The sequence below is a fragment of the Pinus tabuliformis genome, chromosome 6 (genome assembly GCF_031772625.1).
Source record: "Pinus tabuliformis cultivar Carrire ecotype Pingquan chromosome 6, CPIR1, whole genome shotgun sequence".
NCBI classification, from domain to species: domain Eukaryota; kingdom Viridiplantae; phylum Streptophyta; class Pinopsida; order Pinales; family Pinaceae; genus Pinus; species Pinus tabuliformis.
This window is the reverse complement of record NC_142292.1, coordinates 1,586,698,794-1,586,842,972: the sequence shown is the minus strand read 5'-3', so window position 1 is coordinate 1,586,842,972 and position 144,179 is coordinate 1,586,698,794. Positions and strand designations below refer to the sequence as shown.

The 144,179-nt window shown below is 38.2% G+C and overlaps 2 pseudogenes; both read right to left on the bottom strand.

The window, feature by feature from the left end:
- Positions 1–51,377: 51,377 nt before the first annotated feature.
- Positions 51,378–60,441, bottom strand: LOC149264876 (phospholipase D delta pseudogene; annotated as a pseudogene).
- A 3-nt stretch (positions 60,442–60,444) lies between these two features.
- Positions 60,445–92,365, bottom strand: LOC149264875 (phospholipase D delta pseudogene; annotated as a pseudogene).
- Positions 92,366–144,179: the final 51,814 nt, after the last annotated feature.

Below are 144,179 nucleotides of genomic sequence, written 5' to 3'. Positions count from 1 at the left end.
ATAATGGCATGAATGATGATTATGATGTTCATGATGAAGATGACAAAAATTATGATAAAACTTATATTAGTTATGATGATGGGGATGATGACAATTATAATGACGATGATAATGGTAGTGATGTTGATGATCATCAATCATTTCTAAAAAATAAAGTGGTTATTTTTCTTTCATATATCATGTGTCCTAAGGTTGGTGATATTTCTTATGATACCTATAATTATGAACAATTGACGACAATATACAAAATCATGATGATGATGATGATCATGAAGAAGACATGAATGGTGATTATGATGATAATGAAATGATGACAATAATGATCACATTGATGGTGGTGATGATGGCAATAATGAAGATGATGACCCTCCCTCTAAACTAGCGAGGTACTCATAATGAGACAAAAAAGTACTCTCAAGTTGAAATATTCATATAAGAAGGGATCTAGATTGATAAGCATCAATGATGATTTACATCATCATAGCCAAAATTTTCAAAATAGTAAGGCCTTGACTAACAAGTTTATCTCTCCATTAGATCAGAGCACAATGTTGGGAGGCATAAATTTGGACACCACTGCCTTTCAAGGCACTTACCCCACCAAGATGTTTACCAGGTATGTCCTCACATGATCATTTCCTAATCCACTATCATAATATTTGACACCAGAAAATGTCAATCCTCATGACTATTCTTATCTTGGATTAATGTACTTGACTTATGGCGATTAGTCCTAGTCAATGTCCAAATTCTCAAAGAATATTGGTCCCAGATGTTTATCCAATCCACCATTATCCCTACTAGTGCCTTTACTAGGCTTACGATTGTTAATCCTAGCCATAGTACATGACACATGGATAACATGGTGTCTACCCTCACTCCCTCTCAACCAGGGAGGAAACATCCACAAGCATAAGATTTTCTCAAGAATACCCATCATTTTCGTAGAGAATAACATCATTAATTTGTTTTCATCACATGACGACTTTATGATTAAGCATTCATAGATTTGTGGCAAAATATTTCCCCTTTTGTATTTGTGATGAAATACAATAAAAAAGTGAAAGCCAAAATCATTAAACATACACTATATTGATTTATCTAAGTCTAAACTCTAAGGTTGAAGTGAAAATTCATGTAAATCTTATATCTATGAGTTGTGCCAAACTTATGAAAACCTTATTCCCTACGTCCTATATATAAGAAAATGAAAAAGAAAGAAAAATAAGGGCCAATAAATGGTAACTCATGTATTCACTCCCTCTTTGGAAAATATATGAATATATACACTCCTAGTCACACTTGATCACATGTATGTGATGGTTAAATCATGAATTCTTCTTTTCTCCTTGCATTTTCACTTCATCATTTAAGCACCTAATTGAGGATCTAAGGAATGTTTGTTTCCTAAGGCTTTCATGTCTACTCTTGGTTTACTTATGTCACACTACTGTCAATTTATGTGACAGAGTGAAATACATAAGTTTGTGGAGTTATTATAGAGGTGTATTGAGTTCGTAACCACACACACATGTATTACATCTCATTGATCCACATGTGTGGGTTGGAGACTCATTTCTTGACAACTTTAATGGAGACTACTTTGTGGCTTTAATGGTATAGCTTACAAAATATCTTGTTAAACATTTCGATTCATTCTTTCTTTTCCTCGAGACACTTATAATATTGAAGTCACTCCCAACAATCCATGGAGATGGGGAGTATAAATTACTTGTGCTAGAAATAGAATTGAGAAATAGAGGTTTTCCATTTGCGATATTGGAGTCATAGACATTGGATACATGGTAGTAGTCCTCAATGTCAATTAACTAAAATTGTATTGTCATAATGCGAAAAGAGGTAAACATATTGGTAACCTTGATGTCTTAATCATTTCAAATAATAACCATTCCACCCAAGTATCTCTAAGCATCAATCACTACTACTTGGAAATTCCTCCCCCATTTTCTAATTATATGAGGTTGAACCTCACTTAATATTTTTGCTTCTTATATCAACATTATTTATGGGTGCTTTGCATACCATTTTTCTTTTAGGAGTTTGTTTTCGCTTACTATTGACGCCCCTCATGTTCCAAGACTATTTTCATCAAAAATTTACATAGAAAGAAAGTATAAAGTGACTAAAAAGAAACATGTCTCAAGATTTAAGTGCTTGGACAATTCCACTTCATGACTCCTATATTTCCTTAACCTGGGACCAAATGGTGAACTTGATGGCCTTAAGGGAAATTGATCAATGAAAATCTAAAAAAGAGGTGATTTTTGACTTTATCACATACAATTTAATATACTAAAAAAAATATTCATAACAATTTCATCAATCAATGAATCATTAAAAAAAATATCCAAAACAATTTCATCAAGCAAAGAATCATTGCATTATAAAATACAATCTATAAACATTTTGGGAAAGTTTTGCTAAAACATGCTTAAAAATCAGCATATTTAATATTAATATTTAACAATAATATGGACAATAACACATTTTGATAAATTAAATAACATATTATCAAGCCTAAAAAATGTCACTAACTGAAAACTACAAAGCATGCAACTAATGGAAGTGACCACTCAAGGCCACCACAAGACAATTAATCTATTAAGACCAAGATTAATGGGGACAAAGATCTATAAAGGACAAAGGAAAACCTATTTTAACTTTATTGTTTTATTAGCCTGGTTCAAGATGAACATTTCAAGATATCATGAAGAACATAATTAGTTTTATTGCATTAAGAAAACCCAAGCACATTCTATAACTTAGCAAGAAAGAGATGTATAACACCCATCTCAGCAACACGACACATGACATTAAGTTACTTTACTATATATAATTTAAACTCCTATCATAAAATCACAAATTTAGCATGAATGGAATGTTTAAAATCCATTTTTATAAAAACAAAATATATTTTTTCTTATAGAAAAATATACCAAAAACTAAATATATTTTTCTAGAAAAAACAAATACTAAAACTAAATATATATTTAAAAAAAAAACTAAAACATAAGCAAACTAGAATTTGAATTTGACATTCTTGGTCACTTTCAAAAACATATGGTGGAATGTAATCTCTTTATCCTCATCTTTAGCTTTTTCCTAAAAAGTAAAAGCATACAAAAGTGGGAAAGAGCCATAAAGCATGGGGAAGCTTTTTCCTAAGCACAAAAGCATCTAAAAAGTGGAAAATTCCTTTTTTATATGAGGAAACATTATTCACCCAAAAGATTTTTCCCAAATTGAACTAATGAGGAATTTTGGAAATCTTCATAGCCTCCACTTTCCTATATATTAGAGGCTTGGCCATTGAAAAAATGATGGGAATTTTGTATTGTCACGCTCTTGAGATCTGTCTTGAGAGGGAGAGTTTTGGAGCTATGAGTTGGGGGAGGTGATGTTGCAACTATATCTTATTGTTGTAACTTTCCTCCAACTCCTTTATTCATATAGATCAGTTGTTCTTCCTTCCATATGTTTCTATTCATTCTTTACTTCTTCTATTTAACTAATGTATGCATGGGTTTTTGGTTTATATTTATTTATTCAATAATATTTATATGTTTTTTATAGTTTTGACTATTAAGATATTATGTTGTGAAGGTTGCTTTATTCTCTCTCTTATGTGTAGGACCAAGCTTTGGAGCTAGCTAGGAGTGCTTCTTGGCTATACGAAAAACTCCAAGAAGACCTGCATGCGAGGACTCACAAGAATTCATTCTCTTTTTCTTAATCTATACTCTACATCTTGATCTACTAAGAATCCTAAGCCTTAGAACAACCTTTCTCTTAATTGGTTTGTCCTAGGTTTCTGAGATAAACTGAGAGGGTTTTGTTTTCATCCAACCATGCATTAAATCCTACAACAAAATGATATTTAGAAAATTTAATATATTTCACTATGTAAATGAACTTAGTAAAATGAACCCATAGAGGTGGTCATAAATGGAAATAAAAGTAAAACTCTAAACAAGAAGCCAAAAGTGGATTTAACCATGGATGAAAAATTGGGAGTAGAATTGGATGTTAAACTAGCCATCAAAACAATATGCAAACAATGACACAAAAATGTTTTTAAAGTAAAATTAAAAAAGGGTGCAACACTAGACACAAAGAAGGGAACAAAATAGGGCATATGAAAGGATACTGAATTGGGTGCAAACAAGGATGCAAAAATGGACACCAAAATGAGGATGCAAAGAATGGTGTAAAATTAGGATGCAAAAAGGATGTAAGAAAAGACACAAAACAAGATGCAAAATGGGACTAAAAAATGGTGAAACCAAGGATGTCAAAGATGATGCATAACTAGATGAAAATTCCAACTAAAATCTAGGTGCAAAATGAGATGCAAATGTGGACACAAAATGTGGCAGAAAAAAGGATGCAAATTTGGAAGCCAAAAAGGATGAAAAACTAGATACCAAAAAGGATGCAAATTTGGACATAAAAAATGGTGCAAAATTGGACACAAAAGAAGAAAAAATGGTGCAAAAAATGGGCATAAAAATGGCTCAATTTTGGATGCAAATTGAGATGCAACACTGGATGTAAAATGATGCAACAAATCATTCAAAACTTGGTGCAAAAACAAATGCAAAAGTAGACGAAAAAATGGCTCAAAAGTGAACGTAACAATAGACACAAAATGGGATGCAAAGGTGGATGCAATATATGGTTCAACATAGGATGCAAATTTAGATGCTCAAAAGGATGAAAAATTGGATGCAAGAAATGGTGTTAAAAATGATGCTAAATTGGATGCAACAAATGGTGCAAAATTAAATGCAAAATATGGTGCAAAATAGGATTCAAAAAAGGGAGATAAATAAAATGCAAAAGTGGATGCAAAAAATGGTGCAAAAATGCATGCAAAATTTGGCACTAAATCAGATTCAACATATGGTGCAAAATTGGATGGAAAAGATGGTGTAAAAAAAGGCACAAAAATTGGCACAAAAATAGATGTAAAAATAAGTACAAAATTAGAAGCAAAAGATGGCATAAGACCAGATACAAAAATTGGCACAAATTGGATGTAAAAAAAGGCGTTAAATAAGATGTCAAAGATGGTGTAAAAATCGATGCAAATTATGACACAAAAATAGAAGCAAAGAATTCCACAAAAGAGGAAGCAAAAAATGATGCAAAAATAGATGCAAAAAAAGGCACAAAACTAGAAGCAAAACCTGTTGTAAAACCAAATGAAAATCTTGGTGCAAAATATGATGCAGAAAATGATGGAAAATTTGGCGTAAAAAAGATGCAAAATTTGGTGCAAAAAAGGACGCTTTAAAAATTGTACAATAGAGCCAGATTTAGCGCCAGCTTGCTCATCCCAATTGAGAAAAAAATTCACTAGAATCTGGTGCTAAATCTGGCGCAAATTGCCTGTTTTGTTGTAGTGTGTCACCGCGGGTTTCTACACTCGGGGTTTCCTTGTCACTAAGGGTTTTAATGCCCCCCACAATCTTTGTGCCAAGGGTTTCAGTACTTTGTGCACTCAACTCCTCAGGGTTTTTAATGCCCTATTCTTCCAGTTCATCAGGGAACTTAGTACCATATCCATCCAAACTAGCAGGGGTCTCAATACCATATTCTTCTAAAATAGCAGGGGCTTCAGTATCTTGTCCTTCTAAAATTGTAGGGGCTTCAGTACCCCATTTCTCGAAAGCACCGAGGGTTTCAATGTCTAGTTCACTGAAATTATTGAGGGTCTCTATATGCTGCTCTTCTTCGTCCTCATGACCCTCTATTTGGACTTCACTAGTGCTTAGTGTCGTCTTCTTCTTCCTTAATTTGCTGACAAAAGTTGACAACAATATGTCGTCTTCCACATTCTCTTCATTTTCCACAGTGTGTGCTGCTACATCTGCAAGCACAGAGAGATTATGGACTTTAGGGGAAACTTGGGGTGATTCGTCGATTATAATCAGAGAGCTTGACTGGTTCGTCCCTTGGGAGACAGTCTTCCTCCTCATCGAGGTTCTAGTCTTTCTCTTCTTAGTCAAGGGTGAAGTATTTTCAACAGTATTCTTCCCTACTTGCACTGGTGTGCCTTCATCTTTCTGCTCGGTAGGAGACGATGTCTCTACTTCCCTTTTCTTACTTTTACTTGTGCTAACAAACTTCTCTACACTTCTTGCTCGAAACTCCTTCAAGAATGATTCCCAAGATAGTCCTTTTTCCTCCAGCCTCTTCTTCACCAGAATTATGATAAGCCCATGAAGGTAGATCTTGTTTGCAACTTGGCTTGCTTTTCCACTCTGCACGCCCTTCGCCATTTTCTCAAGACTCCTGAGCAGGTAGTAAGGGAGATTATTCAATTTTCCCAACTCAAAGTGCAGTAACAACTAAAGGTGATACACGAACACCAATGTATAGTGTCCCTCTCCAATCACAAATTTTTGTAGTATGAATAGGAGGTCTCGCCACTTCTCAATCATGGTGCTCTGTGGAAGTCCCTTCCTCCAGTCAACCTTAAGCTTTTTGTCGACCACGAACCAGTGCCATCGTTTCTTCCTGAGCCACTCCTTTTTAAACCAATGCTCTCCTATAAGTGGCAAGCATGTAGCTTGTGAGATAGACTCCTTTGTAACTTTGAACTTCAACGATCCGACCCTAGCTTGGCCTTCCTTGAATGTTTGTGCGAACTCCAGTACCATAGCCATGTCGAACCCATCAAACTTCTGTAAAAATGGCAAGAACCCGGATTCTTGCAATAGTTGAAGATTGTTCTGGTACTCTGCGGTTTGCTCCATCTCCTGCAAAGACAATGGCTCACTTCTTATGGGTGTCATTTCGAACTGCACTTCACTCTTTCAGATCACACTCTCGAAGGAATTCCAGCGAGTGACACCAACACTTTGCCGAGAGATTTATGCCGAAGGTTCGTCACCCTCCATCTTTTCAGTCCCACTCACTTGGTCATATTGAAAACAAATCTCTGTACTAGGCGCAAACTCATATCAACCCATTGTAGGTAAGTCATAATGATTGGGTGGAGTGGAGGTTTATGCGGCGGTGGCGCAACGGTTACAATGATCGAGTTACAGGGTAAGGTAATAATGGACAGGCAATGTGAAATTATTTCAAGGAAGTTGAATACAAGCTATTAGAAAACAGTATTATCCCAGAGTCTACCTCGTAATTTAATCAAGACATACTTCAGTACTTAGTAAAAAATTATATTTCAGAACCCTATACACCTTGCACTTTAGAGATTTTTCCTAAGTCAGTAAATGATGAAACATAGTATTAATTGAAACATGTAATGCTATGATATATCAGTACTCATGTGTAGGAAAGTAAAGATCCATAAATATCCTTGATAAAACACTCTTTGACTATTTGAATTTTAATTGCTTTCACAATCAGTTGCGTTCCAGCACTAAACTTGCTTGCACAGTGCTGTGCTTGCACTGCGCATCTTGCACCAGGGACTTTTACCAAAGCAGAAAATCTGATAGAACATAATTTTGTAGCTGGACTTAAAATTTTTTGCCTCATTATACAAGAAAAATTTATTCTCCATCCTTTGGTGCTTCACGAGCATGCCTTCTGGATTGACTGCATCAAATTCTGCAATCAATTTATGAGGGAATAAAGAAGTGGGAAAGGGGGTAAATTTTTTTTAGAATGGGAAGGAACATTACAGCAGGGATTCCTGAAACAATATCACCAAGAGGGATAAAAAAAATGGGATGTGGCCAAGGTAGTTTCTTAGAAGAAAGAGGAAGGTAATTCATTGGGGATTTTAGAAAAGAAACTAGTGGAAATTTTCGAAATGGGAAATAGAAGAAAGGAAAAGTTTTTACCTTGAAATCTACCTGCATTGGTGCAGGAAAAAATAACTATAGTGGGAAGTAAGCGTTTACTTGCATAAAAATGTCCATGCTAGTTACCCCAAACTTGGGTAAGTGCTCGGTTTCGTGAACCTGCTTCTTCTTGGTGGCAACCAGCATATCTAAAAATCAAGTAAAATTCCCTTTTTATTTAAAACTTTGATCTTCCTACTAACATGCTAGTTTTCAGGTTGATCCTTTTGCAATCATGTCAGTCAACTAATTTTCATAATTATAGGAAATGTTTTCTCTTTATACTTTTTATTTTTGTCATTTTTTCTTTTATTATTTTTTCAATAAGGACAAGAAGGAATCAAAATCTTCAACAGGATTGTGTTACCACCTGCCAACTCTTTTTCAAATGGTTGTTGGACTTGCTGCATAGAATCTCCTTTAGTAAGGGGCTGAAAATATACCTTCAATCTATGTCCATTTACCAGGAACACATAATTCTATCCATCAATAATTTTGAATTCTACCGCTCCATTTTCAAACATTTTGACCACCTCATACGGTCCCATCCAGCGTGTATGGAATTTTCCTTTAAAATATTTGAATTTAGAATCGTAAAGGAGTACCCAATCACCTGGTTGGAACTGCTTCTTCTGAATGGAGTTGTTGTACCACTTCTTGCATTGCTGTTGAACCAAGATGTTTTACTGAACAACATCCCTTCAAAATTCATCTAACTCGTTTAACTGTAGAAGACACTGTTGCTGTGCTTTAGAGAGATCTAGCCCCAATTGGACTACAGTTCTAAAAGTCTTGATCTAGAATTCTATTGGCAAAAGGACTTGTTTTCTGTACACTAGCTCATATGGTGTGTGTCCTGTGTTGTTTCTCCAAGTGGTTCGATAGGCCCACAATGCTTCTAGTAATTTGTCAGCCCAATCCTTTCTGTGCATATTTATTGTCTTTGTGAGGATGGACTCAATCACCTTATTCGTGGACTCCACCTGACCATTTTCTTGCGGGTGATACCATGCAGATTTCCTGTGTCGTATCTTATATTGCTCCATCACACCCTGTAGCATATTAGAAATAAACTGTAGTCCATTGTCAAAAACAATTTCTCTAGGCACACCAAATCTAGTAAAGACTTCAGTAAAAATAAAATCAACAACAACTCTTTTAGTAGCAAAAGAAACAGTTTTAGCTTTTACCCATTTAGTAACAAAAATTGTACAAACCAAAATATGCTTTTCATTTGATGATGCTGGATTTATTGGTCCTACGAAATCAATGGCCCACTTTTCAAAAGGCTCAATCATAAAATGAGGACATAAAGGAATTTCATTGGTTTGATTAGACTGGCCAATTCACTGATAGCTATCACATCGTTTGACGTATTGCTTGGCATCCTTAAACAAGGAAGGCCAAAAATAGAAAGCTCGTAACACTTTGTATATAGTCCACTTATCAGGGAAGTGACCCCCACAAGTTTCATCATGGGAAGATTTTAAAATATCAAACACTTTTTCCTCTCTTACACATCTACGGATAATGAGATCTACTTCAGTGTAAAAGAGGTCTCCTTGGATCTAGGAATATGCAACACTTTTCTAAATGATATTCCACTTTTCACGAGTGGATAAGTGAGGTGGTAATTTTCCAGTGACTAAATAGTTAGCTATGTTAGCAAACCATGGGGATTTTGTTGACATAGCAAAAATATGTTCGTCAGGAAAATCATCATCAACAGGAATTGCTTCATCAAGATTATTTAACCTTGAAAGATAATTTGCTACTACATTTGATTTTCCTAGTCTATCAACAATAGTAATATTAAATTCCTGTAATAATAGTAACCACCTAGTCACTCTTCCGCTAGTTAATGGTTTATTCATCAGGTATCTTATTTCGAAATGGTCAGTATGTACAAAGAATTCATATCCTGTAATATAATGTCTGAATTTATTAATAGAAAAAATTACAGCTAAAAACTCTTTCTCAGTAACCGTATAATTGAGTTCGGTGGGTGACAAGTTTTTACTAATGAAATAAATAGCATAATATTGTTTGTCTTCTTCTTGTCCTAAAGTTGCGCCAATAGTAGTATCTGAGGCATCAGAGGAAATATGAAATGGCAGGGACCAGTTTGGTCCTCTCAAAACTGGTGCCTGGACTAATTTTTCCTTCAATGTCTCAAAGGACTATTGGCAAGCTATGGACCAAGAAAACTCACTATCTTTAGCCAAAAGTTAGAAAAGGGGGGTATCTATCCTTGAGAAATTCTCAATGAATCTCTTATAGTAGCCCGCATGTCCTAGAAAACCTGTCACTTCACTTTGAGTTTTGGGTATAGGGAGACTCAAAATGACTTCTATTTTGCAGGGTCAAGCTGGATACCTTTGTCAGAAATAAGATGGCCAAGAACCACTCCCGCCTTGCACATTAATTTTCATTTCTTGTCACTCAAGGTGAGATGAGCTTCTTGGCAGTGAAGAATCACTTTTTCTATATTATTGAGGGCTTCCTGAAATGAATCACCAAACACATAGAAGTGATCCATACAGATTTCTACACACTCAAGGTCAACAAAAATAGCCAAGACTTCCCTCTGAAAGGTAGACATGGCATTACATAGCCCAAAGGGAAACACTCAATAAGCGAATTTACCCCATGGACATGTCAAAGTGGTTTTGTCTTGATCCTCGGGTGCTATCTGAATCTGGTTATATCCGCTAAAGCCGTGTAGAAAAGAAAAGTACTTCTTACCAATAAGTGTATCAAGTACCTAATGAATGAAATGAAGGGGGAAGTAATCTTTGAGAGTGGCTTTATGCAATTCTCCGTAGTCAATACAAATGCACCATCTCCCATATTTCTTCAGGACTAATACTATTGGAGAGACCCATTGGCTATTAGAAATGGGATAGATAAAATCAACATTTAAGAATTTTTGCAATTCTTCCTTTACAACATCTCTTAGAGTTGGGTTCATTCGCCTTTGGGGTTGTCAGACAGGTCGGGCTCCATCCTGAATATAGATATGGTGTGTACAAGTTTCAGGAGGGATGCCTTTAATATCTTCATAACCCCATGAAAAGGCATCAAGATGGTTTCGCAACAAATTCACAAGTTGCTCTTGTTGAGAAAGATCCAAGTCTGAACTGATATACAAGTATTTTCCTAGAATAATATCAACAAGAGTAGTATCAGGCTCAAGAATAGACAAAGGTGTCACTAGAGATGGGGGTGATGGAGGTAGAGAGTCATATCTTTCCTAAAAATCTAGACTAAAAATATGACTCAATGACTCAAAATTTGGCATGGTGTCTAGATTGTTCAAGAAGTCTTGAATCTCACCCTCTTGCAAGGACTTAACATTCTGATGTATCAAGGAAACAAGATGAGTCTCCTCATCACTACTATAGTCTAACCATAAAGTGTCTCAGAGCTCCTGAATGGATCTAGCAGGTGGATATAAGGTGACCTTTTTCTTGGAATCTCCATGGGAAATATACATATCACCAGAATGACATCCGATATAAGCATCGACCGTAGCAAGACATGGTCATCCCAAGTTCAAGGGATGCCCTCCCACAGGATTCTTTGGCTAAAGCACAGTGAAATCTACAAGATATTCCCAAGAATATAGGGAAATGACCACATCATCCAACACCCCTTCCGGTTTGATTTTAGATCTATCTGCTAGTTCAAGCACCATGGGAGTAGGACGAATATGGACCAATCCAAGTTGATCCATGGTTTGCTTGGTCATAACATTAATGGTTGCCCCTAGGTCTATAAGTACGTTGGAGACAAGGACATCACCTATCTGAATAGAGACAACAGGGTTTCCGGGGTTGGTATATTTTTCCATGTGCATACACCTCGTCATTAACTTCGTTGCTCTACCAACAAATTGAATAGTTTGAGGTTCCATTCCTCTCCTTCTTGGCTTCTTGAGATAGAGTTCCCTAATGATTTTTGTACAAATGGGGATCTCTTTAATAGCTTGGAGCAAAGGTACCTTTATAAAAAGGTTCCTAAGCTCAGAAGCTAGGCTAGATTCAAGAATGGGGTCTTTCTTATCCACAACTAACCTCCTTGAATAGGAAGGTCGGTTGGAAGAAGATGACAAGGGCTTAGAATGTACAAGGATATGCTGAATGGTGTCATATTTTTTAGAATGGTTAGGAGTTTCCTCCTCTCCTTTCTCATCGATAATTACCATATGCTTCTTTTGATTTTCTGAGGTTACTACCTTCCCTGATCTCAATTGGAGATCATTGACTCCAACTGGCATATTCTGATATCTGAATGAAGAAAGCGGGTTCATAGAATGGATCATTTGTATCGCTTTATTATTGGGGTTGGGTAAAGGTTGAGTAGGCAGCTGAGAAGGTCGAAACAGTGGAGGTAAAGGTAATGGTGGCATAGGTTGACTCAGCTGAGGTAATGATGGTTGTGGCATTGGGTAAGGTGCATATGTAGGAGGGTATGATTGCATAGGTGCAGGATAGGAATGATGTGAATGGTTTGGCCCTCTCCATCCTTGTTGCGAAGATTGGGAGGGTTGTCCATACTAATATTGGTTCCCATGCTGCCAATGTTGAGAGTGACTAGAATTAGGATAGGAATATGAGTGTGCATTATAACCAAAAAAATGTGGTGGAGGTTCAGGAACCATACCTGCACTTACCTGGGACCAATTTCTTCATGTTCCCATAGCATGCAATGATTTGGCTTTAGGCTTTCCTCCTTCAAGTACAACTTTCAGCCCAGGTATGGAGGGACATTTTTCTATAGCATGTTTCTCTGCACAAATTGTACACTTATTAGTTTCTTTAATATCTAGAGGACATTCTCTTAAAGGATGATTTATTCTACATCTTGGACAGAAAATAGCTAATGACTCTTGCTCTTCTACAATTTTTTACTGAAACTTCATAGAGTCTATTTTTTTACTAACAATATTCATTATTTCAATTTTTATATTGTCCATTTTGTTTTCTAATCCAATAATCATAGCATCAGTAGACTCGATTTTCTTGTTTCTATTCCGAATTCCTTTACCGGATCTATATTGGTTCCCTGAGAATTTCCTGCACAAGTCACAGATTTGATCAAAAGATATTTGAGCAATATCCCCTTGTCTTAACATATTTAAATTATTCCTAGCATCATCAGTAAGCTCATGTAAGAAAAAGGTTTTGATGGTACTTGGATCAAATTTGTGCTTTGACCTTTGAAGGATATACAGGAATCTCTCCAATTAGTCCTTTAGAGTCTCCTCATCATTTTGCACAATAGTAAAGATTCATCTTGAATATCTCTAGTTTTACAATATTCCTGATATTTTGACAAGAAAACTCTCTTCATTTTCTCCCAAGAAGATATAGTGTTTCCTCCTAGTCCCATGAACTAGCGGAGTGCTGCATCCTTGAGAGTTGCAGGAAACAACTTTAACTTCTGGGCATCAGATGAATAATCATAACTTCTACACAAAATATCAAACTCAAATAAGAAAGAGTCTGGGTCTTCATGTACCTTACCATAAAAATGAGGAAGAGTTAATGGTGGAATATTTTTCATTTGTACTTGTGTATCAGGATCCACAATTGGGAATCCAAAAGTGGATTGTTCCTCATTTACCTGATTTTCACCAGTTCCTTCTGCATGGTCTTCCTGATCTGCCATTGTTGTTTTTCCACACGAACCGCTCTCAACAGGCTGAGAAGGTTGACTATGGGTTCTAATAGCCTCCTTCTTCCCCTTTGTGGGTTGTGTCACACCTGGACTACTGCTACCAAAGCCCAAATGGACTATTCCTGCGTGATGAGTCTGAGTTTGTTTGGACTTTCTGCCTGCAAAAGAAGGCCCAATATGAGATTTGGTTTCAGATTTGTCAGTATTTCATTGGCCCCTAGTGGGCTTCAGACCCCTACCTCTTTTAGGCATTCATTTCAAAAAATGACAAAACAAAATTCAAAATAAAAAACTGCAATCTTCAAAAAATAACTCAACACCTATAAATTCCTTCAAACAATAGAAGCACACTGCAGGAAAAAATAATAGCAGACTTACCCCTATTGCAAAAATGGAAAATTCTTACCAATTCAAATCACCTCCCCGGCAACGATGCCAAAATGTTGGGTGCAGGAATTGCACTTAAGCAAACTCCTCAACACTTAATTGTCAACCTGGGGGTTTCATAAACTTAGAGATGAAGCACAGGCAATGCCAGAAGTGGTATGAAATTTTCCTATTCTTAATCCTACTTCTTAAAGGAAATGTTTGCAGAATCAGACAAAAAACAATCTTTAAAGGCAATTGACACCAAAGCAACTCTAGTGCTGGAATATAAAAGAACAATTTGCAAGTAAATCAAGTAAAGGAGCTTTCACACAACTGAAACAATCTTAAATGCTGGAAGGAAATGCTATGTTTATCTTCAGATAGATGGCTAACAGTCTGACAAATGGGCCCTTGTAGACATCAATTTTCCTCTTGATCTTCCTTCTACACAAACAACCTATTCTTATACTATTGAAATGTGCTTGCACTAGTGCAGGTACAATGCCTCTATGTAAAAGTATATTTTACCTCCCGTACTGAAGATTTATGTCTTTTTGGAGGTGCTCTAAGCTTTAGGGCTTAGAGTACTCTGTTTCTGCGATAAGACACCATCTCTTGCACCGAGGCAGAGTTTCCTTCACCAAGTTTCTAATTTACTTTCGAAAATATTGAAAGACGTGCTGAAAAAGAATTTCAATTGCAAATGAAACTCTGAGATAAATTATCTATGGAAAGGAAATTCTTTAATTAATTAAATCTTGAAAAGGAAGTAAACTTCATGAAATGAAAACAACTTGAAGTAATCAAAGCAGTAGTCTAAGTGATCTTGCATGTATCATCTAACTTCGGCAATCCACTTAAAGTATTTCTATTCCTTGGTCATAAAGCATGAAATGCAAGTATAACGTGTCTATGATAAATTCATGCAATTGTTCTCAGATCCTTTAGAAATATACTTTTAATGTTGAAGACAATTACTGTAATTAAAAACCCATTTTCTTGCGAGAATAACTGAAATGATAATCCAGGAAAGAAATGTAATGTTTGCTATAAAATAAATGACTAAACCGGAGTGCAGGAAATCACATGCACTGGTACAGGAAAAGGGCTTCTTGCACGATCCAAGTGGAAGCAAATCAAGATAAGAAATGCGATTAAAGAAATGAGAGAAAGGAATTACACAAAATAAATAACTCAATTAACTCCCAAGCCATGGATCCATTTCACACTTAACTCCAAAATAGATTTAAATCAGAACTTCAGAAATAAACATAAAGCTGTTCACACCACGCAACTGCAAAGGGAAATATCCACATAGTCTTTCCAAATAACGAAAGCACAAGGGTAAACGAGCTGGGTTGGTTGGGCCCTAGCCAACCAGCTCGTTTCCCTTTTAAGAAATGAATAGATTTAGAACTCAAGTACACATCAAAGATAAATTAAACACAATGCATGAATAACATGGCAAATTCCTTATATTACTTGATCAGAAAATGTACATAGTAATGCGAGTCCAGCCCCAAAGCTGAGGGCAATACCAGATTACATAGAAAAATGAAATTACAGTCTAAGGATTGCTAACTAGTTCTACCTACAATCTATATTTTATACATTCTTTCAGCCTTAGCCGTCTTCCACTAATTACAATCATTTTCTTATTTAGGCCTTTCGGCCGAATAGACTAACAACTGAACATTACAAAATTGGCTAATAGTTATAATGGAACATGTACTTCGCTGGTCGTAGACCATCCTTGGAAAACATCCTTGATTGTGCACCACTGATATCCATCCTCAGTTGATCAACAACCGAACTTGGAGTTATGGATCAAAACAACCATGTGGAAAGATTAAGCTCACGGAAATCTTGGACCAATCATTGTGGCGGTGCAGGAATGTGCTTGCACTGATCATACTAACTCATAATTAACACTAAGTTCCTCAATTACTTCTAGGAAATTATCATAAGTTACAAGAGGTACTTAATAGGCATGAAATCTATGTAAAAATGATTAATAAATCACTTTAATAAATCTTAATGTAAAATACAAAGCATGTGGACACCAAGTATCATCATATCAGATCTCTCATTGCCAAAGATATCCTCAAGCCAGTTTATTGTCCTTCCGAAGATCAGATCTCCGACATTTTCACGAAACCGCTTGGCAGAATAAAATTTACTAAGTTCAGGGATGAACTTGGTATCTGTTGTAATGTATATTTGGATCATAGGGGGGAATGTTAGATGATCCAAAAATACAATTTTATCATAGGTTATAAAATTAAAATAAAATAATTATTAATTTAAGATATTAAATTAATAATCATTATTATAGAATGTTTAATTATTTAGAGTTAGTATATTGTTTTAATTAGATATGACTCTCCAAATGTGTCGTATCTTAGGCTCTATTTTAGGAGATTTGTTAGCTAGTTGGTTTGAATAGCATTTATTGTAAATGGACACTTGTTATTTAATAAGTGATCCATAATTAGAGGTAGTTAGGACATGGAGCTTATAAATAGCTCATTGCAAGAGTTTACACCTGAACATCCAAACACTCTTGCAATGAGCTATTTATAAGCTCCATGTCCTAACTACCTCTAATTATGGATCACTTATTAAATAACAAGTGTCCATTTACAATAAATGATATTCAAACCAACCAGCTAACAAATCTCCTAAAATAGAGCCTAAGATACGACACATTTGGAGAGTCATATCTAGTTACAACAATATACTAATTCTAAATAATTAAACATTCTAGAATAATAATTATTAATTTAATATCTTAAATTAATAATTATTTTATTTTAATTTTATAACCTATTATAAAATTGTATTTTTGGATCATCTAACATACCCCCCTATGATCCAAAGATACATTACAACAGATACCAAGTTCATCCTTGAACTTAGTAAATTTTATTCTGCCAAGCGGTTTCGTGAAAATGGTCTTTTTCTATGATTCATATTCCGGATTAGGGTCATCCCTATAGTAGGGGAAATGCACTTACTGTGGGAAATAGTATACATGCGAAAGTGAAAAATCGATAAGGCCTTACCCTTCTTTGAAGGGTAAGACCTTATCGAAATCTCTTTTTGATATTCTTTCTATATTAATCTGAATTAGAAGAGAAGATTCGTCGGAGATCTAATCTTCGGAAGGACAATAAACTGGCTTGAGGATATCTTTGGCAATGAGAGATCTGATATGATGATACTTGGTGTCCACATGCTTTGTCTTTGAATGAAAAACTGGGTTCTTGGAAAGTTTGATGGTTGACTGGCTGTCAATGAATAATGATGTAGCTTCTATCTGAGAAATGCTCAAGTCCTGCAAAATTCGGCGCAACCAAACAATTTCACATGCTGCTTCCCATGCTGAAATGTACTCTGCTTTTGCTGAAGAAGTGGCCACTGTAGCTTGTTTCTTACAACTCCAAGATACTGCTGCTAACCCAATGTTCATTAAATAACCTGATGTTGATGCTCGATCATCAATACTCCCAGCAAAGTCGGCATCAGAATATCCACCAAGTACAAAATTTTTTGTCTTTTTGTAAAGAAGACCAAAATCTTTTGTTCCTTGGATATATCGAAGAACTCTTTTAGCTGCATTCTAGTGGTTGTCTCGTGATTCCTGCATAAAACGTGAAAGAATACTACTGCATAAGATAGATTAGGACGAGTATTGTCAAATAAATCAAGCTGCCAATCAACTGTCTGTAAGTTGTACTGTCCACCTTTTCCCCCCCTTCAAATTTTGGCGCAACCAAACAATTTCACATGCTGCTTCCCATGCTGAAATGTACTCTGCTTTTGCTGAAGAAGTGGCCACTGTAGCTTGTTTCTTACAACTCCAAGATACTGTTGCTAACCCAATGTTCATTAAATAACCTGATGTTGATGCTCGATCATCAATACTCCCAGCAAAGTCGGCATCAGAATATCCACCAAGTACAAAAATTTTAGTCTTTGTGTAAAGAAGACCAAAATCTTTTGTTCCTTGGATATATCGAAGAACTCTTTTAGCTGCATTCTAGTGGTTGTCTCGTGATTCCTGCATAAAACGTGAAAGAATACTACTGCATAAGATAGATTAGGACGAGTATTTGTCAAATAAATCAAGCTGCCAATCAACTGTCTGTAAGTTGTATTGTCCACCTTTTCCCCCCCTTCAAATTTTGAAAATACTTACTCTGAGAAACGAAAATATGATGTGGAAATTGCTGAAATGGGGTGAGAACGAGCTTGCAATCCTGCATGCCAAATTGCTGAAGAACCTCTACTGCATGCCAAATTGGTGTCCACATGCTTTGTCTTTGAATGAAAAACTGGGTTCTTGGAAAGTTTGATGGTTGACTGGCTGTCAATGAATAATGATGTAGCTTCTATCTGAGAAATGCTCAAGTCCTGCAAAATTCGGCGCAACCAAACAATTTCACATGCTGCTTCCCATGCTGAAATGTACTCTGCTTTTGCTGAAGAAGTGGCCACTGTAGCTTGTTTCTTACAACTCCAAGGTACTGCTGCTAACCCAATGTTCATTAAATAACCTGATGTTGATGCTCGATCATCAATACTCCCAGCAAAGTCGGCATCAGAATATCCACCAAGTACAAAAAATTTAGTCTTTGTGTAAAGAAGACCAAAATCTTTTGTTCCTTGGATATATCGAAGAACTCTTTTAGCTGCATTCTAGTGGTTGTCTCGTGATTCCTGCATAAAACGTGAAAGAATACTACTGCATAAGATAGATTAGGATGAGTATTTGTCAAATAAATCAAGCTGCCAATCAACTGTCTGTAAGTTGTACTGTCCACCTTTTCCCCCCTTCAAATTTTGGCGCAACCAAACAATTTCACATGCTGCTTCCCATGCTGAAATGTACTCTGCTTTTGCTGAAGAAGTGGCCACTGTAGCTTGTTTCTTACAACTCCAAGATACTGCTGCTAACCCAATGTTCATTAAATAACCTGATGTTGATTCTCGATCATCAATACTCCCAGCAAAGTCGGCATCAGAATATCCACCAAGTACAAAAATTTTAGTCTTTGTGTAAAGAAGACCAAAATCTTTTGTTCCTTGGATATATCGAAGAACTCTTTTAGCTGCATTCTAGTGGTTGTCTCGTGATTCCTGCATAAAACGTGAAAGAATACTACTGCATAAGATAGATTAGGACGAGTATTTGTCAAATAAATCAAGCTGCCAATCAACTGTCTGTAAGTTGTACTGTCCACCTTTTCCTCCCCTTCAAATTTTGAAAATACTTACTCTGAGAAACGAAAATATGATGTGGAAATTGCTGAAATGGGGTGAGAACGAGCTTGCAATCCTGCATGCCAAATTGCTGAAGAACCTCTACTGCATGCCAAATTGGTGTCCACATGCTTTGTCTTTGAATGAAAAACTGGGTTCTTGGAAAGTTTGATGGTTGACTGGCTGTCAATGAATAATGATGTAGCTTCTATCTGAGAAATACTCAAGTCCTGCAAAATTCGGCGCAACCAAACAATTTCACATGCTGCTTCCCATGTTGAAATGTACTATGCTTTTGCTGAAGAAGTGGCCACTGTAGCTTGTTTCTTACAACTCCAAGATACTGCTGCTAACCCAATGTTCATTAAATAACCTGATGTTGATGCTCGATCATCAATACTCCCAGCAAAGTCGGCATCAGAATATCCACCAAGTACAAAAATTTTAGTCTTTGTGTAAAGAAGACCAAAATCTTTTGTTCCTTGGATATATCAAAGAACTCTTTTAGCTGCATTCTAGTGGTTGTCTCGTGATTCCTGCATAAAACGTGAAAGAATACTACTGCATAAGATAGATTAGGATGAGTATTTGTCAAATAAATCAAGCTGCCAATCAACTGTCTGTAAGTTGTACTGTCCACCTTTCCCCCCCTTCAAATTTTGAAAATACTTACTCTGAGAAACGAAAATATGATGTGGAAATTGTGGAAATGGGGTGAGAACGAGCTTGCAATCCTGCATGCCAAATTGCTGAAGAACCTCTACTGAATACTTACTCTGAGAAACGAAAATATGATGTGGACGTTGGAAGACTTCAACTCCAAGATAGTAGTGAAGTAATCCCAAATCTGTCATCTTAAAACCTGCATGTAACTCCTTTTTCACCTATGCAATATGATCATCATGGTTGCCAGTAATGATCAAATCATCTACATACATAATAAGAATTACCAGATATTTTCCCTGTTGTCGCAATTACAAAGTATCATCAGATTCACTTCGTTGAAAACCAACTTTCTTAAGGTATTCATCCATCTTTGCGTACCAAGCGCGGGGAGCTTGTTTTAATCCATATAAAGCCTTGATCAATTTGCAAACTTTATTTTCTTTTCCTCCAACTTCAAAACCTAGCAGTTGGGTCATATACACTTCCTCCTATAAATCCCCATTGAGAAAATCACTTTTCACATCCATTTGATGAACTTTCCATCCTTTCTGAGCGGCCAATGCAAGTGTTAATCGGATGGTGTTCCATTTAGCTATAGGAGCAAAAGTTTCCTCATAATCAATGCCTTCCTGCTGCGCAAAGCCTTTTGCGACAAGTCGTGCTTTATACTTTTCAACTTCTCCCTTTTGATTATACTTAATTCTATAAACCCATTTGCATCCTATGGGTTTAACATTTGTTGGACAATCAACAAGTCCCCAAGTGTTGTTATCAGTTACTGCTTGATATTCTTCAACCATAGCCTGTTGCCATTCTTTATGTTTTACTGCTTCTTTGTATGTGGAAGGTTCAGTAAAATCATTTGCTATCAAGGAAAATTTTCCTTCACTTCTATGTGCCCTTCTGGTGCCTGTTTTATTTTGCTCATCAGGCTTTACATCTTTCAAAATTTGAACTGCCCATTTCGGTAGTTGGTGCTCACTTGTTTGCGCTTCTATAAAATCTCCGTCATTGTAAAGAGGATTAATATAAACTAATGCTCTTCGTTCAGGTGAAGAATCTGGAGAACCACTATCAGAAGAACTGCTGCTGCTTGGAGATGCAGATGAACTGCTGGAAGACCCAGATGATGTTGTTGATGTAGATGGACTGGATGATTCATCTTCAGAGGAAGGAAAATCAAGTTCATACCAATTTGGTGAAGTTGGTTGACTTTGCATTGTTCCATTTCTTTTACTTCCCTTAGTTTCTAACTTGTTAAGAAGATTTTCGATTTCTTCAGCAATCTTACTCTTAGTTTCATAAAAAATGACATTCCTGCTCACAATAAATTTTCCATTGGTCAAAAGACGATAACCTTTCTTCTCATCAGAATAGCCAATCATTGTGCATTTTAAACTTCTTGAGTCAAGCTTAGTTCTTTTTTCTTTCGGAACTAAGGCATAACATACTGATCCAAAAACTCTAAGATGTTTAACTCGAGGTTTGAAACCAAACCAAGCTTCATAAGGTGTGATTCCATCTAAAGAAGAAGTTGGAGATCTATTTCTTAAGTAGACAGCTGTATGAATTGCTTCTACCCAATATGTTGGACTTAAACCCTTGAAAGTTAACATGGATCTCGCCATTCCTAACAAGGTGCGATTCATTCTTTCGACTACTCCATTTTGCTGTGTAGTGTAGACATTAGTAAGATTTCGTCTTATGCCATTTTCACTACAAAAAGTTTTGAATTCATTTGAAGTGAATTCTCCCCCATTATCTGTCCTGAGAGTACCTATGTTTTCTTTGACTTCATTTTCAATAAGTTGGCGAAAATTTTTAAACTTCTCAAATGCTTCTGACTTGTTCTTCAAAAAGTAAACCCAAGTCATTCTACTGAAATCATCAATGAATAGTAAGAAATATTTGCAACCACCAAATGAATTTTGTAGTGGACCACAAACATCACTATGAACTAGTTGTAGCCGCCTGTTTGCACGCCATGAACTTGTTGGAAAACTTTCTCGACTTTGTTTTCCATAAATGCAAGCTTCACATTTTGCATTTTCCCTTTTGAAAGTGGGAAGTCCTTTAACCATTCCTTGTTTCTGCAATTGAGAAAGACTCTCAAACTTTAAATTTCCATATCTTACATGCCATAGTCTTATAGGTGAAATCCCTGTACTCACTGCCCCTGCAAAATCAGATTGCCTTGGAATAACTGTCCCTTTCATCCGTAACAATTTTCCATCTTCATAACCTATCATGACTCTTTTCAAGTTCTGTTTGACTGAATTAATCTTGACTAAACCATCTTCCATAATCACCTAATGTCCTGCTTGTCGAATCGTGACTAAAGAGAGCAAATTTTTCTTAAAACTTGGTACATACCATACATTGGAAATCATTTTTTCTCCAATGTCAGGGAGAAAAACTTTAACTGCTCCTTTTCCATAAGCAGTATGTTTTGTATCATCAGCAAGAAAAATGGAATTAAGTTGGAAATCTTGAAAATATAAAAAAAAAAATCACGTCGAAAAGTCATGTGCTGAGTTGCCCCTGAATCCAAGATCCAAGCATCTTCATAGTCACTTCTAAGATGGGATGAAAGTTGTGATGCTGGCGAGGAAGTAAAAACATATTCTAAGTTATCATCATCCTGATCATTTTCAAATTGCACTGAATGCTACTGAAACTTGGGAATTTTATTAAGAGATGTTTGACAATCTTTAGCATAATGGCCAACTTTGTTACATCTTCGACACACAATTTGACTTAAGTCTCTTCCTCTTCCTGAAGATTGTCCTCTGCCTCTGCTTTGACTTCTATGTTGAGATTGTCCTCTGCCTTGATTATTGTTTCCTTGTCCTTGAAAATTGCCTCTTCCTTGGTTGTTTCCTCTACCTTGAAAATTATTTCTTCCTAAACTATTATCTCCGTTAAAGTTGTTTCCTCAGCTTTGGCTTCGACCTCAACTTTGTGCTGCTTGATTCTGATTGCCTCTGCCTCTGCCTCGAGAACTATCTGCTGATGATTTACTAGTGCTGGCCTCTATGAGAAAAACATCTTCACCAACTTTCTTCTTCTTCCCAAAGGTTTTATCATGTTGAGTCAACATTTCACAAAGCTCATCAAACTTTAATTTCTCTAATTTCCCAGTTAATTGTAGAGTCTTCATAAAATGTGTGTAGGAAGAAGGAAGTCCAACAATTACAATTGTGACCATAAAGCTATCATCAATTGCTGGAAAACCAGCATTAATGATTTCTTGCCTAATATTCTTAAGTCTTGAGATATATTCAAGTACATCACCTCCTTCAGTCAATTTTTGTTGTAACAATTTTAATTGTAGATCAACTTTCTTTGATTCAGGCTGAGTATCAAAGAGGTCTTTAAAAGTTTTCAAAGCAGACCATGCATCTGTAGCATTTTCTATATGGACATACATTTCATCATTCACAGAAGATTTAATAAGAGCTAAGGCTTTGGCATTCTTAACTTCCCATTTTGCTAGTGCAGCTGCATCTGTGGGTTTATTCGGCTTAATATCTCCATCACATATACCCTGCCATAATTCATTGTAAATGAGAGTGCTTTCGATGAGACAATGCCATGTTTTATAAGATTTTGTGCCTTCAAGTTTGTCAGAATCAGAAAACAAATTAATCAACTTAGACATTGTAGCGTGGAAGCTTCGCACCAAGAATTAGAACAAAAATGTCAAGATGGACAACACAACACACCATGAAAAAAAACACGATCTATCGGGGCTTGGCCTTGACCCTCATATAGTTGTTTGAAGCAGGAGAAAAATGACTGAGCTTTGCACTTGGCTCTAGTCAATTTCTCAAAAATTACAGGGCAACTTTCAAAATTTGACTTTTACAATGATGCTCTTGCAAAACTTGGTAAAAAAAAAGTTACCCCCCCTCAAAGAAAAATTACTTTGAGTTACAATGTGATGATCCCAATTGAAAAATAAAAAAAATCTTCTTGAAAACAAATTACCCAACACACCTTATCTCTCCAATTTACAAATTACAAATAAAACTCCTTATTACTCCAAATTACAAATTACAATCTATATATAGCAAAAAAACTTATCTCTCCACATTACAAACTATAAAAAAACTTATGATTCACCTTATCCCTCCATCAAAAATTAAAAAATATTTCTTATTGCTGGCACGCTGGCTTGTTGCTGGCTTGCTGGCTTGTTGCTAGCATGCTGGCTTGTTGCTGGCAGGCTAGCTCACACTTGCTTGTTGCTGGCAGGCTTCATTGCAAAAAAAAAAACTGCAAAAAAAAAAAAAAATCACCGCAGATATCTAAATCGCACTACAAATAGCAATGCATTCAAAGATTTTGCAATGGAAAGCGTTCAGAGTCTGGAACACTTGAGCTGGATGGGGGTTTTGACACATCAAACAGCGATGCGTTCATAGATTTTGAAGAATTTGCAGCAATAAATTGCAGTTTGCAAATAATTTGAAATGATAACGTAGGTGCCCTTTAACTTAGTAATGACTCAAAAGCATGAAGTTACAGGCATATTCTTAATTTTTTACAACAAATTGAAGATACAAACTCTGCTTTCCTCTACAATAGCTCATTTCCTCTTAGCCTCTGTGAATAAAAACATGACGATTCACCCTGGGATCATACTTGCATAATTCCAGATTTTTAGGAAGCTTCCTCTGATTCTTACGTTTGACATAAAAGAATCTAGTCCCTTCAACTTTTTATACCCAATTTTCTTACGACCTCAAATGTTTTCCTGAAACTGAATATACAAACTCTCCATTAATGAACAGCGTCGTATATTTCACTTGCGGCAAAATTGTGTTTGATTCAGACCAAAGGGGCACCATATCCTTGCAGACAAATATTTTACAGTGCCTGAGAACGTTGGAGGATACGATCACTGTGCAGAGAAAATATTTTGAACTACTTCAAAACGTTGGACAATACAATAGCCACCGTGCTTTCCAGATATTTATACGGCTCAGCCAAAACTGTGGTCAAGGTCTCCTCAAAATCTAGAGGCTGTGCTCACATTTTTCAAAGGGTGTGTAATAGAAAATAGTGTAGAAAAACTCGTGTGACTCGAATAATGTTGTATACGCATTAAATATCCAACACAAAGTCGTGGCACAAGCAACGAAGCTTTACACTGATTATTGTGGTAAGTGCAGTACTGATATAAATTTTCATGAAAAGTAGGGGGATAATAAAGAGAGTGATTTTTAGATTTAAAAATCTAAAATCAATTATATGATGAAAGTTCTTTTCCAGAAAAAACATAGATACCAAATCAATAGATTGCATAGCAAATATTAACTGACCAAATTAATGGAGTTTTCCATGTGCCTGTAGAGCTGGAATCTCCTCTTCACATCTACTGCAGCATTACTGGAGCTCTGATACCACAATAATGGCAGAAGTGTCCTCAGACACATAATTTTATTAATCAGAAAAAAATAATTACATAATTTGATTTTGCAATAATTTACACCCGAACATCCAAACCCTCTTGCAATGAGCTATTTATAAGCTCCATGTCCTAACTACCTCTAATTATGGATCACTTATTAAATAACAAGTGTCCATTTACAATAAATGTTATTCAAACCAACTAGCTAACAAATCTCCTAAAATAGAGCCTAAGATACGACACATTTGGATAGTCATATCTAGTTACAACAATATACTAATTCTAAATAATTAAACATTCTAGAATAATAATTATTAATTTAATATCTTAAATTAATAATTATTTTATTTTAATTTTATAGCCTATGATAAAATTGTATTTTTGGATCATCTAACAAATATGCAGTTATCTTGGACTAGTGCAGGAAAGAGAGGTTTAAGTTGAGATAAAATAGAGGTTAATGTTTATAGAAATGGGTTAAAAATAGGGTAATTTGGGACACCAATAGTACTTAACAATGAGAAAATAGTTCTCATCATGTACTTAGCATAGATGCCATTTCATGTCAATCATGGGAACATGAAATCAAGTTATCAAAGCATACGATAGAATCTCATAAACAACATAGAAATGCAAGGCTTATTTATGCCCGAGCCTTGACAAGGTGAAAATGTAGACCCAATAACGTGGGCATATATTTCTGCAAGCCTTGGGCAGGCATCCATATGAATTAAACATGTCAATAGGACCAAAGAGTGATGGATCTCCATTATTGATACTTAGAAATGTACACAAAATCTAGCAAGAACTTGTTGTTAAAATAAAAGTTATACCACTGTAAATATGAAGGGATTTTCACGTTGGTTACTATTATAAGAAAAACAACACAAGCATACATCATTTGAGATATAGTCTAGGTTGAGCATCATAAATATAGTCAGTTCCTCAACATGAATTCATTACCTTGTTCCAATACCTTTAAGAATAGTGTCAATGTAACACCCTCCTCCCACATTTACCTAAGTTAACTTATCCGTTGGGGTAAACATGTGACAAGAGGCTAATATGATATGATTCAACTCCTAATGTATAGTTAAGGAAGTGGAACTGACACAACACAACTAATTTGACCTTCTACACATGTCACAAAAGCTACAAGAGTTAACCAACCCTTCTAGGTGATCAACCCCTGAGGAAAATTGACACTTCACTACCTTAGAGCCTTAGTCGCTCCCATGAAATGGGCATGCATGAAACTGGGGCCTTGCAGTCACTCTCATATCAAGGGCATACAAGTGACTAGGGTCTTTTTCAGCTAGTTCAGAGCTAGTGACCCCATATTCTGTGCCACTTTTTAAGGGCCAGGTCTCAGACCACTGCCGAGAACTTCATGGAACTTCCATAAGTTAAAAGTAACATCAAAACAATGATACAAATTCAAATACTTGAACAAGGACTTGAATATACCTCTACTAGCCATGAAAGGCATTTTGTCAAACATGTCACAAATATGCATTCTATGGGTCATAAAAATAGATATGAGCATAGGGGTCACATACTTATATGAGAATCACTAAGAAACATTGACACCTTATCACATTAGCTGCATTATTGTCTATTAAGTCATATATTAATTGTCCATTCATTTACAAATCAAAACATGATGAGAGCCATATATCATCACTATCATAAAACATGCTCATAACCAGCATATAACCAACATCAATAACAAGGATATAATGGCCATAAAAAACACATATAAGTAAGTATATTTACCCATAAAATACAAGATGAAAGAATCTCTTATTAACATATGCAAAATTCAACTAGGTCTGGGACTTCCACGAACCACTCAACCATAGACTAGGTTGAACCAAATATCTCCTTTAGCGAGCCACCCCCATGCCATATTCCAAGCATAAATGTGGGATCTCATGGAACACATCCAAAAAAACCAAACCAGGTCCAGAGGCCAAACCACCTCAACCCTCAACCATTGATTCCACCTCATGGTGATACATAGCTAACCATAACCAGATTTCTCTCTCCCCAAGTTGTCCATGGCTCTAGAGTGTTTGTTCCAACTAGAGCTTCCATCACTAATAACTCAACCCACAGCTGCCACCGGTCTTCCAGAGTGTTTGTCCAACCAGGGCTTCCAATACTAGTAACTCAGCCCACTAAGGGCTTCTAGATCATTTGTACAACCAAGTCTTTCAGGAAGAGTAACTCAACCCAAGATGTTACAGGGCTTCTAGAGTGTTTTTCCAACCAAGGCTTATAGGAACTAGTACCTCAACCCACAACCAAAGGAACATGATAACCAACCGGAAAACAAAATGAAAGAAACCCACAACACCATTGCTATCTAGGAAATGGAAAAGCTAAGAAATCCACCATCAATCCAATCATTCCTCCATGCCAATGACAGATAATGACCAAGAAACCACATGTATATTCCATGCATGCCAAAACTAGCAAGGAAATCATACATGCAACTCAGTACCTACAAGAAAAACTCATTGTAGTTGTTGATCCCGATGTCTTGTTGAGATTTATTGCTCTTTCTTTTCCTTATTGCTCCAAAACTCCATGTATGCCACACTCCTCCAAGAGTTCTCCAAGAAAACTCTAATTGTCCAAGAGTATTTGAGAGAGAGAGAACAGAGAGAGAGCTCCAAAACTGAACCGACAAAATTTTATCAATTGTTCCTCATAAGAATTTTTATTAATGAGGCCTCCATTTTCTTCAATTTTCCATTATTTTCCTTCAATTTCCTTCACACATGAAACCTGTGACCTTTCACCTTCCTTTTCTCCTAATTTCCATTATTTTCATAAATAAAATTCTTATTAATTCCTCATGCCTTTCCAAATTCTTTTCCATTGCCTTTGCCAATTTCCATAGCCATTAATTAATCACAAGTGATCCCCATCACTATTTTTTTCGCCAACATTTAGCTTGGAATACGTGTCCCATGACCATGGTGATTATTTTTCCTTTATTAACTTTATTACATGGAACTTTCACTAGGGCTTTTACAGTCAAAAGAATACCAGTGAATTATGTACACAATAGGATTACAAATCATATCTCATACAACTGTTGGTACCAACAAAAAACAATAAATGTAAACTTATAGTCATTGCTGCTGAAGTACATAAGAAACAATTATCTCAAAATCTATTGGGAAACTGAGTCTAGGACATTAACTCTTCACACAACCATAGACAAATACAACCAACTCTCAATTTCACTTGTCACCCACAAGCCAGATTCCAAATATTGGGGGTTCTTTTTCTCAGGGATTAAACTCAACTACCAACTAGACCAAGGATTTTAGAGGTTCTCCCACCTCCACCCACCAACTGATTTGCAGTCAAGAAATTGCACAGGGATTATAAAGACCTGTTGTCTCCACCCTCTAGATTTCAATCATGTGGTTCCAACCAAATTGGGAACTCTATAACCCAAAATAAAAACAAATTTACAAAAAGGAAGCCTCCAGAAATATTCTAGGAATTTCCAGGAACAATTCCTCCACCCTAGCCCTCAGGAACTCAGAGAAAACCCATATCCTTTCATTGGCTATCAGGGAACCAAGAGGAAATTAGTACCTCACCTGGAAGTGATTTCCTTCTAACTTCTTCCCAACTGAGAATTCATTTTCTCTGCAACTTTGTATTCTTCCCTACTTTTCAACTTTCTTTCTCTATCTTGCTCTACGTTCTCTTTCTCCATATCCAACTTATTTCCTTATAAATTCTCTTCTCTATTTTTCCTTGTTTTCTCTGTTGTTCAAATGATCTCTTCTCCCTTCTGCTCTCTCTTACAATGTTCCCAGCTACCCATAACATATTTTCCCTACTGTCCCTTTGCAACTTTATAACAATGAAATTTATCTACTAGAATTTTGTGATCAAATAAAAAATGTGCCAACTACTAGTATGATCCCAAGGTTGTTATTTGTTGGTTAGTTTGTTGCAGTGGTTGGCTAAAACACCTTACCATCTAGAAGCCTACCTGTTATTGTTATGCAACCAACTCACAAAATAGAAGAAAATATAAATCAATGACTTGAGAAATATCCTCTTCCAAGGGGAAACCTACTTTACATCACATAAATGAACAATTATTGGATGATACAAATGAAAATACCTCCTTGGTATATATAAGAGTCTAAGGGGTCACAATATAATCAAAGCCTACATAACTATAATAATGTACGGACACAAAAATAAGAATAGTGGGATTCTATGGGGTACAACAATAACAATATGGGGGTTGCATGGGCACAAAAATAACAACAGGGGGCTACACTACATTAAAAATAAAGGGGCTAAACTAGTATTATAGGGGCATAACATGCCCATCTCCTTCAAAAAAAGTGTTGTCCTCAACGCTTGAGTAGTTATGGATGTTTTTTTATAAAATTCTCATCCTCCCATGTGGAATATTTAGTGGGTACGTTCTTCCACTAATGAGATACTATAAAATTGATCGATTCCATAGCTGTCGAGTTCTTATTTCTGTGACTGCATCAGATTCCAATATAATTTTTCCTTCTTCATCAAGTTTTGGCAATACTGTTTGAACTGGGAGCTTGTCACCGATAACCTTATTTAAGCATGAAACATGGAAAAATGGGTGTAATCAGGAAGATGTAGGCAACTCCAATTTGTATGCCATACCAATCTTTTGCAACACCTTGTAAGGACCATAGTACTTGGGTGATAATTTATTATCCTTCTTAGCTTGCTTGAGGGGCATTTTTTGTATGGTTGTAGCCATAAAAATATCCAATCACCTACATCAAAACTTATTTCACTGTGATGCTGATCATCCTATTGTTTCATTTGATTTTTCACCAGAGTGAGTGTTGGAGAACTTGTTGTTGATGCTCGATGTGATATTCAGTGCTTGAACCTTAGAATTTTCTTTTAAAGATTATGTGATGGATGGTGGATGATATCCATAAAGTGCCACAAATGGGGTAATTTTTGCTGCACAATGGAAGGAAGTAGTATATTGCCATTCAGCCAGAAGTAACCACTTAAACCATTGGGTTTGTTTATCAGATAAAAAGAAACAAAGATATCCTTCCAAACATTTTTTTGACTATCGTAGTTTTCCCATAAGATTGAGGATGATAAGATGAACCATGAACTAATTTAGTACCAAGACAAGAAAATAATTCCATCCAAATATTTCTAATGAAAATGGATCTCTGTCACTTACAATAATCTTTGGGTTTCCATGTAGTTTTTGATTTGTTTCCATAAATGAAGTAACAACTATACTAGCTTTAAAAGGACGAAATAATGCACAAAAGTGTGCATACTTGGTTAATCTATCAACTACCACCATGATGACACTCTTTCATTCAGACTTGGGTAAACTTATGATATAATTCATTGAGACATCCTCCTAATGCTGACTTCGAATGGTTAAATATTTTAACTGATCCAATGTCTTAATTGTCTCAACTTTATTTTGTTGGTAAACTAAACATTCCTCCACAAAATTCTAAATATTATATTTAAGGCCATCCCAAAAAAAATCCTTCTTGAACCTGTGGTAAGTTTTTAAAAATACTGAGTGCCCTCCTAAGGGGGAGGTGTACAATTCCATAAGAATATTTTGTTTGAGTTGGGAATTCTTATAGAGATATAATCGATATTTTTACCATAATGAACCATTTTTCCAGATAAATGTATCAGATGTACTGGGATCTTGTTGCAACTTTTGAATGAGTGTCCACACCTCTCCATCATTCTTCCATTCATCCCTTGCTTCATTTATCCAATCAAGTTGATGTTGTAGCGACTGCAACACCCTCCAAAATTTTGGCATACAATTGAATTTAGAAGCTTACTATTGATCCCATGATCATTCGTTCCTTAGTCACTTATTGGTAAGATGATGATCTCAAGCTCCCCTCTTCGATCTTAAGAGTCATTCATGATTTTATCTTTATATAATATGTGTCATCTTTGGGCATGGGGATTATCACTTGTCATGCAAAGGGAAGTTTGTTTTTCTTCAAGGGGAAATATTTGTGAGAATGGGTTGTTCTCATCACATAGACATGTTTCACACTCATTTCATGCACTCTTACACAAGTGTCACCTTTATCCTCTCAAAGTCTATCATCGGAGCCGCACTTGTCGTAAGTTGCCACAAAGGTTGTTGCATTAAGCGAAGTATGTTTTTATATGTTTTGGATGGTCTATGTTGTATCACTAAGTGTTTAAGTGTGTGATCATAGTCAAGTTCTATCAACGCTCACATTGATTCCATTGATCCAACACTTAGCCAAATTCTAGAGTTTCCCTAACAACCTAGCCTCATCCAACTTTCATGAACTGCACACTTCACATATGCAACCCTCAAGATTTTCCCCTTGTCTATTGGAATTGCAAAATGCATAGAAATCCCAGCCTCCCTTGGCATCTAAAACTGCATAGTGGTTTCCTCTAGTGTCCTTCCCTCAGTCGGAACCCACCGTCTCCAGAGACTGCGTGATTTTGTTACTCAGGCATTTTAGTTGTCCATTCCACCTTGCCTCCCGAAACTACGCAGATGTGTCCTCCCAGGGTCTCATCCCATAGCAATCACTACCCGCTGAAATTGCACAGATGTGTCCTCCTAAGGCCTTGTCCTGCAACAGTCACTGCCCTCTTAAACTACACACTTATGTCTCTCAATGGCCATGAATAATGATGACATGCTAAATGACTCTCGAGGAGCTGAGTAGAAATATAAGGAGACCAAGGAACCCAGGGTATGATAGAAGATCGAGACCGAATGAAGACTCCATATGATGCATAACCCTTTGGAGGGTAGGTACGGAAAGCACAATACATATTTTGAAATACACCTCTTAGTGTAGCATGAAGGACCGCTTATCATTGTCATATCATTATGTCTTCAATGACATGCATGGTTGCAAGCACCTACAATCATTCCATGTGTTTCCTCTAAGTGTCTTGCTCCCTTTCGCTTGTTGGAATAACTAACATATTTTGACATGTTTGGTTGTTATGTCATGTTTGTGAGCCTTTCTGGTGACCTCGAAGGTTGGTCTTTGTGTATACAAGTTGTCCTAGTCATGTATACAAGTTGTCAAATAAGTGTCGTCAAGGTCGTCCTAAAGTCTATTCAAGTGTCACACTTGTCACTTTTTGTTCTAGACAATCCCATAGAGGATAATTTTTTGTCTTGTTTTTCTTGTGGTATGTGTTTTCGTGTCATCAAATTATGCTAAGTGTGTAATCACAATTTCAAGTTCCCCACAAGTTCACCTGCCTCCCACACTTAGCCATTTTTCCAAAAATCTTCCCGACCAAACAACTCTCTTTCATCAGACCCTATTGAGTTGCACATTGTGTAGTCTCAACCCTCATTGTTGTTTCTCTGCTACTTAGAACTGCACAATGCGAAGTCACTATCCCCAAGGGTAGTTTCACTGCACAATTCCAGAGCTAAGTATACTTCCTTCATCCCCAGAATTGCGCAGAAGCTGCCTCAAGCCTGAACTGAACTACGCATTTCGTAAGATTAGTCATCAATCCTCCTCTCTACTTATAGGAAACCCACAATTCACAGAGACCCAAGCCTACTTTTCCTCCCAGAACTGCGAAGAGGTGTCCCCTAGTGTCTGCCCTCAGCTAAGACTCATTGATCCCAAAAACTGCACAGATGTCCTCTCTAGTCCCTCTACTGCCTAGTCCTACCTTCCCTCATAAAAATGTGCAGACCTACCTCCTAGGGTCCCACCTTGTAGCTGCCACTAATGATATCAACTGCACTATCTGCCTCCTAGTGGTCTCTGCACAATTTTTCCCGGCAACGAACATTGTGCTCAGAAGTTCCTAAGCCAAGACTGAGTTGTGCTATGTGTAATCTCAATGACCATTCTCCCTCCCCGTCACCTGGAATTATGTAATGCACAGTTACTGGCCCTCTTTCCTATCTTGTCACCTGTCCCAGGCTCAATCCATGGATAACAGTGCATCATCTTAGACTAGGGAGTTTTTGGATTTGATGTTGTCCCGTCATGAGTGAATTGTAGGAACATGTACATTGGTAGATCATGGCGAGATGATGAAGAAGGAGAAGGATGAGAAAACATGCTAGAAGAATCAACTATAGTTGGATGGACAAAGAAGATTATCAAGAACAAGCAAAGGGAAAACATGCATGCAACCACCTCTCAAGGCCAAAGATCATTGAAGACCCTGCATCATCAAGATATGCGGAGGAGAAGAGAAAGCATGTCCATGAAAACATCCATCATTCAACAACGACAATGGCTTGACATTGCCACCTCAACAAGCTATTCCATGTCAGCAGTGGCATGTCAAGTCATGTCATGAGTTATTAAATGCCACATCACTATTATGAGCCATGTCTATTGTAAATCGAATGTAATGTAAAGTGGAAGTCCAATGGACACGCATGAATATGAAGAGCCATGTTATTTGAAAAGTCATAAGAAGTTGAACAATATGAGGGTAGTCGAAGAGTGACAAGGGTCAAGCATCGCCCTTTGTTTATATATACCCACTCATTGTATGAGCAAAGGATTTTTCACCTTGGCTCCTCCCATGAAGCATAGAGACTTTCAATCAGTTCTTTGAGGAGTGAGGAGTGGCTCCAATGTACCACTACTAGGACTAGTCATGTATGATGTAAATATGTGTCTTGGAAATTTTTCTTAATATATAAGCCTATTTAAGTCAACACATTTTCGTGCATGTATTATGGATGTTTGTAAGACTATTCTTTCAGCATTTGTAATTCATGTTCATTTCACATGTACTAATATAGTTGAACTATTTCGGTTGTTTTTGTACTTACCTTGTTGGGAATGTGTTGTATTGGTTATCACTTTTATTTCATCCTTGTGGACTACTCCATAGGATACTAGATAGACCTTCCTCTCTTACTAGTTATAATGACCATCACATCCATTGTGGACTACTTTGCTAGATGGTGGACAAGTCTTCCCTTGTACTTTGGTTTTAGTGACTACTGCATCCACTGTGGACTATTCAACTAGATGTCAAATAGACCTTTCTGGTTCGCGTGTGTCTCTTCCTGGGTGGTACTATTACCTCTCACTTAGAGGCTCACTTTTCTCCCCCATTTTGCAGTAAGAGAACCTTGACACAGTTGTGTTACACACTCACTAGGCACACTTACCTTGTTGTTCAAAGATACTATTACATCTCTCTCTCGTGCTGATAACTAGAGCCAAGCCAGATCTTTGAGTATTTGGCAACCAAGCCTTTATACCATATGGGACTCCTATACCAAATGGTGTGAAGTCTAATTGGGACTTCATATCGGGGAGATCCCCTCGGTTGACGAATTTCCAACACTGTCAACAATTGGATAATATAAATGGCACAAAGCAATGCTTCCACTTCCTCATCCTTTCTTGAGAGTGCATCTGCAACAACATTTTGCTTCCTTTTTTGTATATGATTTCAAGGTCATAACCTAACATCATGGTGATCCATTTTTGTTGCTTTTATGAAGATAATCTTTGTTCCAAAATGTATTTTAAACTATCGTGATCTGTTTTTACCTTGTAGTGTCTTCCCATTAGGTAAGGTCACCATTGCTTTAGTGCATGTAGTATTTCCAACATTTCCTTCTCATAAATAGGCTTGTGTAAATACTTTCCCTTCATTGTAAAATTTTCAAAATAATGGGTCTTCCTTCTTAAATTAAAACAACACCAATTCCATTTCCTGAGGCATCACATTCCATAATAAATGTTTTTGTGAAGTCTAGTATAGATAAGGCTAGAGCTTGGCACATTGTTGCTTTTAGAGTCCAAGACAATGCATATTTCTTCAGTAATGTTGTTAGAGTCATTGTTATTCTCTCATAATTCTTAACAAACTTGTGATAATACCCTATCAACCTGAGAAATCCTCGAAGATGCTTTAGGGATGTGGGGATTTTACATTACTTAATGAATTTTTTTTTTTTAGGATCTACCTTAACATCCTCATGAGATACAATATGACCCAAATATTCCACCTCATGCACTCCAAAGAAACATTCGGAGGTTTTTTCATATAGTTATTTCTCCTCCAATAGTTTGAGCACCTTGTCAACATGTCGAACATCCTTCCAAGACTTGTTATAGATTAGTATATCATAAAATTTTAACAAAAATTTTCTAAGGGTTTCAAAATGGAATTCATCAAACCTTTAAATGTGGGAGGTGCATTAGTAAGGCCAAAAGGTGTGACCAAAAATTCATAATGACCTTCATGAGTTCTGAATGTTGTTTTCAGAATGTCTTAATTATTCATTCTAATTTGATGATATCTTGAACAAAGATCCAAGTTTTTGAAGTAAATTGCTCCGTGTAATTCATCCAAAAATTCATCAATGACAGGAATGGGAAATTTATCTTTAATAGTGATCTTGTTGAGCTCCCTATAATATGGACACATATGGCATGATCCATTCTTCTTGTGCACCAATACTACTGGAGAAGAGAAATAACTTTGACTAGGTTGAATTATAACAACCTCTAGCATTTCTGCAACCATAAGTTCAATTTCACTCTTTTGGGCATAGGAATATCTGTAAGGAATGAAAGTTTGGAGGAAAACTACCTGGAATCAAGTGAATAGCATGATCATAATCACGAATAGGTGGTAGGCCTTTGGGATTCTTAAATACCTTGGAATGATTGTCCAAGGCTTTTTGGAGATCTGGAGAGATAAATGATTTCAATGTTTGAATCTCTAGTGAGCATAATTGTGCAATTATACCCTGTTTTTATTTATTTAAAATATTTGTCATGCCATTAGAGTTGATTATCTTCCCTGGTTTCCTTGCAATACCCCTTAGTTCAATTTCCTTTCCTTCCCAAAAAAATTTCAAGAAAAGTTTTTGAAAATTAAAAGTTATCATCCCCAAAGATTGTAACCATTGGACTCCTAGTACAACATCAACACCACCCATTGGAATAGAAAGCATTGTACTATTAGATACATATTCCCCCATGGTTAGCATGACATTATGGCACTTCATAGAGTAATTTATAATTCCTCCATTTGCAACCATCACTTGACATTCTGGTGCTAGATATAGAAAGAAATTTAATTCCTTGGTTATCTTACAATGAATAAAATTATCCTTAATCAATCAATACTATTACCTTTTTCTTCTTGATATATCCTTCTATCCTGGGAGTTTGAGGAGTGGTAATTCCTGCCAATGAATTACAAGATATAGTCAGATTCATTTATTCATTCTCTGGGGTTGGTTCTTGGTGTATATCCTTTTATTTTGATGTATCTTGTTCATTTTCTTCATCCTCTTCACAATCTATGTAAAATAATTTCTTCTGAGCACACTTATGACCTTTAGTGTATTTTCTATCACAACTATAAAAAACTCTTTTTCTCCTTTTTCCTCCTATTTTTGTGGTATCAACCTTATAGGTTGTGGAAGGCTAGGGGAACAACATTTCCATCTTTATAGTTGTGAGAGGTATACTTCCTTGTTGCCATAATTTTGCTCTCAATGTTTCTTGCCATCCTAAATGCCTTTTCCATTGAATCAGGCTCCCAAAGGTGAACCTCATGTTGGATTTTATCCTTTAAATTCCCTATGAAGACATCAATCCTATTCTCCTCTAGAATATCAATTACCCTGATATTCAATTTTTAGAAGTCCTCAATGTGCTTTGTCATTGAACCATTTTGTTTGAGACTTATCAATTGGCTAAAGAAGGTTTTGCTCTTTGTATCCTCATAATGTGCTATCATTTCCTCCATAAAAATTGACCAAGTGATAAGTGGTTTATGAGAAAAAATCCATCGATACCATACAAATTGATTGGGTTCTAAATATAAAGATGTAATGCGTACCTTTTGTGTGTGTTGCACATCATGTAGATCAAAATATTGCTCCATATGTAGTATCCATGTTACCAGATCCTTGCCATCAAACTTCCTCATATCTATCTTTGGAATGTGGTGGTTCTTAAACCCCACATTAAAGTCTTTAAAATCATAATTCATATTCCTTTTTTCCTCATCATGATTTTCATGGATTATCTTGTCACCACTGGGAATCCTTTCTTGCAACAACTTTGTCAACCCTTCCATTTCTGATATTCATCGTGTCCATGTCTACTTTAAAAACATCTATGTCCCCTTTTATTTTTTCTTCTAAACCATCCATATTAGATTCCAATTCATTTTTGGGTACTCTTTGTGAAAGAGAAATTTGTTTCACTTGGCCTTGTAATTTTGATATATCATGTTTCATTTCTTCCTCTTTTTCATGCGTCATAGTATAGCTTTTTGATTGCTTAGTAGGTGTATCCATTTTTTTGTTTGGATGCATTTTGGAATCAAACAATGATATCTATGCTTCAATATGCCCTTTGAATCACCTCAAATGGATATTTTTAACAAAAGTTATGCAATTAAAAAAAACAACTACACAACTTTTTTTTGCTTTTACAAGCATGATATTGAAACTCTTTTATCTCTGCAATTTCAACCTCCCAAGGTCTGAAATTCCCTCCTGTGGTATCCCTCTGAGTCTTCTTTCCAATTCCACAAGTCAAACCAATATTGGATTCATCAAGATAAAGTTATGCCAAATCTCCCACAATGGCCTGCTTATGGACTGGTTCAATAGAGCGAACTTGTACGAAGTGCCACATGTCACTGTTTTGAACTTAGACCCTCAAAATGACACAAGAAACAAAAAAGTACATGAAATTTCAGTCAATTTTTATGAAATTCAAATCTGATGCTCAGAGAGAAAGTTATTATGATTTTCGCTCAGTCCCCTGTTTGAGATTGAATTATGGATCTTGCAAAACCCTAACTTCTTTGGATCATATCTCAGAAAATATAGTGAACCAAGCTCTGAATTATTTACAAGAAGTTCACCAAGAGGTTTTCTCCACGTTTTCAAATTTCAGCATTTGAATTCTCCTAGAAAAAAATTGTAGTGAAAATACCAAGATGACCTGTTTGAAGCAACAAAAACCTAGAATCTAAAGCTTTGATACCAAATGTTATGCAACCAACTCACAACATAAAAGAAAATATAGATAGATGACTTGAGAAATAGCCTCTTCAAGGGGGAAACCTCCTTTACATCACATAAATGAACAATTATTTGATGATACAAATGACAAAATATCCTTGCTATACATAGGAGTCTAAGGGTTCGCAACATAATTAGAGCCAACATAACAATAATAATGTAAGGACACAACAATAAGAATGGTGGGCTTCTATGGGGCACAAAAATAATAATATGGGGGCTACATGGCCACAAAAATAAAAATAGGGGGCTACACTAACAATAACAATAAACGGGTTACATTGGTATTATAGGGACCTAACAATTATCCTTTTTAAATTTCCTATTCCTATTTTCTTATCCACTGCTATAAAAGCACAACTGATAAGGACATACAAATTTTCCCTTTTACACAACTATCAACTTCCATTTACTAGCTTAAATTCTTGTGATAAGGAAACCTTAAAAAGTATCCCCAACAAGCAACCTCCTCATCATTTGGAATCTGTGTCCCATTACTCAACCCTTTTTTTTGGCAAAATATTTACATTACATACATGAGTGTAAAAAAAATGGGGTTGTCACACTACTGTGTATACTATGATTTGAACTATTTTCTAGTTGTTCTTATATGTTTGCATGTTTCAGCCTGCACCCCTAATTATGGTGTAATTATCCATTAAATGATTTAGTTGTGTTTACATAGGCTTGCATTGTCAATTTTTCATGCAATAATAAAATAATGGTATGATAATCAAGAAATGGGTTTCAAAACTATAGTGCTGTTTTTATCCTAATTACGTGGCTAGGTACGTGATTGATTGATTTTAGAGAATGAAAATAATAGAAATTGATGTTTATGGTGCACCTCATATTGCCAATAAAGTACAAAGGGTACTAGATATATCACAAAGTGGTATGAGACCACTGGTTATAACATTGAGGGTGTAAAGCCTAGAAACCAATTTGTATATGGAGAGAATGCAATTTACAAATATCGTGTTTGATAGAATTCCTTGAGGAGAATAATTGGGAAAATATTTTGAATCCAATGATTATTAAAATGATGGATTAAATTCCTAATTTGAACTCTTGTTAGAGCATATAGTGGCATGATTTTTGGAATTCATGGTTATAGAGTTATATGACAATATGAAAGTGTACAAAAGATTTTTTGGCGAAGATCACATGAGACATCATTTGTCGACGCGTTTCAAACTAACCAGTGTGGTTCATCGTCAGGAAAGTGTTGCAAGGAAAATAGATAAAATGTTAAGTTCATCCTCTATAAAATTTTGGAGAAAATTATGAAATAAACACATTCTTCCAATTTTGTATGAATATACATAGTGGACAAGGTGAAAAACCAAGTTAGAAAAATTCATGGCGATCACAAAATGGTGGCAAGGTGTGTGTGCACATATATATACATAGTGGTACATAGTGGTGTCCCATGGAGTCCATGTGTATAGGTGATGGCCATAAGAAAGGGTCCAGGGTGGTGGGAGTAGATAGGCTAGTAAAGATTTTAAAGTAGTTTGTAAAGGCATAAAAGGTAGTTTTTTAAATGTGAATTTTGACTCCACTATAGCTATTAGATTGATGCATATCCCCTAGGAAGCAAGCAAATTATAGAAGGAAAGGGTTGATTAAATGGTCAATAGGTTTATGTTATGTAACTGATCTCAATTATTTATCTTTGATCTAATGTGTGAGGAGTATGTGCATTGGATATGGATGGTTGAAGATGGGACGTACCCCCCCATTATAAATATCAAGGAGATCATGTCAAGTGGTGGATAATGATAAAGAGGTACATGTGGTCCATAATAAATAATAATAACAAGTAATTATTATATGGTAACATGGGAGAAAGTAAAGGGGCCTACAAAGTTCTCTAATAGAAATTTCATAGGCAAGGGTGATGAGATGGTATACATATAGGATCCTTTGCCAAATTAGCATCTATGTGTCATGCCATGTCAACATGGATGCCACATCAACAAAAAAATTAAAAGAAGAGCAAGTTTGGAGCAAAAACATTACTTTTTTCGTACAAAAGTGGACAAGCTTAGAATTAAGTGAAATTTAGGTGCAAGCTCATGGTGATGATGATTATAAAAGTGATTTTGAGGATCATTACCTAATTCAAATCTAAATTCTATGAAGTTCCAATAAATGGCTTTCAAAGAATGGAGTGGTATACATTTCCAAAAACCCTATTGATGGTAAATGTTGGATAGTAAATGTCTTGACTCTAGGGCCTCATATAGTCACAAGGTGCCTTTTGGGCACACCATAATCCATCGAACATGAAACATTCACATGTTTCACAACTGCATAGTGTAGCACAATGTTACTTCCCCAAGATTATATACCTTACAATGTATTACTCAAGTTAATCTCTCTATTATATTAAAGTGTGGAATTTCATCAAACATAGAGAAATAATAACATTGTCACATCATCATTGTTAACCTATTTCATTAACATAATCATGAGCATCATATGCAAGACATTAAGGAACATCAACATCATCATGCACATGCAAAATTTCAATGAAATGACCCTCCCACCTTCTAATTTTATTAAAAATGTCAATTACAATGCTTCTTGGAGACAAAGGATAAGATACCAAATATAAAAATCTAAGAAACCCTCAATCGATACAACAAAATCTCTTTCCTAACCTCATGGCACCTACCAGGTCACCTATTTCCCTATAGTGGGTTGTCCCCACTCTAATAGGCTGGTTTAGCTCAACTACAAGTCTGCCTTGGTCTTACATGATCGCAGGCCCAAGTCACCCATCTCAGCTCTTCGTCTTCTCCTTCACACACATTCCAAGTGAATTTAGAGAAAGTGATGTGTTTTGATGTTTCTCCTCTCAACTGCTTGGCTCACCTTCTTATACAAGTCATTCTAGACTTCGTGCTCCCCCTTCACCTCATGCTTCAGTAGGCTTCCTATTATCTTACTCCTTTCATGATTCAACTCCCTTGTCATGCCACTTCTTGAACAGGTTGGATTGCCCATGTGTTGGGCACCTTGGGCCAGTTCAACTCATCATTTTATCCAACACCCTCAAAATTTCCCATGACATGCTCGTTCCAATTCATTCCATCCTACTCTACTGGCATGCCCTTGGTGGTTGCTTATCTCATATCACCTATCTTTTGGCCCACCATGCCACCAAGATGACATGGATTTCGGTTTTTTGACACCTTCCTCCACATCAAAACATTTCTTTTGACATGTTTGCTGCATTTCTTTCAACAACAGTGTCACCCTAAACCAAATCGCCTCACTAAGAATTTTAGGGGAATGCCTTGGCACATGAATGAGGTGAGGGCGTGCCTTGGTTCCCTAGGCTTGACATCATCCCCCACCTTAATTCATATCCATCCTTGGTAACCTTGGTACTACTAACTAATTCTTCTTCTCATAAGCTCGCATCTCCTTTTACCGTGTCCATAATGACTCATATGTATCCCATCTATTCTTCTTTGTAGGATTCTTCCATTTGACGAAGTACTCTCTCTTTCTATTTTTTCCAATGCCCAAAGTCTGATAGCCCATGATTTCCTTAAGATCCAACTCTAGATGATCAATAATCAATGTGTGGGTACATGGTGGCTCAACTTTGATTAGATCCTTTGTATGCACCATGCCTTTCTTCAACTGATTGATACAAAATACTGCATGATGGGCTTTTAAATGGAAAGGAAGCTCTAGCTTATAAGTGACATCACCAATCCACTCCAAAACTTAGAATGCCCCTTCTAACCTCCTCACTAGTGATTTAGAAATCCCACTAAGTGGCAAGAACTACTCCTTCGTCATTTTTATGGAGATTATATTTCCGACACTAAATTATACATCTCTCCTATTCTTGTGTGCCCACTTCTTCATCCTCTTTTCTACATCTGTTAAGTGCACTCAGGCCATTTCTAACATCTCTTACTAATGGTTCATTAACTTTAGAGATAAACGAATCCTCCCATAGTATCCACGCATGACCATGTGTGGAGTAATGGGAATTTTCCATTAACCAACTCTAAAAGATTGTATCCCATAGAATCACTCTTCTGCAAGTTGTAAATTAAATGAAATACATCCAATAGTTTTGGCTAATTCTCATGATCAACCATCACATAATGCTTGAGGTAATCCTCTACTAGGAGTTTATATGCACCGTATGTTCATGTATCGGTGGATGAAAGATGGAACTATGCAGCAACTCTATCCCCACAACTTTGAATAATGAGGTCCAAAACTTCCCTGTGAATCTTGTATCTCTATCCGACACAATTCCTAATGGTAATCCCCAATATTTCACCACATTTTGGAATAAATTATCTTATATCTCTTCTACACTGCATGGTACCTTAATAGGTACAAACATGACATACTTAGAGATTCGATCCATAATGAAAAACACTCCATTATACCCTTGCACCATTGGAAACTATGAGATGAAGTCCAATGAGACATTTGCCCAAGGCCTCTCTAGAATTAGTAAAGGGTGTAACAATCCTACCTTTCCTTTGGTGGTAGGCTTATCCTGCTAACATATGATGAATTTCTACACATACTCCTCCACATCATGCCTCATGATTTCCTAAAAGTATTCTCTCTCCAATAATGCCATCATCCTTTGCAATCTTTGGTGGCTAGCCCAAGGAGAGTCATGACACTCCTTCAAGAGTTTCCTATTGAGCCCACCTGCTCTCAACACATAGATGCAAGATCCATTAAACAAGAGATAATTCTGCATTAGAAACTTTCTCGTCTTCCCTTCCTTCACTTCATTATTTTCTTCACCATAGTGTCATTTTGCAACCCATAAAAAATTCTTCTTTGCAACTCTTCAACAAACTGAATTTAGTTTTCTCCTAGGGTAGGAAGGTTCTCCTCTTCTTCCTTAATCACTACCCACTATGCCTTTGTACTTAAGGCATCTAGATCTGCATTGAGTTTCCTCATCCTATACTCAATCATCATGTCAAACTCAACCAAAAGTCCTGTCATCTAACCTACTTCAGTGACAATTTAGGATGCGTAGAAAAGTAGCCTGCTGTGATGTTTTCTGTCTTCACCACAAATGACTTCCCCAATAGATAATCTCTCCAAACCTAAAGATAGTGTACTAATATTGTCATATCTTTCTCATGGAAAATATACCTCCTCTCTTGATCATGCAAGTTCCTTCTCTCAAAAGTTATGGGGTGACCATCTTGCATCAAAACTCCTATGGTGAAATGAGATGCATTTGTTTTCACCTTAAACAATCTCTCATAATCTAGTAGTTTCAATATGGGTGTTATAAAAATCCTACATTTGAGCTCTTCAAACACAAGTCTACTCTTCTCTATCCAATTCCATGGTCTATCCTTCTTTAGTAAGTCTATCAATAGGGATGCTATCTTCAAATAACCCTCCATGAACTTCTAGTAGTAATTGGTAATCCTAGTGAAGAACCACACATCATGTACACTACAAGCCTCCTCCAAATCTTCTATTGCCTTCATCTTCTTAGGTTCCATCCAAATACATCCTTGACATATCTAATGGCTCAAAAATGATATAACCTTTTGGGAGAACATGCATTTGGTCTTCTTTAAGTATAATTGATGCTTCCTCAGTGCCTTAAATACCTGTGCCAAATATCTCTTATGCTCTTCCAAATCATCGTTGGACACCATGATATCATCGAAGTATACAATGAAAATATTATCCAAGAACGAATGCAAAACCTCATTCATCCAGGTAAAAAATATAGCAATATCATTACACAAAAAAGGCATAACTAGAAATTCATAACTTCCACACCTCATTACCATGGTTATCTTAGTTTCATCACCCTCTACAATTCGGAGGATATGAGTAACCCTATCTCAAATCTAGATTTTTGAAAAATTTGGCCTTTGCCAACTTGTCGAAGAAATCTGTTTCTATTGGAAGGGGATATTGGTTCTTCATGGTTTTCTTGTTCAAATCTCGGTAGTTAATACACATCCTCATCTCGTTTATATCCTTCTTCTTCTCAAAGAATACATGATCACCATAAGGGATTCGAGAAGGACAAACGAATCTTGCATCAACTAGCTCTTTCAACTACCTCCTTAACTCATCCATCTCTGGTCTTGATAATATGTAAGGAGCTCATGCTAGTGGTGGAGCACTAGGTTCAAGCTCAATGCGATGACCCATTACTCTTCATGGAAGGAGTCCTTTTAGCAACCCATTCGACATTCTATCCACACATGAATCCAATAACTTAGAATTTTTTTGTGGAATAGGTGTCTCCACTCCATCATCTCTCAGTTCCTTTATCACTGTTACATATATTTGGGCATCTGGATTCTATGCTCCTCTCTTCAATCTTAGTGCAAACACAAGTTGTATTTTCTCCTTCTGTTTCTCTTGTGCGGTTGTGCATACAACTCGCGTCTTGCTATCATCCAAGATAATGAGTTAGTCCATCCATGGTATTAGAACCACCCAAATTCCTCTCAGGAAATCTTGTTCCAATATCACCTCAAAATCATCCATTATAATGATTGTGAAATCTAAAAGTCCCTTCCATCCATCAATCTGAACTGGTGAATATGCTACCAATCCTTCCACTGTCTTAGGATTATAGTTGAATGCTTTCACTATTGTTCTGATCATGATTACTTTCAATCCAAGATGTTGTGCCAAACTTTCCCTTAAGAAATTGTGCAAATCACTCGTGTTAATAAGTGTTGGTATTGCCTTCTTACCGATTTCCATGTTCTCAAAGCACAAATTGTTCCATTTTTTGTCTTGTTCCTTTCCCAAGCCACCTATCCTCTCAACAAAATATTCAAATGAACATGAACCACAAAAATCAAACACACCTCTTAACTTTCACATCTCCATCTTGGTTGCACTGTTGAACTACTTCTCATCCATGGAGTGGTTGCTCCAAATCCACCTGTCATGACCCCATGGCCTCATATGGTCAAAAAGAACCTTTTTGGTGCATCATGATCCCTTGAGTTTCCGACAGTAATATGTCTCAAAACTTCCTAGTATAACATAATGTTACTACACCTAGACTACACCTTGCAATATATTACCCATGTTAATCTCTATATTATATTAAATATTGGAATTTCATCACAGAGCATGGTCAAATCATCAGCATTAACTTATTTCATTAACAAAATCATAAGTATCATATGCAAGACATAAAGGAACATAAACATCATCATGCACCTCCACAATTTCAACAAAACGACCCTCTTTCCTTTTGCTTTTATTAAAAATGTCAATTACAAATCCACAAAGCCAAGAAATAGTCAAGTAATACAACATAGCCCATTTCCCAACTTCATGGACCCTATTAGGTCACACATTGTCCTACTGCAGGTCGTCTCCACCCTAAAACATTGGTTCAACTAGGTCACAAGTCTGCCCTCGGGCCCTGCATCACCGCATACTCGAGTCACCTATCTCGGCTCTCCATCATCTCCTTCACACTCATTCCAAGTGACTTCAGCTCAAGCGATGTGTTGTGATGTGTCTACTACCATGCGGCTCGCCTGCTTATACAAGTCATTCCAATCTCTGTGTGACCCCTTCACTGTACAGTTTGAATCTCTGTGTGACCCCTTCATTGTACGATTTGGTTGACTTCCTATCATATTACTCCTCACATGGTTTGGCTCCCTTGTTTTGCCACTTCTCAAATGGGTCAACTCGCCCATGTGTTCCAATTCGTTCCATCCTATATGGCTGACACGCCCTCGGTGATTGCTCATATCCTCCAACTCGTTGCTCAGCTCACTGTGCCACCAAGTCGACATATTTTCAGTTTTCTTACACCTTCCTCTGTATTGTCGCATTTCTTGCAATATGTTCGTTTTATTTCTTGCGATAGTGGTGTCACAAAAAATGTCTTGCTAAGGCTTCTAGAGGCACACCTTGTCACAAAAACGAGATGAGAGCTAGCCTTGGTGTCGTTGGGGTTGACAGTAAATAAGAGGATAAGACATGAAGAAAACCATTGGATCATTCAAGAAAAATTCCAAAGAGTTTGAAGTGGAGATGTATAAACACATGAAAAGTCATTATTTCAGAGACTCTGTTTTACCTTAAGAAACCAATTTCCTGGCTGTGTATAAATTGTGCTTAAGAGATTAATGATTATAATGATTGTCACTTTTTTGTCACTTAATCGTATGTTGTGTTCTCAAATGAAGGACCTGGGAGACTTGGTTTTTAACCCTCAATACTTAGGGTGACACGAAAATACCAAAATGCCATTTGATTGCTGAATATAAATGATGAATGAAGAAAGCTTGAAGAAGTCAGAGACAATATGTTGTTTTACACAGAATCTACTATTTGTGACACTTGGAGAAGTTAAAGATAATATGTTGTCTTACATGGAAACTACTATCTGTAACTTAGAAGAATGGCAGAGGTAAGAACTTCAAGTATGGGAGCGCTCTTTTAAGAGATTTTAACTTCATTTACATAAGCAAATAAATACCTACAGCTTCATCACCATACTTAAAGGAAGAAAACATATGATGGCACATAATAGAGAAGTCACAAAATCATACCCAACAATGTGTGGAAAACTTTTGATTCTTTCATTAATCAACAATTGTATCAGGAATACAATGGCCTAGTATCTAGGTTCTCCAAAGTTCGAACCCCTTCTCTGTAAATTTTCCTCCTTTTATACATTATGAGACAGTTGGTAATCACCAAAACTATCAAACTACTTAACTATTCTCCTAACTATCTAAAGTGAAAGTTATTACAAAATATTACATAGAGGATAAAAGACACCTCATAAATAAAATAACAAGAAGTAACATAATTTAGAAAAATGATGATGATTGTTCGCTTTTCAAATTTGTTGCTTGGCTGTTGATGAAGTTTCTCTGTAGATGCTTTGATAATGGTTAAACTATTTTAACATAACAAACCATATTTGACAAAACCCCGTGAGTGGACTTGGACACACGTATATATCGGGAGTGTTTTGATTGGCCAAAACACAAGGAAACCCAACCAATCACTGTCCCTTTGAAGTTTTGATCATCTCCCTCTAACTTTGGTTATTTTGCTTGAACAACGGAATTAGCTAATTTACGTGGAACATAGTTTACCACGGAACTGAAAAGGATTAACAGTCTGGTTCATAAACCTGTCAGGTCCACCTGAGCTGTACACGATCACCGTCTAATCACCCCTTCAATGGATGGTATGATCCTTCAGAACTCAAGAAACTTTAAACCTATTTGAACTAAACCTTATCGAGTCCTCTTTTTCAATGCTCCTTTAACTCCCATACGAACCCGATAGGAAATAAAAAATTCCAGTTAATGATCTATCGGGTCCGATTTTAAAAATAAATCCAGATTACTTTTCCACCTGATATCCGTCGGATCCCGTCCCTTTTCATGGACGGATAAGATTGGCCCAGACTTCAGCGAATTAAACTATATTTCATATGCCATCACGTCCGATTTCCGAAATAAACTTCATTCTAGTTACCCACCCAATTGTTGTCGGATCTATGGCCTATTGATCGGACAACCTAGATCTTCTCGCGGGTTTCTTACATTCAAAATCCATCAATCAAAAAAAATAATTTATTTCTTTTAAACTCTGCGGGGGTAAAGAATATACAGGAGCTTCTTTGAGGTTGAACCCCCACAGTAATTTCAGGCCACACATTGTGGTCAACCATGCTAACGTCATGGTCAACTGCGGGGGTTGAGCTTTAATTAATCTTCGTGCTCATTTCTTCCCCGTAGCACACCTCATCAAACTCATCAAGCTATCGCTTGATTGCGCCTCTTGAACCTGCATGACCTTTAGACAATGGTTTGATTTTTCATTTTTCATTTTTATTTTTCTTTCATTTTGTGATAAAAATGAAAGTAAGACTTAAATAACAATGGAAGCTACAACATCTGGCTCCACCTGGGGATAGTGCTTTTTCCATAGAAGCACTAAAAACCGCAGATCAGTGCCTTCACCTCAGGCATGGAGTCATATATTGCTTAACCAATTCAAATTCTATGGAATTTTTACACTGAATTCACTATGGTATCTACAATGATAGGATGCTTGTGCTTTGATAGAAAAGTGTTGAGAATCGTAGTTTAGTAGCCTTAGTTGGGCATGGAGTCTGAAATTCTGAAAACCCTAAAATTTGAAAGACTAAAACTTGACATTCTTGAAATTTGAAACCTCTGAAAACCAGTTTCCAACTGGGACAGTCACCCTTATTTATCAGCTAAAATTAAACTAAAGAACTGCAACTAGAAACCAAATGCTCAACACCTAAGCTTATTTATGTACAGGTTCCTACCTATGTACATGACTGATCTCAATCAGGTGAAGTCAATCTTCCAACGGTGCCAAGTTAGCATTTGAGTGCCTGATCTAGAACCGTTCTGCCAGTGAAATTTGAAAATACAATTCATCCTAAATGGAAAATAAACTATGCATAAGGGTAGCTCACAACAAAAATTAGTAATATATCCACAAAATGGTATGTGTAGTGTAATGCCCCACTTAAATCTTGTCCTACAAATTGTGTTAATATTTACATTATCTGAAAATATTGAGAAATATTGGTCTAAAATAAATTTATGGTTTCCATTATTCAAATTCCCCACTTACCTTCTCAATTTGAATATTATGTAGGATATGGTCTCCTTCCATTAATTCAAAATATATTTATTCATTTCACATACCCCAATGTACCCTCACATTTACTTGGGAGAAGACATAGTCCTCTCCATCTTATCATCAATATATATTTATTCATTTCACATTCCCCAATGTACCCTCACATTTACTAAGGAGAAGACATGGTCCTCTCCATGTAATTACACTTCACATTCCCAAATGTACTTTTCACATTTACTTGGGAGAAGACATAGTCCTCTCCATCTTATCATCAATATATATTTATTCATTTCACATTCCTCAATGTACCCTCACATTTACTAAGGAGAAGACATGGTCCTCTCCATGTAATTACACTTCACATTCCCAAACGTACTTTTTAGATTTACTTGGGAGAAGACATGATCCTTTCCCATTAAATTCTCAATTTTATATTCATGTCACAATTCCAAATGTACTCCTAGCTTACTTGGGAGAAGAGAAGTCAACTAAGGATGGATGAGAAGTTAATAACATTAATGAGAGGTGGTTGAGGAAAGAGGGTATAAAAGGGAAGGGGGAAGGAAGAAAAGGGGGGTGTTGGAGTCTTGCTTAGGATTGTGGGGGTTGGTTGTGATTGTTTGGCCTTGTTATGATTTTGGGAGACCTTGGAAACCTGTGGAGGTTTCTTGGGTTTGAGAGGAGGAAAGTATCATTATCTAGTTTTGCACATTCTTCTTGAGGACACACTATATCTGGTTGGACTTGGGCACGGAGGGCTAGGGAACCTGTGGAGGTTTCCTGGGCTAGGAATTTGTTTCCTAGTTGGCTGGGAGGCAAATCCGGTTGGGTCGGTCAGAAGGAGCGTTCAGCTGGAGCTATAAGACAAAGGTATCATCATCAACCGCCGGAACAGGTATTTTTCCATGGACTACTCTTGTCAAGTTGATATCAATAGAATGCTCACCTTAACTTATGTTGCTTATGATAAAATGATAAGATGTTAAATGTTTAAAGCTATGTGAGAAGACCAACAAGTTCTTTTATTTTTAACTTTTAAACCAGCGGGAAAATAGATCTATTAGTGTATAATAGGTTGAGGCTCTCATAATAGGAAACAGGCCCTTACACATGGTATCAGAGCTTTGGTTCAAAATCTGGACCCAAAGCCCACTAAACACCAATTAAGAGTGTTGTTAAGTATTGCTCCTGTTAGCGCTTGAAATTTCACCTCAGGCTGAGAAAGGTAAACCTCAAGGCAACATCAAACCATTTAGCCTCGTAGCTAGCCCTACAGGGCAGGAGAAGGCTCTCTCCGGTCTATCTCATCTAGATGAGATGACCAATAAGGTAACACTGATATTAGGCTAGTAAACTGATCAAAGAGTTTTTAATAAAATGATGGGGTTTTTCTGGGCTGCATGGGCAAAGTCACAGCTTGAGCAGAGAAAGATAATGAATAACACAGATTATCGACTGAGGCAAGGTAGGCAAGAAATTTAACATCAAATTGAGATTAAATGGGATGGCAAGACTGGTGAGGAGCTAAGGAGGGCAAACAATAACTTTGAATCCTCCTTAAACAGTAGAAAACATTGAACATGAACAAACTTATAGGCAGAGCATATAATACTATGAATTCTACCTAAACACTTCATTTGTTCACTCAGAAATGATTATGAAATGAAATGAAACATAACAGAATACATATGAAACAGAAGAAAAACTTATGCTAACTTTCATACCACAGGAATCTCAGAAGTCAGAGCTGTGTAATTTCATTAAAAATCCCTGTCAATGACTGTACAATAGAAGCTCTGTTACACACACCTCTCAGCACTCAGAATTCTCCCTCTCCCTCACTCACTCTTTTTTTATTACAAATGATTATTTTTATAAACTATTCTAAAACAAAAACAACAGATCGACCCCACAATCAGGGCGCTGTTTTACAATAATAGAAAAGAGCGTTTTTTCTAAAAAAATCCTCTGATGACTAATAAACATGGAGCGCAGACTCCATCGTATGACTAACTAAGGTCATAAGAACGAATCCTATTCATCTGGTAACAGGTGTCTTTGTTTGTTTATTTTTGGCTGAAGTGAAGGCCAGGTGTCAAGGACGTGCGCCAAATTTTTCTAGTTGACAAATCCTTTTTGGATATTTTCCCAAACCTTTCGCTCTCCTCGAGATTTCTCTTCATCATCTGTGGATGTTCCGTTAAAAATCACAGCTTTCCCACGTTGCTCTAGCAACTTAAGAGCCCAGTTTAAAACTATGCGATCAACGCCAACAAGCTCTGTTTGACACACAAGGGCCTTATTCTGTCTAGACGCACAATTAATCGCAGAAAAGATTGGCCTGACACATGGGTTTCTATACCAACATTCCTCAATCAACTTTTAGTGGGTACTTTAAGAGATGACCCTTCATTTCAGTAACTTCCTCTGCAACAAACTGATTCCAGTATCCCTCCGCTAGAGCTTTGACCCTTCTAACACACACAATGATTTCAGGATCACGAATGCAGTCCTCAATCTTTCCAATATGCTCTGCCCAAAGTGACATCCTATATCCATAAACCTGGCCACGTGGGTGACAATTCTTCTGAGCCCATGTATGATGCGATTGATAGGAACCCATAGCAATCTCTGTATCTCTTGAACCATCTAGAGAGCGTTGGTTGATATTTGCAGAGCCCAGAATCGCATATTCATCATCTACAATCATGCCCTTTGCATGGACGTAAATCATAAAGCGGTGATACCTTTTAGTCTGCTCCTGCATAATGTTTTCTGTATGAGCAATTATTGGTTCATTCTCATCGTTTGTTTCCCGATTACCAAGGCAATAAAAATTCAAATAATCTTGTAGGTGGTATGATTTTGACAACCCTGAATCTTGAAGGGCCTTTGCAACAACCTTGTACATCATTTGCATTGTTTGTGACTGCCAGAAAAGTATTTCCTGCACAGATACACTTTTAGGGTCCCATTCAGGCCACATTGGTATGACGATGTAAACTGAAAACCTCTCATTTCTTTTTATTTTACTGGCAATCTTCAAAGCCAATTCCATGGGAATTATATTGTTTGCACCTGCAGTCTTGTAAGATGACCAGTTGTAAGAAGATCCCAAGAAGTAGTGATTTTCAATGTAGACAAAGTGTTGGGCAGATCGGATGACTTTAATATAAGCTGTATGGATACTTGCGTCTATAACCAGATCTTTTCTACAGATAAGATTCTGACTTTGTGCTTCTGTGACAGATTTTGGAAAACCTTTTACTGATCCAGAATCAATTGAACGGAAAACCTGCACATGCCAATTGTCTGGATCATCTTCCTCTGAAACCCATAAATGAGGATCACCGCTAGGAACATTCACTGTGGGGCTAAGAATCCATGATATCCGATCCAAATTAATTAGTGCATCATCACGCCAATGAGAAATTACCTTAAAACGTTTACCAATCTCATGCCATGTTGTTGCTTTTTTCCAGCGTTGTTCAAAATTTTTTAAGGATATCATATACAGCAGGACCTTCTATTTTACAGTGCAAATCATGCCAGGGTTATCTTGGGCCACCAGAATCAACATCAAAGTAGGATTGCGATAATCATCTCTATGTACAGTCTTAAGAGTCCTAAACAAAGAATGCTCTGGGGTATCATAATGACCATCACAGAGATCTAACCCACCTATAAAGGAGGCAAGTCTTCGGTCATTACCAGCAGCTTGGTTATCAACAATAACAAGTTTCTGGTGGTGAGTATATAATGTACCAACAACCCGTTGTTTGGACCAACTAAGCTTATGGCTCGCATAGCGAGGTGCAAGCACACAATAAACAGTAGAATGTTTGAAAAATTTCCTAGTTTCTTCATCATGTGTTTGCATAATTCCTCCCTGAATTGAATTGTTAGAACCCACATAATACTGGTCAAATGTCTTGAGCCATCCCAGATCAACATGCGTGTGGGAACGAGATGAACATTGAGCTTTCTCTGCACTGGCCCTTCTGTGTTGTTGTAATCAATTGGTAGAGATTTGCATAGAGGGAGATTGAGCTCAAAGCATATGGCAAGCCAATTCCATTGCAAAACTGTGCATGGAGCCACGAATGTTGGTGTAAAATCAGATTCGATTGCCTAGAGGAATCCACCACCTGATATATATTGCTGAAGGCTAGGCAACAAACCCGCAGGTATATGCTTGTCAAGAGATTAAAGTATGCCTTTCATTCCCGCGTTTCCTTTGCTAAGTAACCAGATCCGAGCAACCAAATGTATGGAGAGCTGTATAACCAAATGACAACTGAAGACAACTTCTAGACCAGATCAAACAAATGGACATGATTGCTGATGATGTTTTGTTTTCTTTTGTTTGTGCTTTTGCAGAGATAGGAGCTGAGGAAGTTGCTCCCTTTTGAAGAGCTGGAGATAAATTACATAATCTAAAACAACACATTTAATGATTTCTTCTTCAAAACAGGGTTTTGAAGAAGAATCAATCTCTGACATGAGACGGAGTCTAACATCGGCTCCACTTGGGATGGCAGCTGCCGCTCCGTGGAGGTGCCAAGAACCGCAGAACTTTGGGAGAGCAGACAGTGCCTCCACCCATTGGGCAATGGAGTCATCATCGACACAACTCTTGACTTAATTTTCACACTGAAACTGAACTGAAACAATCTTCAAGCAAACTAAAAGAAGATGCTGCCCTTATGGCTGCTTATTTATTTGCAAAGCTACCCTACTTTGTCGTACAAACACTGGATCAGGTAATACTAAAATGCCAAATTAACCATTCAAGTAAACCTGAAAATGAAGCCGCTTGAGAATGTTGCCACGAAGTCACAGATGTCATTGTTGGCAGCCCTTCATGCACGTAATGACCCTGGTCACGGAAAATACATCTTGATCTATCAATCAAACTGAAAAATGTGTCCATGTATGCCGCAATAGGATCACGGAAGCCGGACTCTGTTGGCTGCCCCAACTCTGTGATGCATACTTCCAGCTGCACACTGTCAATGTAAACATCTGTAGGCAAGTCTGTTATTTCTTGTTTCAATGGAGGAAGGATTTCCAAGAACTTTTTAGGGTCTTGGAAATCATATGACCAGATCTGCTCATCTAACCATTGAATCTCCTCTTCAATTCTTTCAACAATTAACTCACAAAATTTAGTTTTGAAGACCTTTAAAAATTTCAAGCATTGAAGCAAGGCACTGAAAACATCTTCATCAAATTCAGTATCTGCTAACTTCTTTCTTATTTCTTCTACAGCTTCACACAGGGTAGGGTTTGCCACATACCCTTCCATTGCATGAACGGATCAGCATGCACTGAACTGTCAGGATCGAGTTGGAGTCGCCAGGTGAATGGTTCAGCCTGCATATGTGTCTGAGTGTTGTCCACCATCAGCATCAGATCTGTACCTTGATTGCATGTACTAGGACGAGACAATCAACAAGTTGAATGTTCTCCCCAGTATGGTCGCCAGTATGTTAGCGCTTGAAATTTCACCTCAGGCTGAGAAAGGTAAACCTCAAGGCTACATCAAACCATTTAGCCTCGTAGCTAGCCCTACGGGGCAGGAGAAGGCTCTCTCCGGTCAATCTCGGCAGATCTTCAATGGGATGAGATGACCAACAAGGTAACACTGATATTAGGCTAGTAAACTGATTAAAAAGGTTGATTTGGGGTTTTTTGGGTTTTTGGTGGCAAATTGAGGAATTGCAATTTTGGGTGTGGGGATTGGACACAGTTTCTGCAGGGGGTTCCTTGGGGCGAGGTAGGAAACAGTATTGATGCCTTAACTTGAGATGGATGATCAGGAATGAAAGATGAGGAGCTAAAGAGAGCAAAAAATGACTTTGAATTCTCTTTAGACAGTAGAAAACATTGAAATTAAACAAATTTAAAAGCAGAGCATGGCTAGCATGAATTCATACTTTAACACTTCATTTGTTCAATATGCAGAAGCAAAGAAAGGAAATGAATCACATAACAAAGCTTACAAGAACATTGAGAAACACACCATCAACACATGAGTCCACAAGAATCCCAAAGATGACTGCAAAACCCTGGTCTTCCTTAGCCAAAAATTGCAGAGATACAATGAAAATATACAATGATAGCTTCTCCCTCAAGAGACAACCTTCCAACCCTTGAAAATGATTAAGAAAATACATAATATAGGCAAGCCAACCTATTCCCTTCCCTCTAGGGGTCGAGCTCATCCTTCTAGGAGCTGTTTCAACTAATTCTAAACTGAGCACTAAAATCTAGGTAGTCAAAACAACTTGCCTCTATAAGCTAGGAAACCAATTCATTCATTTAATATTTACCCATTACATGAATGGATCTTCTAGAAGTGTTAAACAAGAGTAAAAGTGTCTTAGAGTTACAAAAATTACATTAAAGATAATCATCTTCAACCCCAAAAATTCAAACTGAGTCAAATCTGCGTTTTCTGGGCTGTACAGTGCAATCTGGCAAAAAGCTGCTCAACGGGTCGCGCCCCCCTGCTCAACGGGTCGCGCCCCTTTGGAGCTCTTTTTGAGGCACTTTCAGGTGTCAGAATTGGGTTCAGGATAGCTCTTTGGAAAGGTATTTGAGTCTACTTTCCAACCCAACTGGAATTTTTCAATTTGGAGTTCATTTGCCCTGTCAAAAACCAATTCTCCCAAGACAGCTTTCTGTAGTTCAAAAAAGTGGTAGAAAGTCAAATTTTTTATGTATTTTGACCTTCTGGAGGCCCAAAACTCCATAAAAACTCAAGTCCATCCATAGGCATATGTAACTTTGCATGAAAAATCTAGAAATGCTGAGTTTTTGCAAAAAAGAGTTGCCATGACAAAGGGTCTCACCGGGGGTGAGACCTGTTGAAGAGCCAAAACTTGTAAATTACCAAAAAATGCCAAAATTACCCAAAATTCTCAATTTTTTTTGGGATTTGAGCTGTGGCTAGGCTATTGAGTGCCTTGATCCTTCAGTGAGGCCTCAGCCAAGATATGGAGGGGATCGGGCCTCTTTCTCCTTTTTTGTGCCTTGGCCAACCGCCTTGGATCCGGCGATTGTAATTTTGACATTTCTCTAAAACCATGACACCTGTGCAAAAAGTGAAGGAGGTTTTTCTTCTTTGGCATGTTTTGGACAAAAACCTCTCTCAATGTTTCAAAATTCATATTTGATTGCTCTGAAACATCATTTGAGTGAAACTTGTCCCGATGTGTGAAACAAGGAATTTTGTAGAAATGGAGCGAAATGAAGGGGATAGGGGGCTTCTAAATTCTTGGGGAAATTTTTGGAAGTAGGGAGGGATGTTAGGAAGCAGGGGAAAGTTGAATCTCAGAGATTGAGTGAGGGGAAGGGGTCCAAAAGGGCAAAACACAGGCCCAACCTAGAAAATTGCCAGGTTGTAGCTAGAAACTAGGGTTTGTGCAAAAATGAGGAATTTGGCGGATCTAAGGGATGGGAAGTGTTTGATAAGGTACTTTAAGGATAGGGGAAGGTGTATGAACATCAGGAAACAAGTTTTGCCGATGATTTGACCGTCCAAGAGAAATTGGCTTTCAAAACCCTAGGAGAGGGAAATGACCTTGCCTAGGCACAACTGAAGCATGAACAAGATGTAAAATGACTCATTAGACACTGACATGATAATGAAAACCCTATGAATGATGATAGAATCAGTTGAATGATGACATGGACCGCCATTTGGACAACTTTAGAAGGAGTAAAAGCAAACCCTAGACCTAATGCCTAGTGACCAAATTTTGCTTGAAGACTCACTGAAATGACAAAATTTGACCTTGACACTTCAAAATCACTTTGTAAGAGCATGTTTGATCACAGGAGGAAGGCTGGAAAGACTGACACTAACATTGGCTGCAATGGGGATGGTAGCTCCTTGGAGGTACCAAGAACCTTAGACCTCTGGGAGAGCAGACCAGTGCCTTACAATCATTGGGCAATGGAGTCATTATTTCGGCAAACGACACAAGACTTTGACTCATTTATTGAATGAAAACTTGACTGAAAACTGACTGAAACTTAACTGAAACTTGACTCAAACCGACTCGATGGCAAACTGAAATAACTTGAAAAAACTCACTCAACAGACCAAACACAAATGACTCATGACCGACTTAAAACAAAACTTTACAAAGCTTTTGGAAAAACGGCAGCAATCCATCAAGATTTGGAATCATGATGACAACCACCTGCATACTAATGAAATATGTACAATCATGTATAATGAGCTTTCCAATGTAACCAATCCAGCAGATGGCTACATACCAAATTTCTACTCTCGCTTATCTCGAGCAGGCGAAACGATGAACCTGTAGGCAACTCAAAATAACCACTGAAACCAAAACTTATGATAATGAACCAGGCAACATTTATCTTTTCTAATGCTTGCAGAAGAATGCCAAAGGGATCTTGATAATCCTGAAGCACTACCTTGTTTGGAGATCCAGCTGCAAAAATATAAGTACTTGCTTCATTCTGATCTGAAAGAACAGTGGGTTGCTGATTGATAGGAAGGCACAGAGAAGTATAAGCTTCTGCCATATGAGTGTTGGCTGTAAATTCCTTGACCGTGAGAAATTTTGACATATTGTCTCTCTCAAGCTTATATTCCTTAATTTCATGGTCTAAGTCATTCTTAAACAGAAAACAATCCTCAAGATCATCAAACATGACAGCCTCATCATTTTCATGAAAGAAAATATTATCTGTTTGCTGATCTATAAAACTAATTACAAAACTGTCATCATTTTCAAAAGAGGAAGAAGTTTCACCAACACTTTCGTGACCATGTGCACACTGCCGATTTGCTTTAGCTTGGGTTGTAGCATGACCTTTCAAAAGCTGATCTATCTCCACTTCAGACAAAGGAGATAAGACTTTCTGTTTCCCTTTGCTCAAACAAGTCTTGTCTTCTTGAAATAACATTTCAAAACATGAAAAATCTGAATGACAGTCCCGATCTTCTGAAACTTGGAAACATTGTTGATCATCGTCATATGACATGGCAATCAAACTATCCAAATTATGATTGAAAGAAGAGTTTTCACTTACTTGAACAAAGATCTCATCTTGCTGTTCATGAGCTGGCTGAATTACCTCCTCATGCAGGCTCCGTTCTGATGGCATAAGGACATTTGGATCAAGAACTTTGTCTATGATCTCAACAACAAAACTCTCCTTTTCAGGATTCGGCACAAGGTATGCTTGGTCATCACAATCTGAATGTAGTTCTGAAGTAGCTGTCCCAACATTATCACATTCTGCAATCTGGTCTTCTTCTGTGGGCAGATATGAAACAAGCTCTTCTCTTTCATCATCTTCCACTGTATGACCATCTTCAGCCTGCTGATCTTGATTCTGCTGCAAAATGTCCTGATCATCTTGATGGAAATTCTCTAAGTTTTCTTTATGCTGCTGAAACAGATTCTCATACAGGGCTTCCATGATCTCTTCATCCATGAAATTATCATCTTCATAAAACTTCTCAAGGCTTTCAATAAAACTATAGGCATGCTTGCAACAGTCTTGAACTAAATTCAATGATGGATAAGAGTCCTTATATCTTTCAATGAACATAGCATGAAAATCCTTTAAACAGTAAATACAAGCAGGTGGCAAACTTTCATACCATGATTGGGCTTTACCTTCCAGAGTGGCCAAGAATATCTTCATCAAGCAATCTTCAGGAAAATCCACCTTCAACTTGCGAATATGCATATGAAATCTAACTAGATGTAAAGCAACATCCTTCTTACCATCATCATTAAATATAGGCAGATTCCTTGACCAATCTACCTTCGGAATTTTATTCGGAAAACCTGGAATGTGATCTCGGCTCAAGGGAGCATATCTTCTTGCAATCTGATCCATCTTGAAAATCTCACAGCTACTGATCTCTCTACAGTGAAGTCACCATGAAGCATTGATCTCTGGAGTTTTCAGTGAAGGAGTCGCCAGTGAATGATTTCAGCCTTGTCAGTGTCTGATCGTTGTCCACTATCAACAATCAGATCTGAACTTGATACATGTACTGGGGTAATTAACAAGTTAGATGTCACGTTTACAAGCTAGACCAGAGATTGACTGAAGCAGCGTTTATCTACTTCCGCTTATGCAAAGCAAAAGCGTTTCGAAGGCTACCTGGCATAACTTCAGGCTCCGTCTGTAGCTTATAAAACAAACACATCAACCCACAAACAAGTTTGTTCTCCCCAGTATGGTCGCCAGTATGTTAGCGCTTGAAATTTCACCTCAGGCTGAGAAAGGTAAACCTCAAGGCAACATCAAACCATTTAGCCTCGTAGCTAGCCCTACGGGGCAGGAGAAGGCTCTCTCCGGTCTATCTCGTCTAGATGAGATGACCAATAGGGTAACACTAATTTTAGGCTAGTAAACTGATCAGAAAGGATTTTTTAATAAAATGATGGGGTTTTTCTGGGCTGCATGGGCAAAGTCACAGCTTGAGCAGAGAAAGATAATGAATAACACATATTATCGACTGAAGCAAGGTAGGCAAGAAATTTAACATCAAATTGAGATTAAATGGGATGGCAAGACTGGTGAGGAGCTAAGGAGGGCAAACAATAACTTTGAATCCTCCTTAAACAGTAGAAAACATTGAACATGAACAAACTTATAGGCAGAGCATATAATACTATGAATTCTACCTAAACACTTCATTTGTTCACTCAGAAATGATTATGAAATGAAATGAAACATAACAGATTACATATGAAACAGAAGAAAAACTTATGCTAACTTTCATACCACAGGAATCTCAGAAGTCAGAGCTGTGTAATTTCATTAAAAATCTCTGTCAATGACTGTACAATAGAAGCTCTGCTACACACACCTCTCAGCTCTCAGAATTATCCCTCTCCCTCACTCACTCTTTTTTTATTACAAATGATTATTTTTATAAACTATTCTAAAACAAAAACAACAGATCGACCCCACAATCAGGGCGTTGTTTTACAATAATAGAAAAGAGCGTTTTTTCTAAAAAAATCCTCTGATGACTAATAAACATGGAGCACAGACTCCATCGTATGACTAACTGAGGTCATAAGAACGAATCCTATTCATCTGGTAACAGGTGTCTTTGTTTGTTTATTTTTGGCTGAAGTGAAGGCCAGGTGTCAAGGACGTGCGCCAAATTTTTCTAGTTGACAAATCCTTTTTGGATATTTTCCCAAACCTTTCGCTCTCCTCGAGATTTCTCTTCATCATCTGTGGATGTTCCGTTAAAAATCACAGCTTTCCCACGTTGCTCTAGCAACTTAAGATCCCAGTTAAAAACTATGCAATCAACGCCAGCAAGCTCTGTTTGACACACAAGGGCCTTATTCTGTCTAGACGCACAATTAATCGCAGAAAAGATTGGCCTGACACATGGGTTTCTATACCAACATTCCTCAATCAACTTTTAGTGGGTACTTTAAGAGATGACCCTTCATTTCAGTAACTTCCTCTGCAACAAACTGATTCCAGTATCCCTCCGCTAGAGCTTTGACCCTTCTAACACACACAATGCTTTCAGGATCACGAATGCAGTCCTCAATCTTTCCAATATGCTCTGCCCAAAGTGACATCCTATATCCATAAACCTGGCCACGTGGGTGACAATTCTTCTGAGCCCATGTATGATGCGGTTGATAGGAACCCATAGCAATCTCTGTATCTCTTGAACCATCTAGAGAGCGTTGGTTGATATTTGCAGAGCCCAGAATCGCATATTCATCATCTACAATCATGCCCTTTGCATGGACGTAAATCATAAAGCGGCGATACCTTTTAGCCTGCTCCTGCATAATGTTTTCTGTATGAGCAATCATTAGTTCATTCTCATCGTTTGTTTCCCGATTACCAAGGCAATAAAAATTCAAATAATCTTGTGGATGGTATGATTTTGACAACCCTGAATCTTGAAGGGCCTTTGCAACAACCTTGTACATCATTTGCATTGTTTGTGACTGCCAGAAAAGTATTTCCTGCACAGATACACTTTTAGGGTCCCATTCAGGCCACATTGGTATGACGATGTAAACTGAAAACCTCTCATTTCTTTTTATTTTACTGGCAATCTTCAAAGCCAATTCCATGGGAATTATATTGTTTGCACCTGCAGTCTTGTAAGATGACCAGTTGTAAGAAGATCCCAAGAAGTATTGATTTTCAATGTAGACAAAGTGTTGGGTAGATCGGATGACTTTAATATAAGCTGTATGGATACTTGCGTCTATAACCAGATCTTTTCTACAGATAAGATTCTGACTTTGTGCTTCTGTGACAGATTTTGGAAAACATTTTACTGATCCAGAATCAATTGAACGGAAAACCTGTACATGCCAATTGTCTGGATCATCTTCCTCTGAAACCCATAAATGAGGATCACCACTAGGAACATTCACTGTGGGGCTAAGAATCCATGATATCCGATCCAAATTAATTAGTGCATCATCACGCCAATGAGAAATTACCTTAAAACGTTTACCAATCTCATGCCATGTTGTTGCTTTTTTCCAGCGTTGTTCAAATTTTTTTAAGGATATCATATACAGCAGGACCTTCTATTTTACAGTGCAAATCATGCCAGGGTTCTCTTGGGCCACCAGAATCAACATCAAAGTAGGATTGCGATAATCATCTCTATGTACAGTCTTAAGAGTCCTAAACAAAGAATGCTCTGGGGTATCATAACGACCATCACAGAGATCTAACCCACCTATAAAGGAGGCAAGTCTTCGGTCATTACCAGCAGCTTGGGTATCAACAATAACAAGTTTCTGGTGGTGAGTATATAATGTACCAACATCTCGTTGTTTGGACCAACTAAGCTTATGGCTCGCATAGCGAGGTGCAAGCACGCAATAAACAGTAGAATGTTTGAAAAATTTCCTAGTTTCTTCATCATGTGTTTGCATAATTCCTTCCTGAATTGAATTGTTAGAACCCACATAATACTGGTCAACTGTCTTGAGCCATCCCAGATCAACATGGGTGTGGGAAACGAGATGAACATTGAGCTTTCTCTACACTGGCCCTTCTGTGTTGTTGTAATCAATTGGTAGAGATTTGCATAGAGGGAGATTGAGCTCAAAGCATATGGCAAGCCAATTCCATTGCAAAACTGTGCATGGAGCCACGAATGTTGGTGTAAAAGCAGATTCGATTGCCTAGAGGAATCCACCGCCTGATATATATTGCTGAAGGCTAGGCAACAAACCCGCAGGTATATGCTTGTCAAGAGATTAAAGTATGCCTTTCATTCCCGTGTTTCCTTTGCTAAGTAACCAGATCCGAGCAACCAAATGTATGGAGAGCTATATAACCAAATGACAACTGAAGACAACTTCTAGTCCAGATCAAACAAATGGACATGATTGCTGATGATGTTTTGTTTTCTTTTGTTTGTGCTTTTGCAGAGATAGGAGCTGAGGAAGCTGCTCCCTTTTGAAGAGCTGGAGATAAATTACATAATCTAAAACAACACATTTAATGATTTCTTCTTCAAAACAGGGTTTTGAAGAAGAATCAATCTCTGACATGAGACGGAGTCTAACAGCTCCAATATAAAATTTCTGTAATTTTACCCATTCTCCTCTCCTTGTAAGAAGAAAAACTCTAGCTATTCTCGCTTTCTAATGTAAAATTTCTGCAATTTTATGTATTCTCCTCTCCCGATAAAAAAATAAAAACTCTAGCTATTCTCGCTTTCTACATGTAACATTTCTTGCATTAAGGGTTCCCTGTATTATGAGTGCGAAGAAGTTTACCGTATACTAATTACTAATTTGGAAATAAATACATGGGGTGTCTTTCTCATCCCCTCAGTTGAAGAATGGAATTGGCACTGACAAATGGGAGCAATTTCCTGCAACGAACACTTTCATGGGATGCTGGTCATTTCAGTGTTTTAAGCGCAACAGGAGAAGTGGATATTCAGAGTCTCTTGGTGCAAAGCAGGATTTGAGAATGGCAGCTCCCATTGAAGTCAGTTATATCACAGCTCCTGAGCTGCTCAACCTCTGCGAATCCCCAAATGTAGCCATCATCGATGTCAGGGATGAGGAGAGAAGTCTGGATGCTCACATAGCAGGCTCCTTTCACTATGCAAGCGACACGTTCTTCGAAAAAATTCCAGATCTCTTGCAGAACATGGAGGGAAAAGACACTTTGGTTTTCCACTGTGCGTTGAGCAAGGTAAGACCATATGGCTCTGGTCTCTTTCAATGGGAGCCCACGAGGATTCATATTTATATGATTTTGGGGTTAGTTATAAAAATCGTCTTTAAATTGAGCCTATGCAAAGACGCCGAGATGGTCATTAATGGTAATTAAGATGTGCAGATATGATTCCAAATAAATAACAAGTATCTCTACTGATACAGAATAGGTGAAATATGGGAAGAAAGCTTATCTTTCTGTGAATCAATAACAGTTATAATTCCTCTTAGCATCAACTACAACTAAATTGTATTTTCCTCTCTTTTCGTAATTACGGCAAAATTCTGTGAAAATACCCATCTCTTTAAGCAACGATTCTTTGAAAAAACAGGAAATTGGTTAGTGCATGTAAACGAACAGTCCTGCATAGAAAAGATAGGGATAACACTGTACGTCTGGTTAATCTTAAAAAAATCCGAGCTATTACAAGCAGGAACCCGACGGTGTCTAGAATGATGGAAATTGGTCATCACTTATCAATTATTAGAATAATGGAGATCGGATTATTACTTATCAATTTGAATGGCTTTCACCCGGACTGATACATCTGTTAAGATCCACTTCCTTTTGCTTCCAGTCCTCTGTAATTAGGGCAATTTGGATAAACTTCTTTCAATGTCATTTTCTTCTTTGCTTCTTGTTCTCGTAAGTATTTTAGTAAAAGTAATTCAATGTAGTCTCAATTTAAGATAGGCCTTGATCTTTTCTTAATGTACTTTGAGAAAATCCCTCTTTTCTGATCTAGGGCTTTTTCAGACAGCCTAATGCATGGATTTATGTGCACCTAAATGGACTGAAGTTGATTAGACAGATTGGAATGATTTTAAGGGTTTAATTTCCCTCTGCTCTATAATGACAACTATTACATACTAGCCTTGTTACTGTGAAAAATTTGAGCGCGTCCAACAATTTACACTCAATTATTTGAAGGAAAGTGTAATTGATGCATGGTAAGAAGTAGCAAGATAGAGAAAATAAAAGTTAGGGCAGAAGGAAGGCATTGTATTTAATTGCATAGGTCAGCAGCCGTTTAGACAGTTGGCCCTGTAGGATAGTTAAGTATCTGTCACATCAATTAACAAAGGCGAAAGACTTGATACTTTTCTAAATATTTTATTGTCATATATTTTCTCATAGGCAATACAGGCAGAGTGGCAGTTTGGAGCTTTAACTTGTTTCTCAGATTCAATTTTCAGATAATCTCAATTAATGTGTGCTTAGGAGTGTTTGCTTAACATAATTTGGTTTGAAATGGGTTTTCTACAGCTTAAGAGTTCTGAAATCGGCCAGTACAAACTGCACCTTAACCGATATATAGGCCAGTTTATATTTGTTGGCTCTTTTTGGAGACCAGGATTTGAACAGTTTTCCAGCAAAGGTTCGGTTGTAGTCTAGTATGCTGGCATTTTCAATCTTTGTGAGGGGAAGGTCTCACTTAAAGCACTGTTAAGATTGAAGGATATAGATGGAACTTGCAGAATGAGTGTGTGACCATTCTGCTCTAGTATTCATTTATGACCAAAATTACACTATTGTTTTGCAACTCTTTTACATTCATATTATGTGCAGATTCATAGCAGGAAATCTGTGAAGCAGGGGTACGTAAACCTAGGGGTGGGGTTTGCATACCTGTACTCGATTCACACACCCGAGCATTGGAAAAGGGTTCGGGTTCTTCTCAAACACACCCTTCCAAACCTGGTTCGGGTATGGAGAACTCGATACTTTGAAATTTAAAAATGGGTTCTTTTTTTTTTTGACGGTTACTTGGTACCCCATAAAAGGGTGCGTGGTTCTATGAAAATAGGTATGTAGAGGGTACATTTACTTAGTCAGTCACGAATGTTGGATGAGCAGGAGCCTTCCAGATGAGAGCACCTCCCTAGAGAGCCCATTGACTGATGAGCCCGGCTTGTAAACACTAGGGTTTAGGGTTTAACCAGTTGTGTTGGAATTAGAATCACAACAATGGCATCTTCACTAATGAAACTTATTCCTTCTGTCCTGTTATCATGCCATGTAAATCTGTAAGGTTGATAACTTTATTCAGGATATAATACAAAAGAATTCAAGTTTCACTCCAACCGCTGGACATCGGAAATATTCAACATAAAGGTTTAGGACTGTTACCAAAATTAGTATAAAAACAATGATGGATATCTCCTGCTTTAAATCTGATAGACATCATTCCGAAATTACAGCTTTGGAAAAACTTCAGAGTGTTTTTTTTCATAGCAGTGAAATCAATTTTCCTTTTTCACAATAATCCTCATATTTTTCCTTTACCTTTCATGTTATTATCATATCTTGTTATCGAGTACCATTTGTATCTTGGGTAGTTTGATAAGATTCATGGGTCAACCAGGCTTAGGTATTCTGTTCTTAGCTTTGTAAAAATTTGCAATATGTTATGCCATTCACCCTTTATTTGATTTGTCCTAAAAATGGGCAAAATTTGATATTTTGAATCCATATTACGATTGATTCAGGAGCTAACTTTAAATATAGCCAATGCATATTCAGTTCTTTTCATTTGTCATTTACAGTGGATATAAACTTTCCCATTTGTTTGAGGGTAAGTGCACATATGTATCAGAAAAAACCCATTGTTGCATTTTCCAGGGGAAAAGGGTTCTAGGCTTCATATTTATCTTAACCAATATTTTGTCATCCCATATTTTGATTTCTGAGGGTTTCCTCCAAACGCTTTTATGAAATTTATTGTTTATGTGCTACAGAATCTCCTCTGCATTACTCGGTTTATTTCATGCTTTTGTGTCTTTGCAGCTTGTCTGAATCTCTTCATTAACATTTATGCTTTAGTTGAGAATTCCTGTTATGTTATCACTTATAACTACTTCTGTAATTCCATTCAAAATTAAATGCCATACATTTTACAATTTAGAATTTAAATGCCTTCATTATTGCCTGGGTCTCTGCCCAACATTTAAGATGTTTACATTACGAAATCTTTTCTAACACTTTTTGAAACGTGATTTTTGACAGCTAATGAACAAAATTTTGCTGCTAAGAGTTGAGCCTTGTGACATTTTTTTGAAAAAAATTGAGATTACTAAATATGTTTTCTAACCACACTGGTAATCTGACAACCATCAGAAGGATACTCATGATGTCATCTACCTATATGTTTATACTGATAGGCTTATAGTATCAATTTTGTCAAAATATATTATGTTCAAGATATGCCTGTTTTGTTGTTTTGTTAAAGGGGAGGATTTCAGTTACTTCATTGCAAGATAGGACAATTTCAGTGTTGTTAGTTCAGTTATTGATTTCCTTAGTCTGACAGATTGGCAGTCTTGCTCCTCATGTTATTTCAGGGTGCTGCATTTTTTTTAATTCAATAGGACATGTAAGGTCCAATTTTTTTTACTAATCTATTGTCCAGGACTTATTGAGGATGTGTGACTACCACATAGCTTGGTTTCCCTCCGTGGATAGATAGCATTTGAGCGATATGGTTTATAATTTTTGTTTGATTATGTGATATCATCGGATTAGGGATGGTAGTACTTTAAAGTGAAAAATGATATTCTTCCAATTTTGAATCTAATGTAGTTGACAAAGACAAGTGAAAGATGCAATGGTTGATTTCCATTTGACACGAGGGGTAGTGTTTCCAAGTTAATTTTTTCAAAGCTACCATGGCCACGACTGGGGTCAGAGTATTATCAGTTCTATTGAAGTGGGGTCCTGTAGTGGTTTTATTAGAATTGAACTGGTATCCTGACAATATTTGCTTCGTGCAACAATGGAGACAGCTGACTAAACTGCATCTGTTTCTTTAGGATTTGAATTATAACATCAATTTGCTTGGCATGCCTGTGAGTGCTATAAGCAGTACCTTGCAGATTCACAACATGAATGGACAACTAAACATACAATGGTGTGTGCACTTTTTGTTGTCGTGAGTACTAAATTACATGGTGGAACATGGAGTAAAAGGGAAAGGAGAAAAATAAAAATTATTCTTGTTTTTTTTATCCTGCTAGCATGTCAGTGACTTGTGGGGATTAGCCTGTCTAAGAAACCAAACCCAAGGGCATCTAAGCTGTCAAAATCACCCAGGGATTGCACATGATCTGGTTGATGCCAACTTTTGACATGACTAAATTTTAGGTGTCTCCTCCCAACTACCGCAGAGTTTTGAACCTGAGTCACGTTACAGAATTTCTAAAATTGTCTATGGACATTTGGCAGCATTTGTGGCAAGAAAAGGTTCAGAGGGAATTCTCGGTACTGCATTTTTCAGGCCATTTTATCTTTTCTTAAAGTAATGTAGAAGAATATAAAGTTGAAAATCCATATATTTTAAAGAAAGGTTCAAGTCTAGTCAGTGCACTGCTTTGGTTTTATATAGTAAAAGGCTAAAAAGGGTATTGAATGCATCCCCAAGTAAGAAGCAAAGAAGGCAGAGGGACTACAGGTCACTGTATTGTTTCCTTGTTGCGCTGGGCAGTCTAGTAAGTTTTTGGAGTCCTAAAGCTTGTTTATGCACTGCTTTGCAAGATAGGCTGCCAGCTAATAGGACTTGATCTTTCTTGGCAGATACCAACACTTGGGCACAGCCAGAATTCTCTGCATGTACCCAGAGTTTAAATTGGGTACCATAAAATAGCATAGACCTTTTTGCTTTGAGCTGGAGTTCAAACAAAATCTTTTATTCAGTGGGAAAACTTTAGGCAAAATTCTCTGTTGTGATATGTCGAGGTTATTATAACCTTGGCAATGGCAGCAGAGTCTAAGTAATATTAATGATGGTTGAAAGTTCTAAGAGTGTTTGAAAATGAGTGTCTTAGTTTAATAAAATATGAAGATATTTATGTTGAAAGATTTAGTTCGTTATTCTGATGGGTTGGAAGCTACTTTTGAAAAATACATGGGGTATAAAGTTATAAACTACCTCTTAAGAAGGTAAAATTTACATTGGGCATGGAAAATTAATAGCATAATGGTTTCCCTCGGAAGAGGAAAGAAGAATGACCAAGCTGGACAATGGAGCAAAGGAATCACTTTCTTTGAACATGAATTTCAACAAGTAAATATGGAATGGGGGCCATGCAAGTTAGGAGCACAGAGTAAACATTCATGATCGATTCCGATTAATTTGTATTTATTCGTATGTAAATCTGGGCACAGTACGAATCAGGCTTCGGTAGGCATCCCTTAGTTATTCGGCATGTTGTCATGGAGATGTGGGGTAACGTGTGCTTATGAGATACTTCTTCTGGTTTTATGTGGAATGATAATATCACTTTTAGCATTCTTTATTAAATCATTTTTATTGGCAGGCAACCAATTCTGTGTATGAGAGGTTTATAGATTTAGGGTAAATATAATACGAGATGTGGCTCTGTGAAATGAACTGTTTTGTCTCATAATCCCTTCATGATTCAACACCTTCATTTTGCTCTCTTATGGCTATTACAGTGGTCATTGCTCTCTTGCACTTTGGAAACTTCTAATTATAACTGGAGATTTGCCATGACGATTGAAGGATTGCAATGCCTTAAAGGTTGTTCCTAACATGTGGCACCATAGTATGGGAAATTTATTTTCTTTGGTTGTTAAAATATATCTGGTTCAAATATGGTAGGTGCCTAGATTTCAAGGGCTGGCAAATTGGTCAGTCTGTTTATACATTGTATATAGCCTAAGATATATGCTTCTCACGTAGTTTTCAAGAGGGGTGGAAAATCACTCAAGAAATCAATGGTGTTTCACTGTGAAAGACTATCTAGGATTTTATTTAGTTCTTTTGTGGGCAACCTGTGCTTTTGTTCAAATTTGAATGTATGTTGTGGCTTCAACATTAGAGCATATATGATCTAGTCACTAGGCTTCTTGGCTAACTTGATTTGGATAGAAGTATTATTTTCTTTTTAACGGAAATAAAGATTCATAACGATAATTTAAAAACAGCCTCAGCTTTAGGCATATAATTTACAGAGCGATATGGGTTACTCAAAATTCCTTGAGATTATTAAACAAATCCAAGTTGCAGGAAATGTGTAGAATAGGGTTGTATCATTCATTAAACACATGTCGTATAGCCCTGAAATGTGTTTTCAGCTGAACAAACATGACTAGGAAATGCATTTCGTACAATTGGAAATGCTCACTATCAGAAACGCATTTGCATATTGTATTGGCATTATTATAACCAAAATGGTTTTGCTGAGTTTTTTTTTTACTCAATTTTCACCCTGATAACAAATAATTTTAAATTTTTAAAATAAAATTGATAGAAGCGAAAGAGAGAAAATGTCAAAATTTTACTCAAATTTTATCACTATTGTTCATTGAATCCCAGATTATTGGACAATTGAAGTTAGCACAACTTATTTATTGCATCGTAATTGAAATATATTAGCATATCATATTAAAAATTAAAATTATTAAACTAAGTCTCGGATTACTTTATGAAACTGTACAACTTAACCAAAGATGGTCAAATTTAGACTTACCAGAACCTTTAAAAATGACTGACATTGATTTGAAGGCAAATGCTTCCTCTATAAATTTTAAGCGATGAGCATCCACAACCTATCAAGAGTTGGGACAACATTTACAGTATATACTGTTCGCATATACCACCCCTCCTAAGAGAATGACCTCGAGGCTCAACCACTGAACAAACAATTGCCTCCATGTGGGGTGAACTGAACCCTTTGGGAAACAACCACATGATGTCGGAGGGATCTCGAGCCCAAGTCTCCACTGCCCCACTCTCAGTGTCCCAGCTCACCTCTCATTGTTATTGACGGAAACCTTAATACAATGCAGTTGGCAGTAACTACAAACTTATGGATATATGATAAATTAGCTCCATTTTCATGGATATATGATAAGATCTAAATTTATTAGAGGATGAACCTGTGGGGAGCTATTTCTCTGTTGCCTATGTTAATGATTTTTTAATTGTCTAATAGTAGAGGCTAAATTTGCAATTAGACTTCTAATATTCACTCTTAAAGGTATTTTACTTGTCATCGAGGATATAAGGTTTGCCCTTCAAAACAAAAGAGTGCCATATTTAAGTTATGGAAATATTATTTCTTGATAAACACAGGGTTTGGTGATTAATGTATATCTCTATCTGGCATAAGTTCATCCTTATAGTTCTCTAAGCACTAATGATATTGATGGTGGCCTTTGTGATGTTCTCTGTTTCGTATAGCTCAGATGTTATCTCTGAACTTTTGAATGTTGCATTAGATTGCAATGCTTGTAAAATTTGGAATTCTTATGGTGCCATTAGAATTTGATCTTGGACAAATTTTCATAGATGTTGAAATTAATGATATAGAATTTGGCTTTTATTTTCTTATATTGGGAATTAGCCAATATATTTGGAATGGAAGTTTCTGTTCTGTTTTCCTACTACTATCCTACATTTTATATCTCTGTTGTTCCCATAATGCACCCATTTCAATGTTCCTAAACATCACTAGTTGGGTAGAGGAGCATTTTTCTATATGTGGATCTACGAAGACCAAGTTTGTGGATTTTTCTATTTGACAAATGCTGATGCAAAAAAAAAAAAAAAAGTAGTCCTTGCTAATTATTGTGCAGTACTTCTTTGATTTAGGAATCTAGGATCTTTGTCATTAACAATAGCATAATCCTTCTCAATTATTTTGTTTTTGTTCATTTGATCTAGGATCTCTGCTAGTAACTTTCCTTAGTTTCCTACTCTCTGTATCCTAGCATTGCGACTAGCTAGCATAGCAAAATATCTCTCTGTCCATTCAATTTTAGATTATGTGATTTTCATTGGATGGAAATTTCTTAGGTTAGGAACAAATTGAAGGAAAAGAGAAAGCTAAAAAAAAAAGTTATAGATTCAGGGGTGAATAAAGATTCATATAGCATGGAATCTATGTCATAGATCCTGAGGTATTAAAGAAATTATATGCATGAAACTTATACTAGCGCCTTCTAGTGGAATTGATAGTGCACTAATCTGTTGCTTGCCAATATTTTGGTTGGTACCACCTTATAGCATATCTGAGTTCAAATGCTATTTTCCATGGTGGACAGTTGAATCTGTTTCAACTCTAAATGTTATCAAGGGGTTTCACAAGGTTGTCACATGAGAATCTGTGATGCCCATTTTGACTTAGATAGCTACCCATGCTAGGGCTCTACTTTGTAGTTCCATGTTATCATTTATGAACATTATGTAATATTGATGCATTGGTTGGACACGTGAAACTACTTATATAAATCAGTTGATAGATTTGATATTAATGATAGAAATGGTTGATGTATGGACTACATGTATGACTCACTTAGTGATGGACTATCTAGTGCGTAACTTATCAGAATTACTTTGGTTCATATATAGCTCAAGTGGATATGATTTATTTAAATGAATGACTTAGCGAGAATTCTTAGATTGACACATGGATACTAGACTTAGTAATGTGATGATTATATGTCTTGTTGTTATATAAATGCACGAATGAGAGGCTAACCCGCAGGGGAAAAGAACTATGTGATAGCCAAGAGGGAAGGATGAGACCTCTCATGAGGAAGGTATAATGTACATTATTTTACTTCATTGGTATCTACTTGATATGCACTTTTATGACATGAGAAAAAAAAAATGAAAATGACAGGTGGCAAGACAACCTGACTGGATTATTCGATGACAAGTCCAACCAGCTCTGTAGTGTGGTCCGTGCTCTGAAGGAGGGGTGGAGGTGTTTCCCACCATGTATCCTCCGAAACCTGGAATCGTGGGGAGGACAGCTGAACGCTCCCCCTAGACGTGTGATGACGATTGCCAGATTCCTGCTGGGGAAAGTTTGGTCGAGGCATTCGACGCTTCCACCATGTTGGTTTTATCAGTGGTCAGTATGGCCTTTGCCACTGATAAGGCAGCAGAGGACGGATAGGGTGGGAGCGGAAGTAGGCCAGGGTGGATAGGAAGATATAGATCAGTTGGAGACTCTTGATGGGAAGTAATGTCATTGTCTGACTTATCGAATTTTAATACTATAACTCTCTCTGGTTTGCTATGCTTTCAAACTCCTTGTATCTTTTTATTCTAACTTCGGGACGAAGTTTTCTGAAGGAGGGGTGTATGTAATGGCCCACTTAAATCTTATCCTACAAATTGTGTTAATATTTACATTATCTGAAAATATTGAGAAATATTGGTCTAAAATAAATTTATGATTTCCATTATTCAAATTCCCCACTTACCTTCTCAATTTGAATATTATGTAGGATATGGTCTCCTTCCATTAATTCAAAATATATTTATTCATTTCACATACCCCAATGTACCCTCACATTTACTTGGGAGAAGACATAGTCCTCTCCATCTTATCATCAATATATATTTATTCATTTCACATTCCCCAATGTACCCTCACATTTACTAAGGAGAAGACATGGTCCTCTCCATGTAATTACACTTCACATTCCCAAATGTACTTTTCACATTTACTTGGGAGAAGACATAGTCCTCTCCATCTTATCATCAATATATATTTATTCATTTCACATTCCCCAATGTACTCTCACATTTACTAAGGAGAAGACATGGTCCTCTCCATGTAATTACACTTCACATTCCCAAACGTACTTTTCAGATTTACTTGGGAGAAGACATGATCCTTTCCCATTAAATTCTCAATTTTATATTCATGTCACAATTCCAAATGTACTCCTAGCTTACTTGGGAGAAGAGAAGTCAACTAAGGATGGATGAGAAGTTAATAACATTAATGAGAGGTGGTTGAGGAAAGAGGGTATAAAAGGGAAGGGGGAAGGAAGAAAAGCGGGGTGTTGGAGTCTTGCTTAGGATTGTGGGGGTTGGTTGTGATTGTTTGGCCTTGTTATGATTTTGGGAGACCTTGGAAACCTGTGGAGGTTTCTTGGGTTTGAGAGGAGGAAAGTATCATTATCTAGTTTTGCACATTCTTCTTGAGGACACACTATATCTGGTTGGACTTGGGCACGGAGGGCTAGGGAACCTGTGGAGGTTTCCTGGGCTAGGAATTTGTTTCCTAGTTGGCTGGGAGGCAAATCCGGTTGGGTCGGTTAGAAGGAGTGTTCAGCTGGAGCTATAAGACAAAGGTATCATCATCAACCGCCGGAACAGGTATTTTTCCATGGACTACTCTTGTCAAGTTGATATCAATAGAATTCTCACCTTAACTTATGTTGCTTATGATAAAATGATAAGATGTTAAATGTTTAAAGCTATGTGAGAAGACCAACAAGTTCATTTATTTTTAACTTTTAAACCAGCGAGAAAATAGATCTATTAGTGTATAATAGGTTGAGGCTCTCATAATAGGAAACAGGCCCTTACATGTAGGCTGCTAATAAATTTTTCCATGTAATCTGCCACAGGATCTTCAAAAGTATAAGAAAAAATATGGTCCTGATCAACTCCAAAAAAGAAAGTCTCTATGTATGAAGGTTATTGCTCGAATAAACCATCTATATGCTCAATAGAACAATCAGTAACATCTTTAATAAATTGATCTATGTCACTTTTATGTCTCCACTTTTCATCTCTAAGCTTTGATTGAAAATAATTTGTAATTATGACCTTAGGAAGAAAAAGAAAAATTTTCACATCACTATATGACATATGGTCAAGTTCAAATAGATTTTTTACCTCTGATCCATGGGCATCATTGTGTTCTTCAATGCAATAATAAACAATCTCTTTATCAGATTTCTTTTTACATAAGATAGCCTCTTTTGCTATGATAAATGGCTCGACATATTGTTGTCCAATATTTCCCACTTGTTGGTTTTCTTCTCTATGTCCAACACCCAACTAATGAACTTGAAGACCTTCATCATGTGAAACACCTATTCTTTCTTTAGAATAGGCTCCATAAAAGAAGCACTTCCACACCCCTTCTGTTTGTAGCTCTGTATTTACACAGGTTGAAGTAAGCTACCTCTAGTTATCTTCAGCCAATTCTGTATTGTCATGCAACATGAAGAAAGATAAATCATCTTTTTCCTGGCTATATATAAGTGAATTACTTGCTCTGTTATTTGTGATTGTTCTAATAAATCTTGTTTCTCTATACAACTTCCTTTCTTCCCCATTAAAAATTGGTATGACAACATAAGAAAAATCTAGTTTCAAAACACCACCCAATTTATCCCCCCATGACCTAGATAGTAACATTTCAAACCTAGCAGGGATATCTGCTTCCACTACATCCATTGTCAAAATTTTGGTTGGAATGTGGGCTAGTGACACCACCACATCTTTAATGCCTCCTAGACACTTGAGTTTATGTGAATTGAAAGAATACAAATCTCTGTAAGGTTTAGTAACTTGTAGGTTTAGCTGTTTCATAACTGATAATGGCATAAGGTTATGTGAGGCTCCTGAATCAAACATACAATTGTGTAAGAGTAAATCATGAACCAATAAAGAAATGTAGAAAGGAGGTGTTGAAGAATCTACCTCCTCCACATGTGAACCAAAAACCACTATTGGATTATCTTCTTGCAAATTCACAATTTCATTTATATTCACATTCTGAGATAGATTGATAAACTCTGTAATTTCTCTTTGATAAGCTAGTGCTTTAACCAACTTTGTAAGGGGTACCTGAATTGTGGTCTTTTCTAACTCTTTGGTGACACTAAACACATGGCTCTGTTTAGTATTCCTTTCATTCTCATCTTCACTTTTCTTCATGACCGAAATCTCTTGTGGAATGGAAACAAGTTTCTCTAAAGGAATTTTTTCACTTTTGTCTTGAGAAGACTCACCTTGAAGCATCTGAGTCTTGCTGCTTGTATTATGCTGCTGCTTTCCTTTATTCAATTGTTTTGCAAGCTATTGTTCTTGTTCTTATGGAGTTTCCTTTTGTAAGGGAGCTGGAACTTGCTGCTCACCTTCATCTTCTTGACTTCTAGATCTTTTCCTTGATCTCAAGTCATATTTCTTATGTAGTTCTAACTGCATAAAATCAGAAAATGGCTTCCAGCGTTCATAAATTTCATTATCATCATAAATGACATATGTTTCACTATATTCTCCTCCCTCAATACCTAGTTCATCTTCATCTACTGCATATAATGTGAAAATATGGTCATCATGATCCTTGGAATGCCCTGGTACTCCATCAGGATCTGCCTCTATATACAGTGGTGCTTGAATCTGATCTTGATCTTTTCTCTCCCTATGTAAAATTTGCAGAGGTTGTCTTCTATATTGAGGATTAAAATTTCTATTTTGTTGTACTTGTCTCTGAGAATTCTTACTCTCTAATTCTAATTTAATCAATTTATTTGACAAATTTCTAATGACATTACTCATAGCCTCTAATGTTTGACTTTGAGAGGATTCAACTTTAGCCTTTCCCTTATCTTGGATAGGTTGTGCATATGGTGTTTTACCTGCAGCCATCAGATTTTCTTCTATCTCTAATGCATTTGTTTGGATCTGATCAAGGGTTGGGGATCTCCTCTCCCTCAATGCAAATCTAAAATCTGACTCAAAAGCCCTTGCAAAAGTTATTTTTGCACCAGCAGGAGGGGGATTAATCTCCATTAGAAGACTATTATACAATTTATTAAATCTTCTGATGAATTCAGCAACACCTTCATTAGATTTCTTCTTGATAGCATTAAAATCTATGAGTGAATACCCATGATCTCTTTTTTCCCCCATCTCTGGGTGAACAGGCGCTCCATCTCTTCCCAAGAAGGAATAGAGTTATTAGGAAGCCCTTTAAACCATTTTCTTGCTTCTCCATCCAAGGATTGAACAAAAAGTCTTAGAGCAACATCCAGATGTTCAACATTTAGGTTTTCTACAAAATTACAAAATAATGATGCATGATTCTCTGCTATTTGTTCATCCTCCCGTGTGAAACAAAGAAGAATCTTCAAGTATTCTTATAGCATTTGATTCAATTGTTGTGGAAATTGAATAGGTGCATACCTATTCATCAAAAATGTAGGTGCTACCATATTTTCTCCTGAATTTACTGAACCTTGATTACCAGTAGATGTGGAACTTGACTGAGGAGTAAATGGAGTGTGCAAAGGTGGTAATGTAGTTATAGGTTCAGGCTGAATAACTATAGCAAATACTAAAAGAGAAACACTCTAAAGACTATTCTTGACAGTTGGGTTCTTGGAATGAATAGAATCTAAAAGGTTACTCTTGGTCAATAAAAGATGAATGTGAAAGATGTGATGAACTGCTGCCTGGTGTAGACAATGTAGGACTTGGTGTAAGTGGAGTTTTAGGCCTTCCAACCCTCTTGGAAACTAGCCTTTCAGGATCTGAAAGGGCTTGAACTTTTTGCTATGAGGTATCTGACCTTGTATGGGGTCTCCTTGGAGCCAGAGTTATTGCTTTTGTTTAAAACAACCAAATATTTCCTCCTCACTGAACAACCAGAGGAAAATATTGAAAACCAAGGGAAAAGTGTTCTTGTCTTCTCTCCCTGGAAAATGGCGCCAATTAATGTTGTACCTTAAGAAACCAATTTCCTGGTTGTGTATAAATTGTGCTTAAGACATTAATGATTATAATGATTGTCACTTGTTTGTCACTTAATTGTATGTTGTGTTCTCAAATGAAGGACCTGGGAGACTTGGTTTTTAACCCTCAATACTTAGGTGACATGAAAATATTAGAATTCCATTTGATTGTTGAATATAAATGATGAATGAAGAAAGCTTGAAGAAGTCAGAGACAATATGTTGTTTTACACAGAATCTACTATCTGTGACACTTGGAGAAGTTAAAGATAAAACAATGTCTTACACGAAAACTACTATCTGTAACTTAGAAGAATGCTAGAGGTAAGAACTTCAAGTATGGGAGTGCTCTTTTAAGAGATTTTAACTTCATTTACATAAGAAAATAAAGACTTGTAGCTTCATTACCATACTTAAAGGAAGAAAACATATGATGACACATAACAGAGAAGTCACAAAATCATACCCAACAATGTGTGGAAAACTTCTGATTCTTTCATTAATCAATAGTTGTATCAGGAATACAGTGGCCTAGTATCCAGGTTCTCCAAAGTTCGAACCCCTTCTCTGTAAATTTTCCTCTTTTTATACATTATGAGACAGTTGGTAATCACCAAAACTGTCAAACTACTTAACTATTCTCCTAACTGTCTAAAGTGAAAGTTATTACAGAATATTACATAGAGGATAAAAGACACCTCGTAAATAAAATAACAAGAAGTAACAAAATTTAGAAAAATGATGATGATTGTTCGCTTTTCAGATTTGTTGCTTGGCTGCTGATGAAGTTTCTTTGTAGATGCTTTGATAATGGTTAAACTATTTTAACATAACAAACTATATTTGACAAAACCCCGTGCATGGACTTGGGCCCACGTACGTATCAGGAGTGTTTTGATTGGCCAAAACACAATGAAACCCAACCAATCACCGTCCCTTTGAAGTTTTGATCATCTCCCTCTAACTTTGGTTATTTTGCTTAAACAACGGAATTGGCTAATTTACGCGGAACATAGTTTACCACGGAACTGAAAAGGATTAACAGTCTGGTTCATAAACCTGTCGGGTCCGCTTGAGCTGTACACGATCACCGTCCGATCACCCCTTCAATGGACGGTCCGATCCTTCAGAACTCACAAAACTTTAAACCTATTTGAACTAAACCTTATCGAGTCCGCTTTTTCAACGCTCCTTTGACTCCCATACGGACCCGATAGGAAATAAAAACTACTAGTTAATGATCTATCGGGTCCAATTTTAACGATAAAACCCGATTACTTTTCCACCTGATATCCGTCGGATCCCGTCTCTTTCGATGGACGACTGAGATTGGCCCGAACTTCAGCGAATTAAACTGTATTTCATATGCCATCGCATCCGATTTCTGAAATAAACTTCATTCTAGTTACCCACCCAATTGTCGTCGGATCTGTGGCCTGTTGATCAGACGACCCAGATCTTCTCGCGGGTTTCTTACATTCAAAAGCCATCAATCAAACAAAATAATTTATTTCTTTTAAATTTTGCAGGGGTAAAAAATATACAGGAGCTTCTTTGAGGTTGAATCCCCGCAGTAATTTCAGGCCACACATTATGGTCAACCATGCTAATGTCACAGTCCACTGCGGGGGTTGAACTTTAATTAATCTTTGTGATCATGGCTTCCCTGCAGCACATCTCATCAAACTCATCAAGCTATCACTTGATGGCGCCTCTTGAAGCTGCATGACCTTTAGACAATGGTTTGATTTTTCATTTTCATTTTTATTTTTCTTTCATTTTGTGATAAAACTGAAAATAAGACTTAAATAACAATGGAAGCTACAATAGAATCTTTGGTATTTTTTGAAATCTTCAATGGAGGGAAAAAGATGCAAGTTTAAAAATCTAGAAAAAATTTCACATTGAACATTGTTGTAAAATTATAAATATGGATAAGGTAAAAAAAGGGAAAGTTGATAATTCTGAATGTAGAAATTCTTTGGAACATGAGATCAATAATTTAATACTTTCAATTTATACATTTTTTAAAATTTCCCACTGTAGATGGAAGAAGAGTCTATCTTCCACTTTGATTGTTCGAGTGAGAAAAGTGCAAAAAATGGGAAACAATGAGAATTCAAAGAACCATAATTTTTAGCTTTTAGCTTTGAGCTTATATTGGAGCAAGCATATAGTTATGGGAAGGTTATTTCAAAGAGGAATATGTAAGAAAGCTTAGATTTTGGATAATTTTTTTCAAAAGAAAAATTTATTCATATATGAGAAGAAAAGAATCTATAATATTAATTGACAAATTTTCAATAATATATATATTTCTCAAAATATTGTTTTATTGGGTGCATATAAGTAAAAATCTCCATTCCATTAAAGTAAATCAATTCAAAATATTGTTGTATTTAATATACCCAAATAAAAATATGTATTCCATCAAAGTGCTTTAATTCAACTTTGGGAAGTTGCTTTAATTCAACTTTGGGAAGTTTCACTTCCTTAAAAAAACCATTATAAATACACATCCTTAATTTTGGAGAAAAATGAAAATTACATTAATCAATGCAATTTCATTAAGATAAACTTATATAAGTTTTTATATATATATTATTTTTCAAAAAAAATATTAACTTTAACTTTTCAAAATAATTTATTATCATTATTATTTAAAATAATGTTTGAATATAGAAAGATATTCAACAAAATCGAACTGGAGTTTGTAAAATATCCAAGCCATTCATAGCTTTCAAAGATATTGTGATTTCATACTTCTAAAACATGAGAGAGCTCTTGAATTCTCATAGCAGCAAGTCCTCTATATTGTAGAATAGATTATTTTTTGTGAGAAAATCACAATATCAACGTTGAATTCTATCTTGACTTTACACATATTCGCTGAGGGCAACATTTTTTCTGTATGTTTTCTAATAATGCAAAAAGAAATTATATATATTCACCTGATAATGTAGTTCAATTCCTTAATAAAGGAAGATATCAAAGACTATACCTCTTTGGAGCATTAGACAAGGAATGGGAAAAAGTATCAGCTTGAAGAGGATTAGAAGAGGTGATGGTTTTAGTTTTATATGTTTTGTAATATATTTTTCATTAAAGTGTTTGCTTTAATATTTTGTTAGCAAATATATTTGTTAAGTTTATTAGGTGTTTTTTGGAATCCTAAAATTTGGGAGCAATTTTTTTTAATGTGCAATAGTTTTGAATGTAAGAATGTAAGAATGTAAGGTATATAATTATTTCATGTTTTTTAATATTTACTTGGCATTGTTGTTGCTCATTTTTATTCATATTTTTTTAGGCGTGGTCTATATTGGAATTGGGTTTGAGGAATTTCTAATTTTTAAATTATGAACAGTTAAGATTTGATAATCTAGGAATATTCTTTATCTAATACATGATCCAACGGATAATATAAAAGGTATGTGAATGGTTTTTCAATTTCTTTGCTTTGCTCATGTCTTTAATCTATTAAAAATCATTAATGAAATGTAATACCCTCCTCCCACATCTACCCAAGCAATTGGCGAGCCAGGGTAAACATGTGACAAGAGGCCACTATGATATGATTTGACCTCCTAAGTTATGTTAAGGAAGTGGAACCAACAGAAACACACCATACAGACATTCAACATCAGCATTAGGACCCTCTACCAACCAACCCCTTGGTCGCACTGAGCTTTGGACCACTTGATATCCGGATGCTCTCATGCTATGGGTATGCCAATGTTCAGGGACCTCTGGATGCTCTCAAAGGCCTGCAAGTCAATGTCCAGGGGCTATTTTATAGAGTGTTGTGCCAGTGTCCCCAAGATTTGAGCCACATTTTCAGGCCAAGATCCCAGGTCACTACGCAGAATTGAATGACATCTTCAGAATAGTAAAGTCACAAGGAAATGAAAATATAAATTAAATTACTTGAATGAGACCTTGACTGGACCCCTACTAGCCATGACAAACATTTCATCAAACATATCATGAATATGTAATTTGCAGGTGTAAATAATAGATCTGAGCATATGGGTCTCATACTTAGCTGAGAATCGCTAAGAAGCATTGATGCCTCAACACATCAACAACCATTTGATCCATTAGGTCATAGATACATTTTTCATTGATTTACCAGTAAAAACATGATGAGAGCCATACATAGCTACTGTCATAAAACATATATATAACCATCATAATAGAAACAGAAAAACCAATAAAATCATAGCCATATGATCCACATATAAACCAATATAATACTCATAGAGATACAAGGAGAAATAACCTCATATTGATGATGCAAAATCCAAACCCGATATGGGACTTCCGCGTTCCACCCAACCGTAGAATGGCTAAGTCAAATCTCTCTTTAGTCATTCACCCCCATGCCATATTCCAAACATGAATGTGGGATATCATAGAACACATCAATCCAAAACCATTCAAGTAGTGCAGAGGCCATGCACCTCAACCCATCAAATAGTGATTCCATATCATGACCAGACATCACAAAACCATCATCAGATTGGTCTCTATCCAAGCCTTCCAGGGCTTCTAGAGATTTTTTTCCAACCAAGGTTTCCAAGACTAGTAACTCAACCCACAAAGGGCTTCCAGAGTGTTTGTCCAACCAAGGCTTCTAGGACTAGTAACTCAACTTAAGTTATTACAAGGCATCTAGAGCATTTGTCCAACTAGGGCTTTTAGGAACTAATAACTCAACCCAAGCTAAGGAAACATGAGAACCAACCAAAACAAACAAGGAAATAAACCCACAATCTCCATGGCTATCCAAGAAATGAAAAGGTTACACAATCCACTATCAATCCAGACAATTATCCATGCCAGTGATAGATCATGACCAATAATCCACATGCATATGCCATGCATGACAAAACTAGTGAGGAAAACATACATGCAACTCGGTACCTGCAAGAAAATCCTGTTGTAGCTGTTGATCCCGATGTCCTCTTGCACTTTCCTGATCTTCCTTTGACTTCTTTCTCCAACAATCCAAGTATGCCACAGCCTCCAAGAGTGCTCTAACAAAACTCTAATTATCCAAGAGTATGAGAGAGCTCCAAAACTGAAATGACAAAAAAGGTTACCAACTGATCCTCAGAAGCCTTTTTATGAATGAGGCCTCTATTTTCTTCATTTTCTATTATTTTCCTTCATTTTCCTTCTCACATGCAATATGTGACCTTTCACCTCCATTTTCTCCTAATTTCCACTATTTTCATAAATAAATGTGCCAAAAATCCATTTTTCCTTTCCAAAGCCTTAGCCATTGCCTTTGCCAATTTTCTTAGCCATTAATAACCAAATTAACTCCCACTGGGATGTTTTTCCCAACATTCAGCTTTGAATAAGTGTCCCATCAACCATGGTTATTATTTTTTCCTTTATTAACTTTTATTACATGCAATTTTCACCAGGGCTATTACAGAACCCTCCCCCTTGGGGGAACACAATCCTCGGTGTTCAACAACATCTATAACCACAAAATTATTTTAAGAAAAATATATTTCCAATGGAGATTTATCAGTTAGCTCATTGTTGTATTTACAATGATCACCTTGCTAAGAAGAAAACCAAAATGAAAACATAACAAACATAACATCATAATGACATGACACTCATACTGCTTATTAGAGCTTTATAACATATCTCATGGTGGTATTTAAATCCATATACATATGTACATATACAAAAATCACCGAACATATACCAAAAAATATACCAAGACATATACCAAAACACCATACCAAAACTCCATGCCAAAACTGCTTTGCCTCAACTAGCAAATAACGAAGGATACATAGCCCACATTTAATCCTCCATCTCCCATGTAGCTTCATCAAGCCCAAAGTGCTTCCATTGCACCTTAACCTGTTCGATTGCTTAGTTCTGGAGTATGAGCACCTTTTTCTGCAATATACATTGAGGCTTTGGCTGGAATTTTCCATTTGGTTCCACCTGCAATACAGACCAGTTAACCATATGATCAACATCTTTAACATACTTATTAAGTAATAACACATAGAAAAATTCATGTAATTTCATTGTCGGAGGTAGTGCAAGTCAATAGGCTACTGTCCCAATCCTCTTGATGATACTGAAGGGTCCATAAAACCATGGTGCTAGCTTGGCACATGATCCAATCCGTAAGGAACTCTTCTTTGGTTTGATGTGAAAGTACATCTGTTCCCCAACTTGGAACTCCTTGAACAACTTGTTCTGATATGCATATTTCTTCTTTCTATCATGTGCCGCCTTTAGTTTTTTTTATTACCTACATTTTATGTTCCATGTCTACCAACATGTCTAGCCCAATCAACACCCTGTTAACTGGATCATTCCAACTGACAGGAATATTACAACTTTGTCGATACAATGCCTCAAATAGACTCATCTTCAAATATTCCTTATACCCATTTTTGTAAGCAAGCTCTACCAATGGAAGGTACTCTTCCCACTTTCGCTGCTAATGTATCACATACATCATCAACATGTCCTCCAATATCTTGTTGGGTCTCTCTGTCTGTCCATCTTTTTACGGATGATAAGTTGTACAGAAGGCCAACTCTATGCCCAAATCTGCAGATAACTCCTTCCAAAACTTGGAAGTGAACTTTGCATCCCTTTCTGACACAATCTTCTTTGGAACACCATGCAATCTGACCACATCTCTAATCAATACATGTTCCACATCGCTAGATGAGAATGTAGACTTCAATGGAATGAAGTGTGCAACCTTTGTCACCCTGTCCACAATAACCATGATGGAATCATGTTGTCTCACTGTCCTCAACAAAACTGTGATGAAGTCCATGGAAATGAACTCCCATTTCCATTATGGAATTGCAATCGGCTATAATAGTCCACCTAAATGTTTACACTCTTCCGTCACACATTGACAATCAAAACACCTAGCCACAAACTCTGCTACATCCATATTTAGGTTCAACCAATAATAAAATCTCTTCACTGTTGTCAGTGTCTTCTCATAACCTGGGTGACCTGAATATGATTTTGAATGAAACTCCCTCAAGATCACCTTCTTGAGCTTACTTCTATCTAGAACATATATCCTATCTCTGAATCTGACCAATTTGTATGTCGTAGGACAATAGTCCACATCCTATGCACCTTCACCTATACTTGTACCTGTACCTATACTATCACTTGTACCTATGCCTATACTATCACCTATACCTATACCTGTACTACCACATGTACCTGTACCTATACTCTATTGTAACCTGTGCATAATCTCCATATACTTGACATTTTCCTGACCTGCCTGTTAGTCCTGAGGTGCAGTGCTGCTAGTTTGAAGATTAGAGGAAGAAGATGGTTTTCTTTGCTGTCCTGGAAAGGGCCCCACACAGGCCATCACTCCACTCTCCCCGCTCTTCCACTTACATTCTATCCCACTCATATCTTAACCCAACCCTCACTTCATAGCAAAACCCTCTTCCGCCTTAACCTTAGCTAAATTAACCCTCGAAGAGCTTACCTTTTTGTCTATACATGCCCTCTGCACATTCCTCGAGGACATCCCGTACCTCCAGATTCCCTCCGCCATTGATCCTCCCCACCGATTTGACAGCCCATGTTTCACCTGACCGATGAGACATGCTCGGCCAATCTCCGCCATTAGATCACTCCTGCTAGATCTAACGACTGTCGCTCTTATTGCACAGGCAACTAGCGAGAGGAGTACCCGACCAATAAAGGCGGTTTCTCTCTCTCCTCCTCCGCTACGTGGCATGTAGTGAGTGGCATTGGGCGGACTCCACCCTTTACTGCTTACTGCCCAATAAGTGCTCGATAAAAATTGTAACCACCCCCCGGGTGCTATCATCTGAGCACCTCCTCCACCCAATAGCCATCCGATCTGTCCACCGAGATCTAATGGCTTAGACTTTTCCGCTCCCACTAAAGATCGCAAGCCTCATGCAATCAATCCCCTCTGTCCATTTCTTTTGATCCAGCGGCCCTCATTCATGATCTCTCCCGCTTGTCCTTCGCCACCCTGCCATTACTCTGTCTGTCCTATTCAATTCATACAACAGCTACCTGCTTGTCCTCCACCATCCTACCATTACTCTATTCTTCCTAATTAGCATGTCCAGTCGCCCATGCACCTCATACTCTACTTCCTACCAGTTACCCAAGGAGGAAGGTGGTTGACTCTATCAATATAGTGACAGCTAGGCTGCTGAACTAAATTAACAGAGAGTGTGGCCGAATGAGGAAGGAAAAAGCACGATACAAGCAAATAGAATTAAATATTCTTGGAGCCTCACTGGCACAATCAAGCTAGCCACCTAACAGGGCAGCGCTGTACTAGAATTAATTACCGTTTTTGTGATGGAAGGAAAATTGTGTCCTTGTACGCAATCAGGTAGTTAAAGGCAGTGGGGATATATTAAGAAACCCCGAGCCCTAAAAAGATCGAGAGCATTGTAAAGAGCTATAAATAGATGAAAGTAAAATGTAATCAAGGTTCAACTTCTAGAAACTGTTAAGACTCTACCACTCAAGCTTCTCATCTTCATTCATCAATAATACAAGCTTCTTTTGTTGTTATATGTTCAATATCCCAATTTCCCTATTGTTCTAAGCTTGCACTTGAACAGGCTTTTCAGGTTTCGTTTGTGTCTAATGCCAAATAACTGCCATCTTATCTCTGCGTTGATGTATTAGATTCGCAAGCTTCATTTGCTTTCTGTAGTTGGCCATCATATGTTTTTGTATGTATCTGCTATTATGGTTAGTATTCTCCATTCATTCACTTAATCTACAAACTATTGAACATTAGTGGTATAAAGCCTTGTAGGCTATGGGTGTTCATGCATGTCTTGGGTTAAACATAGTTGAAATGGTTATCTAGCTTGATCCAAACCATCATCCATTCCAATAGTTCTGAGAATAATATCAAAGATTATATGTTACCAGGCATCTTCGAGCGACAACCATAGGAGAGTTTCCTGGAGTGATAACATAATTAGCGCCATTGCCGGGGAGAGGAAACTGAAGCTCAACTTCCCTGGGAAATGACATAGATCCAGCTTTGATGATAGAAAAAGTCTGGGCACATTTTTGGTTGAAATCATCTATCTAGCGACTCTATTGGAGGCTAAACCTATTAGCGACTCCACATCATAGTATTGGCTCAGTTTGTGAGGCATACTCGGAGAAATCCTCAAAAGTCACCAGCTGACCCAGTACCTAACCTTGAAAAGATCAATAAAGAAAGAAAGGTATCATAGAAAGGAGCATCAGGATCAGGTAAACCTAAACAATCTTCTAGATCTCTGCAAGAAAGGCTTGTAATAGAACAAATACATGTTGAGAGTATAGCTTCTAATACTAGCAGTGAAGAAAAACTTTCAAAGATTCATAAAGCTCCTTATTCCTTAGGTCCTCCTTTTGCTTTAAGCCCAAAGGAAACCTCACCTCCTATCCATCATATCCCTTTAGTCTTATCAGTCACTCCTCAGCCCTCTGTCATTTAGAATTCCACTACCCTTCTAGCCATCATAGCTATGGCAGGTCCACAAGCACCCACCAAAATGGAGAGAATTATAGCTGCTAGGTATGGACCTCTAGTACTGCCCATTCCTTTAAATGCTATGCCCACTGGAGAATATCATAAATATATGCCTAAGTTTACCGGGACGGAAGGGGTTATAGGTGAAGAACATGTTGAATCATTCTATAGCTATGCTGATAATCTAGATATTAGTGAAGATGATGTATGGATGAGAGTATTTGTACAAAACCTAGATGGAGAGACTAGGCAATGGTTCAGAGAATTGACCTTGAGGTCTAGAACAAATATTGAAGCATTGGATGATGTTTTTTTAAAGCATTGGGGGGATAAGAAAGATCTTCTCTACTACCATACCTAGTTTGGGAACCTGAAAAGGGAAAATGGTGAGTCACTATCTGATTTCAATAAAAGGTTTAACCGCATGATAGAAAGATACTAGCTAAAGTGAAACCCAACCCTACCTCTGTTAAACTCACCTATACCAATGCTTTTGATTCTGACTTCAGTCTACTATTAAGAGAGAGAAGATGTGCCACTTTGGCTGAGATGCAGGATGTAGCCTTGGAGATAGAATCCAACATCATGGCTGCAGACAAACTCAAGGGACATGTTGATCGAAGGAGATAGAGGGGTGAATCTTCATCATCATCAGATCCCAAGATAGATAATATGACTAAGATAATAGACTCATTAGCCTCTAAAATCTCTAAGCTAAAGATGGAACAACACTTTGGGAATGGAAGAGCTCCTAATGCCTTTGCTTTTAGAAATCTGAACCCATACAGAAGAACTAATGAGCAGTTGTATGTTCATCAAAGAAACAAAGATGCAAATGAAGACCAAAGGATGAAGAACCCTTTGCAGAATGTTGTCATGGATGAAGATCAATATGAGGAAGATGATGAGATCCATTGTCTGGAAGACAAAGGCAATGCCTCTTTTCTAACCATAGCTGCATATGAAGAGTCACTATCCGAGGACCAGAACAGCCAAGAGTGGGATGGTGTGGTTGTTCTGCAAGTTGATGACCAACATTGATACAATCTAAGGTCCAAGTTGGATACTGCCCAACAAAATCCTGTTCAGAGGGTTACCGTCCCTGAAATGCAGAAAACTAACAAGAAAAAATGACCAACAACTAATCCCATCATTCTCAAAGCTCCAGCTCCAGAGGTAAGAGGCCTTGATAAGTTCCCTTCTCCTTTCAGTTTTGAATCAGAAATCCAAAAGCTAAAAATATCTATACCTCTAATGGAACTAGTGAAGAATGAATCCTTTAAGAGACCCATCCTCGAGGACATTGAGCTTAAAACCACACAAGCACCCAATGACTATGTGAATCTGCAAGATGACAAATTGGTCGTTGTCCTCAGCCCAATGATTGAGCATTCTGATGACAATTCCCCATCATTCTATGTCTCCTTAACCATTCATGACAAAATCCTTCACAATTGTCTATTGGACACAGGTTCCAACCATAATCTAATGCCCAAGGTTGTCATGGACGAGTTTGGCCTTGACATCACTAGGCCTTATCATGACTTGTTTCCTTTTAACTCTAGAAAGGTGAAATGATTGGGGTTAATCAAAGACCTAGCCATCACCTTGTCTCAGTTTCCCATGAAGAGCATGATGATGGATATTGTGGTAGCAGATGTCCCCCCTATGTTTGGCATGTTACTTTCTAGAGGGTGGATTAAGAGGTTAGGTGGGACATCGCAGAATGACTTGTCCTATGCCATTATCCCAGTCTTTGGAGGTGAAAGCAAGAGATTGTACAGAGAGGCTCAATTAGCTTATATCATCAGTGATGAAAGGAATCCTGCTAATCATCCCATCTATGTTGTTGATACTGATTTTGGGGCCTACATTCTTCAAGTAGAAGAATCACAGTTGACCTCCATATAGCTTAGAAAGCTGGTTTGCCATATCAAAGAGGAAGAGGGCCCACAAATATGGGATATGTTCTTTTATGGGTCTTGCTCTAAGGAAGCTGTAGGGGTAGGTGTAGTTCTTGTATCTCCCACACAAGAATGCATAAATTTTCCTTTCAAGATAACTTTTCAGGTCACCAATAATACCACAGAATATGAAGCCTTGATGTTAGGCTTAAACGCTGCTAAAGAAATGGGCATCAAAGATATGAAAGTGTTTGGAGATGTAGACCTTATTATTCAATAGGTGAACAAGACATTCCAAGCAAAACACCCCAGGCTGAAGGCATACAGAGATGAGGTATGGAAACTCAAGGATTCTTTCAATAGCTTTAGTATTTCGTACATCCCTAGAGCTAAGAATCAGCTTGCTGATTCCCTTGTTGTGTCTGCTAGCACTTTTATCACTCCTTTTCCTCCTATGTTGACTTACGAAGTCCAAGTGAAATATAGACCATCTTTGGCTGACAATGTCAAGTACTGGAAAGTTTTTGAAGATGATGATGAAGTCAATAGGTTTCTACAGGTCATTGATGAATTCTCTAAAATGAAAATTGACCAAGAGAATGAAGCCATTGAGGAATGCAACCAGTCCAAGCTGAGAGACAAAATTGGCCAGGATAGCATTGTGCAGCTGCCTAGTAATCATATACCCAAAGGGTTGGTGCCCTTAGAGAGGTTGTTTGACCATAACGATGTACCTTATAAACCTGCCAAAAAAGAAAGTGAGTCTGCAGTTTAGGAACATAATATAGGGAGTCCAACCCACCCAAAGTATATCAATTTTTCCCCTCACTTGTCCTCTGCCCAAAGCTCTGAGTATTGCACCCTAATGAAATAGTTTGTTGATGTCTTCGCTTGGGAATACAATGACCTTAAGACCTATGACACCAGCATTATTCAACATAAGATTCCACTAGAGAAGAGCACCGTCCCCTTCAAGAATAAATTGAGGCCGATTAACCCTCTCTTGTTACCTCTGATTGAAAAGGAGATCAAGAAGTTGCTAAATGCCAAAATCATAGTTCCCCTAAGGTACTCGAAGTGGATAGCTAATCTTGTGATAGTGAGGAAGAAGAATGGAGAAATTAGGCTTTGTGTTGATTTCAGGAATCTGAACAAGTGCTCTAAAAAAGACAACTACCCCCTGCCCAAGATGGAACATTTGCTACGAAAAGTCGCAGGGGCTAGAGCCATGTCTTTCTTAGATGAATTTTTAGGCTACAATCATATTGTCATACACCTAGAAGACCAAGAAAATACTGCATTCACTACTCCTTGGGGCACTTTCATGTACTCTAAAATTCCTTTTGGACTGGTGAATGCTAGGGCTACTTTACAGAGGGCCATGGAAATAGCCTTCGTGGGAGAGAAGGACAAGTTTGTCCTTATCTATCTTGATGACATAATAGTTTTCTCCAGCAGTCACAAGGATCATTTACAACATTTGAGGAAGGTGTTCCTAAAGTGTAGAAGATTTGGAATTTCAGTAAATCCAAGGAAGTCATAGTTTGCTCTTGAAGAAGGCAAACTTTTAGGGCATATTGTTTCTGCTGCAGGTGTCAAAATTGATCCAGAAAGAGTTCAAGCAATACAGACATTGTCCATCCCAAGGTCAAAAAGGGACATTCAATCCTTTTTGGGTAGAATTAACTTTGTGAGGAGATTTATTCCAAACTTTGCAAAGCTAGTGAAGCACATCACTTCCATGCTAAAAAAGGGGTCAGAGATAAAATGGACAGAGGCTGCAAGAAGATCTTTCGAAGCCATCAAAAGAGCTATCATGGAAGCTCCCACTTTAATCAGCCCATACTACACCAAGGAGTTTTATATCTTCTCTTTTGCCTCTTCTGATACACTTGCAGCAGTCTTGTTGCAGAAAAATGGTGAAGATGTAGAGCACCCAGTGGCCTTCTTCAGCAAAACATTGAGGGATGCTAAATTAAGGTATGACCTTATTGAAAAACAGGCATATTCTCTTATAAAGTCCTTAAAGGCATTCTGAATTTACATTCTCAAGTCCAAGGTGGTTTCCTATGTGCCTTCAGCTTCAGTAAATGATGTCCTAACTGAGCCAGATGTTGATGGAAGGAGAGCCAAATGGATTGCAAAACTCATAGAATTCGATGTAGAGGTGAAGCCCACCAAGCTTGTTAACGTCCGAGGCTTGGCTAAGCTTACGGCTGAGGAAAATTGTAGTCTTCTTGACATAAATTACACGAGCTTAAATTCAGATGGAGAACAAATAGAGGAAGCAGCAGGAAAGCACGAACAGAACCAGTCTTTGGCTGAGAATTTGGCCACTTGTGAGTGGTATTCCAATATAGTTCATTTCTTATTGAAGCTAGAAGTCCCTCCAGGGCTTAGCTCAGGTCAGGCCAGGACCATTAAGCTCAGATCAGCTAAGTTTTGTATTAATAAGAACTTTCTTTATTGGAGGGACCCATCTGGAATCCTCTTGAGATGTCTAGACAAAGAACAATCTGTGGAAGTTATGCACTAGTTTCATTCTAGCATCTGTGGAGGGCATCATTATTGGAAAACCACAACCCACAAGATCCTGAGGGTTGGGTATTATTGGCCTACTCTATTCTCTGATGTGTTTTCATTTGTGAAATCTTGTGACAAATGCTAGAGGTTTATAGGAAGACAACATCTAAAATCTCTGCCCTTGAAGCACATACACACCAATGGTCCCTTCCAGCAGTGGGGTTTAGATTTCATAGGGGAGATCAATGCACATTCCAGTGGCCAACACAGGTTGATTTTAGTATCCACTGACTATTTTACCAAATGGATTGAAGCTATACCCACTAAGAAGGCTGATCACCAGGTTGTCATGAAGTTCCTAACCGAGAATATTTTCACCAGATTTGGCTGCCCAACCGAGCTAGTCACTGATAATGCAGCAGATTTCAGAGCAAGGGAATTAGTGGACATGTGTGAATCCATGGGCATTCAATTAGTGTATTCTACCTCATATTATCCTCAAGGCAATGGCTTGGTTGAATCATCAAATAAGAGCCTAGTCAGGATAATAAAAAAACTGCTGGAAGACAACAAAAGAAGCTGGGATTCCAAGCTGAAGTTTGCACTATGGGTTGATAGAGTTACCACCAAGAAATCCATAGGGAACTCTCCATTCAAGCTAGTGTATGGTACTAAAGTTGTTTTTCCTATCCAATTGACCCTCCCTATGGCCAAGTTCTTGCAAGAGGAGCTGGATGAAGGAGATGACATGGAAAGGAGGATGAGTGACTTGGTCGAAGTCTAGCAGATCAAGGAACAACTAATTGAGAAGTCAGCAATGCATCAAAAGAAGATCAAGGAAGTATTTGATAAAAAGGCAAAGGTGGACAGTTTTCAGGTTGGTGACTGGGTCCTCAAGTGGGATGCTTTCAAGGAAAAGAAGGGTAATCATGGAAAATTCGACGCCTTGTGGACAAGACCTTTTGTCATCACTCAGGCCCACATGAACAACACCTTTTCCCTTCACAATCTGGAGGGGGAAAGTTTTTTCAATGGCCCAATCAATGGGCAATTTCTCAAGCTTTATTTTGTTTAAGGTTATAAAGGCCTTAGCTTTGTAAATATGTTTTTGTCTCAATTTTTATTTTTATGCAAAATTGACCCCATGCCCAATGGAACACTAGGAGGAAGATTTGATTTTGGTTTTACTGGAAAGGCAATGATCTATGGTTCTTGAAACCTCACAAGGAGGCTTTCATCCCCAGAAGGAGCCAGTGTTAGCCCTGAGGTGCAGTGCTGCTAGTTTGAAGATTAGAGGAAGAAGATGGTCTGCTTTGCTGTCCTGGAAAGGGCCCCACACGGGCCATCACTCCACTCTCCCCGCTCTTCCACTTACATTCTATCCCGCTCATATCTTAACCCGACCCTCACTTCATAGAAAAACCCTCTTCTGCCTTAACCTTAACTAAATTAACCCCCGAAGAGCTTACCTTTCCGTCCATACGCGCCCTTCGCACATTCCTCGAGGACATCCCATACCTCTGGATTCCCTCCGCCATCGATCTTCCCTCGCCGATTTGATGGCCCATGTTTCACCCAACCGACAAGACATGCTCGACCAATCTCCGCCATTAGATCACTCCGCTAGATCTAACAGTTGTCGCTCTTATCGTGCGGGCAACTAGTGAGAGGAGTACTTGCTTGATAAAGGTAGTTTCTCTCTCTCCTCCTCTGCTATGTGACATGCAGTGAGTGGCATCGGGTGGGCTCCACCCTTTACTGGTTATCGCCTGATAAGTGCCCGATAAAAATCGTAACCACCCCTCGGGCGCTATCGTTCGAGCACCTCCTCCGCCCGATAGCCGTTCGATCTGTCCACCGAGATCCAACGGCTCAGACTTTTCCGCTCCCACCAAATACCGCAAGCCTCATGCAATCGATCCCCTCCGTCCATTTCTTCTGATCCAGCGGCCCTTATTCATGATCGCTCCCGCTTGTCCTTTGCCACCCTGCCATTACTCTGTCCTTCCGATTTAATTCATACAATAGTTACCCACTTGTCCTCCACCATCTTGCCATTACTCTATTCTTCCTAATTAGCACGTCCAGCTACCCATGCACCTCATACTCTACTTCCTACCAGTTACCCGAGGAGGAAGGTGGTTGACTCTGTCAGTATAATGACAGTCAGGCTGCTGAACTAAATTAACAGAAAGTATGGCCGAACAAGGAAGGACACAGCACAATACAAGAAAACAGAATTAAACAGTCATGGAGCCTCACTGGCATAATCAGGCCAGCCACCTAACAGGGCAACGCAGTACCATAATTAATTACCGTTTTCGTGATGGAAGGAAAATTGTGTCCTTGTACACAATCAGGCAGTTAAAGACGGTGGGGATAGATTAAGACACTCGGAGCCGTAAAAATCTCGAGAGCGTTGTAAAGAGCTATAAATAGCTGAAAGTAAGATGTAACCAACGTTCAACTTCTAGAAACTATTAAGACTCTGCCACTCAAGCTTCTCATCTTCATTCATAAGTAATACAAGCTTCTTTTGTTGTTATATGTTCAATATCCCAATTTCCCTGTTGTTCTAAGCTTGCACTTGAACAACTGTTCAGGTTTCTTTTGTATCTAATGCCAAATAACTGTCATCTTATCTCTACGTTGAAGTATTAGATTTGCAAGCTTCATTTGCTTTATGTAGTTGTCCATCATATGTTTTTGTATGTATCTGCTGGTATGGTTAGTATTCTCCATTCATTCAATTAATCTACAAACTATTGAACATTAGTGGTCTAAAGCCTTGTAGGCTGAGGGTGTTCATGCATGTCTTGGGTTAAACACAGTCGAAATGGTTATCTAGCTTGATCCAAATCATCATCCATTCTGATAGTTCCGAGAACAATATCGAAGATTATATGTTACCAGGCATCTCCGAGCCACAACCATAAGAGAGTTTCCTGGAGTGATAACATTGCCTATAAGATCCTATCCTGTAAGTCAATCCCATAGGAGCTCATAACTGCTAAGTGACTTACTTGTACCCTCCTGCTAAGAGAATTTGTCACCATGTTCTTTTACCTTTGATATACCTAATTTCAAAATCGAACTCACTAATCGTAGCCAACCACCAATCTTGCCTACCATTCAGATTTGGTTGGTCAAATAGATACTGCAAACCACTATGATCACTCATCAATGTAAACCTCCTGCCTAGAAGATAGTGTCTCCACATATTCAATGCATGTATAACCGCTGCCAACTCAAGATCATGTGTGGGGTAGTTATGCTCACTCCCATTAAGTTTTCGCGACTCATAGCATACCACCTGTCCATCATGCATAAGGACTCCACCAAGTCCTTTCTTGCAAGCATCTATGCATACTATAAACTCTTTGTCCGAATCTGTAATCTTTAACATTGGTTCATGTGTCAACCACTACTTAAGCTGCTCAAAACTAGCCTCACACTCCTCTGCCCATTCAAACTTATTACCTTTCCTCTACAACAATGTGATAGGATAAGAAATCTATGAGAAGTTCATAATGAACCTCCTATAATAGCCTACCAACCCCATAAAAGATCTCACCTTATCCACATTCTTAGGAGTTACCCACTCCATGATGGCCCTTATCTTTTTTGGATCTACTGCAATGCCCTCCTTGAAGACAACATGTCCCAAGTAATGTACCTTAGTCTGAAAGAAACTACACTTGCTGAGCTCAACATACCACTGATGCTCTCTCAACAATGTCAACACTGCTGCTAAATGCTCGGCATGCTCTTCCTCTTTTTTAGAATATACTAATATGTTATCAATGAACATAATAACAAACTTACCCAAATATGGATGCAATACACTATTCATCAAGCACATAAATGTAGTTGGAGAATTAGTCAAACCGAATGGAACTACAACAAACTCATAATGCCCATACCTAGTCCGGAAAGTTGTCTTGTAAATGCCTTACTCTTTGATGCATACCTGATGATATCTAAATCTCAAATCAATCTTCAAGAACATTACTGCTCCCTTCAACTGATCGAAAAAGTCATCAATCCTTGGCAATAGATACTTATTATTTATGGTCACTTTGTTCAACTGCCTATAGTCAATGCATAATTTGAGAGTTCCATATTTCTTCTTCACGAATAATACCAATGCGCCCAAAGGTGATACACTTGGCCTAATATATCCCTTATCCAACATTTCCTTCAATTGTAGCTTCAACTCTACCAACTTAGGTGTGCTCATCATGTAAGGTGCTTTTGATGTTGGAGCTACCCTTGGCACTAACTTAATAGAAAATTCTATGTCCCTATGAGGTGGCAACTCTAAAATGTCCTCAGGAAATACATCCTTGAACTGTTGTAAAACTGGGTACCTACTTAAAACATCTGCATTCTCAACTTCCTTACCCTTGTCACTAGAAATGTGCACTGCAAATAACACACACCCTTTTTTGCGACTACGTTTTTCTTGCATAGTTGTTACCATCCTAACTAATGTGGCCTTCTTCTTTCCCTCTAAGAATCCAGGTTCCCCATTGTCATCCAAGAACTCAGTAGCTTTGTCATAACAATCCACCTTGGTTATATGAAGATACAACCAATCCATGCCCAACAACATGCAATATATAATTGGTGCTTTGATAATAATAAAATACATCATAGATTGCATAAAGAGAAGGATAAAATAATTGGCAGATATTATTTCACAAAAGGGGAGTGCACGGGGGCTAAGGGGCTCAAGGGGACCAAAAACCCAAGTCCTTTACTGTATGTTTTCCTAAGTGTTTTGATGTTGGAATTAGTGGGAAAGAATAAAACATGTATTTCCCATGAAGACATGTGGCTTATAATTTGCGTGCAAATACATTCCACAGTTTTGAATATGAAAAAAGGGATTCACATCCTTGCTTGAGGTTTTGCCTACATCCAAAATCTAAATTGAATGGGATTTTTTTTTATTCCCTTAATGGATATCATTTGGATTTCTTTTATTGGAGGGTGTTTGTGTTTTTGTTGTTATGGAATTACAAAACCCATATATTTGATCCCCAAAAAATGCACATGCATACATGACGAATAGATATAACTCAAATGAAACAATATCTAAATAGTATATTGATAATAATAAAATTACATCATAGATTACAGATAGGACAGGATAAAAAAAATGGGGGGTTGTTATTCCACAAGAGGGGAATGAAAGGGGGCTTAGGGGGCTTAATGGGGCCAAAGAAAGGTAATATTACTTTATTCATAAGCCTAATCCCTTTAAGTTTCGCTTTCCTACTATTTTGACATTGGAATTAGAGGGAAAGAGGGAAACACATACTCTCCATGAAGACACATGGTTTATAATTTGCATGCAAATATATTCCACAATTTTGAGTATGTATGTGAATGCTACAAGTTTTTGCACATAGAGCTCATGTTGTTGTACATATGTTGTAACAAAATTATGAAAGTGGTTCTCCTGAAAAATGCATAGAATTTATGCCCATCTGTAAGGGAAATTATTGGGGTGGAGTAAAATGAATTACAACTAAGAATCCATATAGTCCTCATTAGTGACATTTATTGAGTGGTTTATGTTGGAGCCTTGGAGGAAAGTGACATAAATTGAGAAACTACATTATAGATAAGGAGATCCCATTCCTTGGATTATACACATTGACAAGGAAAGAGAGTTGGTGGATTAGGATAGTTATGGGCATTTGAAGATTGTCAAATTTTAGGAAATGGGTTGTTTTAACAAAGCTAGAGTAAAATATTAGTGATTTCACCATTGTGGATTCATTGCCTTAGCTTGGGGTTGGCCTTATCGTAGAGATATTAAGTGCAAAAAACATCCTATGGTTGGGTGGAACATCCTTTATTTACAACCAATTGAAAGTTTATTCCTACAAAGATGAGGGTTTATGCCTTATTTATGTATATGATGAATTAATGTTATTAATATTATGAGTTGAACTATTCTCTAGTTGTTCAATTATGTTTGCATACTTAATCTTGCATCTCTAATAATGATGTAATTATCCATTAAATGATTTAATTGTGTTTGCATAAGCTTGCATTGTAATGTTTTCATGCATTAATAAATTAATGGCATGACAATAAGACAATTGGTGTCAAAGCTATAGAATGTTTTTTAGACTAATTAGATGCTTGATACATTAATGATTGGTAAATAGAGAAAAATTGATGGAAATTGGTTGTTTGGTGTACTTAATATCATCAATAAAGTATAGAGGGTACTCAATATGTGACAAAGTGGTATCATAATTATTGGTTATAGCATTGGGGTTTTAAAGGCTAGAAACTAATTTGTATATGGAGAGAATGGACTTACATAGGGGACAAGGTGCAAAAGTAAGTTTGAGGAAAAGGTCCAAAAACAAGTTTGAAAAATTCATTGTCATCACAAATTAGTATATGTGTGTGTGTGTGTGTGTGTTGTGTGTATGTAGAGAGAGAGAGAGAGAGAGAGAGAGAGAGAGGTGGTGTCACATGGAGTCCTTGTGTGTAGTGGTGGTCATAAGAAAGGCTCCAAGGTGGTGGGAATAGATATGCTAGTAAATATTTGTAAGTAGTTTGTGGAGGCATAGAAGGTGATTTTTTCAATGTGAGTTTTGGCTCCACTATTTCTATTGGAGTGATGCGTGTCCCATAAGTACTAAGCAATTTTTAGAGGAAAAGGGTTGATTAACTGATTGATAGGTTTATGTTCTACAACTAATCTCATTTATTTATCTTTATATATTGTGTGAGGAAGATGTGTGTTTGATATGGATGGTTAGAGATGGGAATCCCCCCTCCCATCACAAATATCAAGGAGATCATGTCAAGTGGTGGACAAATACAAAGAGGTACATGTGGCCCATAATAATTGCGAGAAAGGTAAGGGGGCCCACAAATATCTCATATGGAAAATTAGGAGGCAAGGGGGATGAGTTGATAGACATATAAAAGCCCTTACCACATTAACATCTATTTTTTATGCCATGTCAACAAGGATGCCACATTAACAAACAAACAAACAAAAAAATTTGGAACCAAAATCTTATTTTGGCCATAATAGAAGTATAAAAGATTAGAATCAAGTGAAATTCTAGGTGTAAGTTCATGATATTGACGAGTATAAAATTTCTTTTGAGGGTCATTACCTAATTCAACTCTAGAGTTCTAGAAAGTGCCAATAAGTGGTTTTCAAATAATAGAGTGGTCCTCATTACCAAAAACCTTATTGATGGTAAAATTTGGATAGTAAATAAGAGGAGAAGACAATAAATGTACTTCGTATACTAAGAGATCTCCTCATCACACTGCTTGCTGCGCGCGCGCCAGAAACCCGCGCCTGAGCCTGCCTGCGATTGAGCGATCTGAACCATGGATCCTCCAGATCCGCCTAGTGGGGATCCGGAGCTGCAACGAGCTTTCTCAAACCTGGTGAAATCTCTCCCTCCGTCAAGACCTAGACCAACAGCAACAAAGTTTGTGAAGAAGTTGGATGTTTTACAGGAAGTTCTTCTGCCTCCGACCATTCCAAGCATGGCAGCCATTTCCTTAGCAGAGAAAGGGTTAATCGGGCAGTTTACAGGATTATGGCCATCACCCAAAACAGTGCAAAGATGGGTCGAAAGAAATTGGTCGGACAAGATCCAGGGCAAAATATCCATCAGATTCTGTGGTAGAGGATATTTTACCTTTCATTTTGAAACCAAAGAGGATAAAGATCTTATATTCAGAAACGGGCCTTACTTTATGGATTCCAGGGGCCTCTATCTCAACAAATGGACCCCGGATTTCGATCCTGAACTAGATATTCCAAGTGCGGTTACAGTCTGGGTTAGACTACCTCACCTCCCACTTCACTGCTAGGGGGATGACCCTGTGAAAGCAATAGGGAATGCGGTTGGAAAATACATAGACCGCAATGAACCCAAAGACAACATGCAGGCTTGTGCACGGATTTGCGTGGAGGTTGATCTGGGCCGAGGACTGCCGGAAGCAATCAAACTGGAAGTAGATGACTGGTGCCACATTCAACAGCTGGATTACGAGCAAATACCCTTCAAATGCAAGGTATGTCACGAATATGGTCACTTTGCAAACAGATGTCCTAAAATAGTTAATGTTGAACCAGAAGAGCAAGATGGGCAATGAGAAACTGTAAAAAAAAAAAATCATCCCTTCCCCCCAAGCCTTCGAACTCTGAAGCCCCTGGTCCTTCCCATCAACACCCTCCCCTCCAAACCTCTTCCCTTCATCATCCCTCCTCCTCCTCCCAGCAGCCCCCCCTTCATCAACCTTCTTCTCCTCCTCGGATTACCGATCCTCCCATCCCTCCATCCTCTAATCCCTTCGCTACCCTCTCTGAGGAAGAATCAGTGCCTGATTTCCCCTCCTCTGACCCTCCTCTCCACCCCTCTCCCCCTCTCATTTCCCACCCCACCCCTGACTCCCCCTCCACCAGGATTACCAGAAGTTCATCAAAGGACCATGGGGCGCCCAGCGATGTTCCAAAGAAACATGGGCCTGGCAGAAAATCGGCCAAACAACAGAGAGAAGAAAGTACCCAAAAAGACATAGCAATGGGCTCTCAGACTCCTATAGAATCCTTTATTCTTGGGCACTCGGATAAAGAAAACAACAACAAGGGCAAGGAGAGGCGAGCACCTCTCCATGTAACCAGTAAATCATGATGAAAATACTATCCTGGAACAGCAGGGGATTAGGGCACCCCTCCAAGATAGCAGCCCTCAAGGATTTAATCCAAAGTGAAAACCTCGAAATCGTTCTTATCCAAGAAACAAAGCAATATCAATCAAAAATTAATAGAGTCATCAATCAGCAAAAGCGTTACAGTGGATGCGCAAGCGAAGCAAGAGGAGCCTCAGGCGGCATTCTAACAATGTGGGACAGTAATAAATGGAATTGTAACTCCACCAGAATAAACCAGAACTGGATCCGCGCTAATCTAGAAAGTAAGACAGGTGGAGCAGCGGTAGTAATCTACAATATATACGCTCCGAATCAGTATAGAGAGAAAGAAGTATGCTGGAACACTTTGGAGGCTAGTATAGAAGATGAGCAGGACAACAATCTCATTATTGCAGGGGATTTAAATTTGGTATTGCATGCAAATGAGAAAAGAGGGGGACATTTCAACCCAGATCCTTTTAGAAATCGACTTGAGAGTATAATGGAGGAGCAAGACCTTGTAGATATCAGGCCCAAGAATTGAAGATATACCTGGAGCAACAGAAGAATAGGAGTCGGCAATATCATGGAGCGCCTTGACAGGTTCCTCAGAAGCATAGCATATCTGTCCGCTTTCACTACAGGCCAGTCAAATATTCTTAATGTCTCCACCTCTGACCATTATCCAATAACGCTCACTTTGCATAGTCAATGTCAGCTAGGACCTCTCCCCTTCAAATTTTGTTCCATATGGAATCGTATCTCTGCAGCAAATGACGTGGTGAGGCAGGCTTGGATACAACATGTGGGAGGCTCCCCAACTTATATCTGGGAAACAAAATTAAAAAGAGTAAGATAGGCTCTAAAATATTGGGGAAAGAACAACTACCAAGAGCCTGAGTTGAGCAAAAAGAAAATTAAGGAAGAGCTGGAGGAAGTGCAGCGAAACATTGAAGCCTTTGGGCTGACCCAGCAAATCAAAGAGAATGAAATAAAACTATACTCTCAGCTGAGACAAACTACAAACGACGAAGAAACCAAATGGAGATTGAAGTCAAGACAGCTCTGGCTCCAGGAGGGAGACAAAAATACTTCTTACTTTCATAAGCAGGCTACGGTTCGAAAGGCTAGAAACACAGTGAGCACAATTAAGGATAGTGAAGGGTACAGCTACAATACTCAGGAAACCATAAAGGAAGCAGCCACCAATCACTTCAAGAACCTTCTGACTGAGGATAAAGGAGAGGAAGACTACTCAAGTTTGTTACAGCATCTGCCCAAAGGAGTCACACAAGAAATGAACAACAACCTCAAGAAAGAAGTTGAAGAAGAAGAAGTCCAAAAAACGATCTGGAGTCTTCACCCAAATAAAGCTCCAGGACCTGATGGGTTTCCAATCAGCTTTTACAGAGAGCATTGGCAGCTGATCAAAAAGGATCTCATCAAGATGATACGCTGGGTTTTAAAGAAAGGCAAAATGGGGGGATTCACCAACTCTACCTTTCTAGCCCTAATCCCAAAAGAGAATAGACCTTCCACCTTTTCTAGATTTCGGCCAATATCTCTATGTAACTCAGCATACAAAATAATCAAAAAAATTCTGTCATCTAGACTCAAGCCCCATCTTCAATCTCTGATCTCAGAAAACCAAGGAGGCTTCCTTCCCAATAGGCACATCTCTGACTCTATCCTTCTTATGCAAGAGGCTATCCACTCAAGCATAAGCAGAAAGGAGAAAGGGTTTGTTCTAAAGCTGGACCTTGCCAATGCCTTTGACAGGGTAAGACATTCCTTTCTATTTGTTGTCCTTCACAAAATGGGTTTTGACTCCTCCTTCATCACAATGATTAAAGCCTGTATATCGGAACCCTGGATATCTCCTCTGATCAATGGGAGGCCGTGTGCTGCCTTCCAATCCTCTAGAGGCCTTAGGCAAGGCTGTCCCTTGTCTCCTTACTTGTTTATTCTCATGGCCGAGTCCCTTAGCCAAATCTTGGACTTCAATAGGAGAATAGGTCTAATCACAGGTATCAAATTTGAGCAAGGAACAAAGAACATCAACCACTCCCAATTTGCGGACGATACCCTTCTAATAGGAGGAGCGTCCACCACTATAGCAAGACGCTTTAAAAAGATCTTAGATCAATTCATGGAATACTCAGGGGGAAAGATCAATCAGCAAAAAAGTTGCATATATGGTTGGAATTCTTCAACTCACACCATACATAGCATTGCAAGTATATTAGGAGTCTCCTACAAACTTGTCTGGAGCCACTTCACTTATCTAGGGATGCCAGTAAGTATGGGACCGCTGAAAGCTGACACATGGAATGAAATCCTTGACAAAATAAAGAGAAAGATCCAACAATGGGGCACCATGTGGTTGAACCCAGCAGGACGGCTTGTACTTCTCAAATCAGGTTTGGCCTCTCTTCCCATTTATCGTTTTTCTTTATGCCAAGCTCCTGCTGTTTTCCATCTTAAAATGGAAAGAGCTCTTAGACATTTTCTTTGGCAAGGAGGGAAAACGGAAAAAAGAAAATTCAACCTTGTCAGCTGGAAGAATGTCATCCAGTCTCAGGAAAAGGGAGGGTTAGGAATAAGATCTCCAAAATTGCTGAATTTAGCTCTTGGAGCTAAAATAATATGGATAATGATCACAGGACCTGAAGCGTGGTGGAAGAAGGTTTTAGAGACAAAATACTTGAACAGCTCAAGGCAACAACTTCTGGAAACCAATATTCCCAACAGAGATAGCACAAAAATTTGGCAACTCTGCAAGAAAGCCATACCCTTCATGTCTCAAAATATCTCAAAAGTCCCAGGAGGGGGAAGTAGCATCAATTTCTCCACAGACAGAATTCTCGGACAGCATCCTATTGGTTCAAAAGTGGAGGCAACCCCTGCCATAAACTGGCTAAATGGAAAAGGAATATGGTATTTAGCTCAAATATCACAATGGGACAACCACTCCCAAGCATGGGTAGGTTGGAACTTTCCGGATTACCCCAGGGAGCTAGAAACCAGTCTTGCTGCCTTAAAGAACCTCCTTCACAGCAAAGCTCCGATTCAGAAAGGCAAGCAAGACGGTTATCGTTGGGACCCAACAGGAACTCAATACACGGCCAAAGCAGGGCACCAACATCTATGTGACAGCACCTTCCCACAGGATATATGGAACCAATGGAAACTTGTTTGGAGAGCAGAAGCACCCCCCAAAGTCAAATTCTTCATTTGGCTGCTCCTGAAAGGGAAAATACTAACAGCAGAGAATTTAAAGAAAAGAGGTATAATGGGACCATCCAGATGTCCGAATTGCTGCAGGTCAGAGGAAACTATTCAACACTTGTTTATAGATTGCCCGGTTGCTGATGAATGCTGGAGAAAGATGGCCTCAATTGGGGATGCTCCATGGGAGCCTCAGGAAACCATTGCAGACACAATTCACAAATGGAGAAAGAATTGTCTGTGGAGAGAGAAAGGTAGTAAATTGACGCAAAGGATATGGAATGCCATTCCCCTAACCCTCCTATGGAGCATCTGGTTGGCACGAAATAGAAGGGTGTTCCAGGAGAAAGGCTTTAACATCAGAGCTATGTGTCACAAGGCACAGTACTTAGCGGTGGAGACAATCACAGTTCACACCAAAGGTAAGATAGAGATTACTAATTACATCATGGAAGAGAGGAACCTGGTCAGTTATGTTCAAGAGAACATAACTAGTGCACAGGAATTAAGCCAAGGAAAGACTCAAAGGAAAGAAATAAACAGGGCTTGGAAGCTGAGGATAAAGGAAGCGGAATTTGCAAGCTGGTTGAGAAATTGTAATAAGTTTTACTTATTTTTTGATGGCGCTTCTAAGCTAAATCCGGGCCAAGCCGGTGCAGGGGGTCTCATCTGTAATGCTAACGACGAAAGAATACTTCAGTTCGAATGGGGACTGGGGGAAATGTCCAACAACAGGGCAGAAGGGTTAGCTTTGTACCAGGGCCTCACTCAGCTGATTAAGTTAGGGATAAGGAAGGCTATAGTATTCGGGGACTCAGCAATTATCATTAGACTCATGGCGCAGAGGCTGAGCACGCCGAACATCCTTCTACAGCAGATAAACTACAGGAACCAGATTCTTCGCGCCTCAATGGAAGAAGTCACCTTTTATCACATCCTCTGTGGACTGAACAAGGAGGCTGACAAGTGCGCCAACAGGGCTTGCGAGCGCTCCAAAGGTATTCTGTGCTGTAACAATAATTCCTCCTTACAACCGTTACCATGAATATTCCACATCTAGTCAACAGCAGGTGTACTGTGGATAATAGAATCTATGACAGCCGACAAACAATCAATTCAGTTGGCAGAACAGGTATGGTAGGCAAGATTTTGATCAGAAATAAGATTGGGAGATCTACTCAGAGTATGGGAATCAAGCGAAACGCAGGTGAAAATCGTCCTCGTAGGCAGACCACTTGTGCAATTCAGGATAAGTCTTTGACCATGAACCGGAGCATTGGGAGATGTAAATGGGCTCTTTCCCGCTCCTCTAGCCTGAGGACAGTTTCTATATATAGATGGGGCTACATGAACCTCCAACACATTGAGAACGCATGTGTCCATGAGCAGACGAGCAAATCCGCATCCGCCTATCTTCAGACAGTTCGTGGGAGCCAACAAAATCACAACAGCCCTGCGCGCGCTGTGGAAGTAGCTTGCAATAAGCAGAGAGACCTGAGTTCCTGTGTTAAAGAAGTGAATAGAGTAGGCAAGAACCATCCAGCGTTAATGGATCGCCCGGAAGACTGCTTTCATTGTAGAGATCTTCAGGCTGAATTTGAGGAACTGCGAGCTCAACAGCGGGCCTTGGAGGATCAAGTGCGAAGTCTGGAGGCAAGATTGGAAGACCAATACCGAATTCTTAATGAGAAATATCGGGCTGAGATAAATCTATTCCTTCACAGAGTCAGCTCCTTACATGAGCAATTTAGCAGCCTGGCCAATAGATGTAGCCATGCTGAAGAATCGATCACTGTCCTCAAATTCATGATGGACAAACATTTCAAAGATGCTCCATCCTCTTCTAGCGCTAAACAGAATGAGCCAGATCCTAACCCAGAAGCGTCCACTGCAAGGAAGATCAGTCACATAGAGATAGATTAATTATGTTATGTAGTTGTAAATTTTGGTGTCTGCAGTTTGTCCGGATTTACAGTAGTTTAAGAAGCCTCAGAGGCAGGAACACTAGAACAAGGATCAAGGAAGAGAACCTTTTTGTAATTCCTTGGATCCAGAATGCTCATGAAGCACTATATGTATGGCAAACAACCTTCTCTTTTTTTCAAATCAATATATAGCACCCGAACTTTTTCTAAAAAAAAAAATAAGAGAAGACATAAAGAAAACCATTGGAGCATTTGACCAAATTCTAAAGAGTTTGAAGTGGAGATGTAGAAATACATGAAATTTCACTATAATTTTTGGTATTTTTGAAATCTTCAATAGAGGAAAATAACCCAAGATTAAAAATCTAGAAATTTTTTCTTAGTCAACATTTCATGTTATTAACTATCTAAATGATTTTTTTGATACTAAAGTTTTTATACTTTTTCTCCAGCTGAAAGATGGCAAATATTGAAAAAAAACATAAAAATGGATTAGGTGCAAAAAGGGGAATGTTGATAATTCTAGATGAATGTAGAAATTTAATGGACATGATATTAATAATATAAGACTTTATAAGTACTCACAATTATAAATATTATCTCTATATGATACATTCTCACTATATTTTCTTCTTTAGATGAAAATAATTTTCCTTGCACTCCGATTGTATTAGTGAGAAAAATGCCAAAAAAAAAAAAAACAAAAAAGGCAAAATGAGAATTTAAAGAGCCATAACTTTTACCTTTAAACTTATATTGGAGCATGATTATAGTTATGGAAAGGATAATTGAAAGGGGAATATGTAGGGAGGCTTATATTTGGATAAATGTTTCAAACTTCTTTAGATATTGGAAGAAATGAAACCGGTAATCTTAATTGACTAAAAGTTGGTAATGTTTCAAAATATTTCTCTATTTAATGTATACAAGTAAAAGTATACCTTCCATCAAATCAGAGAAATTCAAAACATTTCTCTATTTAGTGCATCTAGATAGAAAAATTTATTCTATTATTATTATTATTTTAAAATATTTAATATCTTTATTCCATTAAACTTGTTTATTTCAACCTTAGAAAGGTGAACTCTCTTAAGAAACCATCATAGATACATATCCTTAATTTTGGAAAAATAGACATTACATTAATTAATGCAATTTGATTAGGGAAACTTAACATAACTTTTTCAAAAGAATTTAATATTAAATTTTCTAAATCAAGTTCCTACAAGAAGATATTCAAACTTAACATAACTTTTTCAAAAGAATTTAATATTAAATTTTCTAAATCAAGTTCCTACAAGAAGATATTCAACATGGAGTTGTAGCATATCCAAGCCATTCGTTCATAGGGTTAAAAGTTTTTGTGATGACATACATCTAAAACATGAGATAGATCTTGAGTCTAATAGCAACTAAGTTCCAAATACTCTAGAATTGAAGGGATTTGAACTGAATCAAGATTACTTTTTATGAGAAATGACAATATCAACGCTGAATTCTTTTGACTTTGTACATATTTACAAAGGGAAATAGTTTTTCAACCAATCATGCAGAAAGAAAGAAAGAAAGAAATGATATATATATATATATATATATATATATATATATATATATATATATATATATATATAAGGTCTATGGATATAAAATAAAATAAAGAGCTTAATTTTAGTTTTGAGTTAAAGGTTTTTAAATCCATTTAAATTCATTTAAATCTTTTCATCTTCGATCCAAAACTAGAACCGTTAATGATCCTAGCTATATACACTGGAAATAAGCAACGATTTACACCATTGTTTGGCTTGGCTTGTGAGATTAAAATTAAATATCCTACATATTACACCTTCGTCAATATCATAAGCATTACATTTTTTAATAAATTGAAGAATATTATATTTTTTAATAAATTGAAGAATATGATCAAATGAAGAAACATTATTCTTACCATCAAAATTTATCTTCGACGAGTCTTACAATTTTCATTTGGGTGTTGGAAGATGTGTGTTCAAAGATGCAACAACAAATATGATTTTTTTAAGGATCCATTGAAAATAAATATTAACTTTAAAACATAAAGCTCCAAAGGGACAACTCGTCTATGGCCCTCCTTCTAGTGTCAACAATGTTGAATGATCTAGGTGGCTCCAGACACATGCAAAAGTCCCAGAGGACTTAGAAAGGGTCAAAATTCAAATTGGTCAGATTGCTCCTAAACTAGCACCAGATCGAAGTTCTCGTCGCCCTAATTCCAACAGTGCAAACGACACTTAAATCTGAGCTCGTATGAGGGAGAAAGAGCCAATCAAAGTTTTGGTCAAAGTTGCCACGTGAGCCAGGTTTAATGGTCCTACAAATTCACCGTCAAGCGGCGAGGGAACCTAACTCCCGAGAGCGGGTAAAATTGTTGCCTCTTTAATTTGTCTAATATCCCTTATATTAGACAAATTCAAAAATGGCTATTAATTGTATTAAAAATAAAAATATATATATTTAAAGGGGTGACGAGGCATGACCCTTGCCACCCCCATCACACCCAAACCATAGCATTAAATGGATTTTTTAAATATGGGCTGATGGGCCATGACCCCCATCAGCCCCCCCAACAACCACATATATTCAGTCTTAAAAGGGGTGTGGGTCACCCTCGGCGGACCTGCCACCCAACCTCCCCATACGACATACAACCAACCAAAACATTTATTGTGGAGTCAGAGGGATTAAACCCACCTGACCCACATGAGCTAGCCCCCACTGGGCAGTCCCATGTGGCACCATGCCAAAACAAACCAAAATCCATCGATATTTAATGAACGGTTACCAAAAATGACACCACCCAAAAACAGTTTGCCAAAAAATGAAATTGTTAAGGAATTTGAACCTATGACTCACGGGTGGGCCTAATGACATACGGTCAGGCAGACCAACCAATGCACCACGTAGTTGGTTTTTGAAATCTCCGCCACAAATTTTATTAGAAACCCTTATTTTGTTAGTGCGCAAAGGCCAAGGTAGTGGGCGGAGTTCGAGATAGTATTTTTTTAATGAATTGCAGGTGGAACCATGAGCGTGGAGCAAAGGCATGCAGAACCATGATTGAGCCCAACTTTCAAGAGCGTGAATTTTTTCCAGTGTCCAAATTGGACAAACTTTATGTCGATCCTACACCTCTCGACGACACAAACTTGATGGAACAAACATAATTCTTATCTGAGTAGCAAATCTTCAAATGACCTAGAGGAGGGAATCTTTGAGGAATCTAGGGGGAATCTAAAAGATTCATGTAGCCCTAGATTTTCACTTTGTCAAAATTTAGAAATTTGACAGTCGATTTTACACTATTCGATGCCACGAATCTAATGGTGCAATCATTTAATTTTTCAGCCACTTTTCAACGTGGAGTGCAGATGTTAGCATTCAATGTGCGAACAGTCATTTCCATTATATTCGACACCACGAGATTGATGGTATAGCCAGATCCAACAATTTATCATCCTCTTCTTCAAATAACTCCTTGATGTGAGGTATATGCAATGTGATCATAGACTTCTTTGTCTCTTTGCTTGAGATGCATTGTGCTATATAGATCCCAATTTGATGTTTGATGTTTGATGTGAGATCTTGTTTTGTTCTTGATGAGAGATGTACTTATTGTCGTGTTTTTTATTGAGATCCATTTGTCGCCATGTTGACAGGATACTCATGTGTCACCATGTATGTTTGAATTGAGATCCCTTTGATGCCATGTGGGCAGGATGGTCATTATTAGCATATGTGAAATTATGTCATGCTAATAGGAGTCCTTTTGTGAATGAGAGTTCCTGCAGCAGAACATCTTATGGAGCCACTCCTGCATGAGGGCATATTCCTTGCATGATAGAGAAGACACATTCATGTACATCATCACTCTTTCCAGCACTTGATGCAACGGCTAACACCATCTTGACACTGGGGCCCGGAGACGTAGTCCACACTGGACGAACTCCGTTATCAAGTCTTGTATTTTATGTTGCTGATTCTTTTCATGTTCCCTCTTCTTTACAACATGTATATGTGTTCATTTATGCGATTTTAAATGAAATTATAACAACATCACGGAAGTAAAAGCTCTTGGTTAAATCCGGGAGTTGAGTCAACTCGGATCAAGTTTGGTATCAAAGCAGTCTTCGGGTGGATGTGAATTGCGAGCGTGAACAATGGAACATGCAGAGATGGAGGATGACAAAGCGATGTATGAGACCATGCTCAAAATTTCCCAAAAGGTGGAAATAATGTATGAATATCTACAAAAAGAGACAGAGGAAAAGCAATGATTATAGCTTCAGTTGCGAGCCACGGAAGAGGCCCTAGAAGAACAGAAGCACAATAATCAGAGTCTTCAAGAAGATAATGCTGAATTGAAGATGCTTCTACAAGAAGAGAAAGAGGAGAAACAGAGTTTGCTACGATAGCTGCAAGCTAAGGACGAGGCCTTGGAAAAGCTACAGCATGACCCATGTGAGGTAAAATGTAATTCTCAGTCTTCATGTATGTTTTATGATAATGATTTCGCTATTTTTGAAAATCATACCAAAGGAATTGGCTCCAACTACTTAAGGGAATGGGGTATGAAGGAAAAGGCTTGAGCATTAATGGCCAAGGCATTATCAACCCCATCAAAGTAGAGGAATTACCCTGTCAGGCAGGACTTGGGTATGTCGGGAAGGAAGTTGGGGAATGCGCCAAGACAGCTTGTGAACCACCAACAATCGATGATGAGAAGCCCTCATCAGTTATTTCCAATTCAACAGTGGAGGTAAAAGATGTTGAATTCCCTTCAATTTCATCTTCACATAGTATTATTTCTGTTGGAAATGTGGAGAATCCCAATTACCAGGACAAACATGAGGCTCCTTACTAAAATGAGGTACAAGGAGGAAAAAAAACTTGGTGTTAATAGCCAAGGCATAAATCAATCATTGGAGGTTGTGTAGGGGCCTTGATTTTAGGCTTGGGATACACCAAAGGAGAATGCTCGAAGGTGTCAAATGATTTCAAGACAACGTTGAAATCATCAAGGAAAGAGAATGATTAGAACACATCCCCATCATCCCATGGAAGTGCCCATTACAGGGAAAGAGCTAAGGCAAGCTCTCATCACCATAATTACACCAGAGACAACAAGGAAAGGTATAACAAGTCTCGATATTCAAATGTTCATTTCGATTATAATCATGTTGTTAATGATGAACGTAAAACAAGGCATCAAAAAACATGTACCTTTTGTGGATTACATAACCATACATTTTTTGAGTGCTAGAAGAGAATGGTAGCATGAAAAAGGATGAGGCGTGAAAGACCCTCTCAACAGCAGACAAAGAAGAAGGTAAAGCAGATCTGGAGGAAGAAGACTTATTGCAGTCATTGCAATAGAAGTGGTCATCAAAAGCCACATGTTGGAGGCTCCATCCAGAGCAGAACTTTAAAGACAAAGCGTCAGTTCAGGAACCAGTTGGAAAAGTCATTCGACAAGCAAAACCACAAAAAGGGGATGACCCATTCACATCGATAAGTGAAAAATGGTTTCTAGATATGTTAGCTTGTCATGGTCATGTGTCTGTAAATCATTTGTTGCATTTTAAAATGTAAAAGTGATGATGTGTTTTCCATCACCTGTTAAGCAACAATGATGTCTGGTCTTATTTTGTGTTGCATGTTAAATTGTGAAGGTGATGATGTGTTTTCCATAACTTGTTAAAGAAACAATAGTGTTTGGCCTTATTTTTGTAAGTCATGTGTTGCAGTGATGATGTGTTTTCCATCACTTATTGAACCACCAATGATATTTGGCCTTGTTTTCATAGCTGGGGTATTGTTCCATTTTGATGTAAACTTGACCACCGAGTATGTGTTATAAACTCATGGCAAGTATGGGATGCTAGGGTCATTAGTTGGTCATGTAAATAAAGCATGTAATTTGCAAAAGTGTACTACAAGTTTGCAAAGGGTGCAGGTGTCGGCTCATCGCTTATGGCTCCAAAGGACAAAGGTGAAGGAGAAGGAAGGGTGACTTATCATACACTTTTAAGTGTAGACAAGGTACAAAGAAATGGCAAATTATTTTTCATGCTTTTGGAGGACCAAAATCTCCTCAGTGGGGAGGATTGATCCGGGTGGCTCTAGACACATGCAGAAGTCCGAGAGGACTCAGAAAGGGCCAAAATTCAAATTGGTCAGATTTCTCCCAAACCAACACCATATCAAAGTGCTCGTTGCCCTGGTCAAAGTTGCCATGTGGGCCAGGTTTAATGGTCCTACAAATTTAGCATCAACCGACGAGGGAACCTAGCTCCCGAGAGCGGGAAAAATTGTTGCTTCTTTTATTTGTCTAATATCCCTTATATTAGACAAATTCAAAAATGGTTATTAATTGTATTAAAAATAAAAAATATATATTTAAAGTGGTGGCGGGCCATGACCCCCACCACCCCCATCGCACCCAAACCATAACATTAAACGAAATTTTTAAATATGGGCCAATAGGCCATGACCCCCGCCGGCCCACCCAAAAACCACATATACTAAGTATTAAAAGGGGTGCGGGCCACCCCCGGCAGACCCGCCACCCAACCTCCCCATACGACATACAACCAACCAAAACATTTACTGTGGAGCCAACAGGGATTGAACCCGCCCGGACCATGTGGGTCGGCCCCCACCGGGTGGTCCCATGTGGCACCATGCCAAAACAAACCAAACTCCACCGATATTTAATCAACCGTTACAAAAATGAAACTGACCAAAAATAGTTTGCCAAAAAATGAAGTTGTTAAGGGATTCGAACCCATGACCCGCGGGTGGGCCTAACGACATACGGTCAGGTGGACCAACCAATGCACCACGTGGTTGGTTTTTGAAATCTCCACCACACCTTTTATTATAAACCATAATTTTCTCAGTGCACGAAGGCCAAGGCAGAGCATGGAGTTTGAGACAGTATTTTTTTTAATGAATTGCAGGTGGAACCATGAGCATGGAGCAGAGGCAAGCAGAACCATGATTGAGCCCAACATTCAGGAGGGCGAAATTTTTCTAGTGTCCAAATTGGACAAACTTTATGTCAATCCTACACCTCTCAGCGACACGAACCTAATGGCATAGATAGAATTTTGATCTGAGTAGCAAATCTTCAGATGACCCAGAGGAGGGAATCTTTGAGGAATCTAAAAGATTCTTGTAGCCCCAGATTTTCACTTTGTCAAAATTCAGAAATTTGACAATCGATTTTACATTATTCGACACCACGAATCTGATGGTGCAATCATATTTTCCATTTGACCATTTCATTTTTTGGCCACTTTTCAAAGTGGAGTGCAGATTTTAGCATTCAATGTGTGAGAAATCATTTCCATTATATTCGACGCCACGATATTGATAGTATAGCCAGATCTAGCAGTTTATCATCGTCTTCTTTAGGTAACTCCTTGATGTGAGGTATATGCAGTGTGGTCATATACTTCTTTGTCTCTTTGCTTGAGATGCATTGTGTTGTATAGATCCATGTTTGATGTTTGATGTGAGATCTTGTTTTGTTCTTGATGAGAGATGTACTTATTGTCATGTTTTTCTATTGAGATCCCTTTATCGCCATGATAGGATACTCATGTGTCGCCATGTATGTTTGAATTGAGATCCCTTTGATTCCATGTGGGCGGGATGCTCATTATTATCATACGTGAAATTATGTCATGCTTATAGGAGTCCTTTTGTGAATGAGAGTTCCTACAGTGAAACATCTCATGGAGCCACTCCTGCGTGAGGGCATATCCCTTGCATGATAGAGAAAACACATTCATGTACATCATCACTCTTTCCATCACTTAATGTAGCGGCCAACACCATCTTGACACCTGGGCTCAGAGACGTAGTCCACACTGGATGAACTCTGTTATCAACGTCTTGTGTTTTATGTTGTTGATTCTTGTCATGTTCCCTCTTCTTTACAACATGTATATGTGTTCATTTATGCTCTTTTAAATGAAATTCTAACAACATCACGGAAGTAAAAGATCTTGGTTAAATTCGGGAGTTGAGTCAACTCCGATCATTGATGGCCAAAATTGACCATGATCAACATTAAATAAATCACTTGGTCAAGGCCCCAATTAGATCCTTATTCATTTGGGATGTTTCTTTTTCTTGGTTAGAGGCCTAGGTGCCTCAACCTAAAACTAACCTAAACTAAATGCCTAATCTAATATGAAATTAATCTACATGCATAACATTAATTCTAATTCTAACTTTTACTTACTTAGGAATGCTTTTATTTGCTAGTATTTGCATGCAAAAGGAAATACTTTTCCTTTTGTGGCCTCTAGAAAGATGTAGTCTTTCATATCAGCTAAAATGAGAGCTCAACTAGGCCACATGGATGCTTGCTCCTACGTAAGGAGACTTCTGCTAAGAGTCCTATATGTAAATGCAAATGAAATCTATTCTACGATGCAAGTGGGAAAAGAAAATCTAATCTACCTCAATCAAGAAAAGGCAAGGCATAGACCTTGTCCCAATCAAGAGAACCTCATAGTTTGAAAAATAGCTCGGTAGCCCCATGAGTCGGGACGAGAAAATTATTCATTTTTTGTCGTGAAATTTCAGTTTATTGGGTCCCATATATCAGAGGATTCAATTGTTAAGTTGTGGTGAAGAGGGGAGTGTTGGCATTATGGTGTTCATGGTTCCATCTAGTTTATGTTGGTAGTGGTTTTATGATCGAAACTAGCTTGTGTTGGCATTTTATGTCCACCTTATGATAATGTAGCTTGTTGGTAGTATGGTTTTCATGGAGGAGTTGTCCCGTGTTGGCATGTGTTGGAATTGATGTGAACCTTGTTTTAGCTTCATCGTGCATTGATGTCAATTTTGTGATGCCTTTTTATGCATTGATTGGAGGCACTGGAGATGATGCTATAGGTGATGGAGATGTGATTCATGTTGATTGTGCTCATGTGCTAGTGATGGTTATGTTCTTATTCATGACCAAGTGTAGGAACCTAGTGCATAAACTAGAGGATGACTTGTTGCAGTGGTGTGTTAGATTGATGATGATGGAGATGATGGATATGTGACTTAGGGTTGCTCATATGTGTTGCATCTAGTGAAGGTGTCAGTGGAGAGTAGAGGACTTGTTGATAGTGAAGTCAACCCTTGTTACAAGTTTATAGGTCAACTTGGTAGTGGAACTTGAGAGACATGTTTGATCCATTTACAAAAGCGTCAAGGCTTGGAAGAGGTTTGGAGGCATGTAAAGGAGGTGATGAGGGTGACCAAATAGGTGGTATAGGTTAAAAGTTGAAGTTCTTATGTTTTTCCTTATACTCTACCCCAACCATAGGGATGCAGGATTAGGCACGCGATTGGAAGGTTTGCAGGCTTGTGAATGTGGTTAAAACCAAAATCTACTAGTTCTGTGGATGCAGTTGAGGCTTAGAACAAAGTCTTCTCCTTATTCCTTGTGCACATCCAGAGTATTTCAACCTGGAATTTCCTAGAAGCTTCTATACTAATTGAAAAAGGTCAAAATTGGTGGAAAAATTACTCCAATGGGTGTGAAAACCTTTAGTGCACAAGTGGTGGAGATAATGGTTGGACTTTGTCTACTTTGTGCACTCTTGGTCCTGGTCCAAAAGTGTAATTTTCCCCATATGTTATATATACTTCATTTTGGATTTGGGTGATGGTTGATGAAGTGAGTATGCGAGAGAAAAGGGTGTAGAGAAGTAGAAGAATGCTTCAAACCTAGTGGAGAGCATAGATACTTTATGCATGTGTGCATATGTTAGTTGCATGAGCATTTATCAAGACTAAAGTAGTGTTCAGAAGCATAATATCAGTCATGTAGATTAGATTGATGGTTGAGAAAGAAATTGCATAGAGAGTCTATTGTGTTTACATGCTAGTTGTTTGTGTATGCAGGGGATTTTTGTGAATGTCAATGAGCCATGATATTTCATATGTTGTTGTACGGTTTGATGAGTTTATTGTTGTAGACTAGTGTTAATGGCTACATTATTTTATTTAGTTTATTAGCTATTAGTTGGTCATATTATTGTAGAGTTGATGCATAGATTCAAGCCACTATCTTGCTGGAGTTGAGAACACACTATTGAAGGTGTTTTTTATTGTGATTTACAAAGAGTATTGTTGTTGGAGTTTGTATTGCAAATCTAAATCAAGTTGAGCAGAGAGTCTTGGGATCCAATGTGAAAATATATGACATGAGGTATGCATAGAGTGGAGGTGCAGTGACTTAATGAGACTGGAGCAGTGATTCTATAGTTTGGTGAAATGAACAATTTCTCCATCCAATCAGAGTTGGATAGTCCAATCAGAGTTTGGCGAGGATTTTTTATCATGGTGGCTTTCAATGGATGGTTGTCTGTAGGTCTATGTGAGAACATAGTATTCTTAGATGATCAACAAAATCATGTCTCCTGGATGATGGGTGTTGTCTAATAGTATATAAGGTCGACTCTCTTAGCTGATGGGAGTCAAAAAATCTATGTAAAAGACCATTCTTTGACATAATAGAGATTCAGAGTAGTGCAACAACAACAAGGGTGGATTTTCCCCTTGTTAGTATGCAATTTCTTGGAAGGTGTACCAAAAACACTTCACTTAAGTCACTGGTGACAAGTGACCCTAACAACAGTTTGTGGTTTCTTACACTTCAAATCTACAATAATAAAATGAGAAAAACCTACAATAAAAATATATATGCGATCCAAAATAGAAAACAACAATAGAAATCCATTGTAATAACCCAATATGGAAAAACTTTTAAATGAATAATAATCTTCTTTGATAACACTTGGTGAAGGAGATCTACAAAAGGGTCTGCAAATCCCCCACGTCCTTTCATGTCCTTGATTCTTCAGTAATCGATTCTCTCTCTCAATATGTGAAAAACCCTAAACAGTGTGTAGAACTCAAGTGGGAGCTCAAATGCAAGAAGACAATAGCAGTGACGATGATAATGATCATGGTGAAGAATGAATGGAAAACCCTCTTATTTATAACAAAGTATTGGGTTGATCTCGAAAATGGAGAATAATAAAATAATATTGACCAAATCAAGATCTAACAATTAGGAATACTTTATTATATTTTTTGGAGAGGGAAAAGATATTCAAAATGGTCAAATATCTTTATTTAGAAATAACTAACAAATCAAATGATTTATTAATTATTTCGTGAGGATTAAGAATGGTGTGAAATTGAAATAATGATTAAATATTGATTTAACAATTATTTCAATAATAGAATCAAGGAATAATAAATAAATAGAGGCTTATTTAATTATTCTTACGTGATTTAGTCAAATGTGACAAGGAATAATTATCAAATAATGATTTAATAATTATTCCTAGAGAAATTAAATAAATAATGATTTATTGAATTATTCTCATTGGGTTTTTTAATTTTAATTGGAAAAAATTTAATAAAAATGGTTTACTAAATTATTTCCCATGGTGAAAGTGATTTTACTATGGTAAAATTAATCCTACATGGTGTACTTTGATCCACCTAGTTAGAAATGGCTAGGTGGTCATTTTTTTGTGATAACAAATTGTCCCCCAACGTATGAGTGTTAGGAGAAAATCGTATGACCGAAATATGTTGTAGGTTACACTTCCATGAGACACCAAAGGGGAGTGTGTGTGTGTGTGTGTGTGAGAGAGAGAGAGAGAGAGAGAGAGAGAGAGAGAGAGAGAGAACTGAAGAAATGCAAGGAAGGATAGAGGAATGGAGGGGATGAGACCTACTAAATTGATATAAGTCTCATTTTATTTTGGAGTACATGATCTCAAATGAGGCGGGGGAGGCATACCCATACCCGTCGAGATAACTGAGTATAAAGAATAATGGTGAGCCCAACAATGTGGGACTGAGCTACAAAGTACATGATACATGATATGTTGGCATCAATGGGCCAGAAAATAATACAATGAATCCCATATACATATAGCCCTTGGAAATACATAGGCAAGGACTAAATATAATATCATATAAGTACATGAGACATAATTCCCCTCAAATTGACATGGTGAGGGGGGATCACAACCAAATAAGCCCCGTTGAATAGGGAAGGGCTCAGAATATCTGAATGTAACATATGAAGGAGACATGCATGTTATAGGTGCTACAAGCGGCTAAAACCAAACCCATCACATCTGCGGAACTACATCTGAGGCTGGATCAACATATACAGACATCCAAGCATGTGGGGGGCTACCTAAAGGGCCACCCCTTCATGAGGTCTAGAACAGCTCACACACACCTGGGAATCATTAGTACAATTTTATGGATCATTGGACCATCAAGTGTATGATTCTTAATCGTGCGATAATGAGTTGGCGTCAAGCACGTGAGAAACAACCAAGTTAAAGGGAAATGGTGATTCCCTATGCTTGATCTGAGGCACCGAAAAAATATGAAGGATGGAACCAAGGCACACCACCCTCTAGACCGTACTTCTAGAATAAATTTGTTGAAGTTAGTAGAAGAGGACCTGCCAGAGTTAAGGCATGAGGAATCCTTAACAAAGGAATGAGGGATCATAGTAAAGTACTGATGGAATGATACCAAGTATGATGATGGAATGAAATAAGATGAGTGGCAGACTAATGACTTCCCTTAGCATAGCATAATATGCATGGTTGACCTGGCAGCGACTGAATCAATTTCGGAGGGGATGGTCAATTAATCAGACAAGGGATTTTCAAAGACATAACATTGTAGTTGGACACCAAATGTGAGAAAAATGGGATGAATGGAACACAAATATGTATGGGACACTCTAACTGGACTCAAGGGGACTTGAAACATACTCCATAGATGTAAGGATGACTCAATTATGGTGCTCTAAATAAGGGTGACCCAATGATGCTTCCATATGGGGGAGGCCTAGAGGGGACCATAAAAACATGAGTAAATGATGGTTACTCATGATGAAAATCAACACGTGAGTCAACCAATGCGTGGGTAAAGTGGTACCAGAGTATAGATCACTCAAATGAAGAAATTTGATTTTAATAGGTGGTAAAGTGAGACCTCATGGAAAAAATGTCTTCTTGGTGAAGTGTCACATTACCAAAAACAAAGCAAGACCCATTATATAACTCGGTGAGAGATTTATAACGGTTTTAATAGTTCATCAAACTGAGCTACAGTCTGGTCACATTGGGTGACAAAAAAAACTAGGGTTTTCCCTATAAAAGGGATTCTTTCCCCCAAATCCAATTCATTTGCATAGCAATTTGTTGAGAATTTGGAGAGCAGGATAAGGCCCTAAATCTTGTGGAGATCATGGTAGACAAATAGACCATCAGAATCAGGATCTGCAAGCTAGAGGTAGGTGGCCTAACCTTACTCATCAATTTTGGTGGATTGGATTTTTAGATTAGGGCTTTAGCTCATTGCGGGAAACCCCTACTCTTCCTCATGGTTGGAGCACACTTTTTGGGCCCTGATCTATGTTCTAGAATGAAAAAAATGCATCCAGTGCAGTTTTGAGGGAAAAAACCACATCATGGATTGAGAGGAAAAATAGGATGGGGGGTCTCTGTTGAGATGAAGCTTTGAACCAACGAGTGTGTGTTTAACTCTGAATTGACAAAACATAATGGTATGTTGTAGGTATGCAAGAGATAAATGTGTCATGGTGAGAATGAGATTTGGAAACTCTTCGTGCTGAGATTCAAGGGAACCAAGCAGTCATAGGGGTTTTGGCACGGTATGGGGTGTTTAAGTTCTTGGAGAACCCATTGATGAGGGTTAGTGAGCCTCTGCTATCGAGGATTGTGAGCTATTGGGACCCAAATCAGGAGGCCTTTGTAGTATAGGGGCACAAGATCGAGATCACAATCTAGGACATATATTTTCTGACAGGATTTCCCCCCTTGGGGGTGGTGGGGGAGATACATCCAGTGCTTCCTCGTGGGAGGAATATAGGAGAGTTTTTGGATCATCATTTTGTATTGGGTGTTTGTGCAAAGGGCACAACCACTGAGATCAGTGACTTAGAGAGACCTGAGACATGAGCTACTGTTATACACATTTTTGTGCCTTACAGTTATAAGCATGAAATGTCCATAATCCAAGGGATCCAAAGTCCCTAAACATGTTGTTCCTACCCCTAGAGGAACAAGGCTAACAAACCACAACAATTCACAGAAGTTCTCCACTAGAAACTACTAAAAAAAAAGTTAATTCAGAATCAATTCAGAGGCTCCACTAGCTGCCTGCGTTGAAATGCAGAGGCTACACTGGCTAGTTGCATTGCAACGCAGGTGGAAGCACTACCAGGGTGCGCTGAGCGGGAAATGACAAATGGCAGGGTCCCTTGTGCGAGGTGTAAAGACTGTGGAAGCTTCCAGAATCTTCCTCCATGGCACTTGCCTTGATGAGTTCGACTAAGTGATGAGTAAGAGGCTCTTAGTCTCCAAGTGGAAGCAAGAACTGACAGACGGAGAGGACACTAGTCAGATCTCAAGCTGACTCATCCTCTCTCCAAACATCTATATATGGATCTCTCCTCCATGAGATCCAGGAGGCTGGAATTTTGTTATTGCAAAGAATTGTTGTTGGTTTGAGATTGGAATCATTGGGTGCTCAATGCTTTGAAGGGAGGTGAAGAAAGGATTTCATTCGCTAGGAGGTAGATGCTGGATTGGAACTCTCTTGGTTGTATCTCCTCCTGAACCTTGTTATTCATCAATAAAGCTATCTTGGTTTCTCCTATATACTGATGTATCTTTGATGTATGATTGCATTAGTATGTTTAGTTTATTTCTAATCCTGAACTAGTTATGAATATGAATCTATGTCTTTGTGTAGTGTTCCCTTCTTGTGATCTTGCAGGAACCTGTTGAAGCTGGGCGAGCGAGAAGGCAAGTAGCTGGGAACTCTCAAAGAGAAGAGAAACCGGATCGAGGGACAAACGGAAGACACCGGTTAGTCCATCCATCTCTCTTCATTCTTAATTCATAAAGGAAGAATACTAGAATAGCTGTTTCTGTTTGTTGCTAAGGCACTGTCACACCTTAGGTGGATAGGATCGTCCTGCATAGGCATTTTTCCCCACAAAAAATTGGCGACTCCGTTGGGGAGATCTGTTTAGTCATTTTATTTGTGTCTCTATCATTGTTTGTTTCATAGACTCAAGAGCAGCAATCGAACTGCATCTGCTATTTTCAGATGCAAAGTAGACAACTGCTGCCTTGATCCAATCACTGGATTTGTCTATGATCTGAACAATGGACTCACAAATGATTTGATGATCCTTTGTGATAGATCTTAGCCCTCCTTCAAATCATCCCTTTGATTGTACCTTGCTTGTTGCTTTTATTTGGCCTGAAACCGTAGATTAATCAGCAAACCGTGACCCAGAACCCAGAGAAGAACTCTCGTTTCTGCTCCAGCGCAGGCTCTGTGAAGAGACTCTGCATTTCAACGCAGTTCCCGTGAAGGCTACCTGCGTTGCAATTCAGTTTCTCTGTTATACAGGTGCGCTGATCCAACTTAGGCCTTGTGTAGCTGGGGTTCTCTGCTCTGTTTTGCCTTGTTTTGATCTCTGATTTCTACAGCCTGTAACCAGCATAGGTATCTGTCTGATAACTCCTTTTCTCTGCTTTAATTCTGCCTCCTTTTGTACAAAAGACTGTGAGTGTTTTTATGTGTTTGTGGCGTCATTTACAATTTTCCTTTGCAAGAGTGAAATAGTCATCCTGTAGCCCTTGATTCAGATCTGTTGATTGTGATATTAGGAGAGAGTTCATTGGTTGTTTACAGTTGATTATACGTTTACTTTTGCTTTTGGTTTGAGTTTGTCTTTTTTAAGTGTCGAAACAAGTGTTCATTTCGAAAGTCGTAAAGTGTTGTATTCTCTTCTACCCTTTCTGATTTCGAAAAAGTAAACTTGTTTGTATTTGTCATTTAAAAGAAAATTCAAAGTTGTACAAAAAGATTTCTTTTTAGGCATCAATATTAAGAGAGCGGAAAACAAACACCTGCATTGTGCATTTGCATCTTGATAGTTTCCATGCTTCATTTAGGAAAAGTGCATTTAGAGTGTGCTGATTGCTCTTTGAGAAAATATGGTGTCTTTCTTTTCCCTTTGTAGCTAGGATTTTCATTGTTGAAAAAGAGATAAAATTTGCTTATCATCTTTTAGATTGCATTTAGGAGTTGTATCTACATCTCGTGGTGAACCTCAAAAGGCAAACTTCTAAGAAATATCAACATAAAATAAACTGAATGAACTTAATAACGCTTTGTAACATAGCGCACAACATAGAGGTCTAGGCTAGAGACGTGTTCCGACGTCGTAAAACCTGGTATCTGTTGGCCTCGCTAATGGTTGGGTGATTCCTCCTGAGGGACCAAAAGTGCCAGTACGGATTGTGCTCCCACGTACCGTCACGTATATATTGGGAGACCCCTATAGACTTAAAACCTTTATCCTTAGGAAGCCATGTCGACCGCCCTACTGATCGCAATGCACCGAACACAGCATTCGGGAAGATTGACTGCCGTACCGTAAAACATATTTTGCAGTTTTGTGATTGTTTGGCACACCCTCTACCTAGATCTCCAGAGCAGTTCCTTTTGGCCTTTTTTAGACTCTATAACGGAAAAAGTCCATCCGAGCATTTGTCACTTCGGGCTCGTTAAAACATCGAAGGCGACTAGAGTCATCTTTTGTTTTTTCTCGGCTCTTTAAAATTGAAAAAAAAAGTTGTGTCTAAAGCGTCATTAAAATTTATTTTAACGGAATAATAAATCACCCTTATTCCCGCGTTGATCTTTCAGTTGGTAAAATGGAGCCCTCCAACCAAGGAATTCCCCTTGGTGGAAGTCCTAGTCCCTTCTCCTCTTGGGGAGATGTTGGAGCGCCCCATATGGCCACATTGTCGCTTCCAGGACTGACAATCGGCTTGCCTATCTGGCTCTTCTCAACTAATGTTGTTCAAAACACCACTACTCCTGAACAATCGAATCAGCAGTTAGACCAGTCCAGAGCTGCCCACCAGCCTTCCACTTCCTCTAACTCTTCCTCTCCTCCTTCCTCTTCGCGTGATGGAGCTGGCAAAGCTAAAAGCCAAGCTCCTAAGGAGAAGAAGGAAAAGAAGAAGAAAGAGAAAAAGAAGAAGGAGCCAAAAGCGACTGGGGGCAAACGAATGGCATCTAACGAAAATCCACACACTGCACTGACCAGGCCTAAATCGCCATGTGTCATATGCAAGGGAGACCACTTTCACAGAGATTGTCCTTGCATCCCTCGGATACTAAGGGACTGGTCTCCCCGCTTGCACAATTCGGTGGCGTCAACCTCTGATAGCCATGTCGACAGCACACCGTCAACTAGTGAAAGTGAAGCCACAGGACATAGAGGGAAAGCTAGATTTCCCTGCAAACTGTGTGAAGGCGACCATGCCATCCACTGTTGTCCCTTCTTAGACAAGGCTAAAAGAGTATTGGAAGATCGCTCGGTTTTACCAGCGCGACTTCCTCCTGGATATCAAAAACTCCTTCCAAGTCCTTCACCAGTTGAGAACTCGGCTGGCCCGCTCAGGTGGTTAGCCGAAGCACCTATCATTGAGGATGAACCGTCCGAATCCATACCTGACGAAAGTCAAAAGGTCGAAGCGGCAGTTGACCCGGTCTTGCCTTCAGAGGTTCTATCTTCAAATGATACCATCACAGAAGAGAATAAAGACGACACTGTCCAAATTCTCTTCATCAACACAGACTCCGACGAACAAGGGGGCAATTTGCCCATTCCTTTATCGCAGGAAGGAACTTCGTTAGAGTCATACCCGGCCGTATATTCGGTCCCACCACCAAGCAACCTAGTTGTATCCTTTGACTGGAATCAACTAGGTAGACCCCGCTTACCAGCAAGCATACCATTCAGAATTATCGTTCAAATATACAGAATGGTAATGGCTGGCACCATCATTGATGAGGGGGCATCTGTGAGTATCCTTTCCTCTATTGCTTGGAAAGCGCTTGGTTTGCCAGCGCTTTTGCCTGAAATGAGAAATCTGACAGGCTTCGATAAAGGAACCAGTCGACCTTTAGGGATCCTCCCCAAAGTGCCTATCACACTGAAAGGGAAGACCATTCAAATGAACGTGATGGTCGTTCAAGGACCCTTGGATTATAACCTACTCCTTGGACGAGACTATATATATTGCATGGGAGCCATCGTCTCCTCACTCTTTAGAGTAATGTGTTTTCCGCACGAAGGAAGAATGGTCAAGCTCGTGGATCAACTTTCATTCCCCGGATCACGCATCGCAAATAGTCATATACCATCCCTAAATGGTCTCTTCGCTCAAGAAATGTCTCAACCCATGGTCCGTCCTCCCGATGAGCGCGAGTAATCCGGAAGGATATGACTGGAACCCAGGGAGCATGCGTCCTGGTCTGCTTCGGCAGGAAAACTTTGGGTATAGAGTAGGTTTCCGCGGGAGAATATGACTAGTCTGTACCCCGTCCGTGGTTGGAAGAGGGGTTATTCTAGAATAAGATTCTCTTGTCAAAGTTATGTGTTTGGCGCTCGTTGTCACTCACCTTTGTCTATTTCGGTAGACATCGCCGAAGAAGTGTTTTGTTTGGGGTGCAAATAGAACAATCTTTGGGTAACCTGTAAGAGGTAGGCCTCTCTCGGTAAAACAAATGTTTTGGCGGAAGATGAAGTAGGGGTAACCTTGAAACTCTGTTTTATGCCTGGGGGCATGCAAACCTTTTGGAGTGCAAGCAAAGAGCGGTTATTTATCTGTTTTTTGGATTAGTCGTTTCCTAACTTGCATAAAGAAAGGATGCGGAGCAAAGCTTTGTAAGATGAAGCTCCATAAAAAATAGAATCTTAATGAGACATTCTTATCATATGACTGGGTTAATCGAGCAGTTTTAGCACACAGTTCATGCTCGTTAAAAAATAAACGCAAGATCCGAGCAGTTTTAGCGCATAGTTCATGCTCGTTAAAAAATAAACATAAGATCGAGCAAATGTTTCCACCCACGTTTAAGCTCGTTAAAAAATGAACTATTCCGGTAAATAACCACCGTGAATGTAATATCATCAGCCATTAAAGCCTTGGTCGTGTTTGCCCATCACCTCCACTTTTCCATTGGCCGATCATTCACCTCCATATGATTGTTTACCCATTTTGAGGAACAGCTGCGAAGAGTGATTTCACTAGCCATCCTTGTGACACTGCCGTGATTTGGAAATTCCAATCCTTCCCTGGAATAAGCTGCCAACCTTTTTTATCACTCGTTCCTCAAAAGACGAGTCTTCTTTAAGCTCTTTTCATCTGACTCGTAAAATATGAAAAGATTGCCGAGTTTTGGCCTTCCAGCTCGTTAAAGTGACCGGAAGAGCTATCCCTCCTCTAGATTTTAATCTTTTTGGACCTGAGGGATTATTGCACAAAAAGATCGAGCGCTTGTTTTATTCGGCTCGTTAAAGATATCGAAAATCCATCCCTTCTGTATTGTTTTATACTTTTCTGGACTTAAGGGATTAGATGACGAAAAAGGACTTTTGGAGTTAACTTTACGTACCTTTTCAGACTCTCTAAAGATGAAAAGGACCGAGTTATCCTTGTCGTTAGACTCGTTAAATGCATGAAATAGCGACAAACTTGTCTTTAGACGAGAACGAGTTTCACTATCGCTAGGCTCATTAAAACATAGCGATGGGCTTGCCCGAAGGGCAAGTTATAGAAGAAGCATATGTTATCCTCCTCAAGCTTGAAAAAAATAAAGAGGTACTGGTCAGTAATGACTGGGGAAAAATTGGGAGAAACTCAAGAAAACTTTGATGGTAGCAAGTCGCTCTTGAACATGACACTTTTCCTCCGTACCACAATCGGGTTGGGTTGTTTCATTCACCGGTCACATCGCCATGGTCTCATCATACCATCCATATTTGGGGTAATGCTACCGATCCATCGCATAAGTGTCGCCATATGTTCAAGAGAAGTCGTTCAGAGAAGTCACCTGTGTCCCATCCACTACCATACATTATACTCTTTCATGACCGCCACCCTGAATCATATGTCATCAGATCGTTTTCACCTCCATCAAAATCATTAGCTCCGTTCCGTGTCATTGATGTGGGATTCATTAAGGCCCTCCTTTGATGGATCACTTCTTGTCGACATCAGCTCATTATCCAAGAAGTTGATCTAGGAACACCCCCTTCAGTACTTTGAAGCTTGCATGCCTCAATGGCAAGTTTCTCACTTCCGGCGACAGGTACACATCAATGACCTTCGACCGAAAGATTTTGCGTGGTGTTCGACGCCAAGTCCTCTATTCACACCACGTGAATTGTACTGCAGTACCTTGAGGGTCATCTTCATTATCGGTGATTCCTCTCGCGCTTGTTAACAGTTTACATCATTGACTGGTAATCAAGTGATGTCTTTCCATGTTCGACTTCAGAGAAATTCTCACATGGATCGACTTGTACTTAGAGTGAAGATCGGACGAGATTGAAGACCCCGGATCTAGTTTCATCCATCCGGGCTGCGATATATATTCAGAAAATAAAGACATAGAAATGTACAGCTTTACAACACAGATAATCATCCTACCAAAAGGATGATGGCTCTATCAGAATCATCAGTCTATCATCAGACGATTGTCTGTTATATGTACATGAAAATGAATTTATAAAGCTGAGCATGGGAATGCCCGCCTCAACTAGATCGTGAAAAAAGTATGAAAATAATGTATTGTATTGTATTGTATTATAGGTCTCCTCCCAGCATTGAAAGAACTTCGGATCCTCCTAATAAAGCATTTCACCCGATAAACGGCCTCATACTTTAGGGGGCAACTGTTATAGACATTTTTGTGCCTTACAACTATAAGCATGAAATGTCCATAATCCAAGGGATCCAAAGTCCCTAAACATGTTGTTCCTACCCCTAGAGGAACAAGGCTAACAAACCACAGCAATTCACAGAAATTCTCCACCAGAAACTGCTCAAAAACAAGTCAATTCAGAACCAATTCAGAGGCTCCACTAGCTGCCTGCGTTGAAATGCAGAGGCTACACTGGCTAGTTGCATTGCAACGCAGGTGGAAGCACTACCAGGGTGCGCTGAGCGGGAAATGACAAATGGCAGGGTCCCTTGTGCGAGGTGTAAAGACTGTGGAAGCTTCCAGAATCTTCCTCCATGACACTTGCCTTGATGAGTTTGACTAAGTGATGAGTAAGAGGCTCTTAGTCTCCAAGTGGAAGCAAGAACTGACAGAGGGAGAGGACACTAGTCAGATCTCAAGCTGACTCATCCTCTCTCCAAACATCTATATATGGATCTCTCCTCCATGAGATCCAGGAGGCTGGAATTTTGTTATTGCAAAGAATTGCTGTTGGTTTGAGATTGGAATCATTGGGTGCTTAATGCTTTGAAGGGAGGTGAAGAAAGGATTTCAATCGCTGGGAGGTAGATGCTGGATTGGAACTCTCTTGGTTGTATCTCCTCCTGAACCTTGTTATTCATCAATAAAGCTATCTTGGTTTCTCCTATATACTGATTTATCTTTGATGTATGATTGCATTAGTATGTTTAGTTTATTTCTAATCCTGAACTAGTTATGAATATGAATCTATGTCTTTGTGTAGTGTTCCCTTCTTGTGATCTTGCAGGAACCTGTTGAAGCTAGGCGAGCGAGAAGGCAAGTAGCTGGGAACTCTCAAAGAGAAGAGAAACCGGATCAAGGGACAAATGGAAGACACCGGTTAGTCCATCCATCTCTCTTCATTCTTAATTCATAAAGGAAGAAGACTAGAATAGTTGTTTCTGTTTGTTGCTAAGGCACTGTCACACCTTAGGTGGATAGGATCGTCCTGCATAGGAATTTTTCCCCACAACAGCTACAGTCGCAACAGTGTTGTGGATCTTGGGTAGTCATGCCTTTCATCACATCAATGGGGTGTAGGATGATGCTTGTGGAGAGTGTATTGGCAAGGACCTACTATGGGTGGGCCCATATGATGCTTTCATCATTAAAATGATAGTTGACACTATGTAAGTGATGGACCAATGATAATTGTTCATTTGGGATATTTTTATGCTTATTCTTCTTTGAGAAGATCTCGGCCATTCGACCACATGTACAGATCCGTGATGGGGGTCCACAAGAGCCCAAGATGTGTCGCTAGGGGAATCTATTATGATGAGGTGGAGGAGGGGGAGTTAGATGGGTTTTATGACCTGATTTTTTTGCACATTAGGACCAGATGTGATTATACATAGATGACTACCCATATAGTGGAATGAACTATCAAGGAGATCTTGACTTACCACTTCCTTTGAGACGAGCATGGGGTCGAGATGGTAAGTGAAGCTTGCTATGTATTTGATGCATTTAAAGTTTAATAAATATGTGTATGTGGTACTTATTTATAACTTTGTGATATGTAGATATAGTACTGACAGGATATACAGGATGAGCCACAGCACCTAGGGCTACAGATCAGGGTGGTTCAACAGCATAACAAAGACTAGGTAGTGATACTCTACTGGAGGATATCCATTGTAGGTTCAACGTGCTACTGAATTGGGTGACTGAGTAGGGGTGACATGATTTAGAAGATCAGTATATAGATGAGTGCACTGGTCTTCCCTGAGCATGGCGAGGTATCATGAGGCGCATTTCTATGGCCGTTCAGATGCTGGTGGGATGGAGCCATTGGCTTGGGAACCTCCAGATGATAGTGATTAGGCATAGGGACATGTGGGTCCCCATTTTTGTTTTGTTATAACATGAAAATGAACATGTCAGATGCATTTAGAGTAATGGACTCCAAATGGTATATGTTGGATATTATGATACATAATATGGTTATGCATCTTTTTGTGATGATTGTGGTTCACCATTTGTTTATGCTATAGACGTCTTCTTGTATATGCATGTGATAAATGTCAATCTAGAATGTTATTTGAAAGGTATCTACAGATTGATTTGGGGCTTGAGGAACATGGCTGAATGGAATGGATTCAAATTCACATGCAAAAATCTTAACTCGTAGATATTTTCTAAATAGGACAGGATTATGCACATTATAAACATCGTTCAATTGCATGACAAGTAGAAAGTAATCGAGACAAACATGAAGGTGAAGGATTCGAATATCAAGGGCATCAACTGAAAAACCTATCACAACATCATATTTAGCTTGGTTATTTGTGGTAGATCCAATGCAAACATCGTTGGAGTGGACTAACAAATGAAAATGGGTAAAAATGGCCCAAGCTAATGAGGTTAAATTCCTAGAGAAGTGACTTGCACCATTTGCATAACCAATATAAGGTGTGGATGATGGATCCATCTGAAAGATGAAAGAATACAATGAATGAGATGTTGGGAGATCCAAGCTACCTAAATGTAATAAAAATAAAAAGAGACATGCATTTCAATGGGAAATGATGTGGGTAAAATTTCTAGAGGTAGTGTGCATTGCAAGGGTTAGGAAGGATTTCTCCTTTTTGAACCTTTAAAAGGTATGCCCATTTGCCCAAAAACTTATGGATGATGTAAGGACCTAATCATAATGGTTCAAACTTCCCATGGCCGAGGAATCATGAGCTTTCATAAACGAGAACAAGGTCACCTTTGTGGAAGGTATGAGGGTGGAATTTTTGGTCATACTAAGCTTTGGTGCACTTTTTGGTTGATTCAATGGTTTGGAATGCAACACGATGGTCTTAATTGGTGCATTAAAGAATGATAAGTCATTTTTCTAGAGGTTGGGTGTCTGGGAGGAGTTTGACAACAAGGTGGAGGGAGGGGATTTCACACTCGATTTTTAAAACTACCTCCTCTCAGAAAACAAGGTGGAAAGGAGTGAACCCAGTGGAGGTTTTGACAAAAGTTTGATAGGCCCACAAAGCAAGGAAGAGCATAAGATGCCAGTTGGTATTGTGATTGTTCATTGTCTGCTCAAGCATAGTTTTGTAGATGTTGTTAACAACTTCAACTTGGCCATTGCCTTGAGGGTAGTAAGATAATGAATATTGGTGTTCGAAGCCCAACATAGAGGATAACTCATGCCAAATCTAATCTTCAAAGTGCCGGCCATGGTTGGAGACCAATTGTTTCAAAACCCCAAATCGAGTGATATCATGGTTAAAGATAAAGAGGGTTGTAGTAGCTGCAGTGTTATTAAACGTCGGCATGGATTCAACCCATTTGGTGAAATAGTCGACGACCATGATAATATACTTATGGTTATTAGAATATGGGGTTTGAAACTCCATAAAGTCAATAACCCATTTATAGAAAGGACCGACTACGATGATAGGATGGAGGGGGCCAGGTGAAGTTCACACCTTAAGGGTGTATAATTGATAGTGGGGATAGTGTTTGACTTCCTCAGTGTAGTTGCTAAAGAGAGAAGGCCAAAAATAACTGACCCACATGATTTTCTGGTCAGTGGCCATTCTGGAGAGTTGATCACCACAAGCAGCACTATGGAAGGCATTGAGCACTTGTTGAGCTTCAACATGGGTTAGACAATGACGGAGGACAGGGTTGACACCGCGATGATAAATATCGTCACCAATGAGGAGATAGCAAGGGGATTGATGTCGAATATGTCATCAATCATCACAAGCGAGATGGGGCACAAATTTATGGAGTCATAGATAGGTAAGGATGTCGCCATACCAAGGATCATCGAGGTAATGCTGAACAAGTGTTCATCTAGAAGATCATCATTTATCGACGGATCAGGCACACTAGTGGGAAATTCAAAAATGAATTTAGCAAGGCATAAACCTTTCTTACACTTAGGTGTGATAAATTAAAGATCGAATTCTTGAAGGATAACAATCCAATAGGCGTGCTTCCCATTAATGATCTATTGACTCAACAAGAAGGCAATGGGTTTAGAATTGGTCACAGATTTGGTGGCATGCATAAGGATATAATGAAAAGGATTTTGAACAAAGAACACAATAGACAGAGCTAACTTTTATTCGTGTGAGTAGGAAACTAGGGGACCATTAAGGTTTTTACTGACATAATATATGACATGCTCATTTCTGACACCTTCTTCTTGGATTAGGACCCCAGTGACCGAATAAGCAGACATAGAGATATACAAGATAAAATACCTCTCAAATTCAAGTGGACTGATCAAGGGAGTGGAAGTGAGAGTACATTTGAGGGAATCAAAAGACTATTGAGCTTGATCATCCCAAATACATGGAATTTTAGATCAAAGAAGTCTAAGAAACCCATGTGCAATGGTGGCATAGTCAAGGACAAACCTACAAATAAAGTTTCCTTTACCTTGGAGGATCTGCAACTAGTGAAGGGTACGAGGAGGAGGAAGTTTGAGCATGTCTTGAAAATTAAGAGGGAAAGAGTGATACCATCTTTGGACACAATGAAGCCCAAAATTTGGCTAGCAGGAACACAAAATACACACTTAAGGGGGTTGAGGCAAACGATATACTTGCAACATTGAAGGAAGATGGTACACAAATCATGAATGTGTTGCGATTAAAGCTTAGAACAAGCGTGAGATCATCTAGATATCCAAGAATAATATGAGCTAGGTCATGGAAACAGTAAGACATGGCACGCTGAAAAGTGGCCCCAACATTCTTTAAACTGAAATGCGTGACCCTATAAGCGAAATTTCCCCATGGACTAGTGAAGGAGGTTTTAAGATGGTTAGAATAACAAATAGGTATCTGGTTATACCCAGAGAATCCATCCATAAAGGAAAGAACCTCATGCCCCACACACTCACCAATGATTTCATCAATGAGTGGTGTGGGAAAGCTTTATTTGGGACAAGATTTGTTTAGATCATGAAATTCTGTTTAGACACGAATGGTACCTTGTTTATTTAGAATGGGAATAGGATTGGACACCCATGTGGTGTATTCGATAGGATAGATGAAACAAGCATGCTTGAGCTTATTAATTTCAACTTTGATAACTTCACGTTTGGAAGGATGGATAGGCCTTTGATTTTGGAGGACAGGGATGGCATTGGTCCAATTTTCGATGTAATGTTCAACAATGGTAGGATAAAGTCCAGGAATTTTAGAATAACACCAAGAAAAAACTTCATGGAATTATTTGAATAACGTAGTGTAAGCATCAATTTATTCTGGGGTGCATTGTGCCCCAAGATGATATTTTCTTCAATCCCTAGTTTATTTGAAATGTTGATTTTGATAACAGGGGATATGTTAGCCATATTTCCTTCTTCAAAAGCATCTGGTGTAGGAATGGTATTTTTAAACCAATTGACTTCACCATGAATGAAGTCTTTAGACTCCACAACATATTGGTCATAGGTTTGTTGTGGAAGGAAGTACACAAGGTGCTGCATATCATTCCAAGGATAATCAAGGGTGGTCATGGATTCCATGATGTCTTCATTAGAATGGAATATGGGAGGATTGGAGGAAGAGAGACCACATGATGAAGAGGAGCTACCTGAGGCATCTTCATGAGAGACAAGGTTCATATATGCATCGTCAAGGTTGGGAGATAGGTGACTAGTAGATGTGACATCTACCGATGTTGAGACCGAAGTGTTTGTTGAAGAAAGCTCAACAAAATTAAAATAACATGAGATGTCCAGAGAGTCCCAATATATCGATCCCATTGGTGATGATAGGTAGAGAATAGGAGTGGTACTATCTGTCATCTCGACATCAGGAGGAGGGATTATGATGGGTGGTTGAGAGACCAATTTCTCTGGCATAGGGGTGGGACCAGAACCTGCAAGTAGACGAGAGGTGGAATCACTATGAGCGACCTCTAATTAATGAAGCACTTGAAGTGTATCACAAAATTATTCAAGACGGGGACAATGATGAGAATAATGGCCATAATTATCACACAAAGAAAAAGGGTGATTCATGTGTAATGATATGTTCTTCTTAGCTAACTATGTTAAGGTGACATGGACCTGAGGAATGTTAGAATCATAAAAGGTGTTAGAGACCACATTCTTGATATGAGGGATTTTAGGAAAATTATTGGTGGCATGACCAACAACATCACACAAAGAACATGGAGGAGTAGGCTTTGGCGGCTTAAAAGGAGTTGGAGTTGATTGGGGTGCCTTGTCTTTGGTTCCTTTTTTTTGGATTCCCCCCCCTACTAGATGCTTTCACAATAGGAGTAGGTTAATTTTTAGGTTGTTGAGGAACTAAAGAAAAGGAAGGGGTAGTAATGACAGGTTGAACAAGGGTTAAAGTTGTGTAAGGTTTGAGTTGATCAGGGGGTGTTTTTGGGAGGATCAATGTACCAGATTGGGATCCCCAAGGTAATGTTAAGTAAACTCAACATAGCCATGAAAGGTGTAGAATAAAATCCTAGGGGTGGAAATAAGAATGGTATCTAATTAGAAGAGTAATGAACTTGGGGAGCTGCTTCGAGATGGTTAAGACTTGCGGGAATGGTTCTAGGCTAAAAAGGACTAGGAGAGATACTAGCAGAAGGAAGAGGATCTTGAGGAGTAGTATGTGAAAGTTGGGTTGAGTTGGGAAAAATAGGTTGTAGAGGTGCTAGCTATTATGAAGGCATACCTGAATACTTGTGGGAAGCCCATGATGCTTGGAGCATGCAAACATTGGACGATCTAGGCTCAGAAGGAGTAGGAGGTGGACCATAATAAGCACCAAGCAAGGTGGAATCTTTGTAGACCCTAGGAGAGATATTGGTGAGGGATAAGACAGTCTTATTTCCAGTCATCGATGAGATAGTGGAAAGAGGTGAAGTCTAAGACTTAGGATTGTAATATGTTAGTTAATCTATAGTGATGATATTTCCATTATGAGGGAAGCACATCTTATGGAAAACCACAGATGCGAAAAATGACATGGAATAGGTGTAACTACGACCCAAGAGAATGTTATAATCTAATGGGGCATCAATGACCTCGATGTCAATAGAGAAAGTCTTGCCAACAATGATGATAGGACAGTTGCAATGTAAGCCAAGGGATTGAGAGGGATGACCATCCCAAGCACAGAGAGTGATGGTGGAAGGGCACAGGTTAGGTGAACCAAGGTGCTTTAGAAAACTAGCTGCCATCACACAGGTGGAGGCACCTTAGTCTATGATACACCATTGAATAGTGGAATTTCTTATGGAGACTGGTATTTGAAATGAAATGGATGAAGGAAGGGGAGGATGTTCAGATTTTTCAACATCAAATAAAATCACACGATTGTTAGAAGGATCAACAACACCAAAAATAGAGAGTAGATATTTTCGTTAGGATGGGAACGTCTGGAGGACTTCCAGGATTGACATGGCATCAGAAGACTGTGCCAAGTCATTTACTATGCTATAGGTATGGGCGGCTTTAGCAGAAGCAATGTTTCGACATAATGGACCTTTGGGGATAACCTTTACCTTAGGTGGAGGGATCTGTAAGGTACCAGTTGATGACGACAGAGGCTCGGTGGAAACTTGGGGTTAGGACTCAATCATTGACTTAGCAGGTGGCTTGTCATATTAGAGTGATCGAATCTGAAGGTTGACTTGTTCGGTGTTTCCTTCATCGAAATTCATCATAAGAATCTAACAATTTTTGTGATCAGATGGTGGGGGTGGGGGAGCTGCATGACCCTATGTAGGTTGAGTAGCGATATATCCTTGGTGAGGAAAAGGATGGGTAAGCATAGCTGATTGATATGAAGCAGTAGAGGAGGAGGAGTTATGGATTGTTATCCTCTAGAATCAAACGCTTGGTCTTCCCATACTTGATGCATCTGAGGTAAAATTGGACACTCATGAGTATAATGGACATATCCATTGCAACAAGAAAAAGGTTTGTTCATATGAAGAGCCTTTTTCTGCTTGGGTTGTCCACCTTGTTGTTGGGTTGTGAGATTAGGATAGTTTCCCTAAGGTGCATTAGGTGGTGGACCTTGAGATGGTTGGTTCTGGTTACCTTTCCCCTTGTTCCTTTTCTTGAGGTTTGGGGGATTGGTTACACTCTGCTAAGTAAACACTTGAGCTTGTGGGGGAGGTTGATGTTGTGACAGAGGTGGAGGAGGCATGGGGGGCTAGGGCGATGGTGCCAGTGGGAGTGGAGCACTATGAGGTGCATACATATATTAAGGAAATGGGGCAACATTAAGATAAACAAGTGGAACAACAACTATCCCTAGCATCTGCTGATGTAGATGGGGATATGCATATGACGTGCTGGGACCTAGATAAGAGTTTCCATGTGGAAGATTTGGGGGGGCGGGGGGGGTAGGTGTAAGAGGAACTGGTCCCCTTTGGGGTTGACCATAAATCATTGGAGGTGGAGCATATGGTTGGAGTTGAGGGTGTGAAATGTATCCAATGATACCATCAACGACATGAGATGACCCCGGTGCATTAATAGTGCCAGGTTGAGGCAGATCGGGAATGACAGTATAAACATAACCTAATGTTGGGAACAACCCAACCTAGTCTAGTTTTTGTCAAAGATTCTGCATTTTTGGGAGTGGAGCTTGCAAAGCCCACGAATTTCTATTCATCGCGTAGTGTCTAGGGGATTTGGGGTGGGTCAAAGCCCCTTTTATTGTAACACACATCAGGGGTTAGTTCATTATTTTGTTGGTTCCATAACATGTGGACCATAGTTTTGTAGTAATGGAGTCAATATAAAGATATGTAATACTTTGTCGAGAATGGTAGACCAGATGTTTATGAATTAGTCATACTTTATGTCTTTAGTATGTATTTTGAGCCTTAAGGGAAGGATTCACAGCTGAGTGCACAGAGGCCTAGAAGAGTCTACAACTGAGTGCGCAGAGCACCTGTAGTTAGGTGTGTAGGTCGAAGAGGTGTATGTATTGAAAGATCCATATTAATAAAGAAGAAGAGGATTTGGCGAAGTCTTGTGTATCTGTGTTTATACATACTATTATGCATGATTTTTACTGAATTATGTGAAAGAATACATGTTATACTATTATCTGATATGTTTATGTAATAAGTACAATCTATGAAGTAAAGCATTAGCATAAAGTATTTTTTGTATGCAAAGTTGTATATAAGTATAAAACATAATTAAACACATGTATGCCATAGCTCGGATATCCCTTTGGCTGTAGAAACCTGGTTCTGCAAACTCCCATAACTGCTTCGGCTGAGACTGCGATCTGCTTGCAGGTTATTGCCAAAAGGGCCAGTGGTTGAGGGTTTTGTTGGTGCATAATACACTCTGAACCTGGGTCAAGCCCCCATAAACCAACAAATGGTTCCATTCCCAGGACCAGGATCTGTTTGAGGGATATGTTTTGGCGTCCTTCGAAGCAATAAATCCAAGAGTGGGTGGAACAGAAAGAAAGAGAATTTTCAAAAAAATAGAATAGAAACCCTCGACTATCGACTGAAAGTTGGTTGCAGAAGTATATCTTTGAAGATCAATACAAAATATTCTTTGGTTCATTCCACATTGAACTTTACGAGTGGGTATCAAAGTTGAACAAGCATAAGACTTGTTTTAAAGGAGACAAACCTAAGGAGTGGAATCCTGAATTGATACAGTGACTCAAGAACATCAATAATAGGATCTCAAGAGCTATTGATTTATGGATCAATAACATTTTGGGAGGATTTATCATTGAGTTCATGGTAGATTCAATCGTGTTCTATAACGAATTTGAACGAATATTTTTCAAAGGACCGCGAGGTAAGCTCTTAATATCTTCTAATCTCTAGATTAAGATGGTGTTGTGTGAAAAGTGGATCTTATGAATGCAGTCAGATTAATGTTTGGGCAAAAAGGGAATAAGTCTAAACCAAGACCAAGGTCTACGCGAAGTGGAAAATAGTATAGAGTAGATCACAAATAGAAGAAATTTATTGATACTGACTATAGCCCCTTGTTAGGTGGATCTGATAGTGAAGAAGAAGGAAGTAATCCCACAACCCCGAGGCATTCCCCCTCCCATCTTGAAGACATGTCGAAGTTAGGAGACGAGAAAAATCAGGAAGTCTTTGGGATTCCCCATCCATATAATCCCCTTACTCTTCATCCTCCTCCCCCTCCACCTCGCCCCCCAAGAAGAAAAATGGTTGATGAAATTAAGCTACCTATCTTTAAAGGGCTTGGATCAAAGGACCCTAACCAATTTTGGTTCGTAGCTGATGTAGTATGGAAAGCGAGAAAGTTCACTGATGCAGATGTAAAGAAGGTGCAACTCGTCACAAAGCTGTGAAAAAGAGAGTTGACATGGTACATGAAGTTCATATGTGACTAATCCGGCTGCTTCGCTAGATGATATTAAGAAAGCGCTAGTATCAGAATTCAAGAAGCTAAAATCACAATCATAGTGAATTACAGAGCTGAAGGAAATCAAACATTTAGCTACTGAGTTCGTGTGGGAGTTGGATTAATGATTAAAGGTATTGATGTGACAAGTAAGCTTTAACATACCCCCAGAAGAGAATGAAGAGTGGTTTATAGCTGCACTATTGCCACATATTAGGTTACCCTTGACACAATAGAAGATCGTGATTCAAGCTGAAGCATTGGAGACTGCGATGAAGCTAGAAACCTTGTCGATCGGAGATACTCATGCTAGAGTACAATAGATTCAGATCTAGCTAGCAAATTCGACCTTGGAATTACAAGATCTCAAGAAAGGTAAAGAAACTAGATCAAAAGTATCATGTACAAAATGCAAAGAAGAGGACCATTATAAGGATCAATACCAAATGTTCAGAGATTATTTGGCAAGTGGAGAACCTAATCCAATAAACCCAGGATCAATTTTGTGGTGCGAGATTTGTAGAATGAGAGGCCAACATCGCTCTGAAGATTGCTACTTATTGCAAAAGTATGTGCAGACCCCAAAGTAGTTTTTTTATAAATTCTATAGATCAATAGGCCATAATGAGAAAAAATTTCGAAGTTATGACTTAATGATGGAGTGTACTATTGATGCTTATAGACTGTAAGCTGAAGGACATACACATGAGGAGCCAAGCCAACATGCTGGTTGAGAAGGTTTCCAAGGAGGAGGAGGAGGAGGAGGAGGAGGAGGAATTGGTCGAGGATGTGGCTAGATTATTTGTTATAAATGTGGATAGGTAGAACCTTCGCAAGGGATTGTCAAAACCCTACGACAGCTTACAACTACTATTTTGATCACGTGATAGAAGAATGTCCTATCCTTATCACGAATATGCAGAAAAAAAGGAAATAGTAGCCCACAATGAATACTCAAATGATGACTGTTGAACCAAGGAAGGATGAACCATGCATAAGTATTGAACAAGAAGTGGAGCTGCGACTAGAAATAATAAAGCCAATGGGAAAAAGGAAGCTGAAGCTACATGGGTAAGAAAAACTACTGAAAAATCCCTTTCATTTGATATTCAAAAGGAAAAGCAAGTACTCTCGGAGGTGAGGCGAAGCTTTATGGATGATGGGGCTTAGACCTCTACTCTGTAGCCAACACAAAAGAATAATTGTGAGATAGTACTAGCTGTGACACAAGATGTGGATCCAGATATTTTGAAGTATTTTTTGCAGAATTGCATGAAATTGTTAAGAAACCAGAAAGTTGTTGAAGGATTGCAGGAATTGATAAACTCTTGTGCTTCTAAGGAAGTACTAAAAACTGAGATGCACGCAGTAAACAAGCTACACCGACAAAAGAAGAGGACTGGAAAAGAAATGAGGCTTACTTCACAGATTGTAGAGTATGACATGGATCGAGTTATCCTAGATCTAGGATCTGATGCCAATCTCTTACTGAAGAAGACTTGGGAATTGATAGGTAATATGAAGTTTCAATGATCATCTATCCAGCTGAAGATGATGAACCAACAAAGGATTTTTCCTCTAGGAAGGTTGTCAGGTATCACAATGGACATTGACGGAATGCACACTACCACTGAATTTGAAGTGATTGAAATTATGGATAATAGTAATCCATATCCCGCATTTCTTGGACTGTATTGGGATTTTGCTAACATGGCTATAATTAACTTAAAGAAAAGGAAAATGATATTTGAAAGAAACAATGTGAGAGTCATTATTCTATTAGATCCATCAGAAGGAGTGAGGTATACTGAACCTGTTAAAGAGGAGTATAGCATAGACGACATCGACAACATTTACCAGATAACAAAAAAAGGAGAAGAATGGTTTAACCCTACTGCAGATGGAAAATTGGGTTGGGAGCAAGACAATTCCTGCACTTTAGATTCAGAAGAGGAATTAGAAAACTAGCAAAACATGTTACATTAAGTATCTACAAGATGATGTGCAAGGATCACTAAAGCAGTACACTATATGACAACATAGGTATGTGATTTACCTTTTTATGATGGTTTGGGTAATGTCGATACTTTATTAAATATTATGAAAGAGAATTACCAATTTTTCAGAGATTGTTAGCTCTAGATTTATCCCTAAGAGCTACGCCTGCGAGATGGTTGGGTACACATAAGAAGAATATAGGATATTGGCAACAATGTCAAAGATTGATGTGGGTAAGGTTTGGTCAAGTAGAAACATAATTGGAAGATAAGTATGATGGTAAAATTGATCCTAGAGAACACATAAAACTCTGTATGACAGCATGGGAAGAAATTCTACGAGAAGAATGGGTGCATGGCTTCATCCATACCTTGGAGACAATTCCTCAAAATCGATATTTGGAAATAGAACTACGACATGGTACTGCAAGATGGGAAAAGATTGTTGATGGATTTATAATGACATTTAGTTTTGAAGATGATTGTCCACATACAGGTGTAGCCATTCAGATAGTTAAGAAGAATATTTTTGAAAATGAAGTTCCATGTACATGGCAACCTGATTGGGCCACGTAGTTACATAATGTAATGGAATGGTGCAATATCACTGCAGAACATGAGGAAGATCCTCATAATATTGACATCACAGAATATGAAGGTCAACGTGAAGTGCATGGATCTGAAATAGAGATGCCTAATATAATTAATCCATTAAAGACGAAGAAGGTGAATATAGGGTCAGAAGATGAGTCAAAGTTTGCAACAATAGGAAATTACTGAGATGAATACACAGTTAACAAGATAACAGATATTTTACATGAGTATAATGAGTTGTTGCCTAGTATGTTCTCATATATGAATGGCATAGTAGGATACTTGGGAGTTATGAAGATTCCTATGAAGCCTGATGCAAATCCTATCAAGAAGAGACTTTATAGACTGAATCCAAAATACAAGGAAAAGGTAAAGGAAGAATTAGACAAGATGATAGCAGTCGGGATCATTGAACTTGTTGAAGAGTCTGAATGGGTGAGTCCCATGGTGGTTTAGGAAAAGAAGGCAAAAGGGGAAATCAGAATTTGTAGACTTGAGGAAATTGAATGATGCTTGTTTGCATGACCCCTTCCCTACATCATTTATAGATGAAGTATTGGATAATGTAGGAGGACAAGAGGCCTATTCTTTCACAGATGGATTTTCAGGTTACCATCAGATCATAATTGCGCCAGAGGATAGACATAAGACAACCTTTGCTATAAAATGGGGCTCTTTCCAGTACATAATGATGACTTTTGGTTTGAAGAATTCTCCTGCCATATTTTCTAGAGTTGTAGTTACAACCTTCAAAGAATATATACACAAATTTCTGGAAGTTTACTTCGATGATTAGAAAATCTTTGGGATGTTGAAGAAGCATGTGGCGAGCTTGAGGTTCATGTTGGATACATGTAGGCAATACTAGATATCAGTGAAATTGAAAAAGTGTATCTTCTATGCACCATTTGGTATACTGTTGGGATATGTAGTCTGTAAGAAGGGATTAATGGTGGATCCCGTGAAGATCATAGTTCTTATGAACTTGCCAGCACTAAAACTAGTGATACAACTGCACACGGCACTAGGACACACTGGATATTACAGAAAGTTTATAAAGGGGTATGCGTAGATAACTGCACTGATGGAGAAATTTCTAAAGAAAGACGTGACCTTTCAGTGGAGCGAAGAGTGCTAGAAAAGTTTGAATGTACTAAAAGAGAAGATGGTGACTACGCCTATTCTAGTTTTCTCGGACTAGAATAAGGAGTTTCATGCACATGTTGATGCATCTTACATAGCATTGGGTATAGTACTAGCACAACCAGGAGCAGGAGAAATTGATCATCCCATAGCATTTAGAAGCAGAAAATTTTCCAAGGTAGAGAAGAACTATAACACAACAAAAAGAGGGGTTAGATATTGTATATGCATTACAAAAGTTCAAGCACTATTTGTTGGGAGCACATTTCAAGATGTTCACTGATCACTCTGCGCTAAAATATTTGGTGAATAAGCATGTTTTAGGAGGAAAAATATGTCGATGGTTGTTATTGTTCCAGGAGTATGACTTCGAGGTTATACTAAAGCTAGGAAGATTGACTGTCAAGCCTGATCATCTATTAGGGATAGAGACAGGAGAAGAACCCACAAGTATTGAAGATAACCTTCCTAATGCATAGTTATTCGCAATCAGAGTCACAGATGATCATGTCATGGATATTATTCACTTTCTAGCTACGAGAATGGCGCCAATGGAGTACACTATGAAGCAAAAGGAGGAGTTAGTAGTCAGAGAAGTTGATTTCTCATTGATTGCTAGACACTTATACAAAATGGGATTGAATGAAATACTGCACAGATATGTCCTTGAACATGAAAGATGGAGTATTATGATAGAATATTTTGTAGGAGTTGTAGGTGGACATTATGCAGGAAAGGCCACTGCACAAAAAATCTTGAGAGTTGGGTTATGGTGGCCCACAGTAGATAAGGATGCAAAATAATTCTGCCAACCATGTGATGTATGTCAAAGAACAGGGAAGCCATCTAGGAGAAATGATATGCCACTAGTACCACAGGTAACTTTGCAGGCCTTTGAAAAATGGGCTATTGACTTTGTTGGACCTATTAGTCCACTAGGGAAAAGAAATGGTGCGAGGTATATAATCAATGTAACTGATTCTTTGACAAGATGGGCTGAAGCACAACCAGTGAAGGATTGTAGTGCAAAAACTACTGCAAAGTTCATCTTTGAATATATACTATCCAGATTTGGTTGCCCAAGGATTCTAATGAGTGACCAAAGGACACACTTCTTTAATAAGACCAATGAAGCATTAACTAAGGAATTTCATGTTTACCACCAAAAGGGCACTCGTTACCATCCTCAAGCAAATGGAGCAATGAAATATTTCAATAAGATTCTAGAGAATGGATTGAACAAGGTATGCAATTTGAACATAGATGACTGGGATCTGAGGATTTCAGCGTTGTTGTGGGCATACAAGACCACGTGAAAGAAATTGACAAGGCAGACACCTTTTAGGTTGGTATATGGACAAGAGGAAATTATGGCTATGGAGTATATTGTGCCAAGTGTTAGGATATGGCAGACCCTGACATTATGAAGGAAAGGATGTCACAACTACTGGATCTAAAAGAAGACAGGTTCATAGAAGGGTTCCATCAACAAGTGCAGAAAGCAAGGGAGAAATCCTGTCATGACAAGCACATCAAGAAGAAGACATTTTGGGAAGGAGATATTGTACTATTATATGACAAGGAATTCATGAATTTCCCAAGAAAATTTAAGACTCATTGGCTAGGACCATATATCATTAAGCACATCTCTGATGGTGGAGAAGTTAAGTTCACAAAGTTAAATGGTCAGTTGATTCCAGTATGAGTGAATGGTAGTAGATTGAAAGTATACATGTATGATTCTATCTTTGGAACTTCAAATTGAAAAATGAAGGGAAGAAAGTCTTAGTGCCACCTGCAGTTGAAAGTGGGAACGAGACTATAAACTACTTTGTAGAAAGGGAATTCACTGAAGGGATTTTACTATGCGATACTCAGGAGTATGACGAACTTTGAAGGAACTACGATGAAGAAAGGATGACTACACCACAAGGAAAGGTTCGTCAAAGTTGGCTTGAAATATGAATGTTGGAAGGAAAAAGCTACTGTTAAAAGGAAGTTTCCATTAAAGGGCACGGGAGAAACACATTTATGAGGCACAGTTGGTTGAACCTAGCACCATACCTGCATAAGGAAGATAAAGGGAAGAAACCTAAGTAAAAGGGAAAGACCCCAATGAAGCAAAAGGTACCTCAATACATCCATGAATGTGAAGAGGAGGCTGAATTACACCAGATGGAGGCAGAGGGTGCAAAAATTCCCTATGTGCTCCCACCTTACATGCCACTGAGAAAACTGAGCACCAAGCCAGTCAAGGACCCAAAATATGTGAAGTTTGGCACGTTCACTCCATTTCCATTGAAGGAAGTTTCATTTGACAACAAAGTCTTGGGGAATATCCTACAACTAAAGAGGGAGGACTAGGATTTCAATGATTCGAGCAAATACCCACAGTTTGAGTTGAGAAGATATCTAAAACAAGTATATTATCCAGAAAGTGGAGTTACAAGGTTAGATCTGCAACGGTGGGCTGTAGGATTTCATAGAGCATGCCTGTTAAATATGCTAAATGTACTACTATCATTGGATTTAAAAATGGTGGTGAATCAGCACCCAAGATTGTCACCTAGTCTGTATATGAATACTACAACATCACGGACTTTAATGCAGACTTCCATCCAGTCTATGTGAAGGCAAGCAGGGACTTGACAAGGACATGGCACCCATGGCCATATTTAGCGACCGAGGATGACTTACTCATAACTTACCCATAGTAGTACATCGTTGGTCGCCAGAGTGGATGACTCAACCCAGCAAAGAGATTGGAACTAAGAATGGTACTTCGCAAGATGCAGGTTTGAGTGGAATGCATACAGAAAAAGAACAAGGCACAGAAGAGACAAAGCCAAAATGGGAACATGGTACTCAATAACCCCTCAACAATGAAGGAGTATCATAGGAGTCACCATTCATCATTAAAAACAGGGTACCTACAACAATCATGTTGGGCATGAGTAAAAAGCAGAAGGCAGACAAATCTAGGGGTGCTATACCACTTGTCCTCATTGATGGGGACATCAGAGAGATCGAGGAGAAGGTCAAAGAGGTAACAAAAGAGACTTGGGATAGAATTGATGATCGTTATAGAGAAATCTTGGCCAAGGTTCAACACAGTATCATAGAATTGAAGGAACTACCACAAGAAGCAAGACAACCAGAGCAGATGATTCAACCACTGTGGGTAGAGCGATGAATAGAGACAACATTTGATGTTAGGATTTTGTAGGTGCCAGCTGGAGCACTATAGTTCGAGGCATCGAAGGACATGGAATGAGCTAAATCCTAGAGTAGCATCAACATGAACATTGTTGCATTGTTGATTCAGGTACTACATGAATTCCACCAGAGCATAACATCTAAGTTCCAGGAGTGGGAATAGCGGACTTCATTGTTGATCAGTCTAGTGGAAAAGGAGAAAGATTTGTTGAAAAAGGAGCTGGAGTATCTGGCTAAGGAAAGAGATGAGGCATGGAAACAACAAAAACCACTGGAAAAAGCCATTATAGACACTTGTATCACAATTCTTGACGTGAAGGTCCATGAAGAGGAGCCACCAAAAGAGAATGTCGCGAAGCTCGCCCCTGCGATAAAAGAATCAAAGAATATGCTCGCGGAGATGAAATTTTAATATGAAGTACAGATTTCTAAGCTAAAAATAACGCTGCAACCAACCACTCCACGAGAAGTACGGGAGGAGAGGGAGAAGGATTTAAAGTCTGCACTGAAAGGCATCTCCATCACAGTGGCAGACTGTGGAAAATTACTAGATGACACTATGCAAATTTGGACCTCACTGCAGGAGGATTCAAATATTCAGAAGATCAAGGAGGAGTTATAGGTGAAGCAGAAGTGAGAGGAAGAGATCCTGACAACTACGAAGACCCTACTAGTCTCGCGGAGGTTTTCCAGCATTACTGAAGGAAAGAACCTCTAGAAAAAGATATAAGATCTTCGGAGGAAGGAGCAGATCTTTCAAGAGAAGACTCAGTCGTGGTAGGATGAGGCCCTCCAAATTTTGCAAGCAGTGGATGGAAGGCTCAAGGAGTTAAAGGAAAGGTAGAAAGAAGTACTGCAGAAGACTGTTGATCCAACTACAGAGGCATTGGTGGAGGAGGTCGGCCAAGACGATAAACTAGTAGCAGAAATAGTCCAGCAATACAACATAGTCTACAATGGCATTACAGTGAAGATCAAGGGAACCGTAGCTGAGTGACTTGTCACGAGTCACATGTGAATGTTGGGGGCCTATTGGGCGCAACCCAACTTGGTCTAGTTTTGATCAAAGACTTCGCATTTTGAGGAGTGGAGTGCATGGAGCTTATGAAGTTCTATTCATCATGCAATGTCTGAGGGATTTGGGGTGGGTCAAAGCCCCTTATCTTGTAATGGAAATCGAGTGTTAGTTCATTGTTTTGTCGAATCCATAGCATGAGGACCATAGTTTTGTATTAATGGAGTCTATATAAGGAGATATAATACTTTGTCGAGAATGGTAGCAGTTAGATCTGATGTTGATGAATTATTCA